The sequence below is a fragment of the Macaca thibetana genome, chromosome 5 (genome assembly GCF_024542745.1).
Source record: "Macaca thibetana thibetana isolate TM-01 chromosome 5, ASM2454274v1, whole genome shotgun sequence".
NCBI classification, from domain to species: domain Eukaryota; kingdom Metazoa; phylum Chordata; class Mammalia; order Primates; family Cercopithecidae; genus Macaca; species Macaca thibetana.
Genome location: NC_065582.1, coordinates 123,847,314 through 123,991,492, shown reverse-complemented (window position 1 = coordinate 123,991,492; position 144,179 = coordinate 123,847,314). Strand labels below are relative to the sequence as shown.

The 144,179-nt window shown below is 37.9% G+C and overlaps 1 protein-coding gene across 1 annotated transcript; it reads left to right on the top strand.

The window, feature by feature from the left end:
* Positions 1 to 38,031: 38,031 nt before the first annotated feature.
* On the top strand, positions 38,032 to 82,059 carry GC (GC vitamin D binding protein). The gene is made up of 13 exons (XM_050789917.1): positions 38,032 to 38,271; positions 52,854 to 52,923; positions 53,825 to 53,957; positions 56,656 to 56,867; positions 58,353 to 58,485; positions 58,787 to 58,881; positions 65,102 to 65,231; positions 66,284 to 66,486; positions 68,084 to 68,213; positions 68,700 to 68,797; positions 70,543 to 70,675; positions 77,292 to 77,346; positions 81,881 to 82,059. Exons 1-12 carry the CDS (start codon positions 38,166 to 38,168, stop codon positions 77,319 to 77,321), a joined length of 1,473 nt encoding a protein of 490 aa, XP_050645874.1. The 5' UTR covers positions 38,032 to 38,165; the 3' UTR covers positions 77,322 to 77,346; positions 81,881 to 82,059.
* Positions 82,060 to 144,179: the final 62,120 nt, after the last annotated feature.

Here is a 144,179-nt window from a genome sequence, read left to right as displayed (position 1 = left end):
CTTCCTCTTTGGCAAACTTAATTAACACTGTCCTCTCTATAGTCAGTTGAAAGGTTAACAGTTTTCTCCTTAGCATTTTAATAAATGAGAAGTTAATGAAGTAACTGTTGGCCACCTTCCTTCTACCATTTTATCATTATATCCAGTTGAAAGACACGTGAGAAAAAAAAAAAGCTAAAATTTATTTCTAGGCATTTTTTGCACTTGCCATTAGACTGGAAACCATTCACCACATACTGCAGCAATTAGTAGAATAGAAAATGAATCAGTTTTATGCTAGTTTAATCAGATAACAATTGTAAGCCAAAAATAAAAATCTAAGTCCCCCCAAACATCTGAATGGGCCTCTCCCCTCCATCAAGGTCATTCTGAAGTTAACCTGAAAAACTAGTTGAGGCCATGATGGGAAGAGGGAGTCACACACGCCTCATTACAGCCTCCTTTCTTTTGGAATTCAGGCACTGCGGATGAGCATTAACATAAACACAGACTTTGATTAATACCACAGGCTCTTTAAGTCTTGCAAGAAACATTTAAAATCTATTCTCTCTGAAGCCTGCTACCTAGAGGCTTCATCTGCATGATAAATGTAACCCAGACATTCTTTTCTACCGATTCCAGGTTTCTAGATAATAAGTCTTTTAACCAATTGCCAATCCGAAAACCTTTGAATCCACCTATGACCTGGAAGTCCCCACTTTCAGTTGTCCCACCTTTCTGGACCAAACCAATGTACATCTTACATCTATTGATTAATGTCTTATTTCTCCCTAAAATGTATGAAATCAAGTTGTAGCCTGACTACCTTGGACACATATTCTCAGGAATTCCTGGGATCTGTGTCATGGGCCACTGGTCACTCATATTTGGCTCAGAAAAAGTCTTTTCAAATATTTTACAGTTTGACTTCTCATTGATACGGTTCATAATATTGACAACTCAACATTACCTTTCTATTTAGCTGTGCTTGCCTTCGGTTTAAAATTTCTTTTTTGTAAATTTCCCTTCTGCTATTCTGACATTTTATATCTGGGCAAACAGTCCTCAGAAGAAACGGAGCTATCTCAAAACCCAACCCTCTGAACTAAAAGACTATTGTTCCCTAAATGACCCTTGTCAGGCCACTGAGCCCAAGCCAAGCCATCGCATCCCCTGTGACTTGCACATATACGCCCAGATGGCCTGAAGTAACTGAAGAATCACATAAGAAGTGCAAATGCCCTGCCCTGCCTTAACCGATGACATTCCACCACAAAAGAAGTGAAAATGGCCGGTCCTTGACTTAAGCGATGATATTATCTTGTGAAATTCCTTTTCCTAGCTCATGCTGGCTCAAAAAACTCCCCCACTGAGCACCTTGTGACCCCCACTCCTGCCCCCTTTGACTGTAATTTTCCTTTACCTACCCAAATCCTATAAAACGGCCCCACCTTTATCTCCCTTCGCTGACTCTCTTTTCGGACTCAGCCCGCCTGCACCCAGGTGATTAAAAAGCTTTATTGCTCACACAAAGCCTGTTTGGTGGTCTCTTCCCACGGACGCGCATGACAACCCTATTTTTATTTTTCCAAAGATTTTAACTTATGCACCTTATTTGCCTGGCTTGTTTCCCTTTACGTTATATAAGGTTATTCAGAGGGTAAAAAAAAAGTTTTAAATTATCTGGCTATGATAAAAAACTCTGCACCTCCTACCTCCACTACAAAAATATATTCTCAGAATCTAATGACTCATTTCTGAGATATGAATATTTCTGCCAACAGTTTTCCCATACTTTAATTTTATTAAAATCTCTGTAGGTATAAACTTTTAATTGGTCACCTTGAAAGTCTGTTGTTGAACTTTGGTTTTGAGGACAAATGACTTGTTGGTTGAAACCAAATGACAACACACACATACACACTTAATTTCTTGTTATTTCTATGTCAGCATAAATAAAGATAAGTTCGGTGGCAGGCGCCTGTAGTCCCAGCTACTCGGGAGGCTGAGGCAGGAGAATGGCGTGAACCCGGGAGGCGGAGCTTGCAGTGAGCTGAGATCCGGCCACTGCACTCCAGCCTGGGTGACAAAGCGAGACTCCGTCTCAAAAAAAAAAAAAAAAAAAAAAAAGACAAGTTCATCATAAAGGATAGATACGTTGCTTGGGTGTTGGTGGTGAATTAACTTATGGTCCACATACAATTAGAAGTAATATTTACAGCTATTTTATCTGCAAATGGTTTCTTTTATATAACATATAATGCATAATAACAACTATGATGATCCTCTGTTCAGCAGTCCCCAAGGGAAACCCATTAGCTTAACTTCATCCTAATTACAAGGACTAGAGAGATATATCTCTAGGATATATAAATTAGAGCACTTATTCTTAGCAAGTTCATTAATGCCAATGTTTTAAAATTTATACTTTATGGCTGGGCGTGGTGGCTCACGCATGTAATCCCAGCACTTTGGGAGGCCGAGGCGGGCAGATCACAAGGTCAGGAGATCGAGACCATCCTGGCTAACACTGTGAAACCCTGTCTCTACTAAAAATACAAAAAATTAGCCAGGCATGGTGGCGGGCGCCTGTAGTCCCAGCTACTTGGGAGGCTGAGGCAGGAGAATGGTGTGAACCCAGGAGGCCGAGCTTGCAGTGAGCCGAGATTGCACCACTGCACTCCAGTCTGGGTGACAGAGCGAGAATCCGTCTCAAAAATAAATAAATAAATAAAATAAAATAAAATTTATACTTTATTAGATTATCATGCTCGGTTCCACTGTGAAAAACAGAGTGGTCATTCTACATTGACACTTTCCTGTTTTTTCACTGTAAATTAGTGAAGTCAAACTAGAAATGGATTTGAGTCTTTACTTTGCACTTTCAGACTTTAACCTATCTAAATCTTAATTTCCTTAACTGTAAAAGGAAGAAAATAATAATGCCCATTCCATAGAGTTGTAAAGATTTACTTTGCACAACAAATATATATTGAGCACTTCCATGTTCCAGATAAGGTGCAAGGAGCTGTGTGTACAACAGTTAACACACCTAAAGAGAATCCCTGACTTCTTGAAGCCTGAAATCTAGAAGGAGGGTCAGACATTAGGGAAATGGTTATACAAGAAAATATAAAACTATAAAGTTGGTGAGTGTTATGACACCCTGTATTAGATAGCTTTTACCTAATGAGACTCCCCTAAAGAAGTGATGTTTGATCTGAGATAATTTGTATGGGTAGGCCTTAACAATACAAAGGCTAGGAGGAAACAGGATGTGTAAAAGCCCTATGGCTGGAAGGAACTTAGAAGGATGTTAGACATAGACGAAAGACAAGGTACTTGAAGTAAAGGAAGTAAGAGAGAGTATAGTGTGAAATGAGGCTGATAGTTAAAGCCGTACCAAAAAGGGCCTTTTATGCCTTACCAAGAAGTGTTATGCTAAACGCAATGGAAAGCCATTAACGAGGAAAGATTATCCTGTTAGTAATGTGGAAAATAGGTTGAAGAGCATCCAGACTGGACTTGAATAGATGTGTTGGGAGGCCATAACAGAAATCTACTCAAGAAATAATGGAAACTTGTACTAGCACAGTTTTGGTAAAGATAGAGAATGCAGATGAACTGGAGAGGTATTTAGGAGGTAAGATGGAAAGAACTTTACGATAGCCTTGACAGAGAGTATAAGACAGTGAACTCCAACATTTTGGCTAGCTACTTAGATTCTGACTATATCTGTGACACAGAAATACTACAAAAGGCCAAGTTAGGAGGCAAGAAGATTATAAATGGAGCTTTGATAGTTAAGTTTGAGATTCCTTTGCTAAATTCAAACATGTTGATTAGACAATTGTTTATATCAAGCGGGAGTTGGTAGGTTTTATTTGTATTTAATTTTTATGGACTCCAATAAAGGAAAATTACCTCCCTCACAGCTTAGCAGGGCTACTAAGCCATTAGCTCCATCAGCTGATAGGTTGCAAACTGAAATATCCTTTGGCAATATCTAGAACCTTCCTTAAGTGACTTTCCTCTGTCCCTTCATTCATCTTACTACCAGAAAGAGAAGTGATGCCAACTTGGATTATGAAGGAGGCTACAAACAGCAGAATAACCCAGACCCTGACATCATAGAGCCATTGACTATCTACTGGAAATTTCATGTGAGAAAAATAAACTTCTATCGAGTTTAAGCTACTGTTAGTTGGAGTTTTTTGCCAATTGCCACCGAATCTAATTCTAACCAGAATGGGAGGATAAAATGAGGCAATAGCATATACAAAGGTCCTAAAGCAATGTTTCTAGAATCAAAAGACCAGTGCAGCTTAAAATTTGAAAACAAGGGAAGAATGCCATGACACTGGAGATTATAACTAGAATCCTGACCACCAAGGTAACAAGAAGGGAATGAGAAATCCCAGAAGGATTGGGAAGGGGATAGAGTCCAATGTACTTAATATAAATTAACTCTGGATATCCTGTTGGAAACAGGCAGAGAAGGAGGCAAGATAGGAGGCTACTGCAGTAATCAAAGTAAGAAATGACTGGGCCCATATTAAGGTGGGGACAAAGTATATGGAGGAGAGTGAATGGATTTGAAATGGGCAAGTTTCTTAACCTCTCAGGGTCTCAATTTTCTCTGCTATAAGATTGAGCTATGAATACATTCTTCCTTACAACACATGTTAAGCAAAAAGAAAATTGTAAGTACCCCAACTGACTGGCCAAGAGGAGCCAACAAAACCTGAAAATCTAGTTCATACCATGACAGGAAGGTGGAGACTATATCCACCTCATTATACTCACCTCTCTTTGGAGTTCAGGCATACAATTGACCACCATTAACATTAAAATAGAGATCCTAAGACTGACAGAACAGACTCTGTAACCATAAGATACCAAATTCCAACCTGACTTTGGTATAGCATAACATGACAGATAGCAGGGTCCTTAAAGAAACATATATTTTGAAATGGTCCTGCAAGCCTATCTCTTGGCGTGAAATTTTGCATTCTGTAAAGAATCGCCTTCCTTTACTGGGTCTCTCTAGCAGTCTGACACCTTCAATAAGAAACAGTCATATCTATTCTCTCTGAAGACAACTACACGGAGGATTCATCTATGTGACAAGAACCTTGGCTTCCACAACAACACCCTTACCTTATCTCAAGCTGATTTCAACTCTTCAGGCAGAGCTTAACCCTTTCAACCAATTGCCCATCAGGAAATCTTTGAATCCACCCATGACTTGTAAATTCCCCCACTTGCAGTTGCCCCACCTTTCTAGACTGAACCAATGCATATCTCACATATTGATATGTCTTAAGTCTCCCTAAAACATATAAAACCAAGCTGTAACCCAACTGCCTTGGGCATGTGTGCTCAAGGCTGTGGTCACGGATCATGATCCTTAACCTTTGCAAAGTAAACTTTTAAATTCATTGAGACCTGTCTCAGACACCTTTTGCTTTGTGCATATCTGTGAGGATTAAATTAGGTAATAACACATGTAAGATGATTATAAGCATCCTTAGCACAGAGAAAGAGACCAATAAATGCTAGCTACTGCCATTGTTATTACAATGACCACCTTGGAAGCAAAAATTACAGGACTTGCTGATGGCTTTTATTAAACATATAATCTGTGTGCTGGGCACTATTCTCTTCACCAGAGGTTGTGCCAAGCTTGATCAACTAGCCGTAGTCTAGTTAAGCCCATTCATTTTACTTGTGTCATAGCTTCTGAGTGTATATTCAGCTTTTATTGACATGTTTGCTACATTCACTTTTTTCAAATATAGCAAGTATTAAATTAATTTCTCAACTCTCAGAACCAAGAGCTGATATATTTATTTCTCTAAAACTATTTAAATCTGTTCTGAATTTCTACACTGTTAACCAGCACAAAATTCAATTTATTTTCCTTTGGAGGGACCTTCTCTAATGTTATGTAAGAGCTTCAGAGACTTATTTATTCCAAAACATTTACAAGGATTTCCCATCAATTCACACTTGACCACCTCTGTGGTCACTGTAAAGCAGAGAGTGCTTCTGTTTTGTTGGGCATGTTAGGCACCATGATCTTTTCCACGTAGAAAAGTCAGGTTCCTGGTAAGCAGCTTTCAATGCCCTCTGAGGTTCTCCTACCTCCCTGTGATGCTGAATAAAAGCAGAGAACTGAACCCCAAAAGTCAGGTATCCCATATAATTTGATAATATCACAGATTCTGAGGGGGAATTACCTATTGGCATCCTTTTTTATCTCCTCTATTATAAGGGTGACAATCTCTTTCCTCCTCTCTTTATTGTACAAAATACGTTATTATTCAATATCGCTTACATTCAGCACACATGTAAAGAGAAGAGCCAATTTCTAAGCTTCCTGGGGACTTAGGACAATACTGTCAGAATAAGAAGTGGCATCTTCTCAGCCATTTGCCATATGACAAATGGCTTCATCTATGAACTAATGAACTTGGTGAACTGATGGTGCTGGTTTCAGCAAGTCTTGGGTCCTTTTATTCCCAGGAGACTATTTGTGTAGGATAAACCAAAGAGAAAAGAACAAATCCTGAGGTAGACTTCAGTCTTTATAACTCATACTATATCATAGAAATATCTCCCTGCTTGCTCCCTTGTCAGACATATCATCAAACAAATGAAGCTTACCCATCAGTATCCCAGGTAAGAAGAAGAAAAAATATAGTAGAAGTCATTCTTATCAATGTGGGTATAAAAGAAGAAGACTGGTCACTTCTTATGGAGAAGCACTGACCAAACCATGTCCACAAAGTTCAATGAAATAATAATCTTTTAAAGTATTTCTATTTTTTCTTCCTAAGACAGAAAGAAGGGGATAAGAATTTCCATTTATGGCTCAAATTATTGAAATAATACAAACAAAGAGTTTACAACAGAACTCTGAGAACCCAATGGGAGTAATATTGGATAATTATTTAACACTATGTTGAATAGAAAATAAAAGCACAATTACAAACACATCTGGCAGATATTTGGCTCTTAGAGTTTTGAATCTCCTAAAAATATAGATTGTGCCTCATGAAAACAACAAATAGAAAAGAGCTTCCCCTGACACTTGGCCAAAGATTCTCCTAAAATATGCATCCATTTTTTTCCATAAGCTATTGGGGTACAGGTGGTATTGGGTTATATGAGTAAGTTCTTTAGTGGTGATTTGTGAGATCCTGTTGCACTCATCACCCGAGCAGTATACACTGCACTGTATTTGTTGTCTTTTATCCCTTGCCCCCTCCCACTAACCCCCCCCAAGTCCCCAAAGTCCACTGTATTATCCTTATGCCTTTGCATCCTCATAGCTTAGCTCCCACATGTCAGTGAGAACATACAATATTTGGTTTTTCATTCTTGAGTTATTTCACTTAGAATAATAGTCTCCAGTCCCATCCAAGTCATTGCAAATGCTGTTAATTCATTCCTTTTTATGGCTGAGTAGTATTTCATTGTGTGTGTGTGTGTGTGTGTGTATACACATACACATATATACACATACACCACAGTTTCTTTATCCATTCTTTCACTGATGGACATTTGGGTTGGTTCCACGATTTTGCAGTTGTGAATTGTGCTGCCATAAATATGCATGTGCAAGTATCTTTTTCAAATAATGACTTCTTTTCCTCTGGGTAGATACCCAACAGTGGGATTGCTGGATCAAGCAGTAGTTCTACTTTTAGTTCTTTGAGGAATCTCCACACTGTTTTCCATAGCGGCTGTACTAGTTTACATTTCCACCAGGGTGTAGAAGTGTTCCCTGATTGTCACATCCATGCCAACATCTACTGTTTTTTGATTTTTTGATAATGGCCATTCTTACAGGAGTAAGGTGGTATCACATTGTGGTTTCGATTTGCATTTCCTTGATCAGTAATGATGTTGAGCATTTTTTCATATGTTTCTAGCCCCCAAACCAGTTAATCCAGAGGGACTTTTAATGGTTCTATTAGGCACTCCTCTCTTCCTCGCCTCCTGCTCACTCAGACCTAAATAGCATTTTGGCCTCTGCCCCGGTAGTTCACTGAAGCAGCTCTCACAAAGGTAAACAACAATTTAATCCTCCATAATGGGAATAAACCACAAAGCTGTTTACTTTTTTGGGGGAGCAAGAGAGGAAGGTAGAAGAACAGCTCAGACCTTGGCTTAATTCTGTAAGCAATCTAAATGTGAATAAAGTGTCATATCCATGCGATTAAATGTTACAAAGCTGTGAAAATTAATGAAGTGGAGTTACTAGTGTCACCTAAGTAAATATCAGAAATATTATTTCCAAAAAAGAAGAGTCAGGTTGCAAAAAATAGCATACAGTGTTCATAGCATTTGTGTAAACTATAGAAGCATGCAAAACAATATTAAATGTTATTTAGCAAATTACTCATTTAGGATACAAATATTAAGACATTTCTTTGCAGTGTAAAGAAAAGCACATACACACACACACACACACAAATCAGGATACCAGTTACCTCAAAGAAGGAGGTAGAAGACTGCAATCAGAAGTGCTTCATTTTTATGTAACGTATACATGGATTTTAATTATATTGTCCTCTTTACCTTTTCAACATTTTTCCAATAATTCATAATAAAGGGAAAAAATAAAGAAACTAAATGTATACCTGTGCTTTTTTAGAAGTCTGCACCCTTGGAGTCCCAGGAAAGATCCCTGTTTTCCCCCACAAGCTCAGGGGTGTCTGCTCCCACTGCCTGGCCTCTCCCCACTTCTGGTGCCCACTCTGATCTTGGAGCAGATTCGGGGCCAAGCCCAGGTTGTCACAGCCCAGCTGGGTGTATGCACACTCAGCGCAGCACTGACATGCTAGCCCCCTGCTGTCTCAGCCCCCTGCAGACTTTGAGTGCCAATGAGCATGGTGGGGGGAAGCTGGGCTGGCGCTGAGGGCAGCTCAGTACCAGCCTGAGGGTGCTTCTTGGTGTGAGCAACCTGAGCACCATGGACAGCGGCAGGAAGCAGACAGGCTCCTGGGCAGAAGGGGGCAGGTCTCTGGTGAGGCCCCACCTTCAGGCCAGGGAGGGCCTGAAGGCTGGGGGTTGGGCTGCCAGTCCCATGGACCAGAGTGGGGACTTGTGGTGACTTTTCTGAGCCCACTCATGTTTGCCCAGGGACTAATTGGTGCACACTTCCTCCCCTCTGAGACCCATAAAAGCCCCAGGCTCAGGCAAAACTAGACAGATGATGGGACAACTTGAATGCGGACAGGAGTCACGCACTCTAGGGCCTTCTCTCTGCTGAGAGCTTCACCATGTGATGACCAGCTGCAGAGAGGAGCTACCTTCTTTGCTGAGAGCTGAACACTGGACTGGACACCCTGGCTGCAGAAAGGAGTTGCCCCCTGAAGTTCTCCTCTGAGCTGTTTTATCACTCAATAGAGCTCCTCTTCATCTTGTTCAATCTTCTTCTGTGTACCTCATTCTTTCTGGTTGCAGGACAAGAACTCAGGACCCACGGAATGGTGAGGATAAAAGAGCTGTAACACAAACAGGGCTGAAACATGCCCCTTGCTCACCACACTGCAGGCAAAGAGAAAGAGAGAAGAGCTGCAGTCCTTCAGGGAGCCCAGATCCAAGAAATCCCCAAGCCAGGGCTTGACTTCCTCTTTGGGACCCTGTGGTTCCTGGCATCTCCAAGCTTCCAAGTGACACTGTGTTCCCCAGTGCCAGCCATGGAAGCTGCTTGCGGTACACCTGGTCCGGCTGCAGCCTCACAGAGAAACAGCCGTGTGCTGGCACCTGGAGCTGCCCGCCCCATGGGAGCAGCTGGCACATCTGACTGTGCACTGGCTGGACCCCACACTTGCTCACACATCCCTCACCACTCCACACCTGGCTCGCAGTCTCTCTTGGAGGCATGGGATCTAGGCTGGTAGTGTGAACCAAGCACAGCCTGCCAGGTCGAGTGGGTGGAATGAGCCCAGTGGGGCTGAGGAAAACTTGGGCAAAGGTGGCACTGACCACAGAAGTCTCCAGCCAGAAAAGCAACACCCTAAAGATCCCATAACCTCTGTAGGTTTAATCGACCTACATTTAAAGAACATACATGGGAGACTTGAATAATGAATTAACAATTGTTCTTCAGACAAAGCTAACATAAAAGATATATTTGAAATGAAGCCCAGTATAAGGCAGCTCAGAAACTTATGCATATATAGTCAGTTTTTATTTTTTAATTTGGGTTTTAAGAAGTATTATATTCTGCCCTACCCAATTCAAAAGGAAAGAGAAGATATGTAAGTCTAGCATAATCACACAGCTGTGTAGTTTCTGCAGAAACCTCCAGACCTGTATCTAATATGTATATTTTTAGGTATTTTGTGGATGTATTTAAGAGAGAGAATGACAGAAAGAGGGAGACAATAAAATAAGAAAATAAGGTTTCAGCTTAATCTGAATGGATTGTAAAGAGTTGCCTCTACCACATGGAAATACTTCAGAATTTAGTCATTTTTATTTTACAAATGATTTGAATTGCTATTTCTGTTACAGTGCCTTAATTCTTCTGTTATTTTTAAGACAAAAAACTTGCATATCTAAGGAGACCAGGTGTGGGGAAACTATAGTCAGTAAGAGTATTTTTATGAGAATAGGGCTAATAGGTTCATAAAAAGTCAATCTTGCCAACTTCTACTTTTGTGACTTCCAGCTTTTTCAAGCCTACATATCCTTTTTTGCTATCAAAAAATTTATCCTTTTCCTCCATAACTACTTTTAATGAAAGTCTTTTAAAAGAATTTTCATTTTATTAATCAGAAGATAACTAAATATAATTTTCAAACAGTGGCTTGGAAAACATTCCATTTATAGTCATTATTTACCTTTAGTTGGTAGACTTGTTGATAGTAGAGTGATATCTATCCTATTAGCAATGAGCTATGCATCGAAATGCTCAATTTGCAATTCAGACTCTACTTACTAGAAAACTTTCTAAAACTCAGTTTTCTTATCTGTAAGAAAAGATGATATACTTTATTGCTTGATGTAAAGATTAAATGAAAAATTCATGTAAAGTTTTCAGCATAATGTTGAGCTCTCACTACATATTAATTAATGTTTTTTATTAATATGCATATGGATCTACTGACTATTTGCAATAAATTTGATCCATTTCCCCAAAAAAAAGTTTGGGAAAAAATCTCTTTAATGAATCTAGCCAGTCCAGGTTACTGAGCAAAGAATATTTAGACCACAATAGCTATAGCATCAAAATAGTTAATATTACTATTAAATTTCTATACAGTCTTGGAGGTTATTTGGCTAGTCCATTGAGAATTTTATTTAAATGCTAGTCAACTTTATTAAAATTTGACAACCTTATAGTAAATTTAAGAATAACCCAAAAGATGAGTTGACAATTAAAAGTCTGGGCCAGGCACGGTGGCTCATGCCTGTAATTCCAGCACTTTGGGAGGCCTAGGCGGGTGGATCACCTGGCATCATGAGTTATAGACCAGCTTGGCCAACATGGTGAAACCGTGTCTCTACTAAAAAAATACAAAAATTAACTGGGTATGGTGGTGGGTGCCTGTAATTCCAGCTACTTGAAAGTCTGAGGCAGGAGAATGGCTTGAACCTGGGAGGCAGAGTTTGCAGTGAGCTGAGATGGTGCCATTGCCCTCCAGCCTGGGTGGCAGAGCAAGACTACATCTCCAAAACAAAACAAACCAAAACAAACAAACAAGGAAAGTCTGTTTGAAAAATAATCCTCACCATTTCTCACACTAGATTATAAATAATTAATCCTTAGTAAGAATTACGCGTATATATGATAATAAAAACCCTTCTTCTTTAGATAAACATTATAGCTTGGAAAAAAATTAAATCTTAAGCATTGTACACATATTAGGTAAAACATCATGAAGGCAACATAAAAGATGAAGTAGAGAAAAAAAGTAATAAAGAAAAATGGTTGTTGTTATTTTTTCTCTCTTAGTACACCACTCCCCTCAAAAAGTTGCTTCATGTAATATTTATATACTTTCCATAGTCATTTCCTGTTTTTCTTTATGTGTTAAATGTAGGATTGGTTTGTTTTCTGTTGTTGCTGTTGTTTGGCTTTTTTTGTCCATAGCTGTTCCATTTTTTATTTTTGTGATTAAGTTAGAAATATTATTTATTGACTAGAAGGGCAAAAATGAATACAGCATAATCACAGATCTAATTATCTGTGGTATTCAGTGACTTTCAATAAGAATGGCATAAAACTTTAAAAAACAAATTGTTTTGGTATGGGCAGCTCACTATAAAACAATTTCCCTCCAGCAACAGTGACTTCTTTATCCTCAGAATTAAAAAATAGTGTATATTTATCTTATAACATTATGTTATATCCCTCAAACATACACAATAAAATTTATTTTTTTTAAATGTATATGATTGTACCTACTAGATGACTATGAATACCAGGAAAGTTGTGGTACACACAATTGAAAAGGAAATGGGTGCCTCCGGGTTCTATAGGTATAATAAAGAGGTTCCACTGGAACTTTTGTATCAGAAACCAATAATAAATTATTATTTATTAAAATACAATTAATTATTACATAAATAATTATAACATAATTATTTATTAAGATACAATTACAACCCATTCTATACCACCAAAATTGTGCTCCATGAAGGCAAATGTTTTCCTCTATGTTTTTGTTACTTTAATCTAAACACTTAGAACAGTGCCTGGATCAATACAAATTTGCTTGAATGAATAAATGAGTGAATTTATTATTAATGTTAGTCAAATTACTGGAATTAACCAAAAAATAAAGAATATGATACAAACAATATTACAATACTTACACCACATGACTGCAACTAGGAAGAGTTACATTTGAGAAATGGTGAGCTTTCTTATTTTACTTCTTCCTTTGACTTATGACATCAGTCAACATTTGTAGAATCCAAAGATTTAACTCACTTTTCATAAATAAGTCGTGATTGAGAAAAATGGTGTATTAAAAAAATCCATGTTATATTACATGTAAGTGTTTTGAAATGATTTTTTGTACTTAGCTAGGTGCTTTGAATAAATTATTTCATTAACCTGTTCTCATTAAACCTATTCTCTATATAATTGTAGGAGATGGGTCAGAGTGGTGGGAGAAACTATAGGGAAAGGAGCAGGCCTTCTGAAAGGTCAGAAGGCTCTGCATAGCTTTGGGGGAGAGTAAGCTGAAGGCAGTTGTTCTCCAACCCTGAGGCAGAGGGCAAGGAGTAGGTACAAGGAAGGGTAGGGGAATTTTTCTTAAACAGGTTTGTTTACTTATGTTGACCAGGAGCTGACCTTTGATCATCCACACTGTGTGACTGCTCCCTGAAAGGGTGAATGATGCTAATTACCCACAGATTTTGTTTAATCCAGGCTTTCAGCATTATGTCTGTATTGAATAAAAGCGAGCAGCTCCAGCTGTTCGGAACTGATCATTCTTCGGCCACTAGTGCTGTGCTGTCCCCTAGCTTCTCTTACACTGCATACTTGTGTCTGAGTACTCCTCTCATCCATCACTCAGTCAGGGTCTGCAGCATGAACCCAGCAGCTGGTGCCCCGTGTGAGGAGCTCAGCAACAGATTGTGACAGAACCCTTGAGAGCAAAAGTGAAGCCACTGTGCAGTCAATAAGTAATGGGCACCTGCTCTGGATTTCCAAGTTTGAGGGAATTTTCAAGCTAGGGTTTCAACATGGGACAATAGTTATCAGCTCAACAGCAAACATAAAAGTATTGAAACAGCTGCTTAAAGCTAGCAAAGCCTGGGTTTACCAGGTTCAATTAAGGGACCTAATGCAAACTGTTGTTTCCCATAACCCATGATTCCTGGAAGAAGACACGCTAAACCTAGAGTTCTGGGAACAAGTGGGGAGAAATCTTAAACAATATCACACACATGGGCAACGGGTCCTAGTAACATCTTTAACATTATGGGCCTTAGGGCTGCTTTGGCCCCGCCCTACACAGAAGAGCCTAAACAGGGAAGGGAGGAGGAATCATCACCTACCTTACTGCCTCCTCCTCCTCCCTCAGCCCCGCTGTTACAGGTAAAGACACAAAAGAGAAAACAGAGGTTTTTCCTGAGCACCCTCCCCCTATAAATTGGAAAAAAAAAAAAAAACAAGGGATACACTACAGTTATGGGGCCCTGTCTTAGGCAAGCAGCATTAGAAGGGTAACTCTTGGCCTGCCCAGTGATGCAAGATCAACAAGGCAGTTGGGTATATGAACCCATTACTTTCAACACTTTTAAAGAGAAAAGGAAAAGCATTAGAGAAAATGGAGCTGCTAGCCCATTTATGAAAGGATTAATTGAGGCCATAGCAGATAACTTCCATATAACCCCATGGGACCAGTCAGTCCTAGCTAAAACAACTTTAGAGGTCAGTCAATACCTCATCTAGAGGGCAGAATATGATAGGTTGTGCAAACAACAAGCCAACCAGAATCAACTGACTGGCAAAACATAAAGGCTGCAATACTCCAGGGGAGGGGTCCCTCGTTAATATACAATCTCTAATCATGCCCATCCCTGTTAATCTTTGGGAACAGGACCTATTAGCCCAACTCGGGGGTGACTCTGCAGACCCCTTTCTAGTAATGGTCACTGTTGTAATTCCTCCCCTACCCCTACATAGCTCTCTTAAGATCCAGTTTGGGTAGAACAGTGGCTGTTAAAGGGAGAGAAATTACAAGCCCATGAATTAGTTGAGGAACAATTAAAAGCCGGCCATATAGAGCCATCAAACAGCCCTTAGAATTCACCTAGTTTTGTCATTTCCTAAAAATCTGGTAAACGGAGACTTCTGCATGACTTACATGCTATCAATGCTAATTTGCAACCTTTGGGGCCCCTTCAACAGGGCCCCCTTTCCCCTGTGGAGATTCCTCGAGATTAGCCTTATAGTCATTATTGACTTAAAAAACTGTTTTTCTACTATTCCCCCTTGAAAACAGGACAGAGAAAAATTTGTGTTTCCAATACCAGCTAGCAATACTGAAAGGCCAGCTAGCTGATTTCATTGGAAAGTACTTTCTCAAGGAATGCTGAACAGTCCTATCATGTGTCAGTATCATGTAAATCAGACTTTTGCTTCCCAGTAGAAAAGAATTTCCTAATATTGTCCATTATATGGATGATATCTTACTTGCAGTCCCAATGGAGCCAATACTTTTAAATTTATATGCCTCTGTCAAAAGGAATACACAGTTAAGAGGTTGAATGATAGCACCTGATAAGGAACAGATGTCCTCTCCTTAGAAATATCTTGGATACGTACTAACATCCCAGTCAGTAAGACCTCAAAATGTTAAACTGAACACTGACAACTTACACACCTTAAATAATTATCAAAAATTACTGGGTGATATTAACTGGCTTCACCCCACCTTGAGCATAACTACTAATAAATTACAGAACCTGTCTTCTATCCTAAAGGGCAATGCAGCCCTGGACTCCCCCCAGTGTTTAACCCCTGCTGCAAAAACGAAAATTGAGGAAATAGAGCAAGCTATTTCTCAGATGAAACTAGATCGCATAGACCCGCAATCTTCAGTCCAATAGTTGATTTTTCCTACTAAATATTGCCCAAGAAAATTAATAGGACAAATGGCCCCACAGCTGCACTTCCTAGAATGGGCTCTTTGCACACATATGGGGACTAAAACACTATCTCCCTATGTCCAGCTAGTTAGTAAAGTCATCTATATAGGCTGAAAATGATGCAATCAATTGCAAGGTTATGACCCTGATGTCATAAGAATACCCTTAAGTAAAAAACAATTCGAAGCAGTCCTGCCCCTATCTCTAGACCTTCAGATTTATGCGGGCCATATAAAACATGCCCTTCCTGCTGACAAACTACTTTAGTTCTTATCTCATACAGCTGTAGTTACCCCTGCAAAGGTAGTTTACTCCCCCATACCTAATGCTTTAATGCTTTTCACTGACGGCTCTGGTAAAAATGGAAAAGCAGCTATCTGGTGAAAACCACACAACTCCTTCACTCTATCTGGATTTACTAGCACTCAGAAAGCTGAGGTTGGAGCCCTAATATTGACCCTGGAAACCTTTCCCGCTCAGCCCATCAATATCGTTAATGACTCTGATTACTCCATTTACTACTCATTGCAGAACCTTGGAACAGCCCTCATTAAGTCCACTCTTGAGCCCACCCTGTGTGCACTTTTTCTTTGACTTCAGCCATTGCTGGATCAATGAACACATCCTGTTTTTATCACACACATTAGGGCCCACAGCTTGCTGCCTGGCCCACTGGCTTATGGCAATGATCAAGCAGACCTGCAAGTTATGTCACTGCTTGACCAAGCCACCCAATCACATCAATTTTTCCACCAAAATTGGAGAAATTTATCTAAACAATTTCAGTTAACCCAAAGACTAGTTAAACAAATTATTTTACAATGCCCAGATTGCCAGCTCACAGGCACATCCCCTTCCTCAACAGGTGTTAACCCTAGGGGACTAGAACCTAATCAGTTATGGCAAACAGATGTTACACACGTCCCTGAATTTGGAAAACTAAGATATGTACATGTATCCATTGATACCAATTCCCACCTAATTAGAACTCATGCTCTTCCTGGAGAGTCCACCCAATATGTCATTAAAGATCTTCTCTTAACTTTTGTGTTTACAGGGTGGCCCACAAAAATTAAAACTGATAGCAGTCTGGGTTATACCAGCTCACCATTTCCACAATTTTGTCACACATGGGACATCTGACATTCCATTTTAGCACTTTGCTAAAATCACTCAAGATATAAAACCTTCAGTGTTACGAAAAGATGTAAATACTAATCTATGGTGTGGTTCAAATGATTTGCTAACATGGGGAAGAGGATGTGCTTGTGTTCACACCCCCTCAGATCCTCTTCGGATTCCAGCACAATGCATCAAACCACACCACGGTGTGGCTGAGACCCAACCCGATATCAAAAATAAAGGAAATAACCCTGCAGGACCCGCAGCCCTGTATGATGTGGCTTCCTTGGACAACAAAGGCCCTGGACATGATTCTGAAGAAGACAATTCAGGAGGCTGAGTGAATCCTACTCCAGACACAAACACCATTCACTCCACATAATTTGTTCCTTTCTATGCTTTCTGTTGTACACTGCAACTCTCATAGAGTATTAACCTTTCTTATTCTCTCACTTTGCCTACAACCTGCACCTGCTACTCTCCATTGGGCCCATCTTCTAGATCCCCCTTTCTTCCACCCTGCTACTTGGGCAGGCACCTGCTTCCCAGCCTCTAACAATGTGACTGATTGGCTAGGAGGGATTGACATATCCCCATTGGGGTCCCTCAGTAATGGCACATATTGGACTGAGGTGCCAAGTAACACTACATATTACTCCTTGATTGGAAAATAATATTACTGATTATACTCATGTTTGTCTTATGTTATTTACTAATTCTAAGATGCAAAGCTGGAACACAAGCTGTAACCACTGAACCTGTCAAACCTGTCTCTGCACACATCTTTACTCTTCAATCAAAAAAACCTGATGCAAAAAAACAGAAAAGGGGGTGATGTAGGAGATCGGTTAGAGTGGTGGGAGAAACTCTAGGGAAAAAGCAGGACTTCTGAAAGGTCAGAAGGCTCTGCATAGCTTTGGGGGAGAATAAGTTGAAGGCAGCTGTTTTCCAACCCTGAGGCAGAGGGCAAAGAGTAAGTACAAGAAAGTTTAGGGGAATTTATCTTAAATAGGCTTGTTTACTTATGTTGACCAGGAGCTGACCTTTGATCATCCACGCTGCATGACTGCTCCCTGAAAGGGGGAACAATAATGCCAATTACCCATAGATTGTGTTTGCTCCAGGTTTTTGTCATTATGTCTGTATTGAATAAGAGCAAGCAGCTCCAGCTGTTCACATATTTGAATACAGATGGTCCAGCTGTTCAGGACTTCATTCTTCAGCCACTAATGCCAGGCAGTCCCCCAGCTGCTCTTACACTGCATACCTGTGTCTGACTACTTCTTTCATCCATTGCTCAGCCAGGATCTGCAGGACAGACCCGGCATATAATTAAGGTTATTGGTGGAGCTTGCATACAAATCTTTGTCTAAGACCAAAGTTGATGGTCTTTTCACTGTTTTTTCAAAGAGATTGCTTACTCCACCAGGAGAAAGATATCTATCTATTCTATCACTGGAGATGATCTAGATTAGTCCAACTGGTAGGAAATGCTGTGGTCTGGGAGTGAGGTACTACATTCTAATTCCAAATAATTTCAAGTTACCATTGGTAATCTCTAAGCTTCAGTTTCCTTATAAAATGAATTTACAAAGTTCTGACAACCAATACAGAGGATTGCTGTGCAAAGCAAATAAAATTAAAAGTATAGGAAAGTGATTTGTCGATTGTCAAGGAATATTGATGTGTATGAGAACTGTTAGTGGTATTAGCTCTCATCTATATTCATTCATATTGTGAAAAGACAGAGTATGTTGAGAGCAACGAGTTTATACCAAATTTTCTGAGGAAATGAAATAGAACCCCAAATCTCTGAAGTAAGATCACCAAAAGTAAATAATACATAGAATACCAGAAATAGCCAGTATTTTTACTGCACTATTGCCTTTTATATTTAATTGGATTCATTTCTCTGAGTGCATCATCATATAGAACTCACATGGCAATACCTTGAATAAAAAAGAAGTTTGTAAAGTTAGTTACCATCATTGATTATGCATTAACTTCTTGTTTAAAATTTTCACATTTGAAGTGAAACTCGTGTGTACTTACTACCAGGGAATCAACAGAAGTTCGACTTTTTAAAGGAAGTAACTGGATTAGAAATAGAATGAGAATAAAAACAATTTTTCTGTTACTAGAAAAAAACTTTCCTTTACTAGCTCTTTTTGTGTTCAGCCAAATCAGAGTACAGGTATGGCATCACACAAAGAGTTTGTTAAATCTTTGGATTCTACAAATGTTGACTGATATAAGTCAGAGGAAGAAGTAAAATAACAAGCCTCACTCTTTTCAAACACAACTCTCCCTAATCCTAGTCATGTGGTGAAAGCATAGCAACACATTATTCATAATATACTCTTTATTATCAGACTGTAAGTTCACCAGATCCCTTTCTTTCTATCTCATTCACACATTTGAATACAGACGGTCCCTGACTTATTATATAATGGTTTGACTTACAATTTTTTGACTGTGATGGTGCAAAAGCTATACATACTCAGCATGCTCCTCAGTGTAAGACAGGGTTATGGCTGGATTAAACTCATCATAAATTGATTATATCATTCAGGCAAAAGCACACTTTTGACTTACAATGTTTTCAATTTTTGATGGGGTTATTGGGGTGTAGCCCCACTGTAAGTTGAAAAGTATCTGTATTTCAGATGATTGTTTGACTGAACGGGGTAGCAATTTGATAGCTATCCAATCAATTTAATAAAAAGAATGACTTAATGGCACAAATTAAACTCTGGGATATCAAGAATGAGAAAAGAACTTGATATTACAAGTGGTTCCTAACTGCAAGGGTTCAACTTAATGACTTTTCAACTTTAGGATGGGCTTATCGCAGTATTAAATGCATTTTCAACTTATGATATTTTCAACTTATAATGGGTTTATGGGCATGCAGCACCATTGTAAGTCTAACAGCATCTGTATTGTATGCATTAATTTTTAAAAATTCCCTATTAACATTGCAAGTGCTAATTAGGTTATCTTAAAGATATTGTTTTTCTCTAAAAGACTGTATAGGCCAAACCTAATCAGTGCAGACATATCTCTGTGCAGACTACCAAATCTCATTTTGCATGTGCATAATCCTAGAGGGTAAATGTCAATACAGAAAAAGAAAAGAATACACAAAAATAATATGAAGTTTAAACCCCAAATAAGCACTGATTGCATTGATTAGAAGCACTAGAAAACCTAATACTATTAAAATAGTGACATTTTAACTGGAATAGATAAAAACAAAGTAATTTAAATGATAAATTATGATGTTATTTACATAATGGTTTATATCTGATGTTCAGAGGCCAGATAAATAAAATCTACTGTCCAAACAAAGCAAGAAACAATGGGGTTTTAAAGGCTACAGTAAAGTCAATTACTTCAAATAATTCAATATTTTGTTCACTTCCACAAAATTAGAGAACAATTAATCTGGCATTTTCAAACACTTAGTCTTTCCAGTACTAATACTAATTTTTAATCTAAGCATTGTAATTGACTTCCAGGGCAGTCAATAAAAAAAAAAAAAAAAAAAAAAAAAAAAAAAGAAGAAAGAAATGGGAAAAATAAGAAGGAAGGGAAGAAAGAAAAAAATTACCATGAAGTTTAGAGAAGTTAAGTAGAAATATTTAAAAAGTGAAATCCAGTTATTTTTCAATATTAGAATAAAATATGCTAGTTAAATTTACTCTTAGATAATTGCCTCATTATTATTATTCATTTTTATAGACAAAGTTTAGATATATTTTAGGTATTTTAAAATTGTGTGCATGTGGAGTATTTCCTCTTTTAAGTATGTGCCATACTAGAGTTTCTTCCATAAGAAACTATTAAGGAGGTACCTGTTTTCATGTATTGGACAGCAGGTGATGTAAGTTTGAGATTTCTGTGAGCAAGGAACTTCATAAAATGAGCCCTGAAGTTGCAGTGTACCAAGCTGGAATCCAACTCAGTGTACCAAGCTGGAATCCAAGCATAGCACAATGGTCCCACTGAGCTGAGGAGGCAGAGAAGTTTACGGCAGCAAAACCAATGGAATTTTCAGGGCAGAGTATTAGAGAAGTAGGCATGGGAGCAGGAAATGTGCTCAGAAGACTATGGAAGACTTAATTTATGACTTTGAGATTGTAGTCATTCTAGTAGGTATAAAGCGATATCTCATTTTGGTTTTGCTTTGCATTTCTTTACCTCTAATGAGGTCAGATTCTTCCATGTGCCTATTGGATTTGTATATCTTCCCTAGAGAAATATCTATTCGGATCCTTTGCCCATTTAAAAATTTGGATTATTTGTCTTTTTTACTGTTGGGTTATAAGAGTTCTCTTCTCTGGATATGAGGTGCTTATCACATATATGATTTGCAAATATTTTCTCTCAATCCGTGGGTTGTCATTTCACTTTCTTGATAGTATCCTATGAAGCATAAAGTTTTAATTTTGATGAAGGCCATTTTTCTATTTTATTTGCTGTTCATTCTTTTGGTATCATATTTAAAAATCCATTGCTAAATTTGAGGTCATGAGGAGTACCCCTAATCTTCCAGAATTTAGTTTTCTTAATTTGTTCTAAAAATTTAATAGTGAAATAGAAAGTGTAAATGTCTGATCATTAGAGAAATGCAAATCAAAATCACAATGAGATACCGTCTCATGCTAGTCAGATGGCAATTATTAAAAAGTTAAGAAACAATAGATGCTGGCAAGGCTATGGAGAAATAGGAACACTTTTACACTGTTGGTGGAAATGTAAATTAGTTCAATCACTATTGAAGACAGTGTGATTCCTCAGTGATCTAGAACCAGAAATACCATTTGACCCTGCAATCCCATTACTGGGTATATACCCAAAGTAATATAAATCGTTCTATTATAAAGATATATGCACACACATATTTACTGCAGCACTATTTACGATAGCAAAGACATGGAACAAACCCAAATACCCATCAGTGACAGACTGCATGAAGAAAAGGTGGTACGTTTACACCATGGGATACTATGCAGCCATAGAAAGGAATGAGATCATATCCTTTGCAGGGACATGTATGATGCTGGAAGCCATCATCCTCAGAAAACTAACATAGGAACAGAAAACCAAACACAGCATGTTCTCATTGGTAAGTGGGAGCTGAAAAATGAGGACGTATGGACGCATGGAGGGGAATAACACAAACCGGGGCCTGCAAGGGAGGGTGAGGGGAGAGAGAGCATCAGGACAAATGGCTAAAGCATGCAGGGCTTAATACCTAGATGGCGGGTTGATAGGTGCAGCAAACCACCATGACACACATTTACCTATATAACAAACCTGCATGTTCTGCATGTGTATCCCAGACATTAAAGTAAAATTAAAAAAAAAAAAAAAAAAGAAAGTGTGGTGTGTCAGCTACAAATCTCCACTAATTGTGTGTTAATTGTTCTATTGTTTTCATCAGTGTCCTGTGACATAAATTGCTTCACACACTGACATAATCAAATTTGGCCTCCTTGGTAGTGATAGCTCCTGAGGCCAATGTCTGAGATTTGTTCTGACCCCAGGAGGGCTCCTCACAGCTGTATCTATCCCTATTCGTTTCCAGCGATCTAGCTATACTACACACTATGGCTTAGACTATATCTCCTATGAATCTATCAGCGCTCCTCCCCAACTGGCTTTCACCACAACTTTCACTGCTTTTTTGTTGTAAATGAAGTCCGTTTCTTTGGGGAGAGATTCAGAGCTCTCTATGCTAGCGTATGCTTCTCCTCCCAGATAAAATCTTCGAGACGTTGGTCTAGTGCTGTCTGCGGGTGGGCATAATGTCATGCTCTCTCTAAGAGACTCCCTCACTTTAGAGCTGAGTACTCAGTGGAGGAAGGAAGCCATCAGCCCCAGGTCCCCTTGGCTTACCTCTCTTGACCTAGGACTCCTGCCCACAAACCAAAGCAAGAGCAATCAGGATTTAAATATTCTCAGCAGTGTCATGCCCAAGGTTGAACCTACATCCTGTGAGCTAGGGCTGGACAAAAAAAAAGAGCACTGACTTCTTGGCCACACTCACCAGGAACTTAGCCTCACCAAAAGTAGGTGAGGGCAGGAGAAGAAAGGCTGTCATCCTGCCCATCTTGGGAAGACAGCCCTCCATTGAAGGATGGGGATAAACAGAGTCCTGTTCTCTCAGTTGTATCTGTCTTGCTGAGTTGGGAAGCAAGAAGGGAATGAGTGGATCTTGGTTCAAATATTACAGATTTACTTTTCTTACCAAGCATGGTAGATTAAGTAAATGCTTCTTCATTTGCTGTATGCCCCTAGAACCATTGCCAGAGACTTGAAATGATTCTTTTTAAGATAATTTTCACCCATTTCACTATAGAACAAGTCCACAAAGCTCCTCACTCTGTCATGCTGAAAGGGGGAACTATGGGGCTTCTTTCTGGGCGTAAGGAAAATGTTCTAAAATTAAACATAGTAATGGTTCCCAAATCTGCAAATACACCAAAACCCATTGAATTTCGTACTTTAAACAAGTGAATGTTTTTGTATTTAAATTATATCTCAGTAATTCTGACTCTTAAAAAAAAAAAAAGATAAATGAGACTTGCCTAAAAGTGGCTATTAAGGTATTGAGAATAAAAAAAGAGAGACTAGAAGATAAGTGGTGCTAAAAGACATTGACCCTCCCATCCATCTAGAGTGGAAAGACCTCATTATGAGCTTTTTTACACCCAAGTATCCAGCTAAGATGCCAGAAAGACTCGACCTCAGAAGACTATACCTTAATACACTAATAGAGAAAGATTTTGTGTAGACTCACTCTTATAAAATCTAAAATCCAAGTCCTTACAAGAGCTATAGGAGATTGGGTTTGGAGGATGAGTCCCCCCACTTAGAGCTGCTTGGGAAACATTTTGTGCCCTCCACACATCCACTCTAAGAAAAGACAAATCTAGCTCACACAAGTTCAGGATGATTAACCAGTAACTGAAGTGCCAATAGAAACAAAAGTCAAAGTTTTACAGTAAAATAACAGAACATAGGAATCTTTGTAATATATCTTTAACAATGTCTATTATATAGTAAACAAAATTACTGCACTTGTAAAGAAACAAACAAAAAAATGTCACTCATAGTTCAGATAGAAATCAGTCAACAGAAACCAACTCTGAGATGGTGCAAACACAGTAATAGTAGACAAAGATTTAAAGCAGCTTTTATTAATAAAATGAAAAGTTTAAAAGACAATATGTTGGAAGAATTAAAAGCAAATATAGTGTTAAGTGAATACATAGGGAATATCAGCAGCAAAATAGGAAGTATAAATTAAAATCAAAAGGGAATTCTGAAACAAAAAATGCTAAAATAGTCTAATGAAATTGGATATATCAGAAGAGCAATGAACTTGACACTAATGAATAAGAACTATCCCAACTGAAGAACAGAGACAACAAATGTTGAAGAACCTAAGCAGGCACACATGGGATAATATCAAGCAGTCTAACAAAACACTGGGAATATGTGTAACTGAAGTCTTAAAGAGAAGAAAGTGAGAACAGGGCAGGAAAATCATCTAGAAATAATGGTTGGACATTACACGAATTTGATTTTTAAAAAAACATTGACTTAGGAGAAGCTCAATGAACCCTTATCAAGACAGATACAAAGAGAATCATACAATCTTCGTTCAAGATGGCCAAATAGGAACAGCTCTGGTCTGCAGCTCCCAGCATGATAGATGCAGAAGACAGGTTATTTCTGCATTTCCAGCTGAGGTACCTGGTTCATCTCATTGGGACTGGTTGGACAGTGGGTGAAGCCCACGGAGGGTGAGCCAAAGCAGGGAGGGGCATTGTCTCAGCTGAGAAGTGCAAAGGGTCAGGGGATTTCCCTTTCCTAGCCAAAGAAAGCCGTGAAAGAATGTACCTGGAAAAAAAGGCATATTTCCGCCCAAATACTGCACTTTTCCCACAGTCTTAGCAACCGGCAGACCAGAAGATTCTCTCCCCTGCTTGGCTTGGCAGGTCCCATGCCCACAGAGCCTTGCTCACTGCTAGCGCAGCAGTCTGAGATCAAACTGCGAGGCTGCAGCCAAGTGGGAGGAGGAGCATCCGCCATTGCTGGGGCTTGAGTAGGTAAACAAAGTGGCCAGGAAGATACTAAACTGGATGGAGCCCACCGCAGTTCAGCAAGGCCTACTGCCTCTACAGATGCCACCTCTGTGGGCAGGGCATAACTGAACAAAAGGCAGCAGAAACTTCTGCAGACTTAATGTCCCTGTCTGACAGCCCTGAAGACAGTAGTGGTTCTGCCAGCATGGCATTTGAGCTCTAAGAATGGACAAACTGCCTCCTCAAGTGGGTCCCTGACCCTCATGTAGCCTAACTGGGAGACATCTCACAGTAGGGGCTGACAGACACCTCATACAGGCAGGTACCCCTCTGCAACAAAGCTTCCAGAGGAAGGATTAGGCAGCAATATTTGCTGTTCTGCAGCCTTCACTGGTGACACCCAGGCAAACAGGGTCTGGAGTGGACCTCCAGCAAACTCCAACAGACCTGCAGCTGAGGGACCTGACTGTTAGAAGGAAAACTAACAAAAAAGAAAGGAATAGCATCAACATCAACAAAAAGGACATTCACACCAAAACCCCATCTGTAGGTTACCAACATCAAAGAACAAAGGAAGATAAAACCACAAAGATGGGGAGAAACCAGAGCAGAAAAGCTGAAAATTCTAAAAACCAGAGTACTTCTTCTCCTTCAAAGGAGTGCAGCTCCTCTCCAGCAATGGAAAAAAGTTGGACACAAAATGACTTTGAAAAACTGACAGAAGTAGGCTTCAGAAGATCGGTAATAACAAACTTCTCCAAACTAAAGGAGCATGATCGAACCCATCGCAAGGAAGTTAAAACCTTGAAAAAAGTTAGACAAATGACTAACTAGAAAAAACAGTGTAAAGAAGACCATAAATGACCTGATGGAGCTGAAAACCATGACAAGAGAACTTTGTGATGCATACACAAGTTTCAATGGCTGATTCGATCAAGAGGAAGAAAGGATATCAGTGAACGAGGATCAAATTAATGAAATAGAGTGAAAAGACAAGTTAAGAGAAAAAAGAGTAAAAAGAAACAAAGCCTCCAAGAAATATGGGACTATGTGAAAAGACCAAATCTACATTTGATTGCTGTACTTGAAAGTGATGGGGAGAATGGAATCAAGTGGGAAAACATTCTTAAAGATATTACCTGGGAGGACTTACCCAAACCAGCAAAGCAGGCCAACATTCAAATTCAGGAAATACAGAGAATACCACAAAGATACTCCTCGAGAAGAGCAACCCCATGACACATAATTGTCAGATCCACCAAGGTTGAAATAAAGGAAAAAGTGTTAAGGGCAGCCAAAGAGAAAGGTTGAGTTACCCACAAATGGAAGACCATCACACTAACAGCGGATCTCTCAGAAGAAACCCTCAGAAAAACAAGCCAGAAGACAGTGGGGGCCAATATTCGACATGCTTAAAGTAAAGAATTTTCAACACAGAATTTCATATCCAGCCAAACTAAGCTTCATAAGTGAAGGAGAAATAAAATCCTTTACAGAGAAGCAAATGCTGAGAGATTTAGGCCTGTCTTAAAAGAGCTCCTGAAGGAAGCACTAAAGATGGAAAGGAACAACCATTACCAGCCACTGCAAAAACATGCCATATTGTAGAGACCATTGATGCTATAAAGAAACTGTATCAATTAACGGGCACAATAACTAGTGAAAATCATAATGACAGGATCAAATTCACACATAACAATATTAACCTAAAATGTAAATGGGCTAAATGCCCTAATTAAGAGACACAGACTGACAAAATGGATAAATAGTCAAGAGCCATCAGTGTGCTGTATTCAGGAGACCCATCTCATGTGCAGAGACACACATAGGCTCAAAATAAAGGGATGGAGGAAGATCTACCAAGCTAATGGAAAGCAAAAAAATTCAGGGGTTGCAATCCTAGTCTCTAATAAAACAGACTTTAAACCAACAAAGATCAAAGAGACAAAGGACACTACATAATGGTAAAGGGATCAACTCAACAAGAAGAGCTAACTATTTTATGTATGTATAAACCCAATACAGGAGCACCAAAATTCATAAAGCAAGTCCTTAGAGACCTACAAGAGTCTTAGAATCCCACACAGTAATAATGGGAGAATTTAACATACCACTGTCAATATTTGATAGATCGATGAGACAGAACATTAACAAAGATATCCAGGACTTGAACTCAGCTCTGCACCAAGCAGACCTAATAGACATCTACAGAACTCTCCACCACAAATCAACAGAATATACATTCTTCTCAGCACCACATTACACTGATTCCAAAATTGACCACATAATTGGAAGAAAAGCACTCCTCAGCAAATGTAAAAGAACAGAAATCACAACAAACCGTCTTTCAGACCACAGTACAATCAAATTAGAACTAAGGATGAATAAACTCACTCAACATTGCACAACTACATGGAAACTGAACAACCTTCTCCTGAATGACTACTGGGTAAATAACGAAATGAAGGCAGAAATAAAGATGTTCTTTGAAACCAATGAGAACAAAGATATAACATACCAGAATCTCTGGGACATATTTAAAGCAGAGTGTAGAGGGAAATTTATAGCACTAAATGCCCACAAGAGAAAGCAGGAAAGATAAAAAATTGACACCCTAACATGACAATTGAAAGAACTAGAGAAGTAAGAGCAAACAAATTTAAAAGCTAGCAGAAGGCAAGAAATAACTAAGATCAGAGCAGAACTCAAAGAGATAGAGACACAAAAAAAATCCTTCAAAAAAATCAATGGATCCTGAAGCTAGCGTTTTGAAAAAATCAACAAAATTGATAGACCACTAGCAAGACTAATAAAGAAGAGAAGAGAGAAGAATCAAATAGATGCAATAAAATATGATAAAGGGGATATCACCACCAATCCCACAGAAATACAAACTACCATCAGAGAATATTATAAACCCCTCTACACAAATAAACTAGAAAACCTAGTAGAAATGGACGAATTCATGGACACATACACCCTCCCAAGAATAAACCAGGAAGAAATTGAATCCTTGAATAGACCAAAAACAGGCTCTGAAATTGAGACAATAATTAATAGCCTACCACCCAAAAAAAGTCCAGGAATAGACAGATTCACAGCCGAATTCTACCAGATGTACAAAGAGGAGTTGATACCATTCCTTCTGAAACTATTCCAATGAATAGAAAAAGAGGGAATCCTCCCTAACTCATTCTATAAGGCCAGCATCATCCTGATACCAAAGCCTGGCAGAGTCACAACAAAAAAAGAGAATTTTAGCCCAATATCCGTGATGAACAATGATGCAAAAATCCTCAATAAAATACTAGCAAACCAAATCCAGAAGCACATCAAAAAGCTTATCAACCATGATCAAGCCAGCTTCATCCCTGGGATGCAAGGCTAGTTCACCATAGGCAAATCAATAAACGTAATCCATCACATAAATAGATCCAATGACAAAGACCACATGATTATCTCAATAGATGCAGAAAAGGCCTTTGACAAAATTCAGCAGCCCTTCATGCTAAAAACTCTCAATAAACTAGATATTGATGGAACCTATCTCATAACAATAAGATCTATTTATGACAAACCCACAGCCAATATCATACAGAATGGGCAAAAACTGGAAGAATTCCCTTTGAAAACCAGCATAAGAAAAGGATACCCTCTCTCACCACTCCTATTCAACATAGTTTTGGAAGTTCTGGCTGGGGCAATCAGGCAAGAGAAAGACATAAAAGGTATTCAATTAGGAAAAAAGGAAGTCAAATTGCTCCTGTTTGCAGATGACATGATTGTATATTTAGAAAACTCCATCGTCACAGCCCAAAACCTTCTCAAGCTGATAAGCAATTTCAGCAAAGTCTCAGGATACAAAATCAATGGGCAAAAATCACATGCATTCCTATATAGCAGTAATAAACAGAGAGCCAAATCATGAGTAAACTCCCATTCACAATTGCTACAAAGAGAATAAAATACCTAGGAATACAACTGACAAGGGATGTGAAGGACCTCTTCAAGGAGAGATACAAACCACTGTTGAACAAAATAAGAGGACATAAACAAATGGAAGAATATTCTATGCTCATGGATAGGAAGAATCAATATTGTGAAAATGGCCATACTGCCCAAGGTAATTTATAGATAGATTCAATGCCATCCCCATCAAGTTACCAATGACTTTCTTCACAGAATTGGAAAAAAAAAAAAAAAAAAAAAAAAAAAAACACACACACACACACTTTAAAGTTTATTTGGAACCAAAAAAGAGCCCGCATTGCCAAGACAGTCCTAAGCCAAAAGAACAAAGCTAGAAGCATCATCCTACCTGACTTCAAACTACTACAAGGCTACAGTAATCAAAACAACATAGTACTGGTACCACAACAGAGATATAAACCAATGGAAGAGAACAGAGCCCTCAGAAATAACACCACACATCTACAACCATCAGATCTTTGACAAACCCGACAAAAACAAGAAATGGGGAAAGGATTCCCTAGTTAATAAACGGTACTGGGAAAACTGGCTAGACATATGCAAAAAGCTGAAGCTGCCTCCCTTCCTTACACCTTATACAAAAATTAATTCAAGATGGATTAAAGACTTAAATATTAGACATAAAACCATAAAAACCCTTGAAGAAAACCTAGACAGTATCATTCAGAACATAGGCATGGGCAAGGACTTCATGACTAAAACACCAAAAGCTATGGCAACAAAAGTCAAAATAGATAAATGGGATCTAATTAAACTAAAGAACTTCTGCACAGCAAAAGAAACTACCATCAGAGTGAACAACCTACAGAATGGGAGAAAATTTTTGTAATCTACCCATCTGACAAAGGGCTAATATCCAGAATCTACAAAGAACTTAAACAAATTTACAAGAAATAAAACAAACAACCCCATCAAAAAGTGGGCAAAGGATATGAACAGACACTTCTCAAAAGAAGACATTTATGCAGCCAACACACAAAAAAAATGCTCATCATCACTGGTCATCAGAGAAATGCAAATCAAAACCACAATGAGATACCATCTTACACCAGCTTGAATGGCGATCATTAAAAAGTCAGACAACAACAGATGCTGGAGAGGATATGCAGAAATAGGAATGCTTTTACACTGTTGGTGGGAGTGTAAATTAGTTCAACCATTGTGGAAGACAGTGTGACAATTCCTCTAGGATCTAGACCTAGAAAGACCATTTGACCCAGCAATCCCATTACTGGGTATGTACTGAAAAGATTATAAATCATGCTACTATAGAGACACATGCACACATGTTTATTGTGGCACTATTCACAATAGCAAAGACTTGGAACCATCCCAAATGTCCATGAATGACAGACTAGATTAAGAAAATGTGGCACATATACATCATGGAATACTGTGTAGCCATAAAAAAGGATGAGTTGATGTCCTTTGCAGGGACATGGATGAAGCTGGAAACCATCATTCTGAGCAAACTATCGCAAGCACAGAAAACTAAACACCGCATGTTCTCACTCATAGGTGGAAAATGAACAGTGAGAACACTTGGACACAGGGCAGGGAACATCAGACACCAGGGCCTGTCAGGGAGTAGGGATTGGGGAAGGGATAGCATTAGAAGAAACACCTAATGACGAGTTGATGGGTGCAGCAAACCAACATGGCACACACATACCTATGTAACAAATCTTCACGTTGTGCACGTGTACCCTAGGACTTAAGGTATTAAAAGAAAAAAGAAATATTTAGGCATAAATCCAATGAAATACATACAAGATCTATGTGAGGAAACTACAACCTCTGATGAAACAAATCAAAGAAGAACTAAATAAATGGAGAGATATTTTAAGTTCATGAATAGGAAGATTCAGTACTGTCAAGGTTTGCATTCTTTCCAACTTGATCTATAGATTTAATGCAATCCCTATAAAAATCCCAGCAATTAAAAAAAGAGAATCATATGATGCATATCCTAGGATAATCACTGAAAAAAAAAGGTAAAGTAATCATCTTAAAAGCAACCAGAGGAAAAAATAATACTACATACATGACAGCAATGAAAAGAATGACTGCCAACCCCTTATCAAAAGATAATGAAAAATCATGTTTATAGTGCTAAAAAACTTTTAAGCAAAAAGAATAGCTTTGAAAGAAAAGTTTATGAAGCCTGAACAAACAAAAAGTATTTTTAAAATAGTACAAGCAATGGGATTGGTAAATGATACACTGTTGTAAGCTTTTTAAATGTAGGAAATGTGATATAAAAATATGACATATGAGGTGTGAAAATGTGAAGAAAAACCTGTCAGGTATAAAATAGAAAGTGAAAAGTGTAGGATGAAAAACCAATAAACTTGGACATATTAAAGACAAATATTATTAGCCCTAGGGAAACCATTACAATTTAACAAAATTAATAGCTTAAAATCACAAATATTAAAATAAACAATAAAATATTCAACTGAGACAAAAGAGTCAGAAAATGAACAAAAAGGGAACAAAATACAGAAGAAAAAAGTGGAAAGCAAACATGAAAAAATAATAAGAATGTACATTCAAACCCAATCATAGCAATAAGAGCATTAAACATAAATGAACTAAACACTCCAAGATTATGTCTTGATAAAACAAGCAAGATGTTTGAATGGTTCTTTTCAAGGGATTCACTTTAAACACAAAGACACAACTAGATTGAAAGTAAAAATATATAAAAAGATGTACCATTTAATTACTAAGCATAAGGAAGTTGTCATGGCTATATTATTACGTTGGTGCAAAAGTTTTTGGTTGGTGAAAAATGGTTTTTACCATTGAAAGTAAAAGTAGAGACAACTACTAAATAAGAGCATGAATTTTAATTGCAAAAACCACAATTACTTTTGCAACCACCTAATAATATTAGACAAAATAGATTTCAAGACAAAGTATTATCATAGATAAAGAAGGACATACTGTTAAAAGGAATAACTTGTCAGAAAGATAATCATTATAATTCTGTATGTGTGTAATAACAGAGCTTCAAATTTCAAGAAGCAAAAACACAATAGACTAAAAACTATAAGGGGAAATGCTAAAACTCTCAATGGGAATTGGAGACTTTAACACTCCTTTCCATTTTCTTGCCCTTTCCAGCTTCTAGGGGCTGCCTGCATTTCTTGGCTCACAGATCCCTTCCATCTTCAAAGTCAGCAATCCCATCCCTCCAACCTCTGCTTTCCTTCTCACATCTCTTTCATTCTGACATTCTGCCTCATTCTTCTACACTTAAAGGACCTTTGCAATAACATTGAGCCTATCCTAATAAGCCAAGAAAATATTTTAAATTAAATTGATTAATTTTATATGCAACCTCAATTCCCCCTTGCCAGGTAACATAACAGAATTAGAGGTTGCAGGGATTAGGGTGTGGGCACCTTTGGTCTGCCATTATTCTGCCTTTTCCTGACTTTCTAGATGGCTCTAAAAAGAAATTCCTGAAAACTGAGAACATTCGTTTATCCTTCAGTAAAAAAGAATCTATTAGATCATCTAATATTTTAACTTATTTTGCAATATGATCCTGAAAACTTTTTAAAACTCACTCATATAACCCAATTTAATGGTCAGCTTTAATTATTCAAATTGCCAGTCCTTTTCCTCTTTAGAGTCCTGTTCATTACAGAATGTATAGAAAACTGTATTATTAGAAGCTCTTAACAAAGATTAGCCAGGCTATGAAAATTAACATTTGTTCTATTTTTAAGGACTCCATTCTATTCCTGGAAATATATATATTTAAAATCTAAATGTATATATGTACATTTGGGGACATCTATCAGGGTGGTTCACATACGGATGTTTTAGTATATATTGGCTTATTTTCTCATTCTATCACATTTTGTATTTTATCTTTTCTTCTCTTTTCTCCATTCTTTCATTTTCTCTTTATCACCTTTCTCTATATACATAATGTAAAAATATACTACAATTGTCAATACTTGTAAAAGTAATTACATAGTTCTAATATTCAGACCTGTTTCTATGAATTACCTGGCTTCAGTGTTGGAAAATAGTTCAGTAAAAACTTATTATAAAGTCATTTCTTTTTAATTAACTGAACCTAAATATTTTTACTTAAAAATACTAAGAACCTAAATATTTTACTTAAGGATACTTAGCTGACAGTTAACTAGTTATGACTATATATTTAACAGTGATTATTATTTCATTCCTCATTCCATTGAACAATAGAGGTGGAAAGAGGTGTAGCTGCCTGTCTGTGATTATCAGCTAAGTCTCATATAAACTTTGCTCCTAGACTATTTTTTAAATTCTATTTTCAACTTCTTTTCTTTCTTTCTTTCTTTCTTTCTTTTTCTTTCTTTCTTTCTTTCTTTCTTTCTTTCTTTCTTTCTTTTTCTTTCTTTCTTTCCTTTCTTTCTTCTTTCTTTTTTGCCCTCTGTTTTTTTTTCGAGCAAAAGATAAAATCATTTGCATCTAGTCTGAACTATCATTTCTCTTAAATATCTATGTTTCTCCTCAGAGATGTATATTTCTTAATGAAAGTGTTTTGGGGAAAGTTATGGCTATTTGGCAGTTTGGGTTTTTTTGTTTTGTTTTGTTTTGTTGTTTTTTGTTTTCTGTTTTTTTTTTTTTTTTTTTTTTTTTTTTGAGATGAAGTCTCACTCTTGTCCCCCTGCTGGAGTGCAATGGTGTAATCTTGGCTCACTGCAACCTCCACCTCATGGGTTCAAGCGATTCTCCTGCCTCTGCCTCCCAAGTAGCTGGGATTACAGGTGCCTGCTTACCACGCCCAGTTAATTTTCGTATTTTTAGTAGAGACAGGGTTTCACCATGTTGGCCAGGCTGGTCTCAAACTCCTGAACTCAGGTGATCTACCTGTCTTGGCCTCCCACAGTGCTGGGATTACAGGTGCGAGCCACCATGCCCAACCTATTTGGCAGTTTGTTATACAAGACCTCATAAACTACTACAGCCTTAGTAAAGAGAGTCATGGCAGACGTCAATTTATCTCTAATTTTACCTCAAATTGTTATTTTAAAAATGAAACCATTTGGTTAATAAACTCATTTATATTTGTCAGAATTTTCTGAACTCCTGCACTCTGTGGAATATATTTCTATAACGGCCCCTATTGTTTTAAAAAACGAATAAATCATTTGCAGATTTGTGTGAAAATACAAGTAAAATTAAAAATGAATTGCCTTGTTCATGAAAACCATGATTACTCAAATTACACCTGGATTTCAAAGAGCGTAAACGAATTACAGAATTCTAGCATAGTCTTTCATTTTTAAATCCAGGGTTGATAAATTTCTCTAGGCATTTAAATTCCTTCATTAAACTGATTATGACTGAGGGTTTACCACATTCAGTTTCTATCTGTGCTAGCTGTTGGGAATACCAAAATGAAGGTGTCTTAGCTATAGTAGGAGCACTGTGGAAGAGCAAAGCACAGAGGAGGTAGACTCAGCACAACCTGGAAATTTTGGGTGTCTTCGAAGCTCCAGAATCATGGACCCAGCTGCCTACTCAAATTCCACGTGAACACATCTTCCTTGTGTGTCTTCTTCAGTGTCTTCTGTTTCAGAGATTGGCATTAATATCCAACCACTTGCATAAGCTAGAAACCTCGGCATAACTTCTGACTCTTCCCCCATCAGCCAAAGTCTAGTCAATTACCACTCCCTGATGATTCTGTCTCTTAAATCATCTCACGCCTCTGCCAGCACCACGGGCCACACTTCTGTCATCCCTTGCTTGGACTTCTAAAGCAGTCTTCACACTGCTCTCACTGTATCTACTCTTACCCCTTCTATTCTCTGCACCCTCACAACTCAGCACACTTGTCATTTAGTCTTCAACATCTGTCTTCCTAGTTAGACTAAGAAGGTCCATGAGAGGAAGAGCCATGTAGATCTTTTGACATGGTAGTACCAACAGCTTGCATGTTACTTACAAAGTGGTATGAATTAAATATATGCTAAATGAATAAATGAAAGGCCGACAGACAAGGGACAACAAACACACAAAATAGAGTACGAGAAAAAAGAAGAATGTGAACAAAGACTGTGGAAAGCTCAATAGCACAATGTGTTCAGTGAACCACAAGCAGTTCAGCTGTACTTAATTTTAATATACATACACTGCAAAGAATCCTTTTTAGAGGTAAGTAGGATGAATTCATGAACTTTAAGCACAGGCATTGGTCTAAATCATTTTAAATAGGGAGGCAGTAACACAGTCTTATTTGCATTTTTGAACAATAATGACAGCAACAGAGGGGAGAATGATTTAAAGGTAGGATAGTTAGAATGCTTTTCATTGCAAATTCAGCTAGAATAAGCTTAAGTAAAAAGAGATTTATTACAAAGATACTGGAATTTTTTATGGAAGTCAATCATAGCTAAATATCTGGGCTATAAGAATTTCCTGAAACCTGGATTGTGTTCTGTTCCTCTCTGTACATCAACTTTAAGGGTGTTGCTTCGAACCACTGATATCAATTTCACCAGTTCATTTATCAGGAAAAGATACTGATAATGCATTTTAATAGTATAAAGAGAATCTGAATGAAGAGAACACTTGGACAAAATCATTCTGAAGAAGATCATTTCTACAGGAGTACAGTAAGAGTTTTTAAGAAGCCTGTGGCAGCATTAAAATGTTAAAGATACTGTTCTGATAAAGAGAAGTATCAGTGTTATCTTTTAGTAACTAAGCCTTACTAAAAGAAGGGACATGGGATAGAGAAAAGAACTAAAGATAGGCTTTATCTGCCTCACAATTTTGCCTGGAACTAGCCCTAGTTAGGGAGAGATCTGCGTTTCCTCTGAAGCCAATGGCGAGATGGAAACAGAGGAAAGAGGGAAAGAGGCTACTTCAAATCAGTTTTATACAGGAAAAACAGCTCCTGCAAAATTCTACTGCTTACATATTCAATAAATCTTGTGAAATATATATTTCAGTAATACATTTCTGAGTTGCTATAACTGCTGCTGTCATAGACAATGTGAGGAGGTTTGATTTGGTCTTTTTCACCCATTTTTTCCCCATCTGACTTACTAGAGTAATCATTGTCGCTTGAGGCCTCTCATTTAGGCCAATTATGATTATTTCTTCCCAGTTTTAGAATCACAGTAAGCAATCAACGTTTGAAAGATTAAGGAAAGTTACATAAATAAGACTGATTAAAAAAGGCTCATATATTTAGCTACTAGCCTGTTTTGCCTAATTTCGTTTAGAAAAAATCAGTCAAGAGAATACATTTGGCAGCTTGTATAGAGATTTCTCAAGAGGGCATCTAAATGAGATGTTGCAATTCTTGCTACATGTAGTTTATCATTAAACAAACGTGATAAATGTTATTGCAAAAGCAGAGATAAAGTTTAATTTTTTAAAAAATGAAAGAATGAGCAGATCTTAAACTCTGTATCAAAATTCGTGGAAAATAATCTGAGTGTGTCTTTTTAATGGAACTAATCAGATGACTGAAATACAGTTGAATAAAAGGGATACAGAAGTATAAATACAGTATAATATCTTAAAGAAAAAAGAAAACTGTAGCAATATGGTAATGTGTTACTACCTCTCTGAGTTTTGGGGTTCTGAGTACTTTTTAAACTTTTTCACACTCATTTGGAGTTTCATTTCCAAATAATTTGCCATGGGAGTAAAATACACTTTTAAATTAACTTGCACAGTAAACTAAGAATTCAGCCAAAGGGAACGGAAAATTTAGATTTACAGTAATCAGTAAGTTGATCCTCGAAGGGATAGAGTTGGCTCTTGGACAAGAAAGCTATCTCCTTAACCATATGGATTTCCACCGGCCTTACAGAGATCCTTGTGCTTTGATCTGGCATAGGTATCTTTTTCCAACTAGCTGGACTCTATTTTCTGAACATAACACCCAAGGATTTTCAATATAGATAGAAACTGTGACTAAACCTGTAACCACCTAAATTGGTTTACTGAAATTTTGACAGGCTCTGCCCATGTAGATAATTCTTGGTTACTGAGTTGATAATGAAGTTTTAAATCACTTGTCTGTGAGACCCTGGACACAGAACTGGCTTTAAACTCTTCCACTGAGTTCCAATGGCCTCATTAGTTCCATTGACCTTCTCAGATATTATAAATTTGGAATGCCAGTGGGAGAAAGTGGCAAGAACTAGAATAAGAGTAATAGGTGACATTAATCCATGTCACTATGTGATGGATGTTACCATGAACCCTGCACCCAGATTACCTTAATTAACCTCATAGCAATGTTGTGTCAAATGTACTGACTTATCACCACGTTGCATATGAGGAAAATGAAACATAGAGGGGCAAAATAAATTTCCGAAGGTTACACAGCTATGAAAGCTGAGTAGGGATTTGATTTTAGAGCCTGTGTAACAACCTGAACCTGACCATTTCCTGAAAAGAGGGCTACTGCAAAATCCAGGAGTGGAACTCATCTAATTCCAGTGAATGGTCTACCTGTGACTCTCTAGACAAGTCAGAGAATTTACTCAGTGCTCAATTCACTCTTCTGGAAAATGAAGATGTTGAATTTCATGTCTTACAGGGCCTCTCTGAGCTCTCAAATTCCATGCCCATAAAATATACTAGTTGTGAACTATTAGTAGAAGGAGCTTTAAAATCACTGTAGGGAGTCCAATATTTGCCACTAACTTTTTATGATTGGCAGTGGTGAGCCATTTAACCTCTCCAGTTATTTGCCTCACTTCAAAGGTTATTTTTAATATATATGCCTGTGCTTCAGAAAGTGTAACATAGCATAGAAATACAAAGTACTATGCCATCATCTCAAATAAAATTACTTCATAGCATCAGAATTATGGATTTAAAATATTATGCTGAATTGGCTTTAACTCTTTTTTCCCCTTATTACTTAGAACATCTGATCTGCAATATTTTAAGGTAATGCTTATTTGTAGTAGACTTAAACAAAGAGAGGAAGAGAGGTAAAGAGACAGTTTCCAATTTTCCACTTACATATGAGAAAGGTGGGGTGTCCAAAGAAGACACATAGCCCTATACGGGGGGAGAAGGTGTCCATTACTAACATATTAAGTAAACTTTAGTGAGGAACAGCAGTGGAAAATAATCTATATACCTTGCCTCTTTTGCAGTTTGACAAAGTTAATGATTAAAATCTCCTAGATTTTCCACTACAGTATCCCCAAGGTGTCTATTTACCTTGATTGATATTATTTTATCTCTTTTGGGCCAAAGATAACAGCCCCTTACTTCTGTGTAGAGATTAATAATTGATTAATTCATAGTCAGGAATCTTCGTAAAAAGGAAACCAATTATTTTTGGCTGCCACCATTTACATGGTCACCTACAGGAGACAGGAGGTGCTGCAAGACTCTGGTAGAAAAATGAAGAGGGTCCTGGTATTACTGCTTGCTGTGGCATTTGGACATGCTTTAGAGAGAGGTAAGATTTCTTTTGTTGTGACCATTTACAGGAACTCTTACTAGTTTAACTTTATAGTATCACTTAAAAAATGAAATAAAATGTAAGAAACACAAGAACTGGTGAATATGTTGGGGAGAGGCATAAGGACCATAGGGGCATTAATCAGAGCTCCACAATGCCATGTAATGTTGAATTGGAATCTACAAAAAAATCAACACAAGAATTTTGTCAAAGAAAGTAAATGTAGTTATATAATTTGTCAATTATCCATCCCTCCTTTGTTGATAAGCAAGACCTAAAGAGAATGATTTAAAATTAGACATTTGCTAATTGTTACAAGATAATGCAAATAAAGACTGTGATCCACCATTAAGCATTTACTAAGACTTCAAATATTTATTACCATTGAGAGTGTAATATGCCATGCCAATGATGCATGATGTCAACTTAGAGATTCCTTGGATCCCCTTAAACGAATCCCATACATGCAATATTTGAAAATGCACGGTATTTTTTAAAATACCCCTCACATAAAATTTTTCTATAGCTATGAAACACAACCACAAATAATATAATTGAGATATATTTTTCATTAAAATTATTCTTCAGATGGTGTCTTCATCTTTGGGCAATGTTTAAAAACTTTTTTACATGACACAAACTAAGATTATGTGAAGTATACAACTTTATGAATTCTACAGCTGGGAAACTTTTCATAATTAGTTCAATTTACTTTTCTGGCTGATTCTTCAATGTTCACAAGGGAAATCTGCATTTATCCTGCTTTGTAAAATTAAGTTTTTCATTTAGTGCTGTTGGTTAACAGCCTCACCTAATTGATACACTATTATTCATATTAGTAATGTATTTTACCAGTGGAATAAAGTGTGTGTTCTCAGGAATTATCAGTTATTAACTGTGACATGCATAACCTTGCTCTTGACTTTTTATTATTCTTCTTACATTTACTTTTCCTTGATCTTACTATGATCATTCAAATTATTTTAACTCTTGTCTTACCCATCAATTCTTAAGTAAGCTATGCGTCCTTAGGTAAGACTACAAAGTCTTTCCCAGACAGTGCAGGGTATAAAAAAGCAACATAAATTGTGTCCCTTATAAGACCTCTGAATAGGCCATGTTCCAAGAAATCTCTTTAAGTCTTATTCTTTTGGCCAAGGATTTGCTGGGGCAGATCTGATCCTGAAAAATCCTACTGAAGCAGGTTCAGATCAGGATCTTCAAACACAGAAGGTCCAATAATGGCTAGGAATTGGAATTATAGATGGAGGCCATAACCAGGAGCATGAATCACCATCTTAGACTACTGACTCAATAGGTGTGCACTGGCTTCACCTCAAAGAATGACACTGTCCTTTGGAGAATAACAGAGCATTCTGCAATCTCTACTTCAACATTCTCAGCAGTGCTCAGATTCTGACAAAATGGATGCTAAAAACCTCCAGTCAGTCCCCTTGAAGATCTAAGCTTCATGCTTATAACCAATGTGCCATATTCCAGATGATATCTTGAGACATACATAATACACTTGTAAGCATTAACATTCAATATTTGGGGGGAGTAGTACTGATCTATCAATTCTCTATTCTCTAATACCTGAGCATGACCCAAAGACCAAGTCAGCAGTTTACTTAGAAGCTAGCTGTGTTCTCTCCTGGCAGGAAGTTACAAAGTGTACAGGTTAAGGGAGTTCTGAGGACTCTTAGGTTCTGAATATCCTTGTTTTGTGGGGGATTGGTTTGGATTGCAGTTTTCTCTAGCTGTTATAGTTCTAGAGAGCTGACTACTCACTGCATTTATTTAAGCACCTGTTTAAAAATATATAACGTTCAAGACTTATCTTGAAAAGAAGTTTCTGTGAGCAAACATATTTAAGAAATGAGCCATACTTTATTCCTCCTTGGTGGTTTCACGATCAATGCCTTTGTTGTCCTAAAGGTTCTGAGAAACACTACAGGAAAGAAATCTTATCTAACTCTGAGTGTCTCAACATATTGACTCTTTTCTACAATGTCTATACCTATGGAACTATTCTTTGGAAACCTTGGGTCTAAAATAGATACTGTTACGGATGAACCTTTACTGGACAGGCTGCAGTTAAGCCAGCCCTCTCCTATCAAACAACATTGGAAATCTTGTTCCCAAGCCACTGGGTACATCTTGGAGAAAAGAGCTTACTTATCCTGCTAAATCTGGATAGTGTCATAAGAAAATGTCCACTTTTGCCACCTTATGAGAAGCAACAAGGCAGTCTTCGCCAGTTGCCTACAAGAGGCTTCTTCCCCTAGGACTGAAATGGATGGAATATTAATATACAATGTATCTTTCCCTCTTCCCTTCCAAAGAAACCAAGTAACAAAGACTAGTGATACAGCTACAAAATTGTTTTTTTTTAACTTGCAGATAGAGAAGTTACCTTTAATGATAAGGAAACATTTATAAAAATTGATTTTTAAAATTAAACTACACCAAAAAAATCTGTTTTAAGTTACACTGTTAACAGAGCACTAAAAATATTTTTTTTTTTTGCATTTTCTTCTTTTCTTTTTTTTTCCATTCAAGTTTTCTTTTGTTTTTTATTATACTTTAAGTTCTAGGGTACGTGTGCACAACGTGCAGGTTGGATACATAGGTATACATGTGCCATGTTGGTTTGCCGCACCCATTAAGTCCACATTTACATTAGTTATTTCTCCTAATGCTATCCCTCCCCCTGCCCCCCACCCCACGACAGGCCCAGGCTGTGATGTTCCCCACCCTGTGTCCAAGGGTTCTCATTGTTCAACTCCCACCTATGAGTGAGAACTTGTGGTGTTTGGTTTTCTGTCCTTGTGATAGTTTGCTCAGAATTATGGTTTCCAGCTTCATCCATGTCCCTGCAAAGGACATCAACTCATTCTTTTTTATGACTGCATAGTATTCCATGGTGTATATATGCCACATTTTCTTAATCCAGTCTATCATTGATGGACATTTGGGTTGGTTCCAAGTCCTTGCTATTGTGAATAGTACCACAATAAACATATGTGTGCATGTATCTTTATAATAGCATGATTTATAATCCTTTGGGTATATCCCCAGTAATGGGATGGCTGGGTCAAATGGTATTTCTAGTTCTAGATCCTCGAGGAATCGCCACACTGTCTTCCACAATGGTTGAACTAGTTTATACTCCCACCAACAGTGTAAAAGTGTTCCTATTTCTGCATATCCTCTCCAGCATCTGTTGTTTCCTGACTTTTTAATAATTGCCATCCCAACTGGTATGAGATGGTATCTCATCGTGGTTTTGACTTGCATTTCTCTGATGGCCAGTGATGATGAGCATTTTTTCATGTGTCTGTTGGCTGCATAAATGTGTTCTTTTGAGAAGTATCTGTTCATATTCTTTGCCCACTTTTTGATGGGGTTGTTTTTCTTTCTTGTAATATTGTTTAAGTTCGTTGTAGATTCTGGATATTAGCCCTTTGTCAGATGGGTAGGTTACAAAAATTTTCTCCCATTCTGTAGGTTGCCCGTTCACTCTGATGGTAGTTTCTTTTGCTGTGCAGAAGTTCTTTAGTTTAATTAGATCCCATTTGTCTGTTTTGTCTTTTGTTGCCATTGCTTTTGGTGTTTTGGTCATGAAGTCTTTGACCATGCCTATGTCCTGAATGATATTGCCTGGCTTTTCTTCTGGGGTTTTTATGGTTTTAGGTCTAACATTTAAGTCTTTAGTCCACCTTGAATTAATTTTTTGTATAAGGTGTAAGGAAGGGATCCAGTTTTGGATTTCTACATACGACTAGCCAGTTTTCCCAGCACCATTTATTAAATAGGGAATCCTTTCCCCATTTCTTGTTTTGGTCAGGTTTGTCAAAGATCAGATGCTTGTGACATAGCTAGAAAATTATTAAGGTAATCATGCCAACAGGAAATAAACCACTGCAGTTGATAAGAGCTGTTGGCAAAAACAGGTTTCTATTATGAACATTTTCCTTTTTGCTTTAAGCATTTCATTCACAGCATTTTTTTTTTATTAAACATGATATAAAACTGCAAGAAGAAAGTTCCCTTTGGGTTAGTGGGTGAGCTACGCTTTTCCTTCTCTTCCTTCCCTGTCAAAACAGCCCTACACAAGGGCTGAAGACATACAGCTGTCATTGAGAGCAATGTTAACCTCCCTGAAAATCAATAGCAATGTTTCATCTTATTGATATCAGGTGCAATGCCACATATGCAGTCACCATTATGTATTATAAGGATAAGTGTGTGCACTCTCTAAAATGTCATCAGCTTAATCTATTTAGGAGAAGACAAGATGAAGAAACCTCTAAAAGGAATTGATGATGCCCTTCCCCAATATTTTTGGTCACCTAACTTCTTCATTCTACCCATTGCTTCCTCTCCCTCTCTCTCTCTCTCTCTCCCTCCTATTTTTCTCATTCCTTCTGATCTGACCGCACTGGCCTCCACATTATCTCACACTCTAAGTCCTTTGTACGCCAGGGCTTTGCACTACCTCTTCTCTATTCCTGGAATATTAATTGTCCAGATATTCTCATAGCTCCCTTCCTCACCTTCTTCAGGCATCTACTCCAAGTCTATTTACAGAGGGGGCTTCCCTAGCCAAACTACCACAAATAACACCTACCACTCCATTATCTTCTATCCCCTTACTTGGATTTATTTTTTCTTCTTAGCACCTAGTACCTTACCTTATCACTGGTTGTTCATTTGCTTATCGTAACAAATGTAGAATGTAAGTTTTGTGAAATTAAGAACTTTTGTTATTTCCTGTAATTCCCAGTTATAGAACACTACTTGGCATTTAGTAGGTGTTCAATAAATTTTTGTGTAATATTACAAAATTGGGATTTTGTGTACTTATGTCTACCATCAGACTCAAGTTCCTTAAAGATTGGTGACTTTAGAGTTTTATTTCATATGATGCCATGTTCCCAGTAGGTAACTGATGTGTCAGTGTACGTTTGTGTGTGTGTGTGTGTGTAGATAGCTATGTACATATATATATATATAAAACACTCATGTGTATAACAATGACCACAAACTAACTGGATTTAGCTAATAATAATAATAATAACTGGCAGCAATATTCTGTTTCCTGAGGATACGATCATCTTCATTTTACAAATGAAAAAACTGAGGAAGAACAGAGAAGATAAGCAACTTGCCAGTGGTATCACTATTATCCAGGGAAGAAGGAATTCAAATCCAGGTGGTCTGTATCCAAAGTCTCTATCTTAAATCATGATAAAATACAGACTCCTATGGATGTTTTCTTTCGCCCTCATGGTTTGGGCCAACAAAGTTTATCTAAGTCTGTCTTTAAAGTCTCATTTAACGTGTCAACATTTTAAAACCTGGAGATTCCACATAAAAATCTAGATTTCTAGCTTCTCTGGAAACACAGGAATATGTGGTAATAAGGGTCGAATTTTCACATGGCAATGATGAACTGGAGATTAATTGCTACTCCTCCTTTTGGACTAAACACTCAGTTCTCACCATTGGGCATTTAATGCTTTCTTCCCTTGGATCAAATGTAACTTGTGTGGTTCCTAGATCCTACAAGCATTTGGACTTGCTAACCTGGGTGTCGTGTTAAAATAGTACCTTGAGGTTTAACACTACCTAAAGAAAATAATATTAACAAATGATTGTATCTTTACATTTAAAATAGGCAAAATAATTAGTTACTAGCCATTTTTATTCTCTGTAAATGAAATCACATATGAATTGTTTAAATGTGTTTACATTTAACCAATTGTGTTTCTCATCCTAGAGAAGTGAAACTTACATAACTTTTTTCTGAAAGCTGATTTAGAAAGATTTATTGGAATATACAAGGAGTGTTACATAGTTACACATGTCCTTCACATTCATATCTGCTGATGCAGCTGAATTCCTGTGTGGGTTACATAAATATGTGTGTGTGTGTATATATAAAGTATGCATATACATATATATACTTTAAGTTCTGGGATACATGTGCAGAACCTGCAGGTTTGTTACATAGGTATACACGTGTCATGGTGGTTTGCTGCACCCATCAGCCTGTCATCTACAGTAGGTATTTTTCCTAATGTTATCCCTCCCCTAACCCCACTGATAGGCTCCACTGTGTGATGTTCCCCTCTCTGTGTCCATGTGTTCTCGTTGTTCAACTCCCACTTATGAGTGAGAATATTTTTATATGGAAATAACTGTGATTTTGTTATATATTAAAAAATACAATAGCAAGAGCACAATCTTAGAATAACACATTTCAGTCTTCAAATTTGACTACACATGAAAGTAAATTTGTTATTTTGATATTTTTCAGTTCTGCTGCAAATGTTAGGTAATAATTGGTTTTAAAATGAGCATACTTTTATTTGACAAACACATACTAGATTTTAAAAAATATAAATAACAAAATACATAGTTGTATTGTTGACTAGGCTAACATTGAAGTGAGTGCTCCTTTTAAGTTTTCTTAGCAAGTATGTCTAAGGAATTATATCCTGTTGACAATTGGAATGTAATATCTAGAATTAATATTCTGTAGAAAACATTGGCATTCCATTTTCCATCTACATGATACTGCAAAGCTCATTATTAATTTCTTTGTTTAAAAGGTTCTCTTTAGCCTTACTAAGACAAATGAAGTGCTATAAAAGCACTTAAAGCAATGTATATCACAATAGGTAACACAAAATAGTATTGAGTACTTGACAGTAAAATTTCCCATTTAAATTATAGCTCTTACAACTGTCCAATAATAAGCCTTCAGTTTCTCACTGAGATTTAATAAGAAAATTAGAAAATTATATTCCATTCATAAAAAAATCTTGCTAACACAACACTGTAGCAGACAAGCACTATAAAACTGTTTTGGCCATACTAAAAATTAATATACAAATATCTACTTCTTATAATTTTAAAAAGATAAATTATTAATCTTTAAAATAGAAATTTTCCTATACAAGATAATGCTATTTGTTGGATTTAATATGCATTTAAATGGCTCGGGGGATCTGTTTGACAAAAACATGTGTGATGACAGAGACATAAATAATGATACATGTACAATATATCCTCTCCATTAGATTGCATAATTTGATTTCAGTTTATAGTTATAACTTCAGTAGTCATTGAGATGTGTATGTTGATAGAAACGGTGAAAGGAAATCACCCATGCACAGTGTTTTCTGGTTTAAAATGTATTGTTTTTTAATTGCAAATTATAATTACATACGTTTCTGGGGCACAATGGAATAGTTTGATATCTGTATGTAATAGGAAATGATAAAATCATCAATGAACTCCTCTATCATCTCACTGCTTATCATTTTTTGTGAGGCATTTGAAATTTACTCAGGTTATTTTGAAATATAAAATGCATGATTAACTATAGTCACCCTGATGCACAATCGATCTCAAAACTGAAATTTTGTCTAACTAACTGAAATCTCCTGTCTAACTGAAATTTTGCACTATTTTCCCCGCAGCTCCTCATTCCCTCCCTCCTCTTCTTCCTGCAGTCGCTAGTAACCATCAATTCAGTCTTCTGTGAGTTCAACTTTTTCAGATTCCATGTATAATATAGTGCAGTGTTTTTCTTTCTGTACCTGGCTTATTTTACTTAACATAATGTTCTCCAGGATCATCCATGTTATAACAAATGACAGAATTCCCTTCCTTCTCTTTTTAAGGCTGAATAGTATTCAATTGTGTAAATACATCACATTTTCTTTATCCATTAATCTGTTGATGGACACTTAGGTTGTTTCAGTATCTTTGTAGCTGTGAATAATGCTACAGTATACATGGGAGACCAGACATTCCTTCAACTCATTAATACCCAGATGTGGTGTTGCTAAATCCTATGGTAATTCTATTTTTAGTTTCTTGAGAAACATCCATACTGTTTTCCATAATGGCTATACTAATGTATATTTCCACCAACAGTGGAAAAGAGTTCCCTTTTCTCCACATACTTGCCAATGCTTATCTTTCAATCTTTCTGGCAATAGCCATTCTAACAGGTGTGAGGTGATATCTCATTGTGGTTTTAATTTGCCTCTCTTTAATGATTCCTGATGTTGAACATTTTTTATGAACCTGTTGGCCATTTGTATGTTTTCTTCTGAGAAATGTATGTTTGGGTTCTTTGCCAATGTTTTAAATGGGTTATTCGTTTTCTTGTTATTGAGTTGTTTGAGTTCTTTACATATTTTGTATATTAACCTGTTATCAGACATGTGGTTTGCAAATATTATCTCCTACTCTGTGGGTTGTCTCTTCACTTTGTTAATTTTTCCTTTGCTGTGCAGTAGCCTTTTAGGATGATGCAACCCAATTTGCCTATTTTTGCTTTTGTTGACTGTGATTTCAGGGTCATGTCCAAAAAACTCATTGCCTAGACCAACATCATGAAGTTTTTCCCCTATGTTTCCTTGTATTCATTTAATAGTGTCAGGTCTTATATTTAAGCCTTAAATCCATTTTGAGTTGATGTTTTCTCAAGTTTTAATTGAGATAGATCATATGTAGCTAGCCAGGGAGGCAGAATCACCACCACTTACTGTTTATATCACCTTATCAAAGGAGTGCCATGTGGAACTATGACTGTGCCATCCCTTGATGAATGATACTTTCTTCAGATTTTATAATACTTGCTTAATGAAGTGACTTTTATGGGAATGTCCAGAATTGTGCCAAGCATCCAGGACCTAAAAATTTAGACATGAGCTTTTCCCTCAAAGTACTTTCATGGAAAATAAGGACAATTTTGCTTAAAGGAAATATTAGTATATGCCTCCTTTATAAGATCTATCAGCAAACGTCTAGTGAGTATTACTTCAAGTCTCTGTCGCTACTAAGACCAAAGCGTCTGAGTCTTTCAACCAACCTGCTTACTTTTCTGTTTTCCTGTGCCAAACCCTGCAAACTTTTTTTTTTTTAAGAGAGAAAATGAAGAATAAGAATGACTTCCAGGACTGATAGTCTGAGATTAAGATTTTAGACAGGCATGAATAATAATGAATCTTTCGATACCATAAAATGAAGAGCACTAAATTTCAATAGAGTAATTATCTAACTCACGGACAAAATGTGCTCAAAAAGTTATATGTTATTTAGAATTTAAAATACAATTTTCATAGAAATAATTTAAATACAGAAATGAAGTTCTTAAAATGATGCATAAAAATAGGTAGTAAACATGGGATGTAAACTGTGATAACCACAAACCTCATAGAATTTTTGTGAGGATTAAAGCAGGTAATATATGTCAAATATTTAAAACCATACCACCAAATTGTTGGCACTCAAATTTTAATTGTTATCATGATGTTATTATTATGTATTCCTATATTGCTTTAGAACTTAAGTGCTTCAATGTATTCTGAGCTTCCAAGTTAAATGCAGGGGATATCATCTTTATCCATCCCAAAAGTGGAAGAGGGAAACCTCCTCCTCTATCTTTACTCTTACAAAACCAATTATAGATGAGGAGGTAACCAACCCACAAAAGGGAAGAGAGGTGGGATAAGATGCATGGAGAAAAAAAAAATACTCACTCTGGGACTTTGGTGAGTGTCACAAAGGACAGGCAACCACCCGAGGTGAACCCAAGGACATTAGTTTGAGTGAGTCTGTGATGCTGCCTCCTATTGCAGTTGCAGTTTCTGAGTAATTAACCCAATGATTATATATCTTTTGCTGTTTTCATTTGTGTTTGAATTTTCAAAGTCTGAACGGATGCTCAGTTTGTTCCACTGATATCATACTACGAGGTGCCATTAACTTCTAGATTAGTTTATCTATCAATGTCATGTGGGTCTCTGGGTATAGTATTAAAAGGTTTGAATTTCTTTCCATTGACTCAAGCTCACACTTTTTCATTGGCAATATTTGTAGTGATATAGAAATCTCTTATAACCAGATCAGCTTCCTAAACCAACTCAATAATGTTTACTATTTAAGTAAATTCACTACTGTGAAATCAACAATATCATGCCTGACTAGTTTGAATAAACACTGCAAACCATATTCTTAAAAGGTAAATTTATTTTAAAAAATACTAACAAATATACTGAGCTTTTGTGTCAGTACAGAATAGAAATAAAAATGTCAAAGAAATGAAATTGTGAAAATATAAAATGCCCAACAGAGCTGTTAAAGCCCATGATTCTCCAGAACACAATAGGAAAACAGCAACTTGAGACAGTTCCTAGCATCCTATATGAGCACTTATTTATGTCATTGTTATTTAGGATCCATTTATGTTCCTGGTATACAAATAACTGTTCTAGGGAACCAAATTAGGTTTTAGTGAAAGACTAGTAATAGTGAAGGCATGCAAATACCTACTATAATAAACTTTGTAACAAGACAGTATCTTATTAGCTATCCCCATTGGAACGAAAGTTACATGAGGGCAAGAGTGTGTCTATTTTGGGCTCCACTGTATGTTCAGATTCAATATTGAACCCAATGCCTGGCACAAAGTAAGCCTCACAAAATATCTGTTGCATGTATGAATGAATATTGTCAACTCTGTTGGCAGAGGTAAGGTGCCTGAAGCAGCAAAGATTTCCTGAAAATAAACCACGCTGGCTTTCAAAAGTTCAGAATTAAACAAGACTTACCAGAATGTTTCACAATATAGATAAAAAGTGGTACATGCTATCACAAAAGGCAAAAATTCTGTTGGTGAAATTAGTAAACACTTAGTACTGTGGGGGGTCACTTGATGTGAAAGTGATTTCATCAGAGTCACTAAGATTACGGCAATATTTACTAGGGCGGTATCAAAGTCCAAATCACCTTCTTTATAACCAAATGGTACATTTGAAAACAGAGCATATAATTTACAGTTCATTTGCGACAGGATTTAACTGTATGAATTGGAGTGGGCTCAACTGGTTTTACACTAAAAACATTTATTAAACAGTTCCATGGAATGGGGAATCAATTCGTAGTAATCACATTGCAAATTAACTTTAGTATTTATTTGCTGTATTTGCAAATTGAGACAATGATTAACATACATTGGCTTTCTCTTGTAAGCTAGATATCTTCTCTTTGGACAAATACATTTATAAAATTATTTTATCAGAAGTACATTTTGGGTAGTTCACCTGAAAGATCATGGTGCAACGGCTTCCTCTACAGGTTATTTTTATATTCTAATTCTGAGCTTTCTCAATATCCCACTTGAGCTTCCTCTGTTGCTTCCTGTTATGCCCAAGGCTGAATGTTCCAGCAAAAATAGTTTCAAAACCACTTTAAGCCTTAAGCAGTCCACCCAGTTTCCAACTTTTCTCTCATCAGTTTGCATTCTAACTAAAGCAGTATATAATGCCCATGAATTCTAAAGTGCTATGTGCAAACACAAATAGTTAATTCAATTCAAATGATTTAATGAGATAACATGCAATGCCCATTTACACTACCTTCACATGCACACTCACATTCCCATAATATACTAAATGAAACGTTACATTTTTAGTGAAATGAGAAATCGGAATCTGGAAGGTTAGAAACAAAATATTTCTCAAAATGTTCATTGGGGGTACCCCATTTGAATACAGGATTTCACTTTGCATGTTATTGAATGGTCACAAGAGAAGTACTAATAAAAATAACCTCTTCCATTTTGTAGGGTGAATTTAAACAAACTTAGCTCCTACTTATTATAAGGAAAAGAAGTTCTTATTAGAGCTATTTTGTGTGTGTCTTAAAACACAGTAAGCCACGGGAAAAAATATTCCTTATAATCTCTCACTATTTTTAAAAGAGACGAGTTTATAATCCCCAGCAAGTGATCTTATAGATGATGAGGATACATTGTACTAAATTCAGGGATCTTTACAATATAAGGTTGTTTAAATCTATTTTGATATTTACAATGATAAAACAAACTCACCTCTTCAAAAGGCTGCTTTCATTTCAGTTATAAAATAGCCACAGTTGGAATAAAGATTGCTTACACTGAACTAAAATCTACTGCCATATAACTGCCAGCCATTTTTCCTAGCTCTGCTTTAGGAACAAACTAAAACAACTATTGACATCATAAGTACAGTTATCACCACGTGAGGACAGTTCCAGCCCCAATTCTTTTTCTCTATGTTCTAGTCTTCAATTCCATAGAATACCATTAATGAATAATGGAAGTTTTCTGCCTTGCTTAACCTTTGGAACGTGTCACAATATCCAACCTTGTAAACTAATCAATACATTTCAGAAAATGTACTTGATGTGAAGGTCCTCAGACAAAACAGAGGTTTGTTGCAAGTGGCTGTTTCCGTTCCACTGACAATTAGCTTTATCAACCCTACGGCCTTGTCCTGGTTGCCAGAATAACATCAGACTCAGGATTCAGGTATGCGTGTTCTTTTCCACCTTCCAGGTGTTTTTGAGGGTGATTGAGTAAGTCTCTTGTTAAAAAGTGCTACTGAAGAATATCTTTTTCTCACAATTATCAAATCTGACTTTTCTCACCTCAAAAATATTTTGGGGGACATCCATCCAAAAAAATACATGCTGCAACTGCTTCCTTTACAGGCAATGTGACATTAAACAGGTGACATTAATTTGATGAGTCCTAAAGAGAATCTTAAAAAAAAAAATTCAACCCTTTCAAGTCTGTATACAATCACCACCACCTCTGCTGCAAGCCATCAGATAGAAATTTCCACCCAGGCATATGTTTACACAGTCTTCCATAGAATTGTGACTGTTAGAGAGGAGAGGACATCTTTGGGATTAATGCCTGACAGCAGTTACCATCATGTCACCTGAGATAACTTTCCCAACATTTAAAGTGAGAAGGACAAACCACTAAAAGTTACAGCCACTTAAAACAGAGAGTAGGCCATTTATATACTTCCTACATTTTTCCGGAAGATATAACATCACAGGAGGGAAATTTCCTGGGCTTATTTGCATAAATGATGAGTCAGGTTAGGAGAACACTGACTGATGTGTTCTCACATACGTGATGGACATGCTGAATGAGAAGGTCTCATGATTAGTAAAGAACTCATCTCCCTCTGCAGTAACTAGCTCTTTCCTGCAGCGTGAATGAACTCAAGAGCAGGTCCTGTGATTTTTCTGTTCCCTCTCAAATACCAATGTCATTTCATCGTGAGAGTGCCTAGTTGTATTTAATAGTCAAAAATGTTTTAATTCATTGAAAGTTGAAGCTACTCCCCCATTCAGGACTGTTTCTGTCCTGTTGCCTGTGGTGGGAAAGGGGGACACAGATACCTGCCTCTCGTCTTCTTTGCCTATTCTCTTTTCCTGCTTCCTCCTACTCTCTAGGTTGCTTCTAGCTCCTCCAGGGATAACACAGGAAAGGAGAAGCTAGTAAGAGAGATAGCAGCAGGAAAAACTCAATTCAATGGACAAAAATTTCAGTGGGCAGCATGGTGAGCCAAGGTTGTCTCCTCTGGTTATGAAGGTGTGCAAAGCTACCGTTTTCTCTTACTGTGTTCTTTGGTGATCTCTCTCCCTCGTTATTCCTGGAGATCTCGAATATGCAGCTGGCACCTTAAGCCTCTCCTCTGGGCCCCTGGTTTTCAAATTGTCTACCTCCACACAGAGACCCAACTGTTGGCAGTCCACTGCTCTGTAGATAGCACTTTTTTGGGGATGGAGCTGGGACTGGGGGAAATACATTTAAGAAAACTCCTGGCCAGATCACTCTCCTGCTTGAGCTACATCAGGTCTGCAGGTCACACGACAGCTTCCCACCCAGTCCTCTGCCTTGTTCTCAGGCCACTTGGAGGAGCAAGTCCATCGCCCTCTAGATTTCTCCAACCTGAATCAGACACCTGTCCATTACACCCCAAACTCCAAGAGTCCCCTGTCAAGTGCTGAGTGGTGTCTTGAAGCCCTTGTCACTACGTGAAAGTGAAAGGAAACACTCCCCACCATCCCCCAGACTCACCACACTAACTTTGTCCAAAATATTCTTTACCTGATTTCCACCTTGTCCCCAGCTGAATTCCTAGCTTTCCCTTAGACAGCCAGGAGCCGAGTAGCAGAGCACAGGTGGCAGCACTAACTCTCTTATACCTCTTTTAAAGTCCTGCATTAGTGGCGCCAGCCCCTCATCTTGGAGTGGAGACACTCTCCACTTATTTGTTGTTCTTTTTTTCTTTTCAGGACTTAGGTAAAACTGAGACAATAAAAGAAAGAAGGGAGGAAGCAGGGTGGGAAAGAGGGAGGCAAGGAAAACAATTCTCATTTAGGTATCATTATAAAGATAGGTCCTAACAGTTGCCATATCAATAGCTTCCGACTCACTAGTCGACATGTATCATTTGACTCATCTATGTTCAGTATTAGTTTACTCTCTCCTTTGGTTCTGCTGGTGACTAAAATATAACAGAATGCCGTAAAATTGTGGCCCGATGTGACAGAAGAGCTAGAAAGGCCCCCAAAATATGAAATTGCATATTAACATTGAGAAAATGCAACTTTCACCATAGGCCACGTGGAAGATCACTTTATACAAGTACATGTAACATAATAGTCATCAAAAGGGGAAACATACAAATTTTTCTATTTCTGCCTCCTAGGCCGGGATTATGAAAAGAATAAAGTCTGCAAGGAATTCACCCATCTGGGAAAGGAGGACTTCACATCCTTGTAAGTGTGCAGTAGCCACTCCCTCTCTTGGTGATTTGATCTTGGACAAAACTGAGTGTGAGGTAACTTTGACTCAGCATGGAGGTTAATCCTTAATCCTTGCCAAGAGTAAGAGGACAGAGCCCCAGGCCCAATGTAGGCACAGGAGTCAAGCAAATTAAGGACAGCCAGAGATTCCAGTTGACCTTTTGTTACCACGGTCTAAGAATTTGTCACCAGTAAGTTTATGAATGAGTTCAAACATAATACGTAAAGCATAGCTTTCTAATTTCAATTAAAATGCAACAGTACATTCCAGGAATCTGGGAAACCAAGGCAATGAGGTGCAGAGCAACTACATTTGGGGAGGCTTAAGAAGGACAACACCAGACTGGTTTGATGGAAGCCCTAAGTTCAATTTCTGCTGCTTTCCAAGATAAATTTGCCTAGAACAAGATCTGCTTTTTAAATTAAACCTCATTTTTTTCAGTAGTCAAATAAAGAAGTAAATGTGTACAATATTTCATTTAAACATTGAACAGGTTTCGTATTTATGTGCCAAAATGCAAAAAAAAAGTTTCAGTTCTGGCTGGGCACAGTGACTCACGCCTGTAATCCCAGCACTTTGGGAGGCCGAGGAGGGCAGATCACGAGGTCAAGAGATCTAGACCATCCTGGCCAACATGGTGAAACCCTATCTCTACTAAAAATACAAAAATTAGCCAGGTGTGGTGGTGCGCACCTGTAGTCTCAGCTACTCGGGAGGTTGAGGCAGGTGAATCGCTTGAACCCAGGAGGCGGAGATTGCAGTGAGCTGAGATCACACCACTGTACTCCACCCTGGGCAACAAAGCAAGACTCTGTCTCAAAAAAAAAAAAAAAGTTTCAGTTCTAATTGATATATTTTCTTATTTCCCCTCAGGTCACTAGTTCTGTACAGTAGAAAATTTCCCAGTGGCACGTTTGAACAGGTCAGCCAGCTTGTGAAGGAAGTTGTCTCCTTGACCGAAGCCTGCTGTGCGGAAGGGGCTGACCCTGACTGCTATGACACCAGGGTAGGTTTCTGTGGTTGCCCGTCTCTGTGGCAGCCCAGAGAAGTAAGCCAAAATAGGACTTTATACCATGTGTTAAAAAAATTTTAGACAGCAACTCTACTTATTCCTAGTTTTGGGGAAATATGAAGCCTGTTGTCTTTAGAGCCCGGTTTATTCTAACATAAAGAGTCAATATTAGCCATTATTCCTACAAGGTTCAAATGAGAAAACTGGGTCATAGAGTAATTTAGTGATTTATTAAATATACATTGCTAGCAAGAAGCAGTTACAAAATATAAATTCAGATATGACTCTAAAACCTAAGTTTTTATCACCATACATTTGATGTTCTCAAATATCAGCCCATGGATCATTATTCTAAGTGAAGTAACTCAGAAATGAAAACCCAAATAGCGTATGTTGTCACTTATAAGTGGGAGCTAAGCTACGAGTATGCAAAGGCATAAGAAGGACACAATGGACTTTGGGAACTTACAGGGAAGGGTGAAGGGGGCAAGGGATAAAAAACTATACATTGGGTACAGTGTACACTGCTCTGACTATAGGTACACCAAAATCTCAGAAATCACCCCGAAAGAGCTTAGCCATATAACCAAAAACAAAATAGTTTTGTTCCCCCAAAACTATTGAAATTAAATATATATGTGTATACATATTTTTAAATATATTGTTAGATAATTAAATATATGCATATATATATATACATCAGCTCATGAACCTCTTGAAATAATCCTAAAATATTGTGTATAGCTTAAAAACCTGATCATAGCTTTATCCTCTTTTATTATCATGCCAGGACTAGTACCAAGTGCTCCAGAATAATTTAGTGTTGGTTTCACATTTGGGAGGAGGATTCAAAAGTTGCCCTGTATACACAAAACTAAATTCTAAGTTTCTCCCCTATAGCACTTATGCAAAAGTTAAAAAGCTGAAATGAAAAGGGTTAAATCTAAGGAGTTTCAGCAATTTATTAATGTAGTCATCAGGCCTGATGCAAATGACATTTAGATGCATTTTGATAAAAGTTTTTACAAACAGATTTGTCTCACTGTTCAAGCCTTCAGCAGATATCATACAGAAACAATGCTCCAAAGATCTGATTAGAATAGATTCTACACAATGAATATTCTTACCCATTAATTGCTTTACCTGTCCGTTATTATTTTTTCAGAATTTTATCATCCTTTTCTTCCACCAACAAGTTCATACATATTTTTATTTTAACCTGAGCTTCTGTACCACCTTAAACTACAAAAGCATCGAATCATCAACCATGGTCAACATAACAGAGCACATTTTTATCTTATGTATTTGCTAATGCATATTTGCTAATGTATTTGCTAATACATCCCTTGATCAGAGATATGATCTGTCTCTACAATCCTAGAGTGTAAGAGAACAGATATGACATTGATATTTTTTGCGTGATATATTTCTCGTTCTCCTGCTTGTTCAAAACATTTCTGAAAAGTGTTTTGAAATTTTGTCAACCTTTTTTTACTTGAAAGAAGATAACTTTAAAAAGGCAAAAAGAAGGGTTGCCAGGGAAGTGAATGGAAAGGAAAAAGATGGAATGAAAAGAGAGGATGAAAAGGAGAGAAAGAGTCTAATTTTTAACTTCTCCGAATCTGATGAAAGGATGGTATTGAAGATGGTGAGAAGTTAGTTTACATAAGTAATTTATCACGTTGCCATCCTTCACTGGTAGAAAAGATTTTTCGAAATTTTACCTTAAAAAGATGACTAACTTATAAATTAAGTATAAGAATGTCAAAGTACTGTTTCCCATATAAATCCCAAAGTAATTTTCTCTGTGATGACTACTTCTATTCTTTTTTCCTCTATGGTGATTCTATTTTAGATTTTAATTTCAAATATGAAATTCTTTCCAAAAAGAGCATTTTGATGCTACGATTGCTTTGATGGTGTTTAGTCTGCTCACAGGGATCAGTGTAGCATTGCTGAAGCAGTAAATGCAGGTGCATCAGTGGTTTTCAACCTACACTGCACCTGCACATGAATCTTGGAGCTTTGGGAAAAACAGATTTTCTGGCCCTATTTTTGACCTACTGAAACAGAATTTTTGTGTTGTGCAACCAAAGCATTTTTTATTTTATGCACTCTATGTGTAATTCTGATGCAAAAGCAGGTTCAAGAATCGTTAGGTAAGAGAATGCAAATAATGTAGAAAGTTATGGGAGCCAGCAATGAAGAGTCTGCTCATTTCATAAAGGGAGGGGAGGACAGCTCATTTAATAAACAGAGGGAGGTCCTCCTCACTCTTAATGGGGCATTTGCAGCAGAAAGCAGGTGGGAGATGATGACAGAATCACCAGTGGCGCTTTTTCAAATGACCCTCTCACCCTCAGAGATGTTAATATCCCCATGGAGGAACACTGGGCTAGAGAATACAATTCTAATGCCTCTAATCAGATAAACACTGTCCATTTATTATTCAAAGTTCTATTTTTGTTCTACTCTGAGGAGACATTTATTAACATAAATAAGATCCTATATTTGCCAATAATCGTACAACTTGTCATGTTAAAAAAATCACCTCATGGAGCCCTTGGCATGAATACATAGTTACAAAGAAGGAGGATTTTCTAATTTTAGGCTAAGATATTATATTAAATGGAGGTCTAGGAGCCGGGAAATTTACATATATATATGAGTTTCCTTTTTTCTTCTCTTCCAGACCTCAGCACTGTCTGCCAAGTCCTGTGAAAGTAACTCTCCATTCCCTGTTCACCCAGGCACTGCTGAGTGCTGCACCACAGAGGGCCTGGAACGAAAGCTCTGTATGGCTGCTCTGAAGCACCAGCCACAAGAATTCCCTACCTACGTGGAACCCACAAATGATGAAATCTGTGAGGCGTTCAGGAAAGATCCAAAGGAATTTGCTGATAAGTGAGCGCTTTCATCATAAATAGAACTTTAAGGCCTAAAATATCAGACATGACTCTAATCTAACCCCCAACTCTGTGGAAACACCTCTTCTACAGCAATCTGAACAAATTATGGTAACTTGACTGTCATCTAAGGCAGCCCATCTTCCCTTTGGTGTTGAGTTTAGAGAATATCTTCTCAGAGATAAAATCAATTTTCCCAAACTCTTATTAACCCTAATCCTATTATCTTAATCAGAATCACTTGAGTCTCCTGTCCACGGGATATATTTTCAAATATTTGACAGCCCCTGTGGTGATTTCCCTGATGCTAAGGATCATTGCGTATGTCACATGATAGAAGCAATTCTATTGCTGTACACATTTTAAATACTTAATGTCCAGTAAAGCATAAAAAATAAACAGCTTCTCTCTTCACTCCTATACATCCCAGAAACAAGTGACGTGGACATGTGAATATGACACATCTACTATATCAAGTAAACATGTAACCTGGAAATTTTTATTGTTTAACATGCATAAGGGGCCAGATTATACACTGGTTCTTTCTGTTAGTCTTGGAAGATCACAAAAACGAACAAAACTGGGGGAAAATACATTTATTAAAATAAGAAATATATACATATTCAAAAACCAGAAGCAATGTCATTCAAAGTGGTCACAAATTGTAAAAATTAGTAGGATTGCTCATTCCTGTCAATTTTCAAAGAGGATGTTGCCCAGAATTTCCGAGTCCCTTATAAATCTGAAAGGACATCTATTCTCAGAAATAGAAATTATTTATTCCAACAAATAAGTAATCTATGCATAAAAATTATCTAAAATAATAAACTGAGATCAATAAGGAAAAATAAATCTAGTAATTACACTCATTTTAATTAATTCAATTAGCAGCTTAATTAACAAGCAGCTACCATGGGTGATTCACCTGACTAGACATGAGGTGAATAAAGGGACGAATGGCCCCTCCTTTCACACAAACCACATAGAAATTTGTAAACCTATTTTTAATGAATATACTGATTAATAGTGGCCAGTATTACAACATTTTCTCTAAATTCTTAGTGTTTTTTAGATATTAAAACTATAAATTAATGTAACATATATCTTTTCTCCATCAAAATACTTCCTAAAAAGCAGGTTTTTGGGGCCAAGCATGGTGGCTCACATCTGTAATCCTAGCACTTTGAGAGGCTGAAGTGGGAGGATCACTTGAGCCCAGGAGTTCGAGACCAACCTGGGCCAATTAGTGAGACCTAATTTCTACAAGAAATTTAAAAATTAGATGAGCATGGTGGCATACACCTGTAGTCCCAGCTACTCAGGAAGCTGAAGCAGGAGGATCACTTTGCCCAGGAAGTTGAGTGAGCTATGATTATATCAGTGTACTCCAGCCTGGATGACAGGGCAAGACACTGTCTCAAATAACAAAGTAGATTTTGTTTATTCACAAATTTTTTGACCAATTCTATTTTTTCCTCCACAGATTTATGTGGGAATATTCCACTAATTATGGACAAGCTCCTCTGTCACTTTTAGTCAGTTACACCAAGAATTATCTTTCTATGGTAGGGTCCTGCTGTACCTCTGAAAGCCCAACCGTATGCTTTTTGAAGGAGGTATGTCCCATTTTACTTATTACATGTTTACGTTTTTTTCTTCTAATAGCATTCCTTTTAGATAATGGTAGGAATTGAGATTTTACAATCAGTAAAAGTTTATAAAATGCCTCCCTTGCATCTTCTTAATTGGAAAATAAAAGTAATACCTCTGGAAAAGTAATATCAGTAAGTTCCTTTCATTAATGTTCAGTTTCCTAGTCATTAAAAAATCATGAAATTAATAGTCCCTATTTTTGCCATTTATACGATATTCAATGAATCTTGACCATCTAATGAGATTCTTTCACTTGTTTTCTAGAGACTCCAGCTTAAATATTTATCACTTCTCACCACTCTGTCAAATAGAGTCTGTTCACAATATGCTGCTTATGGGGAGAAGAAATCAAGGCTCAGGTAAAGATTAAGTGCTATTGTCATACTTAGATGTTTGGTTCTGCACTATCTATCCATAATTTTAGGGTTTTTTAAGATGTCTATATTGAAAGATATAACACAGACTTTTCAGCTCCAATAATCTTCAAAAGTCTGGGCAAATTCTTCTTTTCTTTTCTCTATACAGGTTATGAACAATAAGGAAAAAGTTTATGTCATAAAACATGAGATTTGCTTTTAATCAATCTTTTCCATATAGTTAACCACTAGAAAATATTTTTTCAGTGTTTATATCAGCATATGTTACAAACAAAAAAGCAAAAAACAAAAACAAACAAACAAACAAAACCACAACCTTTTTGTTTATTACCTATTATTTGCCTTGCACTATTTATCTTGGAATGAGACATCTGAATTCTTACTTGTTGTATGAAGACTTGTGCTACACAGTATATATCTCTTGCCCTTCATTAATTTATTCTCATTAGTTATCTACCGTTGTATTAGTCTATTTTCACTCTGCTGATAAAGACATACCTGAAACTGGAGAATTTACAAAAGAAAGAGGTTGAATTGGACTAATAGTTCCACATGGCTGAGGAGGCCTCACAATCATGGTGGAAAGCAAGGAGGAGCAAGTCACATCTTGCGTGGATGGTAGCAGGCAACGAGAGAGCTTGAGCAGAGAAACTCCTGTTTTTAAAACCATCAGATCTCATGAGACTCATTCACTATCATGAGAACAGCGCAGGAAAGGCCTGCCCCAATAAATCAGTCACCTCCCACTGGATTCCTCCCATGACATGTGGAAATTGTGCGAGTTATAATTCAAGATGAGGTTTGTGTGGGGACACAGCCAAACCATATCATCCCACCCCTGTCACCTTCCAAATCTCATGTCCTCACATTTCAAAACTAATCATGCCTTCCCAACAGTCTCCCAAAGTCTTAACTCACTTCGGCATTAACTCAAAAGTCCACAGTACAATGTCTCATCCAAGACATGGCAAGTCCCTTCTGCCTATGAGCCTGTAAAATCAAAAGCAAGCTAGCTGCTTTCTAGATACAATGGGGGTATAGGCACTGGGTAAATGCAGTCATTACAAATGGGAGAAACTGGCCAAAACAAAGGGGCTACAGGCCCCATGGAAGTTCAAAATCCAATGAGGCAGTCAAATCTTAAAGGTCCAGAATGATCTCCTTTGACTCCATGTCTCATATCCAGGTCATGCTGATGCAACAGGTGGATTCCCATGGTCTTGGGAAGCTCCACCTCTGTGACTTTGCAGGAGACAGCCTCCCTCCCAACTGCTTTCAAAGGCTGGCGTTGAGCAGCTGTGGCTTTTCCAGGTGCACAGTGCAAGCTGTCAGTAGATCTACCATTCTGGGGTCTGGAGAATGGTGGCCCTCTTCTCACAGATCCACAAGGCAGTGCCCCGGTAGGGATTCTATTTGAAGGCTCCACACCCACATTTCCCTTCTGCACTGCCATAGCAGAAGTTCTCCATGAGAACCCTGCCCCTGCAGCAAACCTCTGCCTGGATATCCAAGTGTTTTCATACATCCTCTGAAATCTAGGCAGAAGTTCCCAAACCCCAGCTGTTGACTTCTGTGCACCCGCAGGTCCAACACCACTTGGAAGCTGCCAAGGCTTGAGGCTTGCACCCTCCGAAGCCATGGCCCGAGCTCTACATTGGCCCCTTTCAGTCATGGCTGGAGCAGCTGGGACACAGGGCACCAAATCTCTAGATTGCACACAACATGGGAACCCTGAGCCTGGTCCACGAAAGCACTTTTTCCTCCTAGGTCTCCAGGCCTGTGATAGGATCAGCTGCTGTGAAGACTTCTGACATGCCTTGAATAGATTTTCCGTATTGTCCTGGGGATTAACATTCAGCTCCTTGTTACTTATGCAAATTTCTGCAGCCAGCTTCAATTTCTCCTCATAAAATGGGCTTTTCTTTTCTATCGCGTTGTCTGTCTGCAAGTTTTCCAAACTTGTATGCTCTGCTTACCTTGTGAAACTGAATGCCTTTAACAGCACTCAAATCACCTCTTGAATGCTTTGCTGCTTGGAAATTTCTTCTGCCAGATACCCTAAATCATTTTCCTCTAGTTCAAAGTTCCACAGATCTCTAGGGCAGGGGCAAAATGTCACCAATCTCTTTGCTAATACATAAAAGAGTCACCTTTGCTCTAGTTCCCAAAAAGTTCCTCATTTCCATCTGAGACCACCTTAGCCTGGACCTTATTGTCCATGTTGCTATTAGCATTTTGGGCAAAGCCATTCAACAAGTCTCTAGGAAGTTTCAAACTTTCCCACATCTTCCTGTCTTCTTTTGAACCCTCCAAACTGTTCCAACCTCTTCCTGTTACCCAGTTCCAAAGTCACTTCCATATTTTCCGCTATCTTTTCAGCAGCACCCCACTCCTGGTACCAATTTACTGTATTAGTCTGTTTTCATGCTGCTGATAAAGATATACCTGAGACTGGGCAATTTACAAAAGAAAGAGATTTAATTACTCACAGTTTCACGTGGCTGGGGAGGCCTCACAATCATGGTGGAAGTCAAGGAGGAGCAAATCATATCTTACATGGATGGTGGCAGCCAAAGAGAGAGTTTGTGCAGAGAAACTCCTGTTTTCAAAACCATCAGATCTTGTGAGACTCATTCACTATCATGAGAACAGCTCAGGAAAGACTGCCCCCATAATTCAATCACCTCCCACAGAGTTTCTCCCACCACATGTGGGAATTGTGGAAGTTACAATTAAAGATGAAATTTGTGTGGGGACACAGTCAAACCATTTCAACCTTATATTTGCAACCTTCACTTTGATTTTTGTATGACTACTGTTAACTCGTATTTTAATTTTGATAGTTTCTGTGTTGCACTTCTCTCATACCTTCTCAAACATCTAGATTTACCAACTTTTTTCCCTCAGTACCTACAGTCTCTTTAACTCCTTCTACTATGCCCTACAAGCTTTTTTCCTCTAATGGTAATCAAAGAACTTCTTGCCAGCAATGCGTAATAAGCTTCTGTAATGGGAATAGAAACTACTTTCTTGAGTTCTTTAAATATAAAATTATCTCAGAACTACTTGAATACTCAATGACACTTTCTCTAGTCCTTTCTTTAACTTTCCTTTTACATAGAGATAGTGTGTTTGGCAGGTAGAACAGAGGGAATTTATAATATAAAGCCACCATATATATTACTTAGTCATTAAATGATACTTGTCTTTATGTCTAGAAATGTACTTAAAGGAAATAGCATTTGCTATGAACAGATTTAGCTACGAAATGTTACTACCACATTTTTACATTAGAAAATTAGAGATTTTCTAAATGTTCCAAGTTAATTATGATATATACATATTCTTTTTAAAGGCTACATAATAATAATCCACTGTATGTGTATACCATATTTTCTTTATTCATCTGTCAATGGACAATTGGATGGCTTTTGCCTCTTGGTTATTACATAATATATTGCTAAAATTATATAATAAAGAAATGTTTAATGAAAACTATAAAACATTGCTAAAAGAAATCTATAAAGAGCCAGGCGTGGTGGCTCATGCCTGTAATCCCAGCACTTTGGGAGGCTGAGGTGGGTGGATCGCAAGGGCAGGAGTTCGAGATCAGCCTGGCCAATGTGGTGAAACCCTGTCTCTACTAAAAATACAAAACTAAGCCAGGCGGGTGGTGGCGCCTGTAGTCCCAGCTACTCAGGAGGCTGAGGCAGGAGAATCACTGGAACCCAAGAGGCAGAGGTTGCAGTGAGCCGAGATCATGCCATTGCACTCTAGCCTGGGCGACAGAGTGAGATTTTGTCTCAAAAAAAAAAAGAAAGAAAGAAAGAAAGAAATCTAAAAAGATGGAAATAAATGGAAAGATATCACATGCTTATGGTTTGGAAGACCTAACACTGTTTAAATGAGAGCAATCCAGAGACTCGATGCAATCCCTATCAAAATCTTAATGCCATTTTCTGCAGAAATAGAAGAAAACATCCTAAAATACTCAAGAGTTCCCAAGTAGCCAAAATAATCTTGAAAACAGAACAAACTTGAAGGTCTAACACTTTTGATTTTAAAACATTCTACAAAGCAACAGTAATTAAGACAGTGTGATGCTGGCATGAAGACAGATATATAGGCCAATGGAACAGACTAGAGAGTCCAGAAATAAACTTTTGCATATATGGCCAAATGATTTTCAGCAAGGGTGCCAAGATTACATAATGGGGTTAAAAGATAGTCTCTTCAAAAAATAGTGCTGGGGAAATCACATACCTCCATGCAAAAGAATGAGGTTGGAACTTTATATAATGTACAAAAATTAATTCAAAAATGGATTGAAGACCCAAATGTTAAGACCTAAAACTATAAAACTCCTAGAAGAAAACATAGGAGAAAAGCTTTCAGGATTTTGGATTTGGCAATGATTTTTTGAATATGACACCCAAGTACAGGCAACAAAAGCATAAACAAACAATTAGAACTACAACAAACTTTAAAACTTCTACATATCAAATGATACAATTAACAGGGCAAAAAGGCAACCTACAGAATGGAGAAAATATTTACAAATCATGTATCTGATAAGGGTTTAACATTCGGAATATACAAGAAACTTCTATAACTCAACAACAGAAACCAAGTAACTTAATTAAAATAGGGATAAAAGGCTTGAATAAACAATTATTGAAAGAAAATATACTAATGTCCAATAAACATATGAAAAGATGCTCAACGTCACTAACCTTAAGATACATGCAAATCAAGTCTACTACCATACCACTCTGAACACACCCAATCTCATCTGATCTCAGAAGCTAAATAGGGTCGGACCTGGTTTGTATAATAATTGGATAGGAGAAATGCAAACCATAACCACAGTGAAGTATCACTTTACACCCATGAGGATAATCACTATCAAAAGAACAGAAATTGGCAAATGTTAGCAAAGATGCATAGAAATTGGAATGCTTGTACACTGTTGGTAGGAATGTAAAATGGTGCAATCATTATGGAAAACAGTATGGAAGTCCCTCAAAACATTAAAAATAGAATTAACATGTAAACCATCAATTCCACTTCTGGGTATATATCTTAAAAATTCAAAGCAGGATCTCAAAGAGATTTGCACTTCCATGTTCATTGCAAAATTATTCACAATAGCCAAGAGGTGGAAGCAACCCATATGTCCATCAACAGATGAATGGATAAAGACAATGTGGCATATACATACAATGGAATATTATGTAGCCTGAAAAAAGAAGAAAATCCTGTCACATGCTACAAGGATGAACCTTGAGGACTTTCATTATGCTAAGTGAAATATGCCAGTCTCAAAAGGATAAATACTCTATAATTCCACTCATATGAAGTATTTAAAGTAATCAAAATCACAAAGACAGAAAATGAAAAGGTGGTTGCCAAGGGACTGGAGGATATTGGAGGGGAAGTGGGAGCAAAGCAAATCAGCGTTTAATGAGTATAGTTTGAGTTTTGCATGAGCAAAATTTCTAGAGATCTGTTGCAAAGCAATGTAAATATACTTAAACACTGAATGTATACCTTAAAAATGGTTAAGATAGTAAATTTAATGTCATTTTCACCTCAATTTTTAAAAATAATATTTAATCATATTCATGATATATTAGGAATATTAATATAGAAAAAAATACTTAATGATATTCCTTGTATATTAAGTGAAAAAGACAAATATGAGAATAGTATAGCATATCATTCACAAAGAAAATATTTAAAGGTTGCACATCCAAAATATGAACATTTATTAACTCTGTGATATAAAGCTATAGGTCTCTATAGTTTCTAAAAGAATTTATAACACACACTTTTTACAATTCTGTGAGAGGCCAGAACAATACAACCTTGGCCTTATGAATAGAGAGAAAGAGACATTTGTGATTTCTTCATTGATGCTTTGGATCTAACATTTTAAAGACGTGCTTTCACTATGTAGATCTGGCAAGAAGAGAAGCTGCATTTGAGAACTGAAAATTTGAAAATATTCATTAGGGATCTCTTGATCTTGAGTCTGTGGCTTGGGTACATAAGATCTATTGCATGGCAGATGTGCTCCCATGCATCTCTTGAGGTCAAGGAGTTGAAACTGTGATATTATTTCTCCAAAGAGTGTGTTCATCATGAAACGAAGGAAACTGAGAATGTTGATAAGCTAACAAATTTACTTTTAACTGTTTAGCCATCTCATAAAGTTAGCCCAAAAAGTGCCTACTGCTGATCTGGAGCATGTTTTGCCACTAGCTGAAGATGTTACTAACATCCTCTCCAAATGCTGTGAGTCTGCCTCTGAAGATTGTATGGCCAAAGAGGTAAGACAATCTTTATTATCATTATCACCATGTGCCAGGTATTGAGTGCCAAGTACTGAGTGCCAGGTACTCTTCTAAGCTCTATTTCATATGCATTATCCTAACAGATGCTCACATGTATCCTGTGAAATATAAATAATTCTTAACATCACTGTACAGGTGAAAAAACAGAAGATTAGCAAGGGTCAATAATTTGAGATCACACTACTAGTAAGTGGCAAAGTCCATATGCAAAGATAAGATTATCTGATTCTCAAGACCTTATGCTACTTGCACTGTATGGTATTCATTACCACATATGGTCATTTAAATTTAATTATAATTAAAGTTAAACATATATATTTAAGTTGAATATGATTTAAAATTCAATTCTTCAGTTATACTAACTGCATTTCAAATGGACAATGGTAGGAGCTACTACTGTTTTTATTATACTTTTTATAATTTGATGCCCATCTCAAATTTTTTTTGCCATTTTTCATTTTCATAATCCTTTAAAATGATTTAAATTTGAATAATTGCTTTAGCTGAAGGTCAGTCTCCAAGGTCTTGTCAATCTCTGTAGTAATAGATACATTGTGTCACCTTGTCTTTTTCCATTAAAAATGCATGTCTGTGTTAATAGATGTTTTTCTATAAGGATTTATCATGGCTAAATAGGATTCTGTTGCCTATGTCCATGTCGTGTATTACATCTATCTACCCAGACACACCATATTTTTATTTTACTAATCCTCTATTGTATTTAGGTTGTGTTGATTTTTTTAAACATTTTAATAAAATGCAATGTTGCACTTAATAGCCTTATAGTTGTCCTTTTATCCATAATTATTTTCTAAGTATAAATTCTTAAAAATAGAATTGTACATTTTTAAGACTTTTAGTACATATTGACAAATTGCCTTTCCAAATATTGTACCAATTTTCTTTCTGAGAGTATTCATACCGACTTTCATAAATGTGATGCCAAAGCTTGTAAGCCTATGTAATTCTTATTTTTAATTAGACTATCAGGAGACTAACAATGCACAAATTAACCGTTTGTTCTGTAGCTGCCTGAACACACAGTAAAACTCTGTGACAATTTATCCAAAAAGAATTCTAAGTTTGAAGAGTGTTGTCAAGAAAAAACAGCCATGGACATTTTTGTGTGCACTTACTTCATGCCAGCTGCACAACCCCCCGAGCTTCCAGAGGTGGAGCTGCCCACAAACAAAGATGTGTGTGATCAAGGAAACACCAAAGTCATGGATAAGTAAGTAGAGGTGATGTGAAAACGTGTTCCCATTTTAAGTTCATCTGGGCAAAAAGTGGAGGCCAGCCAGACAGAGGGAAGGTATGCTATCACTCATTTCAAACACAGGCAAAGTACTACTTTTATGCTTTTCATGGACTTTAAGTATTTGTTAATTGATTGTAAATGACTAAAATTTGTAAAACACCATAATCAATTGAGTGTGATAGAAAGATTTTGGGTAGGGAGAAAGGAGCTTAGAGTTCCTAATTCTGCCTTCTCTGATTCTTGTGCACTGCCAAAAGAAGTGACTTGACAATTCTGAACTTCAGTCTATTGTTAATTAATTTGAAAATGTTAATACTTGCCTTATTTAGCATACAGATTGCTAATAAGAAATACATGTAGAAATGTCAGTGAAAGTAAATGTGAAAACACATATTTGTATACAATGCTGAACACATGTAAAATATATCACGTAACCAGAAATGTTTTTAATATTATTAACTAGTTTTATCATATTAATTCTGGCTCAAAATCACAAATCAAAAGCCTAAAGTATACTAAACTTTTGGACAATAAGCATTTGATACAAATAAAAGAGATAGCAAGCACAGAATATTTTTTTCTTAGCATTATCGATATTCATTTTCATTAAATTTAAAAAGAGATTTAACGCAAAGAAATGGTAAACTTTTGTCTTGTTTCATCCAACTAAAAAAAGAAGTAAGATAAATATACCATGGTTTGAATAGATGTGTATGCATCATCATGGCATAAAAATATTTCACAAATAGTTTGAAGCCACAGGTTGAAATATCAATTAGCAATATCAGATGGCAGAAGTTATATAGGACTGAAACTTTAATTTACATTTTTCTAAACGTTTATTGTTTATATAAGTGCATAGACAGCAGTGGGATAAGACATAATGAAATAATTTACACAAACCTATTTTCACAGAAAAGCCTTTTGAAGTACCCACTTGATGTTTTATATGGGGTCAATTGTATTATGCTTGCACAAAGACAGTTCCATATGCATTTGAAGTAAATATGTTTACATATAATATATTTAAATGTATATTATAAGCAAAGCTTTAGTTCGATATTGACTAGTCACGATAGCAAGTATTAGTAGCTTGTATCTCAATGAAAGTATTTTATAATCCAAAGCCTGTTGATTTAGAGTCAGTCTGAGCTAAATCTCTTCTTTTTAATTAAGATGCAGAAACCAAGTGCTCTGCCTTTATGACAGATATTTCACATTTCAAAATGTAGGCCGGGCACGGTGGCTCATCCCCACAATCCCAGCACTTTGGGAGGCTGACTCAGGCAGATCACTTGAGGTCAAAATTTCCAGACCACCCTGGCCAAACCTGGTGAAACCCTATCTCCACTGAAAATACAAAAATTAGTCGAGCATGGTGGCAGGCACCTATAATCCCAGCTACTTGGGAGGCTGAGGCATGAGAATCGCTTGAACCCGGGAGGCAGAGGTTGCAGTGAGCCAAGATGGTGCCACTTCACTCCAAACTGGGTGACAGAGGGAGACTCCGTCACAAAAAAAAAAAAAAAGTAAATATATAACACATATCTCCTTTTCTCTCGCATGCTAGGTATACATTTGAACTAAGCAGAAGAACTCATCTTCCAGAAGTATTCCTCGTTAAAGTACTTGAGCCAACCCTAAAAAGCCTTGGTGAATGCTGTGATGTTGAAGACTCAACTACCTGTTTTAATACTAAGGTATATTTGCTAGATTTTCTTTATCAAGCACATAGATCAAGGGTTGGAAAATTATAGTTCATGAGCCAAAACTTGCTCACTGCCTACTTTTATATGGCCTACAAACTAAGAATAGAAGAATGGTTTTACATTTTTACATTGTTGGGAAAAAAGCAAGAGAACATCAGTATCTCACGACCCATGAAAATTATACAAAGTTCAAATTTCAGTGTTCATACATTAACTTCCACTGGGACACAGTCATCCTCGTTGTTTCTGCAAAGCTTACAACTGCTTCTGTACAGAGTTGAGTAGTTGCAACAAAGACCATATATGGCCTGCAAACCCTAAAATATTTATTATCCTGCCTTTCGTAGAAAACATTTGCCAATGCTTAATGTATATAATACTCATACTGATACAATATTTGGAATTTTGGTTTAATGGCCAGATGGGACAACATTTCAAGACAAATAATTTTGTTATGCAATTATTGTTTTCTTACAGGGCCCTCTACTAAAGCAGGAACTATCTTCTTTCATTGACAAGGGACAAAAACTATGTGCAGGTTATTCAGAAAACACATTTACCGAGTACAAGAAAAAGTAAGAAACTTGTTCTGGCTGTATCCTCCAAGTTTATCAGTAATATTTTCTTAGTACTACGAATTGAAAGCATAGCTGAACACTTAAGCTTGTCTTCAGTGAACAACAAAAAAAAGGAGGTTCAATTAGGAGTTTTTTAAAGTAGTCAGAATCTCATAGAGTGGAATAATAGACATTGGAGACCCCAAAATGTGGGAGGGTAGGAGAGGGGTGAAGGATAAGGAACTCCCTATTGGATACAGTGTACATTATTTGGGTAATGGTTACACTAAAAACCTAGACTTCACTATGCAATACATCCATGTAACAAAAATGCCCTTGTACCCCCTAAATCGTTTTATTTTTTAAAAAGTAGTTCGAATCTAACATCTGTATAGGAATAAGCTAAGTTTTTCTGGGGGAAAAATGTCATGTTTATCAAGTGAGCGGCCAATTAAAACAGCCACAAAAATATAGATTACAAAATCTATCTGCAGGAACTTGATTCAAAATGGCAAAATGAGCACATAATTTAGCAATATTCTTACCCCAGAATTTTCTGTAGATATTGCTGTACAAAATTGAGGACCTATAAAACTGCTAAAAGTATTATCTAACTTCATGGCATATTGCCTGGCAAGAAGACCCGAACTTTCAATCAAGCATACTGTCAGCCATCAACAACATATATACCCTATACATTAGAAATAGAAATGTTAACTACCAATAATGTTATATAATAGTCATTTTTCTCAATTAAGACAAGGAAAAAGCATTTTCTATAAATAGACATTAACAGTAAAATAATCGGCCACAATAAGGAAAGAAGTGGTACTGGGTTCTTGGGGAAAGTCTCCATTGAGAAGACCATGTCATTTTTCCTAACTTTAGTAAATTTCTCAGATCCTATTCCCTACCCCTCAACTTTTTTTTTTTTTTTTTTTTTTTTTTGCATCCTCTGAGTCTCTTCTAGTCTCATTTGCACCCCTCAGCAGCTCAAACCTACTTGTTTCAACAATGCTTTTATGAACTAACTGGTCACCCTTACCCTTTTCTCCCTTCTCAGCATCCATTCTTGCCAAGCCCAACTCTAGATTTGCTTGGGTCTCCTTATCTCCAATTGCCCAACGCTGGGCTGGCAAGCATTTCCTGAAGAAAGTCATAAAACCAAGCTGAGTTGTTCATTATGGTAGTGGAGAGATGCCGAGATCATCAATTGTTCAAATTGAAAGAATCAGGACATATCAAGTCCTATCACCATCCTAAAAGAGAGATGGAGAGTTCATTTTTAGCAGAGCTAAAAATAAGAGCCAAAGTTTCCTTACTCCCATATCAGTGTTTTCCAATATAGTGAGTTGAGAAGTAGGTAAACTGAGGGTGAAATTATATAAATTATGAGAGAAAAAGGGGCATTAAGGTGGTATAAGGTCTTGTAAAGGAAATATTCTTTAAGGAATTTGAAATCTAAAACTGAAGAGAAGGTGAAAGGTTAGGAAAAAATAGAAAAGGGACTCTTCTATGTTGAAATAATGAGGAAATGAAAGAAGACTGGAATTTCAATTCAGCAGCGATTTGTATGTTTACTTTTATGACCTCGAAGAGGCGTATGTTTCACTTTCTGATCTCAAATTGACTATTCTATACCACAGGTACAGAATTTTCTTGAGACAGGCATGTATTTCATCTGAAATGGCTATTATTTTGCATTAGAAAGTTGTATAAAATAAATACATGTAGTAAGACCTTACATTTAAATGGTTTTTCAGACTGGCAGAGCAACTAAGAGCAAAATTGCCCGATGCCACACCCACGGAACTGGCAGAGCTGGTTAACAAGCGCGCAAAATTTGCCTCCAACTGCTGTTTCACAAACTCACCTCCTCTTTACTGTGATTCAGAGGTAGGAAAATGTAACCCTCTACTTAATACAGCAGAATCTTTTAAGAATGTATGCACTCAGATCTACTCATTTCTTTCCTGTTATTGAGATCTCATTTTGTGACAGGCTTTTCCTGGTGTTATTATAACTTGGCTGTCTTTGCAATGAAAGTAAAAAACATAACTGCTTTCATGTTATGCTCATTTAAAAGCAAGTTGAGGCAGTTGTAAAACTTAGGAAATTTTATACTTTTTTAAGAAACAAAAAAGTCTGTGAATACAGGCAACAAAATATGTGTAGTGTTTTATGAATTGTGAGTTGGAACCTAATAACAGCCTTTTTAAATGAAAAAGAGAAGAATAAGAATACAGTGAAAACATCAGAGTTCATTACCTTCACATAGTGAAGGTAAACTGCATTTCATATATCTGTATGTGTGTTTATATAGATATATACATATGCATATATAGGTAGGTAGATTGATAAAAAGAAATACTTTAGAAAAATGGGGTCATATCATACCTTCTATTAATATGTCAATTATAAAAATATTGCATTTAATTTTGTTTTAATATGACATAAGAAAAAATGCAACTGAAGAACTTCTAAAGGTCACAAATGTTTCATTACTATAAGAGTTATTTTCTAAAAACTAAAAATGATTTTAAAAAATATTAAAATTTTATTCATTTTTTTATTACAAATTTCTTTTTTAGACACTATCCGTTGGCTCCAAACTCTGAAAGCTAAAGATATTAGAACTCCTATATATCTTCCAGTTTCCCTCCCTACTCCCCCCAATTTTGGATAGTTCTTGGATTCATCTTTCCTTCAATGTCCCTTCCCCTCATCCCTGTCTCCCCTTTTTCTTCCTTCCCCTCCCGCTTCCTGGTTCAGGTCCAATATTGTTAACAGTAAAATAACCCCTTCCCCAATCCCCTCCTTCTTTCTCTCTTTCCCCTTCTCTCCCGTAAATGTATTTCCATAGTTGCCAGATCATTTATTTTTTAATTTGTGCAAAACACAGGCAGTTCCGGCCAGAACTTTTTGTTTTCTCTGATAGTATTAATAGATGAATTAGTGTTTATCTAATCACTGCATCTGAGGCCTATTGGTTGTCTCCTACAAACCACAGTGTTATGTTGGTATCTTGTATTCTGCCCATCTTTATATGGACTGAAGGTGTGAGAGAGGGGAGGAGACCTCAGGTAGACTGTGTGGGCCTATTGTTAGCAGACCTGAGCTATGCTTAGACTTCTGAGATTTCAAGTGTCTTGTACTAAGATTTCTTTCACCAAGTCAGTATCTGCCCTATTCTCATGGGGAGGGGTGTGTTTTGCTGGCCTTTTTCAGAAAATGTCAGCCCATATGTTCACATCCTCCATTTTACCTGTTACTCTCCAGCAAGCATTTCATTTTTTTAGAAGAGTCAAAAGACAAAAACAACACTTCATTTCACTTTACTGCTTATTTGGAGACATTAGTAATAACTCCAAGAATTGTGTTTTCTTGCCCACCCTATTTCTCAAATATAGAGGCAAGGTTAGGAATAATTCTATGCCATACCAAATGCTACTTAGGTTAAATGATTTCATGCCAATTAGAAGCCCTTAAGCCCTTGTTTTGCTTGTTTGTTTGTTTGTTTGTTTGTTTGTTTTGAGATGAAGTTTCGTTCTGTCACCCAGGCTGGAGTGCAGTGGTGAGATCTCAGCTCACTGCAACCTCCACCTCCTGGGCTCAAGTGATTCTCCTGCCTCAGCCTCCTGAGTAGTTGGGATTATAGGTGCGCACCAACATGCCCAGCTAATTTTTGTATTTTTAGTAGAGATGGGGTTTCACCATGTTGGCCAGGCTGGTCTGGAACTCCTGCCCTCAAGGCCCACCTAGGCCTCCCAAAGTGCTGGGATTACAGGAGTGAGCCACCCACCGTGCCTGGCCAGAAGCCCCTTTCTATAAATTAAATAATTTAAGAATTTACCTGAAGTTTTGTTCATCTATCAGCCGCGAAAGCAATAAAGCCTAGCTTCTGTTAGACTGAATTTAAAAATATCCAAGAACTTAATTTTTAAAAAAGCAGGTCACAGAAGTATAAATGCTCAAAGAAAACTATAAAGATCATCTAGTGTAATTTCTCACTCAGTTAATTCCTTCCAGAGGTGCATTCAGCCTCCATTTAAATATAGTCAATTTATCTACTCCTAGGAGTCGAAACAGAAATGGCCGATTTCATTGCCAGATAGCTGCATTATGAGAACATTCTTCTGTAAATTAAGCTGTGATATCCCCTTTGTAATTTCTCCTGCAATCACCCCAGCTTTCTCAATCAACTAGAAAATGTCTATTCTCTCTTCGCAATAGCAGCTTTTTTATACTTGAAGTGGCTTTTTAAAAATTAAGCTGTGTAAAGTATTTTTTTAAAGTATTGGGCTATGCATTCCAAATTTCTTAATATTCATATTGTAGTAAAGTTTTATTTGTTTTGTTGTGTTTTGTTTTGTTTTATTTTATTGTGCAGTGCCTAAGAAAAAAGTCTTAGTTTGACAAATGGAGCTACATCTTTTTCTAATGTCCTCCTTATAGCCTTAGGGATTCTGGTTTCTTTTCTAATTTCCATATTTACACTCTGGTCCAAAACCTATTTGCTAATCTTGTTTGTAACAATTTATAAAGTCAGAATTCCAGATGGCGAGAGTACAGTAGAATAAAAGTCTTTTCTTTAAATTCCACTGACAAATATGCCATCTTAATTGTTCATTAAAATTCAAACTAAGATTCTCAACATAAAAACAGAAGAAGCTGGATTGTCAGAATATTTTGGTCATTGTGGGCATTAAAACATTTTTAGCATAAAATAATTAATTAATCTGAACAGTTCCTTCCTTTCATACCAAGTTGCTTTTGGTAACCTAAATATAGTATCAATTTAGGTGGCCTTAACCTAGAAAAATAAAATCACTTTACATAGAAGTTGTTTGCTACCAGAAAAATTTGCTCTGAGAGTCTGTTATTATGACAGAAAAAGAAAACAGTCTAAATGTCTTTTAGATTCTATAAGAAATGTCACTTTTGAAACCTTCCCTGTGCTTTTGTTATTTGTCTATACAGATATGCACTGTCCTGCCTGACATCATACAAAACAAACTGAGCTTTAAGCGCAAATTCATGCTTCCTAAAAGCCCCTGGTTTTTCATTTCTTTGAGTTGGTTTTCAATATATTTTTCATTATAACATATTGCCATTCAAATCACTGCAATGATGAGAAGGCAGGTTTATAGCTCTCTCTCTTCTTGCTTTATCGCTAGTAAATTTATAGCAGCTGAGTAGCCTATCTTTCAGTAATTGTTAAAGTAGGGTGAGATGAATGCAGTTGTTGAGATACTTGTGCACATTTGATTATTCAGAGCACTCAGAGATTAAATCCTCTAGTATTTCAATTAGCCTTCTGATTGCCTTTGTAAACTGATCTCATAGCTAGGTAGGCAAGTTCACCCCTCCTTTCTGACTTCACATTAGTGCAACATCCATTTGAACAGCATTCTCTTTAATTTCCAATGCCTAATGTGAATGTCCCATTTGTCCTATAATATTTGGATCCTAATTTGTGAGATCTCTTTGTCATATATTTGCTTGAAAAAATTTTCCTTAAAAGAAATATCCATCTACTCCTTTCACTCTAAGTCACTTATATCCAGGGATCAGTCTCTACTTGTCATTCCAAATACACTTGGCACAACTACTGGAAGACTGGCAAAAGGGGCTTCTGAACCTTACTAATTTAGTGTTTCATTACATGGAAATTTAGCGTTTCCTCACCCCAATCTTGAAATGACCAGGACATAGAACAACCAATGTCATTTTCTTTTGGCTTTACCATGATACTCGTAGAACTGGTTCATTTGTTTATGCCAAAAAAGGCCCATTTGCCTGCAGAAAAACCTATAGTTACAAAATTAGACTTGCAATCTTTTTTTTCTCTTTCTACCATCATTCAGGCAGAGCATTACTATGCTTCCTTTAAAATGTTTCAACAGACTGCTAGTGAGCATCAGATATGATTTCCCAAAATATTCCAAAAGTCATTGTAATATGCTGGAATTGATCACTAAAATCTTGAAAACAGAGACAAATACAAATAGCCAAGTAGAAGCGGGGCAAAGAGGAGACCGACAAGTAGAGTGATATACTGTCTACCCCCATGCTCCCCTCTGTCTTTCTTATATCAGGAAAAACTAGTATAGTCACTGTAGTTTGTTTTATCTCTTGGTATAACTCGATTTTATAATCCTCAGTGTCGTAACTATCGTTGATTAAGCCACTGCTATATGTTAAGCAGAAATATTAATAGCCTGGCATATATGTATTTATAGAATAACCCAAAACAATTCTAGATATTAATTATTATTTTAATTCCCCCTTTTACAGATGGTTGAATAAAACTTACAGAGGTTATATGATGTTAGGAAAATCTAAGTTTATTCTGTATTAGTCTGTTACTCTTCCTCAATGTCCTTGTCATAGACTTCAGCCCAAACTTAGCTAATCTATTGATAGAAGACTATTAACTGAAAATCCAAAATTATTGTTAAGTAGCAAAAATTATACTGGGTTGATAATATCACCCTGAATTCTATCCATCTCACTTCCTTGGACTCTTCCTCCATTAGATGCACTCTCTTCTTTTGCATCAACATTTTTACCAGCTCTGTCCAATTTGTATTAAAGTTACTCTTCTTCTTATCTCAAAAAATAATAAATAAGGCCCTTTAGATGCCTCCCTAGATATATTTCTTTCTCCTCCCTTACAGCTAAGGTTCTTGCAAGAATACCATATACTCCAGCTCCTCATACTTATTAACTCCTCAACCCTTTGCAGTCTGGCTTTTGATGGTACCATATGACTATCAACAAAGGCACGCCAACAGTATCCTTCTTGCTAAGTCTAATAAACATTTTTCAGTTCTTACCAGGTTTTCCTTAAAACACTTGATACTGATAAGTATTCCTTTCTTCTTGAACCAATTTACTTAGCATCTGTATTATTATTTTCTACTTTTTGTCTTTCTATGATTCCTGTCTTCTTGTTCTATTTCATGTTGTCCTCTTCCTTTACCTATCTCTTAAATTTGTTTACAGAGTTTTTTCCTTGCTCTTCATTTCCACGGTACTACATTTTCTCAACTGTTTTCATCAATGCTTATGCTTTCAATCTGCAAATCTCTACCTCCAACCAAGATCTCTCCTTCAGCATCAGGCTTTTTATCCAACTGCCTATAGGACTCTCTTCTCCCCCAGTATCTTGTCCCATAAGAAATTTAAAATCAACACAGCCAAAATATTGTTCCTATAACCTTCTCTATGGTTTTTGAGTTTATGAATACTATCATCATTTACCCATTACCCAACGATGAAAATTTAGTGACTTTTTTTATTTCTCCTTCTCTTTTTCCATATGCACCAAATAAAATTCCAAATCTCATCAATTCTAACTCTGCAGCATCTCTCAATCTCCCACCCACATTCTTCTACATTCTTGGTATTTAGTTTCAGGCAATCTTTCACCTGAATTACAGCCTGTCCATTGGTCTCCCACCTCCAGTCTGCCAACAGTGCCTCACATCCAATCCCATCTCCATACTGAGGTCAAATCAACCTTTTTATTTTTTTTTTTTTTTTTTTTTTTTTTTTTTTTTTTTTTTTTTGAGACGGAGTCTCGCTCTGCCGCCCAGGCTGGAGTGCAGTGGCCGGATCTCAGCTCACTGCAAGCTCCGCCTCCCGGGTTCACGCCATTCTCCTGCCTCAGCCTCCCAAGTAGCTGGGATTACAGGCGCCCGCCACCTCGCCCGGCTAGTTTTTTGTATTTTTTAGTAGAGACGGGGTTTCACCGTGTCAGCCAGGATGGTCTCGATCTTCTGACCTTGTGATCCGCCCGTCTCGGCCTCCCAAAGTGCTGGGATTACAGGCTTGAGCCACCGCGCCCGGCCCAAATCAACCTTTTTAAAACACAAAAATGATTAATACTCTTCTCTAATAGTTCCCATTTGCTTCCAAATTAAAGTACTTTTTTTAAAAAAACAAAATACAGTTATTTTGGACCTTGATTTCTTCTCCAAGTAGTGACTTGCTGTCATCACTTGTCGTGCCTCCCACTTGGGTTCTCCTGAGCTACTTGCAGTTTTCCAAACACATGAAACTTGCTCTTATCTCAAGGCCTTTGCATGTAATGACTCCACCCGCTTGCCCTATTTCTCATCAGGTTTGCCTTGGCTGAATAGTTCATCAGGCTTTAGGGTTCAAGTTAGAAGACATCTCCTCCTCTGAGAATTCTTCCCTAGCACTCAAACTTCTCTGTTGTCCAATAACATTCTATGTGCACCCAATAATTAGCACTTATTAAACTCTACTGCCATTTTTTCTTGTCTACTTTTCCCAGCAGACTGTAAGCCCTTCAACGGCAGAAATGATGTAAAGTTAAATAAATGTGAAGGGTGGCTAATAAAAACTGTAATGTAACATTGCATCTTGGCAAGAATCCTTTCCTCTAACCAAGGTTTCAAGATTTTATATACCTTCTGCATAATCTAGTAGGCTACAAATGAAATACTTCATAAGTTATATAACATTCTTTTTTCATTACCAGATTGATGCTGAATTGAAGAATATCCTGTAGTCCTGAAGCATGTATATTAACTTTGGTAAGTATATTTTTTAAATGCACAACCAAAGAATCTAGCATTGTATGATGTATTTAAAATACCAAAGAATTGGAAGGAGACTTTAATAAATTTATTCTTATCTGCTCAAACTCATTTTACAGATGAGAATATTAAGCACTGAGAAAAGTTAAAGAGCTTACACTTTCACAAGAGCAAACAGTCAACTTCTGATATATTTAAGACTAGAATCCAGGTTTACTGGTCCCCTGTCTTGTGCTTCATCCATCATAATCTCACGTGTAACATAATGACAGCATAAAGAACATTTAAAGGATTCTGCCCATCTCTACTAAAAAATACAAAAAAAACTAGCCGGGCGAGGTGGCGGGCACCTGTAGTCCCAGCTACACGGGAGGCTGAGGCAGGAGAATGGCATAAACCCAGGAGGCAGAGCTTGCAGTGAGCTGAGATCCGGCCACTGCACTCCAGCCTGTGCGACAGACTGAGACGCTGTCTCAAAAAAAAAAAAAAAAAAAAAAAAAAAAAAGATTCTGATGCACTTCAATAGGAAGAACTCTGAGTTTAAAGATAGGGTTCATCAAGTCTTAAAATGACACAGCAAGGACCTTAGGAGGGAAGGGACATTCTTATTCAAATTAAAACATTACTGTTGAAATAGTGTTACTTGCTTTTTTTCAGTTACTATATTTTCACCTATTAAAAAATGCCAGATGTAGATACTAAGAACATAAAAGAGTTTATTCCTACATAAGTTCACATCTTAAACTGAAGTTGACCTGAACTCTGCACATTTCAACAAAAATATTTTCTCTCCAGATTCAATTGTATTTATGCTAAACATATTATGCCTGAGACTTTTGATGCAAACTTATTTGGATCTCAGTTCTTAGCTGAACTGAGGCTTTTTAATAATGTCAATTTTTATTTTGCTGACTTACTGACAACCCTGCCCAAAATAATGTGGAAACAAAAGCCTTCCAATCCATTGACTAACAACATTAAATCATTTCGCCATATTCAGCTTTTCAACTATTAATTATTTAAGTCTTCTGAAGCAGTAAAAAAGAAAATTAACACTCTGAGAACCAGTGCAAGGGGGATGGTCAAGAAAACTCGTTTTTGAAATCACCCAACCTGGATTAGAATCCCCACTCTATCTGTGAATTTGAGCAAGTTATCTAACCTGTCTAAAGATGAGTTTCCTTTCATGTAAAATGAAATTTTCAATATCTCCCTCGCAGTGTTGTTATAATGATTGAGATGGTGTATATAAAATATCTAAAAAGTAGTAAAAATGAATATTAGCAGTAATACTAGCAAAGTTGTTGCACTGATGCTCCTACTACTACTGATATGAATCTAAACTAAAAAGTTTTCCTGCCCATATATTTTTGTGCTTTGGTATACAAATATCATGTCCTAAAGATAAAGTAAGTTCTCTAAATAATTTTCCAAGGGATAAAAATCAAAATGCAAGTTACTTGAAGTATAAATATTCTAGAGTTAAAATAATTTCTGATCTCTGTTGCTGCTAAATTATTACATCTTCCCACCATTTGAATGAACCTACTTTCTCTTTATATCAATCTACATGTAATAATCTCCAAAGAGTTAAAATCGCAATATGCAACAGTGACCTCATCTCTCATCCTTCAAGATTTATTAAGCTTTGATTAAAAGTCAGGGTTATTTGGAAAGCTATATGACTTTGATTTTGAATATGTTTTTCACTGGACTATGTTATTATTCAGAACTCAGAGTGCATTTCCTTAGTGTTGTATGTTTTCAGGCTTTGGGAAAACTAATTAAAATAGAAGATATCCTAAGATAAGTAAGGAGGAAGTAATAATTTGATGGATTTCAAGAGATTTCTTTTCAGAACAAATTTCAGAAGTATGTTTAATGCTAACTAAATCAAGAGATAAACTCAGTTTGTCAGTGACAAATTAATGAAGATTCTAATATACTGATTCTTCTGGTTCATGGTCATTATCTTCATCTGATAAGATGAAGAAATGAAATTTCTTATTCCTCCTGTGTTAGTCTACATTTTTCTCTGGCCTTTAATTAATCCTTTGATTTCTGTGCTACTCAATTGTTTGGCTACCCAAATACATTTTGATCATCAGGATGGATTATTCACATATTCACATATTCCTTCCTAAAATTATTCACATATTCCTTCCATGGATTTTGGTAACATGCATTGACTGTTTTGAGCTCAATTTTATCCACTGCTTGTTTATCACCATTGCATTCTGCAATGATGAAGGCCTACCAAGGTTCAATTATTTCAGGAATAGTTACATGGCTTTGAAAATGCAAATTATAGCTTGTTCACAGGGTTATAGGTCTGAGATACTTGATATCCAGAAATAATGGGACCACAACTTTACTACTTATCTTAGGTTTCCAGAACACAACCAACTCATTGCAGTTCCTGGGTTCCAGGGGGAATTTTGTAGCTGTATTGGACAACTGTGAAGTCATTCAACTATCAGCAGCATTACCCCCAAAATGACACAATCCTAGTCATGAGCTGCTCTAAATCCATGTCTTAACGTAATGACTTCAGAGTAAGTGCTGAGTACTTTCCCTCAGATAGATCAGTCTTTTCATCATATATTCATCATGATTTCAGAGTAAGTGCTGAGTACTTTCCCTCAGGTAGATTAGTCTTTTCATCATATATTAAACTATTCAAGTAGAAAATATCCATTTTCTTCAATGATTTTTCCCTTTTCTATAACAGGTGATCCGCATAAGTGGCACATTGTTTAGAGTGAAGCAGTTCCTAAAACCATTAAGCCAACTTCAGTTGACCATGTGTTTGATTTCCATTTAAGCCTACCCATCTCTAGTTAGGGATTTGAATCACTCATAGAAATTGAAGCCTTTTGTCTCAAGGTATTCCGATCCCTAGTAATACCTCTGATTCATGTCTTCCTGTCAACAGTTTCACACAGTTTCACTCTCAATTAGAGTCTTATTAAAAACTTCAATTCTCATCTTGACAGTTACTGGTCTCCTTGATCAATCTTTTTCTTCAAGCCTTCAAGCTCCAAATTGATTGTGGCCACACTTGCATGCACTTTTGGAGACAGAATCTCTGTCTCTCTTTCCCCCCACTCCCGCCTCCGAGACGGAGTCTCACTATGTTGCCCAGTCTGGAGTGCAGTGGCATGATCTCAGCTCACTGCAAGCTACCCCTCCTGGGTTCACGTCATTCTCCTGCCTCAGTCTCCTGAGTAGCTGGGACTATAGGCACCCGCCACCACACCCGGCTAATTTTTTCTATTTTTAATAGAGACGGAGTTTCACTGCGTTAGCCAGTATGGTCTTGATCTCCTGACCTCATGATTCGCCCACCTTGGCCTCCCAAAGTGCTGGGATTACATGCGTGAGCCACCATGCCCGGCAAATCTCTGTCTCTTAATAAATCTCACAAAGCCTGGTATTTTTTGTTATTAGCTTTGGAAGCAAGTAGTAGTCCCTCTGGGTTGCCAAAAACATAAATGAGTTGGTACACAATGTAGAATCAGGTTGGGTGAAAATATTTTAGATACCAGAATCACACCCAGCACAGAGAGTTGCTCACACGATGAGAAAAACATAGGAACTGAGGCTGTGAGTGAACAGATTTGTGTCTCTCATTGCATCCTCACTCCAAAGCATAAACTCGAAGACAATGAAACATGGAATTTTTTATACTGTGCAGATAGAACTATGACATAACTATATTATATTGTCTTGGAAGAGGGAAAAAATTAAGGGAGACTATTTGGCCCTAATACAAAGTAGAAGACGATTTGATAAAAATTCACGCTCAGTGTTTTGCTAAAATTAAAACTACTGTATTGTCTCAATTCCATGATTGGGGGACTCATTATGCCACTGGTTGACAGCTTTGCCCTGGCCATAATTGTTATTACCATACAGCAGAAAGTTGCATTCATCACCAGTTAAAAATGTAATTAAAAAACACTGCACAGGCCAGGAGCGGTGGCTCACGCCTGTAATCCCAGCACTTTGGGAGGCCGAGGAGGGTGGATCACAAGGGCAGGAGTTCGAGACCAGCCTGGCCAATGTGGTGAAACCCTGTCTCTACTAAAAATACAAAACTAAGCCAGGCGGGTGCTGGCGCCTGTGGTCCCAGCTACTCGGGAGGCTGAGGCAGGAGAATAGCGTGAACCCGGGAGGCAGAGCTTGCAGTGAGCTGAGATCGTGCCACTGCACTCCAGCCTGGGCAACAAAGCAAGACTCTGTCTCAAAAAAAAAAAAAGAAAAAAAAGAAACACTGCACAATATGCAATGTGCCCTGGTGTATAACATATAAAACCATCACTATTGGTATTGGGACTGTCTTACATTTTTTTCTTATTCTGGACCTATGAGATGGGCCATAGTGGATATATGGGTCATCCTAGACAGAGTCATTTTTGGCATAAATATTAAAATAGCATGAGGTTATATGCGTCTGTTGAGCAGTATTATGGTTGTTGCCCATTAGCTCTGTTTTTCTAACATAAAATTCATTTCATTATTCTCATAGACCTAGAGTTGGAGCCACCCAGGGGAATGACCTCTGATGACCTAACCTAAGCAAAACCACTGAGCTTCTGGGAAGACAAGTAGGATACTTTCTACTTTTTCTAGCTACAATGTCTTCATACAATGATAAGTATGATGATTTGCTATCAAAATAAATTGAAATATAATGCAAACCATAAATACGACTGAGAATTATGTGGCTCTGCACAATGTTGATCTTCAGAACTATTCCTCTGTCTTTCACAAAAATGCTGCAGTAGGCAGTCTCATAAGGCCTGTTTTTGTCTAGATCTCTGCTGTTTCCTTCTAAAAGACTCAACGTTAAGCATGCACTTTACAATTCCCAATACACTAAACTCCATTCCCTGATTGATTCTCAGGCTTAGTAGGCACCATTAAGAAAAAGGTAGACTGGGCACAGAGACTCATGCCTGTAATCCCAGCACTTTGGAAGGCCAAGGCGGGCAGATCACAAGATCAGGAGTTCGAGAGCAGCCTGGTCAATATGGTGAAATCCTGTCTCTACTAAAATTACAAAAATTATCTGGATGTGGTGGCATGTGCCTGTAGTCCCAGCTACTCGGGAGGCTGAGGCAGGATAATTGCTTGAACCTGGGAGGTGGAGTTTATAGTGAGGGAGATGACGCTACTGCACTCCAGCCTAGGCAATAGAGCAAGACTCTGTCTGAAAAAAAGAAAAGAAAAAGTTACACAGTCTTCCACCATAAAGCCTAGAATGTCTCACTTTTTAGAAACTAACAGCCAAAAACCAACAATAGTAACAAAAATACTCCTGAAACTACCTTCTTGCTTCCAGCTACAAGTTGCTTGGAATTAATTAAGTAGTATCTGTCTTGCAAAAAGAAAATCTTTATAGTTTGAACAAGTTTACTTTCACAAAAAACTGAGAGAAATTTATAGAGACAAAGTTCTAAAAACATGATTTTTCTGCTTAATTCAATATGTCACATATAAAAATATATACAACATTCTATGTGCCCTCTTTGCCCAGGGAAAATGAAAGTGTTCTCTCTATTCTGCTTTAAAGGGAAGTTCATATTTTCAGAATAAATACCTCTTGGAAACCACTAAAAACCATGCAGCCTTCTATATGTAGACTTAATTGCATCAGGGAATTTGAATTCACCTCATGTTAGATGTAGAGTTATACAATAGATGAAGCAATTTTATGGCATATATAATTTGAGTCCAATTAACTAACATACCTGTCACTCCTCAAAATTCTAAGTCCCATGAAGGAGGATTTCATTAAGTGAGCCAAGGTCAAGTGACCATGCCTGTAGCTGCCAGGAACTGGGAAATAAAATGCCTGCCCCTTGCAGCTTCTACGTAGAAGGTGCAGCCCTACCTTTCACAAAGATTTCAAAATGAGAAATAAACCTCAAACAGAAGTTCTTTGGATGACAGAAAGTCAAAAAGCAACAAACTATCTGCTAATATTTAGGTAGCATTTTACGTTTTTAAAAAAATTCTCTTTCGAATATGACCTTACTGAAGCTTCAAACAACTCTGAGAAGTAGGTATCATTGCACTGATAAGACACAAGGAGACTGAGACTCCAAAAATGTGAATCAGTGGCTCTAGGTCACAGAGTTAGCAAAGAACAAAACAAGGCCTTAGTTTTCAATTGCAGTATTCCATGGAAGGCAAATGGACATACCCGATGAATGTGTTCCCTGATCAAATTAGTTTTACCATCAGTATAGCATATCTCTTCTTTGAAGAGTCACAGAGTACTGTATATAATTCAGTGCCTCCAGATTTATTTGCTAACCCCTTTTCCTTTGACTATTTCCCAGAATTATTCTCTATAAAATTAATTTTGGAAAATTCTTTTCTTATTTGAGAAGTTACATTTATAAATCATTCATTAACTGCTGCAAAGTGGTCCATTTTGGTAAAGTATTTTCATGCTTGACATGATAGAACTGGGTGTTTTTTTATCACAAAGTAGTCAATAAATATACAATTCACTGAAGTAGGGTTTTCATAGTTCCTATGGATATATTTTCCAGCACACTCTAAACACATTTCACAATTTTTTCTTATATTAAGAATCGCTGACAGAAATATTATAATTTTAGTAAAAGAGTTTTAATGTTAGATCTTATATGCATAATGATGTCGTTTGTTCCATTTCCTAGGAAGCAGAGCTCTGTTGATAATATATTGCCAAATTTTATGCCTGCTTCCTAAGTGCTGCTCAGCATTAAACAGATGCTTTTGAATTTCCATCTACTGTCAACCATAGCTGATCTCACTAGCTAATTTCTCTTATATAAGAAGTCCTCAATTTTTTACACCTTACATATCACCTTCATGCAAACACCTGGGTCCTCACCATGATTGCAAACAAACAAACACACACGCTGTAATTTTGTATTAGTCCGTTTTCATACTGCTGAACAAGACATACCCAAGATGGGGCAAATTACAAAGGAAAGAGGTTTAATGGAGAACTCAGTTCCACGTGGCTGGGGAGGCCTCACAATCATGGCAGAAGGCAAACAGGAGCAACTCACATCTTATGTGGATGGCAGCAGGCAAAGAGAGCTTGTGCAGGAAAATTGTCCTGTGTAATAACCATCACATCTCATGAGAAAGAGAGCTTGTGCAGGAAAATTCTCCTGTATAATAACCATCACATCTCGTGAGACGTACCCACTATCATGAGAACAGCACAGGAAAGACTTGCCCCCAAGATTCAGTTACCTCCCACTGGGTCCCTCCCACAACATGTGAGAATTCAAGATGAGATTTGGGTGGGGACACAGAGCTGAACCAGATCATTCCACCCCTGGGCTCTCCCAAAACTCATGTCCTCACATTTCAAAATGGATCATGCCTTCCCAACAGTCCCCCGAATGTTAACTCATTTTAGCATTAACTCAAAAGTCCACAGTCCACATTCTCATCCAAGACAAGGCAAGTCTCTTCTGCCTGTGAGCCTTTAAAATCAAAAGCAACTTAGTTACTTCCTAGAAACAATGCAGGTACAGGCATTGAATAAATACAGCCATTCCAAATGGGAGACATTGGCTAAAACAAACAGGCTGCAGTAATCCAAAATCCAATGGGGCAGTCAAATCTTAAAGCTCCAAAATGATCTCCTTTGACTCCATGTCTCACATCCAGGTCACGCTGATACAAGAGGTGGTTTCCCATGGTCTTGAGCAGCTTTGGCCCTGTGGCTTGGCAGGGTATGGCCTCCCTCTTGACTGCTTTCATAGGCTGGTGTCCAGTGTCTGTGGCTTTTCCAGGCACATGGTGTAAGCTGTCTATGGATCTAGCATTCTGGGGTCTGGTGAACCATGGCCCTCTTCTCACAGCTCCACCAGGCAGTGCCCCAGTAGGGACTCAGTGTGGGGCCTCCAACCCCACATTACCCTTCCACGCTGCCCTAGCAAAGGTTCTCCATGAGGGTCCTGCCCCTGCATCAAAGTTTTGCCTTGGCATCCAGGTGTTTCCATTCATCTTCTGAAATCTAGGCAGAGGTTTCCAAATCTCAATTTTTGATGTCAGTGTAACTACAGGCTCAACACCATGTGGAAGCTGCCAAGGCTTGGGGCTTCCACCCTCTGAAGCAACATCCTGAGCTGTACCTTGGCCCCTTTCAGTCATGAAAAGAGTGGCTGGGATGAGTGGCTAGAGTGGCTGGGATGCCACTCTAGCATCCCAGAGTGGCTAGAGTGGCTGGGATGCAGGTCACCAAGTCCCTAGACTGAACACATAGCACGTGGAGCCTCGGCCTGGCCCACAAAACCATTTTCTCCTAGGCCCTTGGACCTGTGATGGGAGGGGCTGCCGTGAAGAACTCTAAAGTGCCCTGGAGACATTTTCCCCATTGTCTTGGAGAGATTAACATTTAGCTCCTCATTACTTAGGCAAATTTTATGCAGTCAGCTTCAATTTCTCCTCAGAAAAATGGGCTTTTCTTTTCTATCACATTGTCAGGCTGCAAATTGCCTGAACTTTTATGCTTTCTTCCCTTATAAAACTGAATGCCTTTAGCAGCACCCAAGTCACCTCTTGAATGCTTTGCTGCTTAGAAATTTCTTCCTCCAGATACCCTAAATCATCTCTCTCAAGTTCAAAGTTTCACAAATCTCTAGGGCAGGGGCAAAATGCCACCAGTCTCTTGCTGAAACATAACAAGTCATCTTTGCTCCAGTTCCCAACAAGTTCCTCATCTCCATCTGAGACCTCCTCAGCCTGGACCCTATTGTCCATATGGCTGTCAGGCTTCTGGTCAAAGCCATTCAACAAGTCTCTAGGAAGTTTCAAACTTTCCCACATTTTCCTGTCTTCTGAGCCCTCCAAACTGTTTCAACCCCTGCCTGTTACCCAGTTCCAAACTTGCTTCCACATTTTTGAGTACCTTTTCAGCAGTGCCCCACTCTGCTGGTACCAATTTACTGGATTCATCTGTTTCCATGCTGCTGATCAATACATACCCAAGACTGGGCAACTTACAAAGGAAAGAGGTTTAATGGAGAATTCACATTCCATGTGGCTGGGAAAGTCTCACAATAATGACAGAAGTAAACGAGGAGCAAGTCACATCTTACGTGGATGGTGGCAGGCAAAGAGAGCTTGTGTGGGAAAATTCTCCCTTATAATAAACTTCAGATGTCATGAGACTTACTCAGTATCATGAGAACAGCATGGGAAAGACCTGGCCTCATGATTCAATTACCTCCCACTGGGTCCCTCCCACAACACATGGGAAGTCAAGATGAGATGTGGGTGGGGACACAGCCAAACCATATCAAATTTGTTTCTAAGAATGATGTTTACAAGTTCTATCAGTTAGGATTCTCCAAGGAAACAGAAACAACAGGAGATAGATAAAGAGATTTATTTTAAGAAATTGCTTATGCAGTTGTGAAGCTGGCAAGTCTGAAATAGTCTAGAAACACAGGCAGAATTTCTTTCTTTTTTTTTTTTTTTTTTTTAGATGGAATCTTGCTCTGTCACCCGGGCTGGAGTGCAGTGGCATGATCTCAGCTCACTACAACCTCTGCCTCCCAGGTTCAAGATATTCCTCTGCCTCAGCCTCCCAAGTAGCTGAGACTACAGGCGTTCACCACCACACCCAGCTAATTTTTTCGCTTTTTTTTTTTTGAGACGGAGTCTCGCTCTGTCGCCCAGGCTGGAGTGCAGTGGCTGGATCTCAGCTTACTGCAAGCTCCGCCTCCCGGGTTTATGCCATTCTCCTGCCTCAGCCTCCTGAGTAGCTGGGACTACAGGCACCCGCCACCTCGCCCGGCTAGTTTTTCGTATTTTTTAGTAGAGACAGAGTTTCACCATATTGGCCAGACTGGTCTTGAACTCCTGACCTTGTGATCCACCCACCTCGGCCTCCCAAAGTGCTGGGATTATAGGCATGAGCCACCGCATCCGGCCCACCGGCAGGATTTCTATGTTACAATGTTGAGGTTGAATTCTTCTTTTCTGGAAAAACCTGATTTTGCTCTTAAAGCTTTCAACTGGATAACATTCACTCACATTATCACATTATCAATGGTTAGGTCCTTTACTTAAAGTCAACTTATGATAAATGTTAATCACGTGTGCAAAATCTCTTTCCAGCAATGTCTAGGCTAATGTTTCACCAAACAAATGATTACCATAGCCTAGACAAATTGGCACATAAATTTTATCTGTCACACAAACCTTCTCTTGTCATCTATAAGGTCTAAAGTATTTCAAGTTGCAGTGACTTCCTGTGTTTCTCTGGATTCCGAGGTCATCCCACAGGTGATTCTTAAATATCACCTGGGAACCATCACTTTAAATGGTCTTCACGGGATTAGTGTATTAATACCTCACCTGGAAATTCTAAAGAAACAAAGCTTTTTATGATGATTTTAATTTGAAAACATAACAAGTGAAAGGCCTTTCTAATGTGTCATTTCATTCAAAAGCAATAGACCCTAAAGAAGCAAGAATTTGATCAGCTTTAGAGTTTACCCAATTTCCATTTGGAGATAAATAGCTCAAACAGGAAGGCTTAGAAGGTTGTTTTTACATCTCTGGTCTCCCTTTTCTGCACTTCTCCCCAACACAGAGGTCTCACCCTCCCCCAACCTATAAATGTGATTCCCAACCCTAGCTGCATCTTAGAATTATATGGAGAGTTTTGGAAAAAATACCAGTGCCCAGGCACCCCCTCAGAGATTCAGATTTAAGCAATCTTGAGTGAAACCTGCCCTGCAACCATCTTGCCGATCACTGCTTTAGAAGCTTGGTGCCTTCACCCAAATTAGAAAGGGAAAAGCATTTTAGATTAACTGATTAAAGATGTTGGCTACATAACTAATGAAACTGTAGCAAGTAAAAATTTCTATCACTGTATTATCTCAGTCTGGCACTGCATTTTGAGTATTTTTGTCCTTAATTATAAAATAAACTCTTATCTCTCACTAAACAAATCCCAGTCATGGATAATCAGGTCAAAAAGTTGTCTTTCCCAGAGGCTATTTTATCCTTGCCCATTTCTTCTAGGATCTGAAATACTCTTTTCTCTCCATTAGGCCAAGAAAGCATCTAATTGTTTCTTCCATGACAACCACCACCACAAGGTTACTAGTTTCATAACTAATGCATTCTGGCAAGTTCTAGTTTGCAACTAACAATAGTAGTACCTTATTGCCCATCCACAGATAAGGCGTTTGGGATTCATATATTGCTTCTACTCAAGTAAGAAAGTCTCTAACAATGGATTGACTGTCTATGTCTATTCTCTTCAATATCAAAAGTATAAATCTTTGCATGTGAAAAGCCTCAAAAGAAATGCCTATTTCAGATAAAAACCTTTGCTTCCACCTTGTGGATGACATGTCTAAATGCAGATGACTGTGCAAAAATAGATTCTGAAATCAGATCTTAATTAAATTAATACAAAATCATCTGGGATATGCTTACTTTGTGCTACAGCTGTAGAGCAACATGAAAAGCAGTTAACAAGATACGGCATTTTTAATTTTATTCTCAGAGATTTTAACAATTATGTCAATTTGGCAACTTTGTACACAGAACAAATAATCCATCCAAATTTTTCATTTAGTTCCTAAGAATGTTTAAAAAGATGAGAAAAAAATCTCTTAAAATAGCACTAGTTTTGGAGTACGAGTATCTACTCAATATTAAACTCCTGCTAAATTTAAGGAAAGGAAAACACATGCAAAACAAATAGTAATACTCATTTTTTATACACTTTACTACTTTTCAAGGACTTTCCTACCTATTTGCTCATCTAATCTTCATCAAAATTGCATGAGGCTGATAACCCAAGTCCTATTACATGTAATTTACAGATAGAATAGGTTCAGTGAGATGGACACACTAATAAGGGCACACACTAGCAAACAGCAAAGACTGATTTAACAATAGAGAGCATTTATTGAGAACTTCTCTTAAGTCAAGTACGGCTCTTACTGCTTTGTAACTGAGTCACTTATCTGTTGCTTAGCAACATGCCACCCAGAAAAAAAAACAGCTTGAAACAATAGCAATCATTAACTGTGCTCACAAATCTGGGGATTGAGTGGGCTCAGAGTTTCTCATGCAGTTGCAGCCACGCAGTGGCTGGAGCTTGGGCCAGGCCATCTTGAAAGGTTTTCTACTCATGTAGTTTGGAAGTTGGGCTAGAAGAAATCAAACATCTGGGGTCTGGAATAGATGGACTCCCTGAGCATCTCTCTCTAAGTGGTCTCTTCAGGTGGTCCCTCCACATGGCAGCCTCAGGGCAGTCAGATTTTTCACGTGGTGGCTGAAGAGCCCTAGAGTGAGTTACCCACAAGACAATGGCAGAAGTTATCCTTTTTTAGTCGACCCTCAGAAGTCAGGCAACTTCTTTTCTACCATATTAAATTAATCAAAGAAGTCCAAAGACATATTTAAGTTCAACAAGAGGGGAAATAGAATGCGATTTTTGATGAATATTGTATCTAATAATTTGCTGATGTTTTAAAATAATCACATATACATTATCTTCATTAGTCTCCATGAGATAGGTATTGCTATTATCTTTATATTATAGATGAGGAAATTGAGGCACAGCATGGTCAGATAATCTCCCATGGTCAATAGCTAGTAAGTTTCAGTGGTAGAATTTAATTCCAGATCATTTGACCCTGCAACATTACACACACACACACACACACACACACACATATATATATATAATTTATTTGTTTTTTGAGATAGCAAGATGAGATAATTCCCTTGACTCCATTTGTCGGCAGGAACTGGAGTGGCTCATTTCACTCAGCCTGCCGCTGGCCACTCCTCGGCAAAGGGAGCGTGCAAACCAGTCGGGGAACCGGAGCTAATGAACGCTCAAAACAGGCCGGTCACTCCTCTCTGGCAGGAGCAGGCTCTGTGCAGGCCCCACAGCAGCATCCAAGTGTGTTACAACCAATGCTCTTTCAGCTCTGCCATCCATGGATGGTCAAGTGCCAACCAACTCAGCAGAGGGCCCAGGTGGCAGCCCCTGCCCTCTCGGCACCCAGGGTCTTGTCTGGCATCCAGAAAGAATCAGGTCATACGAATGGATTGAAGGGTAGTGTAGGTATGAAGGGTAGTGTAGGCGGGAGATTTTATTGGGTAATAGAAGTGGCTGTCAGCGGGATGGAGAATTGGAAGGAGATGGTGAGGGAAGAAGGTGATTTTTCCCTGAAGCCCAGCTAGGAGCCAGGCCCCTCTTCGAAGTTGCACATCTGAAGTTAGCCACGTCTATCTGTAGTTTCCAATGCTCAGTTGCTTCTCTGCTCACCACTCAGCTAGCTGCTTGTATTCTCAGCGCTCAGTCACTTGTGTTGCTCTGCCAGCTGAAATATTTTTATGGCCCAGGATAGGGGTGTGGCAGGCCAGAAGGCAACATTTGAGTGGAAAAACAGGGTCAGCTGTTTTCACTTAGGGCCTTGGTTCCAGGTTTAAGGGTGGGATTTAGCCGGGATCACAGCCCTTCTGTATCAATAGGGTCTCACTCTGTCGCCCAGGGTGGGGTCCAGTGAACTGATCATGGCTCAGTGCAGCCTCAGTCTTCTGGACTTAACCAATCCTCCCAACTTAGCCTCCTTAGTAGCTGGGATTACAGATACATACCACTTCACCCAGCTAATTTTTTATATTTTGTAGAGGCAGGGTCCCACTATGTTGCCCAGGCTATTCTCAAATTCCTGTCCTCAAGCAATCCTCCCACCTAATCTCCCAAAGTGCTGGGATTACAGGCATCAGCCACCGCAACTAGCCCACTACATATTCTTAAACTCTATGCATACTCTCTTGATGTTGAAATTGGTAGCTGGATATATACTAACAATTCTGAAGGGTGTTTTGGTATCAATCACAATGATCAGGTTAAAAAAAAATTTTAAAGCCTTTATTTCTATTTCCCTTTATCCTAGTTTTACAAGAAAATTATATCTAGCCATGGTATGTTTTGCAGAATATACCTTTTAAATAAACATTTATTGGACATCTAGTCAGCATTTACAAAACACAGTCCCTATCATCAAAGGAACTTCTGCTCTAGTACAGAAGACAGACACATGCACTAATAAAGTTAGGAAGTGAATGGCCCACGTAGAGAGAAGGGTATCACTGAGGATGAGCTGAGAGGAAAACTAGTCAGTGGCAGGTCTACAGTTTGAATATTGGCACAGGCTCTTTAACATGAAATGGTGCTCTCTGCTATTAAGTCAGCTCCAGGGCAGATTACCTTGTAAAGCTTCTTGTTCTGTGCGGGGAGCTGCCATCTGTCATTTCTCCTTCTTCATCTCACCAGCCAACACAGCTTTCCTGAAATTCTATCTGGGAGTTGAAGCTTAGAAGCACAATGAGAACAATACATCATTCATTGATTTCTCATTGAAAAGTCACTGTAAGTTGTTTGGGTTCTTTTTTTTTTTTTTTTTTTTTTTTTTCTCCTTACTTTAGTGATTGGTGGAGAGTTGAGACATCAAATAATAAGTAAAAAGCAAGCTGCCGCCTCTAAACCACAAGGTTCTGGACAAACAGGGAGGAGGCAAGATATGTCTTCCAAGGCCCACAACAACCAGCTCTGGACTTCCTTTTGTACTTTTTGGAGTTCTCTCCCTCAAACGCTCCTCAAGGTTTCCAGTGTTCTGATAATGATGATAATAATTCCTTATTTTTATATTCCAATGTATTTTTAATTTTATTACTGCATTTGATATGCTTATTCGATCCTCAAATTGGACTAATACTCAAAAGTGACTTAATTTAATATTATCTTTCCAAGAAATATTTGTTTTAAAAAAAAAACATATTGGCTGAAAGTGGAAGCCAAGGGACTCAATATGTTACAAGTTTTAGAGACACATGAATAGGAAAATAGATTTCAAATAGTTGACTCTCCAGAAAACAGCATGTGGAAGTGTCCTCTCAGACTCGTTGTGAAGTCAGTCAACTCTGTAAGTAAACTTACCCACTACTTACTTAATAGTCCCAACCTTAAACAAAACCACCTCACTATCTTCCAATGCAGTGCTCTTGAAAATGTAAGACATTGACCCAAATTTATAGAAATATGTTAAAAAATGAGATCACTGACCATGTTCCTAAAAGCCAAATTTTTAGGGCAAAAAAATGAAACCAAAGACCATTTACAGGGGTGAGATTCAAAATACAGTACTTAACAATTGGCATGCATAGGGTCTGAGTAGTCAGAATAGGATGCTGGCCAACAGGACATGGCCAAGAACAACTGGCAACTTGTTGAGACATATGGGAGGCGGTTGCATCTGAATATTTCCTGCCCATTGTGGAATGGAGTACCTGAGGAAGTCGGGAAAAGCCTTGGAGATGAAGGGGCACTGAAAAACAGAATAAGAGGGTCAAAGATAAATTGTATTCATTGGGATGTCAGAATTGCATGCAAACTTCCAGCAACTGAACAGACCTCCTCTCTAAGTAGGTGAGACTGCTTCTCAGCAAAACTCTAGGCACAAGGGGTGGTCAAGAGGCAGTTACTTGTGGAGAATGTAGATTGTGTTTAGACATGCAGGCTGAGGTCTGCACATGCATATGTATGTGATCCCACAGAGCTGGGCAAAGTTGGGGCTGCAAAGGAAGAGAGACAGGCATGGACCGAGAGGTGGTTCTCCTCATTCTGCCAAGTTCTATTTTAGAGCTCAGAGGAATACTATTTAAAGCTAAACATTAATTTTCAGGTTGTTTTAAAGGGATATTTGCCAACTTAGGAGGATAGAACATGTTTTATTTATTTAACAGCTTGTCAGCTAGATTTCAAAGGTTTAAATATTTAGACGTATGCTATGTGGTCCTCCATTTGTACTCTGATGCATAGGCCTGCAGTTTCAGTGTCAGGTATTTATTTTACAGGTACTGAAATGGATCAAGTAAGTGACTTCTCTTACTTCTCTTTCTCCTTCTACACAACAGCAATATACAGCCTTCTCAAGCAGGTTTAACAACAAATTGTACCCAGGTGTATTAGTTTGTTCTCATGCTGCTAATAAAAGGCATTCCTGAGACTCGGTAATTTATAAAGGAAAGAGATGGGCTCACAGTTCCACATGACTCTGGAGGCCTCACAATCATGGCAGAAGGTGAAGGAAGAGCAAAGTCACGTCTTATAAGGTGGCAGGCAAGAGAATTTGTACAGAGACAACTCCTATTTATAAAATCATCAGATCTCATGAGACTTATTCACTACCACGAGAACAGTATGGGGGAAACTTCCCCCATGATTCCATTATCTCCACTTGACCACACCCTTGACACATGAGGATTATTACAATTCAAGGTGAGATTTGGGTGAGGAACAGCCAAACCATATGCCCGGGTGTTTCAGGATGGTGACTTAAAACAAATTACTGGCTCTCTCCTCCAAAGTCAAGTCTAGAAAAACTGTAGCTAGGAGAGGAAACTAGCAATAACTTAAGAAACTAATAATCATAACAACAATAATTATGAGAGCCCTTGAGGTGTCTGAAGACTGAAGCATTCCTTAAAGGCCACCTTGAACTTGAGAACATTGTGAGGGAAGGAGATTGAATTATAGTAGATTCATCCTGGGGCAGAGAAAGCTGAAGAAAACCTTCTACAATCTGCTCTTGCTTTTGAAAAAGTTTAAAACTCTAAAGAAGTCATAAAAGATAGTCCGAGTAAGTGAAAAGACAGTCTATGCTCTTGGAGTAAATGATTTGTTATCACAAAAGTATCAATTCTTTCCAAATTTATCAATAAATTAAATACAATTTCCATTAAAATTCCAGGTTAATTTTTTTAGTCACTCAGCATTCTTATTAAAAATGTTATGTGGAAGCATAAAAGTCTACAATGAAATCTGCCTAAAAAATGAGTAACGTGTGGTAATGTGTTTAACCAAATACCAAGATGTAATACAAAGCCATACAAACAACAAGTACTATATAATATACCAGTAAATAAACAGAATAAAATAGAAATCCAGGAATGTATGGGAACTTAAAACATTATAGTGATAGTGTCAGAAAAAATGTGAAAATGTTGTATTCTTTTTTTTTTTTTTTTTTTTCTTTTCAGATGGAGTTTCGCTCTTGTTGCCCAGGCTGGAGTGCAATGGCGTGATCTTGGCTCACTGTAACCTCCACCTCCCAGGTTCAAGTGATTCTCCTGCCTCAGCCTCCCAAGTAGCTGGGATTATAGGCATGCACCACCAAGCCTGGCTAATTTTGTATTTTTAGTAGAGATGGAGTTTCACCATGTTGGTCAGGCTCATCTCAAACGCCTGACCTCAGGTGATCCGCCTGCCTCACCCTCCCAAAGTGCTGGGATTACAGGCATGAGCCACCACACCTGGCCATATTTTTTTATAGATAGTATTGAGTTTGTCTACCATGTGGAAAAAAATTAAACTGGAACCCTATCAAACAGCACATGCAAAGGCAGTCTACAAATAAAGACTTAAAAATAAAAGCTAAATCTCTGGAGTTAATAGAAAAAAATATAGGTAAATGTATTCGGAATATGAAGGTAGGAACAGCCTACCTAAGAAAAATTCAAAAAGGACATATCACAAGGCAAAATATTGATGAATTTTATTATCAAGTTTAGGAGTTCTGTTTAACAAAAGACATCATTAATAAAGTTCACGGACATGTGCAGGTAGGGATAATATATTTACAATTCTAAAACTGACAAAACATTAAAGTTGAGAAAATACACCAAAATCTACAAACAAAATGAAAAGATAAAAATGCGTGAGGCACAGGAGATTTTGGGGATGGTAAAACTATTCTGTATGATACTATAATGGTGGACAAATGGCATTATGTATTTGTCAAAACCTATAAAACTGTACAACACAAAAAGTAAACCTTAATCTATACAATTTTAAAAACACTATTTAGGAGGTTGAGGATTCCAGGGAAGAATGAAAGCTGTGGCAAGAAAATCTAACTGTATTGCATATGCAACTTGATTGAAAGACTTGGAAGAAAAGGCATTTATCTACATACCTTTAGAAATTAGTGGAGTCTGTAAGACTAAAGGCAAAAGGAACTGCACATAAGTACTATACTCCAGGCAATAGAGTTCTTTCCCATGGGAATATGTGTTAAATTCTGATATTACTATACATGTATACTGGAATTGAACAATTGAGTAACTGAGTGAAGGGTAGATAGTGGGAGCCAGCTTTCGCACTGTAGGAGTAGGAATTTACAAATGAACAAGGGGAGGAGGCTGGAATAGTCCATGTAGTAATGAATACGAGTTAGGAACATCAGTAAGAACTCATGTTTCATTTAAGATAGATACAGGTGGTTACACATAGAAATATTTACAGATATGTATACTCACACATATACTTCTTTGCTCTGTCAGCTGAGAGGGCCAAAGACAAAATACCCAAAGCACAATGAGCATGCCTGGCACCCACACCCAGATCTTTGTTTCTAATATCACATGCCAATAGCAAGAACCAGGGATCTGTGAAGAGTTTAGGACTATAGGAGGAAATATACATAATAAGCCTACACCATCTTGTAGTGTTAGAACCAATGCAAATTGCTCACAAAATACACACAAGCACACACAAATACACACACACAAAACTAGGGCATGTCAAAGGGACACAAAAGCCAACTTAAAGAGCTCCAATGACCAAGGCTGGAACAACTTGACCGCAAAATAAAGTAGTATTGGATTATAATCCAACATATAAAATAAATCTCCATAAAGTGGTCCATATTAATAGAAATAAATTATTGTATACATTAATAAATGGAAGAGACAAAACTCTCCTGCAAAAGAATTATAAATGAATTATGTAGATACTCTCACTTAAAGAGAGAGGAACATAACTCCCCACTCCTTAAATGTTGACTTTATATAGTGATTTTCTTCTAAAGAGTAAAGTATAGAAAGAGATGAATACAGAGAAACTTTGCAGTAGAAAAACCTAGAAAACACTAGTTCAGTCAGGTGATCAAAGTTGAAATCAAGAGGCATACGTCATGTAGATAGTATGTACCTTTGGTATGATAATGAAAATGGCGCTTTACTACTGTGGTCTTCCTCCCCAAAATCAATACACTCAGTTGAGTGATAAGTGAAACATTAGAAAAATCTCAATAGAGGGACGTTTTACAAGATACCTGACCAGTACTCCTCAAAACTGTCAAGGTCACCCAAAACAGGGAAAGTCTGAGAAACCATCACATTCAAGAGGAGCTTGAGGAGACATAACAACTAAATGTAATGTGGTGTTCTGGGTGGCCTCCTGGTACAGGAAAAGACTTCAGGTACAGGAAAAGAAAACCTGAATATACTGTGGTTCAGTAACTGTAACAAATGTACCCTACTAACATAAGATGTTAATAATAGGGGAGAATATAGGGAGGGGATGGAGAATATGAGAATTCTCTGAACAATCTGCTCAATTTTTCTGTAAATCTACTACTGTTTTAAAAAGCAATGTCTGCTAATAAAATATTGCAATTCATAGATGAGGAAATCTGCTATGGTCTGAATGTTTGTATCCTCTCAAATTTCATGTAAAGCCAATGTGATATTAGGAGGTGGGGCCTTTGGAAAGTGGTTAGGTCATGAGGGCAGAGCTCACTAATCCCATGAATGGGATTAGTGCCCTTATAAAAGAAGCTCCAAAGATCCGCCTTGTCTCTCCTCCCATATGAGGACACATCATGAAGGAGCAATCTATAAACCAGGAAGTGAGCGCTCACCTGACACTGAATCTGCCAGCACCTCGATCCTGGACTTATTAGCCTCTAGAGCTGTGAGAAATAAATTTATTTTTTCCATAAGGTACCTGATTTATGGTATTTTATTATAACAAAACCTAAACGCTTATTAGCATATAAAGAGATAAACTCACTAATGATCAGAGAAATGCTAATTGAAACAATAATAAGTTACCACTTTACCTCTGTGAGACTGAATAAACCTGGAAATATTGGAAATGTCAAGCATTGGTGAAGATATGGAGATAAAGGAACCCTTGCTCACTACCGGTTAGAGTGCAACCTGAAGTATGTATGTGTTCTGGAGAGGAATCTAGAGGCCCTTAGTCGATTACATGCCTATATAACTCTCACCCCACAATTCTGCACCTGGATATGTATACAACCTAGGAAAGTCTCACAAGGGTTCACAAGAAAACAAGTAGGAAAATGCTATTGCAGTGTTGTTTGTAGAGACAGAGTCAAACATAAACTGGGTTTCCAGCCCAGAATAATATATACCTAGAAAGTGATAGATGCAGACAATTAAATATACACAGGTTAAAAAGAGCAGATGTATATAAAGTAAGCTCAATATTAAAATCATAGTGCTGACAAAAAATACAAGAAATACAATGATTTGTTACACAATACCATGTACATATATTAAAAGTACATATATGCAAAACAAATTAATATTTAGCAAGAGCACATACAATGAAATTATACATAGGAACACATAGTATGATTACTTACAGGTAGAGGACAGTGGAGAATGAGGAATGGGAATAAATTAAACAAGAGAAGAGCCTTACATGGACCAAAGATGATAACATACATGAACTGAAGAGTATTATAAATATAATTAAACTAACCTCCTGCACTTGATCCAACAAAAATAAAATATTCTAACTCAGATATAGAAATGGGCTCTGAAACCTCAAAATGCTAAGCTGGGACTTTATGACTTCATTCGATATGAGGAATGTTAGTTCTACACATCCCAAGGCTTATTCCAAGAACTCCCATGGTCTGGGATAACAGTTGAGCAAGGTGAAGAGGATCTTATGTGGCCACAAGGAATCTCCAGTGTATACCCTCCAGGGTTCCAATGCCCATGATTCCTTGGTGCAGGTCCAACCTGTCACAAGGCATCACTCTCAGAGACTAGTTTTGACTATGGTCAACTGCCCATGGACCAGAAAGCCAAGGACAAGGCCGGGACTGAGCATTGTCTTTATGCTGTTGAAAAGCAGCCTATTTCATGATTTACTCTAGGGATGCCAACCAATTCTAGCCATTTTTGAGGAGGAAAAGGGATAATAGCTCCACCTTCATTAGACTAATTTTGGTCCTGCTATTATACCACAGCCCCCCACATAGGACAGAGCAAAGGCACATTTGACACTTTTGGAGGAAATCTTGCTCTTTCCAACACATTACTCTCTAAGGAACACAATTAGTTCCAAATGGTCAAAATGCAGGTTGGTTCAAGAGGGATGTTATCTGATTCATGGTACCATAGAGCTAAGCCTAGACTTAGAGAGCTTCACAATCTCCAACTAACAAAGAAAGTTGCTACAAAATGATAAAGGGGTCAATTTAGCAAGACGATATAACAATTTTACATATATATGCACAAAACACTGTAATGCCCAGATATATGAATCAAATAATTTTAGAGCTAAAGAGTGAAATAGGCCTCAATACAACAATAGTCAGATCTTCCATACAGAAAGAAGAAACATTGAACTTAACCTGCACTGTATACCAAATGAATCTAATAGATATTTACAGAATATTTCATCCAATGGCTGAAGAATACACCTGCTTTTCCCCAGCTCATAGATCATTCTGAAAGACAAATCATATGTTAGGTCAAGAAACAAGTTTCATTTCCAACTGAGCAAATGGCACACCAGGAGATTATATCCCGCACCTGGCTAGGAGGGTCCCATGCCCATGGTGCCTTGCACATTGCTAGCACAGCAGTCTGAGATCGAAATGCAAGGTGGCAGCTAGGCTGGGGGAAAGGTGGCCACCATTGCTGAGACTTGAGTAGGTAAACAAAACAGCTGGGAAGCTCAAACTGGGTGGAGGCCACCGCAGCTCAAGGAGGCCTGCCTGCATCTGTAGACTCCACCTCTAGGGGCAAGGCATACCTGAATAAAAGGCAGCAGAAACTTCTGCAGACTTAAATGTCCCTGTCTGACAGCTTTGAAGAGAGTAGTGGTTCTCCCAGCATGGAGTTTGAGATCTGAGAACAGACAGACTGCCTCCTTAAGTGGGTCCCTGGATCTCCAAGTATCCTAACTGGGAGGCACCCCCCAGTAGGGGCAGACTGACACCTCATATTGCCAGGTGCCCCTCTGAGATGAAGCTTCCAGAGGAACGAGCAGGCAGTAACAGTTGCTGTTCAGCAATATTTACTATTCTGCAGCCTCCACTGCTGACACCCACACAAACAGGGTCTGGAATGGACGGACCTCCAGCAAACTCCAACAGACCTGGAGCTGAGATTCCTGACTGTTAGAAGGAAAACTAACAAACAGAAAGGACATCCACACCAAAACTCCATCTGTATATCACCATCATCAAAGACCAAAGGTAGATAAAACCACAAAGATGGGGAAAAAACAGCAGAAAAACTGAAAATTCTAAAAACCAGAGCACCTCTCCTGCTCCAAAGGAATGCAGCTCCTCCCAAGCAATGGAACAAAGCTGGATGGAGAATGACTTTGACAAGTTGAGAGAAGAAGGCTTCAGATGATCAAACTTCTCCAAACTAAAGGAGGAAGTTCAAACCCATGGCAAAGATGCTAAAAACCTTGAACACAGATTAGACAAATGGCTAACTAGAATAACCAGTGTAAAGAAGTCCTTACATGACCTGATATAGCTGAAAACCATGGCATGAGAACTACATGATGAATGCACAAGCTTCAGTAGCCGATTCGATCAACTGGAAGAAAGGGTATCAGTGATTGAAGATCAAATGAATGAAATGAAATGAGAAGAGAAGTTTAGAGAAAAAGAGTAAAAAGAAATGAACAAAGCCTCCAAGAAATATGGGACTATGGGAAAAGACCAAATCTACATCTGATTGGTGTACCTGAAAGTGATGGGGAGAATGGAAACAAGTTGGAAAACACTTTGTGGGACATTATCCAGGAGAACTTCCCCATCCTAGCAAGGCAGGTCAACATTCAAATTCAGGTAATACAGAGAATGCCACAAAGATACTCCTCGAGAAGAGCAACTCTAAGACACATAATTGTCAGATTCACCAAAGTTGAAATGAAGGAAAAAATGTTAAGGGCAGCCAGAGAGAAAGGTCGGGTTACCCACCAAGGGAAGCAAATCAGACTAACAGCAGATCTCTCGGCAGAAACTCTACAAGCCAGAAGAGAGTGGGGGCCAATATTCAACATTCTTAAAGAAAACAATTTTCAACCCAGAATTTCATATCCAGCCAAACTAAGCTTCATAAGTGAAGGAGAAATAAAATCCTTTACAGACAAGCAAATGCTGAGAGATTTTTGTCACCACCAAGCCTGCCCTACAAGAGCTCCTGAAGGAAGCACTAAACATGGAAAGAAACAACTGGTACCAGCCACTGCAAAAACATGCCAAATTGTAAAGACCATCAATGCTAGGAAGAAAGTGCATCAACTAACGAGCGAAATAACCAGCTAATATCATAATGACAGGATCAAATTCACACATAACAATATTAACCATAAATGTAAATGGACTAAATGCCCCAATTAATAGACACAAACTGGCAAATTGGACAGAGTCAAGACCCATCAGTGTGTCATATTCAGGATACCATATCATCTACAGAGACACACATAGACTCAAAATAAAGGGATGGAGGAACATCTACCAAGCAAATGGAAAACAAAAAAAGGCAGGGGTTGCAATCTTATCTCTGATAAAACAGACTTTAAACCAACAAAGATCAAGAGACAAGGCCATTAAATAATGGCAAAGGGATCAATTCAACAAGAAGAGTTAACCATCCTAAATATATATGCATCCAATACAGGAGCACCCAGATTCATAAAGCAAGCCCTTAGAGACCTACAAAGAGATTTAGACTCTCACACAATAATAATGGGAGACTTTAACACCCCACTGTCAACATTAGACAGATCAATGAGACAGAAAGTTAACAAGGATATCCAGGAATTGAACTCAGCTCTGGACCAAGCGGACCTAACAGACATCTACAAAACTCTCCATCCCAAATCAACAGAATATACATTCTTCTCAGCACCACATAGCACTATTCCAAAATTGACTCCATAGTTGGAAGTAAAGCACTCCTCAGCAAATGTAAAAGAACAGAAATTATAACAAACTGACTCTCAGACCACAGTGCAATCAAACTAGAACTCAGGACTAAGAAATTCACTCAAAACCACTCAACGACATGGAAACTGAACAACCTGCTCCTGAATGACTACTGGGTACATAACAAAATGAAGTCAGAAAAAAAGATGTTATTTGAAACCAATGAGAACAAAGATACAACATACAAGAATCTCCGGGACACATTTAAAGCAGTGTGTAGAGGGAAATTCAAAGGACTCAATGCCCACAAGAGAAAGCAGGAAAGATTTAAAATTGACACCCGAGCAATTAAAAGAACTAGAGAAGCAAGAGCAAACACATTCAAAAGCTAGCAGAAGGCAAGAAATAACTAAGATCAGAGCAGAACTGAAGGAGATAGAGACACAAAAAAACCTTCAAAAAATCAATGAATCCAGGAGCTGGTTTATTGAAAAGATCAACAAAATTGATAGAGCACTAGCTAGACTAATAAAGAAGAAAAGATAAGAATCAAATAGATGCAATAAAAAATGAAAAAGGGGATATAACCACCAATCCCACAGAAATACAAACTACCATCAGAGAATTACTGTAAATACCACTATGCAAATAAACTAGAAAATATAGAAGAAATGGATAAATTCCTGGACACATACACCCTCCCAAGACTAAACCAGAAAGAAGTTGAATCCCTGAATAGACCAATAACAAGTCATGAAATTGAGGTAATAATTAATAGCCTACCAAACAAAAAAAGTCCAGGACCAGATGGATTCACAGCCGAATTCTACCAGAGGTACAAGGAGGAGTTGGTACCATTCCTTCTGAAACTATTCCAATGAATAGAAAAAGAGGGAATCCTCCCTAACTCATTTTGTGAGGCCAACATCATCCTGGTATCAAAGCCTGGCAGAGACACAACAAAAAAAGAGAATTTTAGAACAATATCCCCAATGAACATCTAGGCAAAAATCCTCAATAAAATACAGGCAAACCAAATCCAGCAGCACATCAAAAAGTTTATCCACCATGATCAAGTGGGCTTCATCCCTGGGATGAAAGGCTGGTTCAACATACACAAATCAATAAATGTAATCCAGCATATAAATAAAACCAATGACAAACACCACACGATTATCTCAATAGATGCAGAAAAGGCCTTTGACAAAATTCAACAGCCCTTCATGCTAAAAATTCTCAATAAATCAGGTATTGATGGGATGTATCTCAAAATAATAAGAGCTATTTATGACAAACCCATAGTCAATATCATACTGAATGGGCAAAAACTGGAAGCATTCCCTTTGAAACCTGGCACAAGACAGGGATGCCCTCTCTCACCACTCCTATTCAACATAGTGTTGAAAGTTCCGGCTAGGGCAATCAGGCAAGAGAAAGAAATAAAGGGTATTCAATTAGGAAAAGAGGAAGTAAAGTTGTCCCTGTTTGCAGATGACATGATTGTATATTTAGAAAACTCCATCGTCTCAGCCCAAAATCTCCTTAAGCTGATAAGCAACTTCAGCAAAGTCTCAGGATACAAAATCAATGTGCAAAAATCACAAACATTCTTACACACCAATAACAGACAAACACAGAGTCAAATCATGAGTAAACTCCCATTCACAATTGCTTTGAAGAGAATGAAATACCTAGGGATCCAACTTACAAGGGATGTGAAGGGCCTCTTCAAGGAGAACTACAAACCACTGCTCAATGAAATAAAAGAGGACAGAAACAAATGGAAGAACATTCCATGCTCATGGATAGGAAGAGTCAATATGGTGAAAATGGCCATACTACCCAAGGTAATTTATAGACTACATCAAGCTACCAATGAGTTTCTTCACAGAAATGGAAAATACAACTTTAAAGTTCATATGGAACCAAAAAAGAGCCCTCATTGCCAAGAAAATCCTAAGCCAAAAGAACAAAGCCGGAGGCATCATGCTACCTGACTTCAAACTATACTACAAGGCTACAGTAACTAAAACAGCATGGTACTGGTACCAAAACAGAGATATATACCAATGGAACACAACAGAGCCCTCAGAAATAATACCACACATCTACAGCCACCTGATCTTTGACAAACCTGAGAAAAACAAGAAATGGGGAAAGGATTCCCTATTTAATAAATGCTGCTGGGAAAACTGGCTAGCCACATGTAGAAAACCAAAGCTGGATCCCTTCCTTACAACTTATACAAAAATTAATTCAAAATTGATTAGAGACTTAAATGTTAGACCTAAAACCATAAAATCCCTAAAAGAAAACCTAGGCAATACCATTCAGGACATAGGCATGGGCAAGGACTTCATGCCTAAAACACCAAAAGCAATGACAGCAAAAGTCAAAATAGACAAATGGGATCTATTGAAACTAAAGAGCTTCTGCACAGCAAAAGAAACTACCATCAGAGTGAACAGTCAACCTACAGAATGGGAGAAAATTTTTGCAATCTACTCATCTGACAAAGGGCTAATATCCAGAATCTACAAAGAACTGAAACAAATTTACAAGAAAAAAACAACCCCATCAAAAATGGGTGAAGGATATGAACAGACACTTCTCAAAAGAAGACGTTTATGCCGGGCGCGGTGGCTCAAGCCTGTAATCGCAGCACTTTGGGAGGCCGAGGCAGGCGGATCATGAGGTCAGGAGATCGAGACCATCCTGGCTAACATGGTGAAACCCCGTCTCTACTAAAAATACAAAAAACTAGCCGGGCGAGGTGGCGGGCGCCTGTAGTCCCAGCTACTTGGGAGCCTGAGGCAGGAGAATGGCGTAAACCTGGGAGGCGGAGCTTGCAGTGAGCCGAGATCGCACCACTGCACTCCAGCCTGGGTGACACAGCGAGACTCTGTCTCAAAAAAAAAAAAAAAAAAAAAAAAAAAAAAAAAGAAGACGTTTATGCAGCAAACAGACACATGAAAAAATGCTCATCATCACTGGCCATCAGAGAAATGCAAATCAAAACCACAATGAGATACCATCTCACAACAGTTAGAATGGTGATCATTATAAAGGCAAGAAACAACAGGTGCTGGAGAGGATGTGGAGAAATAGGAACACTTTTACACTGTAAACTAGTTCAACCATTGTGGAAGACAGTGTGACGATTCCTAAAGGATCTAGAACTAGAAATACCATTAGACCCAGCCATCCCATTACTGGGTACATACCCAAAGAATTATAAATCATACTGCTATAAACACACATGCACATGTATGTTTATTGTGGCACTATTCACAATAGCAAAGACTTGGAACCAACCCAAATGTCCATTAATGATAGACTGGATTAAGAAAATGTGGCACATATACACCATGGAATACTATGCAGCCATAAAAAAAAGGATGAGTTCATGTCCTTTGTAGGGACATGGATGCAGCTGGAAACCATTATTCTCAGCGAACTATTGCAAGGACAAAAAAACCAAACACTGCGTGTTCTCACTCATAGGTGGGAAGTGAACAATAAGAATGCTTGGACCCAGGAAGGGAAACGTCACACACCAGGGTCTGTCATGGGGTGGGGGAACAGGGGAGGGATAGTATTAGGAGATATACCTAATATAAACAACGAGTTAATGGGTACAGCACACTGACATGGCACATGTATAAATATGTAACAAACCTACACGTTGTGCACATGTACCCTAGAACTTAAAGTATAATAAATGAAAAAAAGGAAAGAAAAACAATCTAAAAAATAAAACAATAACAAATAGTGAAGTCATCTTGCAGAGCTGCCAGGGCTGTTCGCTTATTCAACCCATGGTAACCATTTATTCTAGAGGCAAGGCAGAATTGCTGGCCACTGGTGGGAAAATGTTAATGTCTGCTGACATTTTATTTCATATATTACACATATACATGATGCATAATTTTATAATACTCTCTGATATAGTGGTATTATGTATTATGCCATCTAGATGTATTTCACCTGTTTCACAACTCTTTTACTAGTGGTAATTGGTTAGTAATGTTAGTATTTCTTCGTACTGGTGTAAGTTTTTGTGTTTTGATTTTAGCTGATTAGAGTCACTATGGGCATTATGTGAAAAATGGGAGAGAGTTATAATGTGGCACCATTTTTAACAACAATCCAGTATTTAATGTGATTTTATTAACCACTGAAATTCTTAACCAGTTCAGTAAAAACGAGAAGCTTAAAACCTTTAAAAAATTTTTAAATGAAATAATATAAAGCATCTTCTGTGACCACAATGGAATGAAACTAGAGCTTAATAATAACAGAAACTTTAGGAACTATACAAATATATATAAATCAAACAATATGCTCCTGCTCCTGAATGACTAGTGGGTCAATGAAGAAATTAAGAAGATAATCGAAGAATTTCTTGAAACAACTGATAATGGAAACATGACATACCAAAACCTACAGGATACAGCAAAAGCAATACTAAGAACGAAGCTTATATCTATTAGTGCCTACATCAAAAAATAAAATAAATTAAATAAACAATCTAAGGATGTGTCTGGAAGAACTACAAAAGTAGGAGCAAAGCAAACCCAAAATTAATAGAAGAAAAAACATAAAGATCAGAACAGCAAGAAATGAAATTGAAATAAAAAAATAGAAAAGATCAATGAAACAAAATGTTGTTTTTTTGAAAAGTTAAACAAATTGATGAACCTTTAGCCAGACTAAGAAAAAATGAGAGAAGATCCAAACAATAAAATCAGAAATGAAAAAGGAAACATTACAACTAATACCACGGAAATTTAAAGGATTATAAGTGACTACTATGAGCAACTATGTTTCAATAAATTGGAAAACCTAGAAAAAAAATGAGCAAATTCCTAGACACATACAACCTACCAAGATTAAGCCAGGAAGAACCCCAAAACCTGAAAAAACCCATAATAAGTAATAAGATCAAAGCCATATTTAAAAAGTCTCCCAGTAAAGAAAAGCCCCTGACCTGATAGCTTCACTGCTTAATTCTACCACACATATAAACCACTAATACCAATCCTATTCAAACTATCAAATAAATAGAGTAGGAGAGAATACTTCAAAAATCATTCTATGAGGCCAGTGTTTTCCTGATACCAAAACCAAAGACACATCAAAAAAAGAAAACTACTGGTCAATATTTCTGATGAAGATTGATGCAAAAATCCTCAACAAAATATTAGCAAACAGAATTTAACATATATTAGAAAGATCATTCATCAGGACCAAGTGGGATTTATCCCTAGGACATGAGAATGGTTCAACATATGCAAATCAATCAATGTGATACAAATCAACCAATACAAATCAATGTATTTGTATTGATTTGTACTGATTGTATCAATCAATCATATCAACATAATGAAGGGTAAAAAACCTTACGATTATCTCAATTGATTCAAAAAAGCATTTGATAAAAATTTAACATCTCTTCATGATAAAAACCCTCAAATAACTGGGTATAGTAAGAACATACTTCAACATAATAAAAGCCATATATGACAGATCTACAACTAGTATCATACTGAATGGGGAAAAACTGAAAATCTTCCCTCTAAAAACTGGAACATGACAAGGATGCCCACTTTCACCACTGTTATTCAACATAGTACTGGAAGTCCTAGCAAGGCAATCAAACCAGAGAAAAAATTAAAGGGCATTCAAATTGGAATAGAAGAAGTCAAGTTATTCTTATTTGCAAATAATATGCTCTTATATTTGGAAAAACCTAAAAGACTCCACCAAAAGACTATTAGAACTGATAAACAAATTCAGTAAAGTTGCAGGATAGAAAAATCAGCACACAAAAATTAGTAGCATTTCTATATGCCAATAGTGAACTGTCTGAAAAAGAAATTTAAAATTCCATTTACCATAGCCACAAATAAAATTAAAACCTAGGAATTCACTTAATCAAAGAAGTGAAAGATCTCTATAACAAAAATTATAAAGCACTGATGAAAGAAATTGAAGAGGACACCAAAAAACAGAAAAGTAGTCCATGTTTATGAATTGGAAGAATCAATGTTGTTAAAATGTCCATACTACCCAGAGCAATCTACAGATTTAATGCAATCTCTATCAAAATATCAATGACATTCTTTGCAGAAATAGAAAACACAATACCAAAATTTATATGGAACCACAAAAGACTGAGAATAGCCAAAGCTATCCTAAGCAAAAATAACTAAACTGAAGAAATCACATTACATGACTTAAAATTATATGACAGAGCTATTTTAACCAAAACAGCATGGTACTGCCATAAAAAAAACAGCCACATAGAGCAATGGAACAGAATAAAGAACCCAGAAACAAATATACACACCAACAGTGAACTCATTGTCGACAAAGTTCCCCAAAACCTACACTGGGGAAAAGACAGTCTCTTCAGTAAATAGTGTGGGAAAACTGGATATCCATATGCAGAAGAATGAAACTAGACCCCTATCTCTTGCCATATACAAAAATCAATTCAAAATAGAGACTTAAATCTAAGACCTCAAACTATGAAACTGCTATAAGAAAACATTGGGGAAAATCTCCAAGATATTGGTCTGGGCAAAAGTTTCTTGAGCAACACCCCACAAACAGAGGCAACCAAAGAAAAATGGACAAATTGGATCACATCAAGTTGAAAACCTTCTGTACAGCAAAGAAAACAATCAACAAAATGAATAGAAAGCCTACAGAATGAGAGAAAATATTTGCAAACTATTCATCTGACAAGGAATTACTAACCAGAATATATAAGGAACTCAAACAACTCTATAGGAAAAAAAAATCTAGTAATTTGATCAAAAATGGGCAAAAGATTTGAATAGACATTTTTCAAAAGGTGACACAAAAATGGCAAACAGGCATATGCTCAACATCACTGATCATCAGAGAAATGTAAATCAAAATTACAATGAGATATTTCATCCCAGTTAAAATGGCTTATATCCAAATGACAGGTGACAACAAATGCTGGCAAGAATGTGGAGAAAAGGTAACCCTTGTACACTGTTGGTGAGAATGTAGATTAGTACAACCACTATGAAGAACAGCTTGGAGGTTCCTCAAAAACCTAAAAATAGAGCTAATATATGATCCAGCAATCCCACTTCTGGGTATATATTCAAATGAGAGGAAATCAGTATATCAAAAAGGTACCTGTACTACCATGTTTACCACAACCCTCTTCACAATAGCCAAGATTTGGAAGCAACTTAAGTGTCCATCAACAGATGAATGGATAAAGATAATGTGGGAGAAGGGGCCAAGATGTCCAAATAGAAAGAGCTCTGATCTGCTGCTCCCAGAGAGACCAACAGAGAAGGCAGGTGATTTCTGCATTTCCAACTGATGTACCCAGCTCATCTTACTGGAACTGTTTAGGCAGTGGGTGAGATCCATAGAGAGAGACAGCAGAAGCAGGGTGGAGCATCACCTCACCAGGGAAGTTCAGGGAGTCAGGGGACCTCCCTCCCCCAGCCAAAGGAAGTAGTGAGAGACTGTACTACCTGCCCAGGGTACTATGCTTTTCCCACGGATTTTTGCAATCTCTGTGGATCAGGCGATTCTCTCATGAACTAGACCACCAGGGCCCTGGGTTTCAAGAACAAAACTGGGCAGCTGTTTGGGCAGGCACTGAGTTACTGGAGTTTTTTCATACTCCAGCAGCATCTGGAACTCCAGTGAGACAGGAGAATCATCCACTCCCCTGGAAAAAGGGCTGAAGCCAGGGAGCCAAGCAGTCTTGCTCAGCAGGTCCCATTCCCACAGAGCCCAAAAAGCTAAGAACCACTGGCTTAAAATTCTCACTGCCAGCACAGCAGTCTGGAGTCAGCCTGGGGTGATGGAGTTTGGTGGGGGGAGGGATGACCACCATTACTGTTGCTTTAGTAGGTGGTTTTCCCCTGACAGTGCTAAGGAGAGTGGGAGGTTTGTACTGGATGGAATTTACCATGGCACAGCAAAGCAGCTGTGGCCAGATTGCTTCTCTAGATTCCTCCTCACTGGGCAGGGAATCTCTGCAGGAAATCCAGCAGCTCCTAGCTTACAGATAAAACTCTTATCTCCCTGGGAAAGGGCAACTGTGGGGAGGGGCAACTGCAGTTTCAAGTTCAGCAGACTTAATCTTTCCTACCTGCCTGCTTTGAAGAGAGAAGCTGATCCTGACAAGGGGGATGCTCCCAGAACAGCACATGAGCTCTGCTAAAGGACAGACTGCCTCCTCAAGCAGGTCCCTGACTCCAGGGCCTCCTGACTGGGAGAGACCTCCTAACAGGGGTCAAGAGACACCTCCTACAGGAGAGCTCTGACTGGCATCAGGCTGGTGACCCTCTGGGATGAAGCTTCCCGAGGAAGGAGCAGGCAGCAATCTTTGCTGTTCTGCAGTCTCCACTGGTGATAACTAGGCAAACAGGGTCTGGAGTGGACCTCCAGCCAACTGCAACAAACCTGCAGAAGGGAAGGCTGACTGTTAGAAGAAAAACTAACAAACAGAAAGCAACAACAACAACATCAACAAAAAAGACCCCCCCTCCCCAAAAAAAAAACCCTATCCAAAGGTCATCGGCCTCAAAGATCAAAGGTAGGTAAATCCACAAAGGTGAGAGAAAACCAGCACAAAAACTCTGAAAATTCCAAAATCCAGAATGCCTCTTCACTTCCAAATGATTGCAATGCCTCTCCTGCAGGGGCACAGAACTAGACAAAGGGTGAGATGGATGAATTGACAGAAGTAGGCTTCAGAAGGTGGGTAATAACAAACTCCACTGAGCTAAAGGAGCATGTTTAGCCGAATGCAAAGAAGCTAAGAACTTAGATAAAAGGTTACAGGAGCTGCTAACTAGAATAACCAATTTAGAGAGGAATATAAATGACCTGATAGAGCTGAAAAACACAGCACAAGAACTTTGGGAAGCATACACAAGTATCAATAGCCAAATCAATCAAGCAGAAGAAAGGATATCAGAGCTTGAAGACCACCTTGCTGAAATAAAGTATGCAGACAAGATTAGAGAAGAAACAATAAAAAGCAATGAATAAAGCCTCCCAGAAATATGCAACTACATAAAAAGACTGAACCTATGATTAAATGGAGTACCTGAAAGAGACAGGAAGAATGAAACCAAGTTGGAAAACACACTTCAGGATATCATCCAGGAGAAGTTCCCCAATGTAGCAAGACAGGCCAACATTCATATTCAGGAAATACAGAGAATGTCACTAGACACTACACAAGAAGATCAACTCCAAGACACATAATCATCAAATTCTCCAAGGTCGAAATGAAGCAAAAAAGGGAATGTTGAATATTGGCCCCCCTCTCTTCTGGCTTGTAGGGTTTCTGCTGAGAGATCCACTGTTAGTTTGATGGGCTTCCCTTTGTAGGTGTCCTGACCTCTCTCTCTTTCTGCAGGGAAGCCCATCAGACTAACAGTGGATCTCTCAGCAGAAACCCTACAAGCCAGAAGAGAGTGGGGGCCAATATTCAACATTCATAAAGAAAACGATTTTCAACCCAGAATTTCATATCCAGCCAAACTAAGCTTCATAAGTGAAGGAGAAATAAAATCCTTTACAGACAATCAAATACTGAGAGATTTTGTCACCACCAGGCCTGTCTTACAAGAGCTCCTGAAGGAAGCACTAAACATGGAAAGGAACAACCAGTACCAGTCACTGCAAAAACATGCCAAATTGTAAAGACCATCAATGCTAGGAAGAAACTGCATCAAATAATGGGCAAAATAACCAGCTAACATCATAACAGGATCAAACTCACACATAACAATATTAACCTTGAATATAAATGGGCTAAATGCCCCAATTAAAAGACACAGACTGGCAAATTGGATAGAGTCAAGACCCAACAGTGTGCTGTATTCAGGAGACCCATCTCACATGCAAAGACAAAAATAGGCTCAAATAAAGGATGGAGGAAAATTTACCAAACAAATGGAAAGAAAAAAAAAAAAAAAAAAAAGCAGAGGTTGCAATCCTAGTCCCTGATAAAACAGACTTTTTTTTTTTTTTTTTTTTTTTTTTTTTTTTTTGAGATGGAATCTCACTCTGTTGCCCAGGCTGGAGTGTAATGGCACAATTTAGGCTCACTGCAACCTCCATCTCCTGGGTTCAAGCAATTCTCCTGCCTCAGCCTCTCAAGTAGCTGGGATTACAGGTGCCCACCACCATGCCTGGCTAATTTTTGTATTTTTAGTGGAGACAGAGTTTCATTATTTTGGATAGGCTGCTCTTGAACTCCTGACCTCGAGTGATCCACCTGCCTCAGCCTCCCAAAGTGCTGGGATTACAGGCATGAGCCACCATGCCTGGCCTAAAACAGACTTCAAACCAAAAAAAGATTTAAAAAAAAAAAAAAAAAAAAAAAAAAAAAAAAACGGACAAAGAAGGTCATTACATTGTGGTAAAGGGATCAATGCAACAAGAAGAGATAAATATCCTAAATATATATGCACCCATTACAGGAGCACCCAGATTCATAAAACAAGTTCTTAGAGACCTATAGAGAGACTTATACTACCACATCATAATAGTGTGAGACTTTAACACCCCACTGTCAATATTAGACACATCAATGAGAGAGAAAATTAACAAGGATATTCAGGACTTGAACTCAGCTCTGGATCAAGTGGACCTAATAGACATCTGCAGAACTTTCCCACCCAAATCAAGAGACTATACATTCTTCTCAGTACCATATGGCACTTATTCTAAAATTGACCACATAGTTGAAAGCAAAACACTCCTCAGCAAATGCAAAAAACTGAAATCATAACAGTCTCTCAGACCACAGTGCAATCAAATTAGAACTCAGGATTAAGAAACTCACTCAAAACCTTACAACTACATGACAATTGAACAACCTGTTCCTGAATGACTCCTGGTAAAAAATGAAATTAGGGCAGAAATAAATAAGTTCCTTCAAACCAATAAGAACAAAGAGACCACATATGCAAATCTCTGGAACATGGATAAAGCAGCGTTAAGAGGGAAATCTATAGCATTAAATGCCCACATCAGAAAACTAGAAACATGTCAAATCAACACACTAACATAACAATTAAAAGAGCTAGAGAAGCAAGAGCAAATGAATCCAAAAGCTCCTGGTAGACAAGAAAAAACTAACATCAGAGCAAAACTGAAGGAGACAGAGACACAAAAAACCCTGCAAAAAATCAGTGAATCCAGGAGCTAGTTTTTGAAAAAAAATGATGAAATTGATAGACTGGTAGCTAGACTAACTAAGAAGAAAAGATAGAAGAGACAAATAGACGCAATAAAAAATGATAAAGGGGATATCATCACTAACCTCACAGAAATACAAACTACCATCAGAGAATACTATAAGCACCTCTATGCAAATAAACTAGAAAATCTAGAAGAAATAAATAAATTCCTGGACATATGCACCCTCACAAGACTAAACCAGGAAGAAATCGAATCCCTGAATAGACCAATAACAAGTTATGAAATTGAGGCAGCAATTAATAGTCTACCAACCAAAAATAAGCCCAGGACCAGATGGATTTACAACCAAATTCTACCAGAGGTACAAAGAGGAGCTGGTACCATTCCTTCTGAAACTATTTCAAACAATTGAAGAGGAGGGACTCCTCCCTAACTTTTTTTATGAGGCCAGCATCATCCTGATACCAAAACCTGACAGAGACACAACAAAGAAAGAAAACTTCAGGCAAATATCCTGGATAAACATCGAGGCAAAAATCTTCAATAAAATACTGGCAAACCAATTCCAGCAGCACATCAAAAATCTTATCCACCATGATCAAGTCAGCTTCATCCGTGGGATGCAAGCCTGTTTCCATACACACAAATCAACAAAAGTAATCCATCACATAAACAGAACCAATGACAAGCACCACATTATCATCTGAATAATTGCAGAAAAGGTCTTGGATAAAATTCAACATCCTCCATGTTAAAAACTCTCAATAAACTAGGTATTGATGAAACGTATCTCAAAATAATAAGAGCTATTTATGACAAACCCATAGCCAATATCATACCGAATGGGCAAAAGCTGGAAGCATTCCCTTTGAAAACCCGCACAAGACAAGAATTCCCTCTCTCACCACTTCTATTCAACTTAGTGTTGCAAGTTCTGACCAGGGCAATCAGGCAAAAGAAAGAAATAAAGGGAATTCAAATAGGAAATGAGGAAGTCAAATTGTCTCTGTTTGCAGATAACATAAATTTATATTAGGAAACCCCATCATCTCAGCCCAAAATCTCCTTAAGCTGATAAGCAATTTCAGCAAAGTCTCAGGATACAAAGTCAACGTGCAAAAATCACAAGCATTCCTTTACAACAATAGACAAGCAGAGAGCCAAATCATGAATGAACTCCCATTCACAATTGCTATAAATTTAATAAAATACCTAGGAATCCAACTTACAAGGGATGTGAAGGACCTCTTTAAGGAGAACTACAAACCACTGCTCTCAAGGAAATAAGAGAGGACACAAACAAGTGGAAAAACATTCCATCCTCATGGATAGGAAGAATCAATATCATGAAAATGGCCTTACTGCCCAAGGTAATTTATAGATTCAATGCTATTCCCATCAAGCTACCATTGACATTCTTCATAGAATTAGAAAAATCTACTTTAAATTTCACATGGAACTAAAAAGAGCCTGTATAGTCAAGACAATCCTAAGCAAAAGAACAAAGCTGGAGGCATCACACTACCTAACTTCAAATTATACTACAAGGCTACAGTAACCAAAACAGCATGGCAGTGATATCAAAACAGACATATAGACCAATGGAATAGAATATAGATCTCAGAAATAACAGCACACATCTAAAACCATCTAATCTTTGACAAACTGAGGGAAAAAAAAGTAATGGGGAAAAGATTCCCTATTTAATAAATGGTGTTGGGAAAATTGGCTAGCCATATGCAGAAAACCTAAACTGGACCCCATCCTTACACCTGATACAAAAATTAACTCAAGATAGATTAAAGACTTAAATGTAAAACGCAAAACCACAAAAACCCTAGAAGAAAACCTAGGCCATACCATTCAGAACATAGGCATGGACAAAGACTTCATGACTAAAACACCAAAAGCAAATGCAACATAAACCAAAAATGACAAATGGGATCTAATTAAACTGAAGAGCTTCTGTACAGCAAAATAGTCATCAGAGTGAACAGGCAACCTATAGAATGGGAGAAAAAATTTGCAATCTACCCATCTGACAAAGGGCTAATATACAGAATCTACAGGGAAGTTAAATGAATTTGCAAGAAAAAAACAAACGACCCCATCAAAAAGTGGACAAAGGATATGAACAGACACTTCTCAAAAGAAGATATTTATTTGGCCAACAAACATATGAAAAAAAAACCACACACGATGAGATACTACCTCACACCAGTCAGAATGGCAATCATTAAAAAGTCAAGAAACAATAGATGCTGGAGAGGATGTGGAGAAATAGGAACACTTTTACACACTGTTGGTGGGAATGTAAATTAGTTCAACCATTGGGAAGACAATGTGACAATTCCTCAAGGATCCAGAACCAGAAATACCATTGACCCAACAATCCCATTACTGGGTATATACCCAAGAAAATATAAACTATTCTACTATAAAGACACATTCACATGTATATTTATTGAAGCACTATTTATAATAGCAAAGACATGGAACCACCAAAATGCCCATCAATGACCGACTGGATAAAGAAAATGTGGTACATAGACACCATGGAATATTATTCAGCCATTAAAAAGAATGAGTTCATGTCCTTTGCAGAGACATGGATGAAGCTGGAAACTATCATTCTCAGCACTCTTACACAGGAACGAAAAACCAAACACTGCATGTTCTCACTCATAAACAGGAGCTGAACAATGAGAACACATGCACACAGGGAGGGGCCTGTCGGAAGGTTAGGAACAAAGGGTGGGAGAGCATTAGGGCAAATACCTAATGCATATGAGGCTTAAACCTAGATGACCGGTTGATAGGCACAGCAAATCATCGTGGCACATGTATACCTATGTAATGAACCTGCACATTCTGCACATGTATCCTGGGACTTAAAGTAAAATAAAATAAAATTTTTTTAAAAAGAAAATATGGTACATATACACAGTGCTATGGTATTCTGCCGTTAAAAAAAGGATAATACCTTGTCATTTGCAACAACATGGAAAACTGGAGACCCTATGTTAAATGAAATAAGTCAGACACAGAAAGACAAACACTGCATGTTTTCACTTATTTGTGGGGTCTAAAACATCAAAACACTTGAACTTATGGACATAGAGAATAGAAGAATGGTTTGCCAGAGGCTGGGAATGGTAGTGAGGGGTTGGCAGCGGGCTGGGAAAGGTTAATGGGTACAAAAAGTAGAAAGAATGAATAAGACCTGCTATTTGATAGCACGGCAGTGTGACTATAATAATAGCCAATAATAACTTAATTGTGCATTTCAAGATACCTAAGTGTGTAATTAGATTGTTTGTAACACAAAGGAGAAATTCTTGAAGGGATGGATACTCCATTCTTCATGATGTGATGATTTCACAATGCATGCCTGTATCAAAACATCTCATATTTACCATAAACATATACACCTACTATGTATGCAAAATTTTTAAAAATTAAAAGAAAAAATATCTAACTACAACCCATTCTTAGCTATTCTAATAGCTTAAAATTATTTACGATGTGCCAAACATTGTTCTAAACACTTTAATTGAAATATGTCATATTCACACACACCGAAATAACTGTAAGATAACTATAATAATTACACGGGTTTTATATTAGGAAACTAACACATACAGAGATTAAGTGATTGGCTACAAGTTAAATGATGGTGGTGGATCCCAACTAGATCCTGCTCTATCTCTGTCTATTAGGCATAGTGGTTAAAGAAAAGTGGCCTCTCTAAATGACGGCCAAAGTTGTATTGGAGGAAATTGTTCTTGCTTCAGTCAGAAAGACATTTTTCAACTTACATATACAAACAGGCAGCCAGATTCCTTTTGTGTATTTTTGTTTGGGTTTAAAAGTTTTAATGCTTGCTTGCCTGCCTTCCTTCCTTCCTTCCTTCCTTCCTTCCTTCCTTCCTTCCTTCCTTCCTTCCTTCCTTCCTTCCTTCCTTCCTTTCCTTCCTTCCTTCCTTCCTTCTTTCCTTCCTTTCTTCCTTCCTTCCTTCCTTCTATCTTTCTTTCTCTCATTGTCATTTTAAAATTACTGAAAGTATATTGAAATTTTTCACTGTGTTTACAATCCTGCAAAATTGAAGATGATGACAAATGAATACAGTGAAGATGGCAAGATGCTTGATGGTGGCTTCCACCTATGAGAGTGTCTTGGAGAAGCATATCTAAAGCATATAAAACAGGTGTGAAAAAAACAAAAAATCCTGTAAAATCTCCATATGGGACATTTTAGAAATCGTCCAAGAAAAAAAAAAAGGACTGCTTTTTCTTGAGAGGAGCCCACGTTTGTCTCTGCCCCAGTTCCCCTGCTGTCTTTCAAAAGAACACAGCCAAACAGTTCTTACTTCCCAATGTACATTGTTTTAAGAAAGAATCTAACAAATGTTACAAAGAAGGACCCACCATTTTAAGTAACAGTCCATTTCATGTATAGATACAACAAACCAGTTCTTAAGAATATTTAAAAGTGTGTTATGGTAAATCTCACATGCTATTTGATATGCAAAATAAATTTATCAAAAATATAAATAAAAATATGTTTTTGAAATCAGCTTCTTTAAAATTTGTTACAAAACTCCTTTACTACTATGACAGTAATGGCATGAAGTATACTTTATACAACATATACTCGATTATTTACAGTCTATTCATCTTTTTTATTAACTATTTTTTTTAAAAAATACTGAACAGTATTCTGTGATAGTAATGGCATGAAGTATACTTTATACAATATATACTCTATTATTTACAGTCTATTCATCTTTTTTATTAACTATTTTTTTAAAAAATACTGAACAGTATTCTGTGATAGTAATGGCATGAAGTATACTTTATACAATATATACTCTATTATTTACAGTCTATTCATCTTTTTTATTAACTATTTTTTTAAATACTGAACAATATTCTACTGCCATCCAGCCTACTTCTAGTATATCACAAGTTACTATGTGCCCAAGAAATGGAAATTTATTCTAGTATTAGCCTAAGATAAATAGATTAAGAATTACTTTTATCTGATCAGCCTTTTTGGAGGTTATGAGGCATCTTTCAGTGAATAAGAATGAGCAATATTAGCAGACATATTTCCTAATGTTGACTCAATAACGGGATAGCTATACTCTTTTTTTTTTTATACTTTAAGTTCTAGGGTACATGTGCACAACGTGCAGGTTTGTTACATATGTATACATCTGCCATGTTGGTGTGCTGCACCCATTAAGTCATCATTTACATTAGGTATATCTCCTAATGCTATCCCTCCCCCTTCCCCCCCACAATAGGACCCAGTGTGTGATGATCCCCTTCCTGTGTCCGGGTGATCTCATGTTCAATTCCCACATATGAGTGAGAACATGCGGTATTTGGTTTTCTGTTCTTGTGATAGTTTGCTCAGAATGATGGTTTCCAGCTGCTTCCATGTCTCTACAAAGGACATGAACTCATCCTTTTTCATGGCTGCATAGTATTCCGTGCCACATATGTGCCACATTTTCTTAATCCAGTCTGTCAGTGATGGACATTTGGGTTGATTCCAAGTCTTTGCTATTGTGAATAGTGCTGCAATAAACATACATGTGCATGTGTCTTTATAGCAGCATGACTTATAATCCTTTTGGTATATCCCCTGTAGTGGGATGGCTGGGTCAAATGGTATTTCTAGTTCTAGATCCTTGAGGAATTGTCACACTGTTTTCCACAATGGTTGTACTAGTTTACAGTCCCACCAACAGTGTAAAAGTGTTCCCATTTCTCCACATCCTCTCCAGCACCTGTTGTTTCCTGATTTTTTAATGATTGTAATTCTAACTGGTGTGAGAAGGTATCTCATTGTGGTTTTGATTTGCATTTCTCTGATGGCCAGTGGTGATGAGCATTTTTTCATGTTTCTGTTGGCTGTATGAATGTCTTCTTTTGAGAAGTGTCTGTTCATATCCTTTGCCCACTTTTTGATGGGGTTGTTTGTTTTTTTCTTGTAAATTTGATTGAGTTCTTTGTAGATTCTGGATATTAGCCCTTTGTCAGATGAGTAGATTGCAAAAATTTTCTCCCATTCTATAGGTTCACTGTTCACTCTGATGGTAGTTTCTTTTGCTGTGCAGAAGCTCTTTAGTTTCATTAGATCCCATTTGTCAATTTTGGATTTTGTTGTCATTGCTCTTGGTGTTTTAGACATGAAGTCCTTGCCCATGCCTATGTCCTAAATGGTATTACCTAGGTTTTCTTCTAGGGTTTTTATGGTTTTAGGTCTGACATTTAAGTCTCTAATCCATCTTGAATTAATTTTTGTATAAGGAGTAAGGAAAGGATCCAGTTTCAGCTTTCCACTTATGGATAGCCAATTTTCCCAGCACCATTTATTAAATAGGGAATCCTTTCCCCATTTCTTGTTTTTGTCAGGTTTGCCAAAGATCAGATGGCGGTATATGTATGGTATTATTTCTGAGGGCTCTGATCTCTTCCATTGGTCTATATCTCTGTTTTGGTACCAGTACCATGCTGTTTTGGTTACTATAGTCATGTAGTATGGTTTGAAGTCAGGTAGTGATGCCTCCAGCTTTGTTCTTTTGGCTTAGGATTGTCTTGGCAATGTGGGGTCTTTTTTGGTTCCATATGAACTTTAAAGCAGTTTTTCCCAATTCTGTGAAGAAAGTCGTTGGTAGCTTGATGTAGTCTATAAATTACCTTGGGCAGTATGGCCATTTTCACAATATTGATTCTTCCTATCCATGAGCATGGAATGTTCTTCCATTTGTTTGTGTCCTCTTTTATTTCACTGAGCAGTGGTTTGCAGTTCTCCTTGAAGAGGTCCTTTACATCCCTTGCAAGTTGGATTCCTAGGTATTTTATTCTCTTTGAAGCTATTGTGAATGGGAGTTCATTCATGATTTGGCTCTCTGTTTGTCTGTTACTGGTGTACAAGAATGCTTGTGATTTTTGCACATTTACTTTGTATCCTGAGACTTTGCTGAAGTTGCTATCAGCTTAAGGAGATTTGGGCTGAGACGATGGGGTTTTCTAAATATACAATCATGTCATCTGCAAACAGGGACAATTAGACTTCTTATTTTCCTAACGGAACACCTTTATTTCTTTCTCTTGCCTGATTGCCCTAGCCGGAACTTTCAACACTATGTTGAATAGGAGTGGTGAGAGAGGGCATCCCTGTTTTGTGCCAGGTTTCAAAGGGAATGCTTCCAGTTTTTGCCCATTCAGTATATTGGCTGTGGGTTTGTCATAAATAACTCTTATTATTTTGAGATACATTCCATCAATACTGAATTTATTGAGTGTTTTTAACATGAAGGGCTGTTGAATTTTGTCAAAGGCCTTTTCTGCACCTATTGAGATAATCATGTGGTTTTTGTCTTTGGTTCTGTTTATATGCTGGATTATGTTTATTGATTAGCGTATGTTGAACCAGCCTTGCATGCTCATCAGGGATATGGGTCTAAAATTCTCTTCTTTTGTTTTATCTCTGTCAGGCTTTGGTATCAGGATGATGTTGGCCTCGTAAAATGAGTTAGGGAGGATTCCCTCTTTTTCTATTAGTTGGAATAGTTTCAGAAGGAATGGTACCAACTCCTCCTTGTACCTCTGGTAGAATTCGGCTGTGAATCCGTCTGGTCCTGGACTTTTTTTGGTAGGTGGGCTATTAATTATTGCCTCAATTTCAGAGGCTGCTATTGGTCTATTCAGGGATTCAACTTCTTCCTGGTTTAGTCTTGGGAGAGTGCAAGTGTCCAGGAAATTATCCATTCTTCTAGGTTTTCTAGTTTATTTGTGCAGAGGTGTTTATAGTATTCTCTGATGGTAGTTTGTATTTCTGTGGCATCAGTGGTGGTATCCCCTTTATCATTTTTTTATTGCATCTATTTGATTCTTCTCTCTTCTCTTCTTTATTAGTCTTGCTAGTGCTCTATCAGTTTTGTTGGTCTTTCAAAAAACCAGCTCATGGATCATTGATTTTTTGGAGGGATTTTTGTATCTCTATCTCCTTCAGTTCTGCTCTGATCTTAGTTATTTCTTGCCTTCTGCTAGCTTTTGAATGTATTTGCTCTTGCTTCTCTAGTTCTTTTAATTGTGATGTTCAGGTGTCAATTTTAGATCTTTCCTGCTTTCTCTTGTGGGCATTTAGTGCTATAAATTTCCCTCTACACACTGCTTTAAACGTGTCCCAGAGATTCTGGTATGTTGTATCTTTGTCCTCAATGGTTTCAAAGAACATCTTTATTTCTGCCTTCGTTTGGTTATGTACCCGGTAGTCATTCAGGAGCAGGTTGTTCAGTTTCCAAGTAGTTGAGCAGTTTTGATTGAGTTTCTTAGTCCTAAGTTCTAGTTTGATTGCACTGTGGTCTGAGAGACAGTTTGTTATAATTTCTGTTCTTTTACATTTGCTGAGGAGTGCTTTACTTCCAACTATGGTCAATTTTGGAATAACTGCTATGTGGTGCTGAGAAGAATGTATATTCTGTTGATTTAGGGTGGAGAGTTCTGAAGATGTCTTTTAGGTCTGCTTGGTGCAGAGCTGAGTTCAATTCCTGGATATCCTCCTTAACTTTCTGTCTCGTTGTTCTGTCTAATGTTGACAGTGGGGTGTTAAACTCTCCCATTATTATTGTATGGGAGTCTAAGTCTCTTTGTAAGTCTCTAAGGACTTGCTTTATGAATCTGGGTGCTCCTGTATTGGGTGCATATATATTTAGGATAGTTAGCCCTTCCTGATGAATTGATCCTTTTACTATTATATAATGGCCTTCTTTGTCTCTTTTGATCTTTGATGGTTTAAAGTCTGTTTTATCAGAGACTAGGATCACAACCCCTGCTTTTTTTTGCTTTCCATTTGCTTGGTATATCTTCCTCCATCCTTTTATTTTGAACCTATGTGTGTCTCTGCATGTGACATGGGTCTCCTGAATACAGCAAACTGATGGGTCTTGACTCTTTATCCAATTTGCCAGTCTGTATCTTTTAATTGGACCGTTTAGTCCATTTACATTTAAGGTTAATGTTATGTGTGAATTTGATCCTGTCATTATGATGTTAGCTGGTTATTTTGCCCTGTAGTTGATGCAGTTTCTTCCTAGCATCGATGGACTTTACATTTTGACATGTTTTTGCAATGACTGGTGCCTTTCCATGTTTAGTGCTTCCTTCAGGAGCTCTTGCAGGGCAGGCCTGGTGGTGACAAAATCTCTCAGCATTTGCTTGTCTGTAAAGGATTTTATTTCTCCTTCACTTATGAAGCTTAGTTTGGCTGGATATGAAATTCTGGGTTGAAAATTGTTTTCTTTAAGAATGTTGAATATTGGCCCCCACTCTCTTCTGGGTTGTAGAGTTCCTGCCGAGAGATCTGCTGTTGGTCTGATGGGCTTCCCTTTGTGGGTAACCCAACCTTTCTCTCTGGCTGTCCTTAACATTTTTCCTTCATTTCAACTTTGTTGAATCTGACAATTATGTATTTTGGAGTTGCTCTTCTCAAGGAGTATCTTTGTGGCATTCTCTGTATTTCCTGAATTTGAATGTTGGCCTGCCTTACTAGGTTTGGGAAGTTCTCCTGGATGTTATCTTGCAGAGTGTTTTCCAACTTGGTTCCATTTTCCCCGTCACTTTCAGGCACACCAATCAGACATAGATTTGGTCTTTTCACATAATCCCATATTTCTTGGAGGCTTTGTTCACTTGTTTTTACTCTTTTTTCTCTACACTCCTCTTCTCGCTTCATTTCATTCATTTGATCTTCAATCGCTGATACTCTTTCTTCCAGTTGATCGAGTCACTTACTGAAGCTTGTGCATTTGTCACGTAGTTCTCAAGTTATGGTTTTCATCTCTATCAGTTCTTTTAACGTCTTCTCTGCATTGATTATTCTAGTTATCCATTCATCCATTCTTTTTTCAAGGTTTTTAGTTTCTTTGCACTGGTTACATAGTTCCTCCTTTAGCTCTCAGAAGTTTGATCGACCGAAGCCTTCTTCTCTCAACTCGTCAAAGTCATTCTCCATCCAGCTTTGTTCCATTGCTGGCGATGAGCTGTGTTCCTTTGGAGGGGGAGATGTGCTCTGATTTTTTGAATTTCCAGCCTTTCTGCCCTGCTTTTTCCCCATCTTTGTGGTTTTATCTGCCTTTGGTCTTTGATGATGGTGACGTACTGATGGGGTTTTGGTGTGGGTGTCCTTCCTGTTTGTTAGTTTTCCATCTAACAGTCAGGACCCTCAGCTATAGGTCTGTTGAAGTTTGCTTGAGGTCCACTCCAGACCCTGTTTGCCTGGGTATCAGCAGCGGAGGCTGCAGAAGATAGAATATTGCTGAACAGCGAGTGTTGCTGTCTGATTCTTGCTCTGGAAGCTTCGTCTCGGGGTGTACCCTGCCATGTGAGGTGTCAGGGGTCAATCTGCTCCTAGTCGGGGATGTCTCCCAGTTAGGCTTCTCAGGGGTCAGGGACCCACTTGAGCTGGCAGTCTGTCCGTTCTCAGATCTCAACCTCCATGCTGGGAGATCCACTGCTCTCTTCAAAGCTGTCAGACAGGGACATTTACCTGCTCGTGTCAGGGGCATTTCTGCTGCTTTTTGTTTACCTATGCCCTGTCCCCAGAGGAGGAGTCTACAGAGGCAGGCCGGGCTCCTTGAGCTGTGGTGGGCTCCACCGGATTCAAGCTTCCTGGCGGCTTAAGCCTCAGCAATGGCAGGCACCCCTCCCCCAGCCTTGCTGCTGCCTTGCAGTTAGATCTCAGACTGCTGTGCTAGCAATGAGGGAGGCTCCATGGCCATGGGACCCTCTGGACTAGATGTGGGATATAATCTCCTAGTGTGCCGTTTGCTAAGACCCTTGGTAAAGTGCAGTATTAGGGTGGATGTTACCCGATTTTCCAGGTGTTGTGTGTCTCAATTTCCTTTGGCTAGGAAAAGGAATTCCCTTCCCCCTTGCACTTCCCAGGTGAGGTGATGCCTTGCCCTGCTTCAGCTCTCGCTGGTCGGGCTGCACCCGCAGACCAGCACCAACTGTCCGATACAACCCAGTGAGATGAACCCGGTACCTGTTGAAAATGCAGAAATCAGTCATCTTCTGTGTCGCTCACGCTGGGAGCTGGAGGCTGGAGCTGATCCTATTTGGCCATCTTGGGCACGACCCCTGGAAACTATTATCAGCTATACTGTTTTCTGGTTTCCTCAACACCCCTGGCAGCCTCAGCTCTCAGAGTGCTCCTAAAGCCGCTAGGTTCTTGTTTTCATCCCTGTTAGTATCTAAGGGTACAGCATCAAGAAACATCCTATATCTTTTATGCTTAGATGCTCACAGGAATGTAAACAAGAACATAGCAACTTTAGGAGCACTCTGAGTGTAGGTATATAAGTATAGGTATAATTATAAGTATAGGTATATAAACATAAGTGTATATAAATATGGACATATAGATATATGTTCCTATTACAAACATTTTCCTTTCCACTAATATAACCAAGACTTGACTGCCAAAATAAAAAGTTGAATGATATTATGTGTGCTGAAACCCTCAAAACACTTCAGGCAAATACTTTGATTATGGATTACATTAATTGAAAGAACTTTTTTTTCCTATTTGTGGAGTACCAGAGAAAAAGAACATTGAACTAAAAACAAAGAGACTGGAGTTTTACTCCCAGTTTTGCCACCATTATATTTATTGTATGACCTTGGAGAAGCCACTCAATTCTTCACACTCAAACGCTCCCATCTGCAAAATGTTGGTAATAGACTAGAGAACCTTCACAATCTCTATTCACCCCATATTCTTTGACAACAGTATTCTCTTTCTTTGTGTGTGTGTGGGGGGGGGGTGTGTGTTTATGTTGATGAATATGCAATATCTGAAACTGCTTTTGAAAATGTAAATTACTCAATTGACCCACTAGGTGGTAGCAAATTTCTGGTTACTGTATGATTGCAGGCTTCCAACCACTTTCATAACCTTCTAAATTCTGACATCAAGAAGTTAGTGAAAAGGACTTTGCCTTGTTTGTCAAAACTCATGAGTTTTACTCTCAGCTCTGCCATTTACTACTTGCATGATCTTGGACAAATGAGTATTGCAGGGTTTTTTATTTCCCACCATAAAATCAAAGGGAGTCTTGCAGATCTAAAACTTTTTGCATATTGTTACCATAATAAAAAACAAGACATTTAAACAGTAATGTCCTCCTTTTTACTTTGAGCCATTCAAGCAGTCTGAATGTGACAAGAAGAAAAATTCCATTTTCTATCTATCAAGTAATTAATATTTTTTAGTTTCCTCATCTAAAAATTAGAGGAAATAATAGTATCCATCCCTTAAAGGGTATCGTAATGATTGAATAAGAGCACACAAATACAGCAGTTAATAAATGTTAGCAACTATTTTGGGCAGTGGGTATTTTTTTTAAACTATTATGATTTGGTCCCTTGCCATTTGGATGCTCTTAGATCATTCACCACTCCTGTCTCCTAATAATTGTATACATAAGCCAGTGGCTATGGACTGGTTCAGAGACTGCACAGAACAACCATGGGCCCAGAAATACTTCATGGAATCCTCTCTAGTCTAAGATGCTGTAAAAATTTCCATATCCTTGATCTGTAAGTCCAGAAGGAATCTAGGTCTTTTAATTTAGTCCACCTTTGCTAAAATTTCTCGACAGGGCCATCTAAGAGCCCTCTGATCTGGGTTTGCAGCCAGTGTTCACTTAGATTCCCCTTAAAGTGTGGAGAGTCAGCCTGAAGGCCTCCAGGTAAACATAGTGGGCTTCCAATCTTAGCAAAAATCTACACAGACCAGTAACTCTTAAAGATATCTAACCTAGATTGCAGAAGCCAAAGTATTTGGTTCCAACTTTAATTGACTCTGTTTAATTATAACAGTTATCAATTATATTGCTTCAATTAAAAATATTGCTACATATTATCTGAACACAGTAGTCATGTTCTCTTAAGTATTGTTTTAAATCCCTGAAGACCTGAAATGCCAAGGAGGCCAGAGACAAGAGGCACCAAGTCACTGAGGTAAATAAAATTCCCAGGCTCCACCCTGCTCCTCTGCCCTCATTAGCTATCATCACTTTTGAAAATATTTGATATGATAACTTAGCAGAATTAAGGTAAAAAAAAAAAAAAAAAAAAAAAAAAGCAGAGCAAAAACTAACTATAGTTATTACCAGGAACCATTCCCTTACTTGTCCTATGCCTTTCTTCCGAAAACTACACTGCAACATATTTCTCCATTTTCTTTTTCTTAAATAATTTATTGTTTAGCATTTATTTTGAGGCAGTATAGGTGCTTTTTGATACTTTACTCTGTGCAACAGGGTGAGCCCAATCAAAATATTAGTGCTGATAGGGAGCCGTGAGTCAGAAAATATGGCCCAAGCCAGGGCAAATGCAGCAGAGGATGCAGCCCAGACACCCAAGAGCAGAGCAGATCATAAGAAACCAGAACCAGGAATGAGTGGGGTCTAGAAACACCCCCATACCTTTTATCCTTAGATGCTAACAGAGATGAAAACAAGAACCTAGAGACTTTAGGAACACTCCGAAACCTCAGGCTGCCAGAGGTGTTGAGGAAACCAGAAAAGAGTGTGGCTACCCCGTTAACGAGTCAGTGTTAAGAAATCTGTCTGCTTACACCAATGGCTCTTGTTCACTGAAAGATGCCTCAGGACTTCCAAAAAGGCTAATAAGATTAAAGTAGTTCTCGAATACCCATCCCACATTTAGAAATAGGATTGAATACAAAATTGGAGAAAGGGGGAAAGGGGTATAAAAAAGGCTGACCTCCAATTACGTATTCTTTAGCCCAGGGAACATTCTGCAGACACAAACCAACTATCACTAACTACACTGTGAGCTCACTGAGGGCAGACACCAAACCTGGGCTACCCTGTCTATCACCAGTGACCAGTCTGGTACCTGCCACACATATGCTCTCAAAGAATGTTTGCCTTCGTTACTGCTGTTGTGGATGATGCAACTGAGTATATACCACTGTGAAAGCTTGTGATATTGTCCTGCTTCTAAATGACCAAAGTGCATGATTCTGACCTTTAACCCTCTCCTAACCTTCAAGCTGAACATGCATGTGAGCATGTGAAAGTTTAACCACTCCAAATAGGAAGTAAGACCAGAGTGCAGGCTTTAAAGGGATGTAAGCTCCCTGTGTGCCTATTACACTTGGTGGCTCCTAATACCCTGAACACCCTTCCAGCTAATGATGAGCTTATAGAATTGCTTTGTAAACATGGTCCAATAGGCTGGAAGCCAGAAGATCTATACCCTAAGCCTAGTGTTGTCACCTGTTAGCTGTATAATCTGAAGCAAGTCACTTAACTTTATTTGCTTTTCTTTTTTTAAGTTAGGTCAATTGCCTCTAATGTTTATTTCAGGGACAATATTCTGATTCTAAGCTGGTCATAAAGAAGAGAAAATTGGATTTAACGGGCCAACTGGTGTTCCTGATCTTTATAAATTCCCACACAGTCTTTGCCTCGCCCTAATCCACATACTTTGCAGTGTGTGAACAACTAAACTGCTTACGGGAAGATTAACTGGTAACATAAATGCAAGGAGTATTCCACCAAATTACATGTAATCATCTTTTCGTGTACTTTAGGGCAGGAGTAAACTCTTGCCATTTCAACACACTCTGAATTGGTTAGCTAGCAGCCTAAGAAACAAACTTAAAATAACTTTAAGTGAAGCTATAAAATATAAGAATTTTATGCTTCATCCAATAAACCTTATATGCAATGGTCTTTAAGTTTACTACAGATGTCACATGAAATAATGATGAAATTAGCAAATGTTGACAGATTAAACAATCAAGTAGACAACTGACTGGAAAAATGAGCCAATGGAGGTAGAACTCTGTTTGCAGATACTCAAGTTTGCAGCCCTGTGCCACTGAAGGTTGGGTCCAGAGTATAAGCAGAGGGATTTTCGGTGAGAGAAGGGTGACCACGCCTTTTTCACACTAATGAGAGATGAGGAGGAAAGGATGAGCACAGATATAGGTAGGATTGTTTTATCATGGTGATTGGAAATTGAGGGAATTTTGTAATGATTAAAGTAACTACGTGTCCTAGCTTGTCTGGAACAATCTCAGTCAATATTCATTGTCTTGGTTTCAAGTTACAAGAGCGTCCCCTTTGACTCTCAAAGCTGTCTCAGTCTGGATGAGAAATTATATGGTCAGCCAACTTGGAGTGGCTTTTTGTTTTTCCTCAGTAGCATTGGAGGTGGGATGTGGGCACAGATTTCAGGAATGTGAAAAGGTATGAAAGAGTGGCTGTGGAGAACAGGAGAGCAAGCTGACCACAGTAAAAGAGGATATAAGGCTGCATTACAGGCCCAAGGGATTCGGGACTTCGAGTGTTTAGAGGCACCATTGTATATCTGTCACTGTACAATAACCCTCTAAGACCTGCAATAATGTGCCTATTTACAAGTAAGGAAGTTGACTCAGAGAGGTCATATAGCTTGTTCAAGGACACAGTGATAAGAGGTAGATCTTGGATTCAAAACCAGGTCTTTCCGATTCTGAGATGTGTGTACTTAATCACTACACTTTATTGCCATGGGGCCTCTGGGGGTTTTAGGTAGTTTGAAGTGCTACCTGTCTTCTTGACTACCGTGCAATATTGTCTATATTTTCTACATTTGTGATATAGAGTTGTTATTGCTTCAATTACACACATACATCTTTATATTCCAAATCTGTAAATTACACTTTTGGAAAAGACTTCTTTCATACCATGTGCAAATTTGAAAACAAAGCTAAGAGAATGAAGACCCTTGGGTATAAATGATTGCTTTGTGCTTTCAGCTGAATTATTACAACACATTGGTATGAGGAAAGGTTACCAGTAACATGTTACTAATAATAATTATCACAGGGCAGTTTGCATATGACTTATTTTGAAAAAAAGAATTAGAGGAGATTCAAAATCATCTTTACATGTGTACAATGGGAGGAAGGCATGATCCCTATAAGTCTAAAAACCAAGACAAATTTTCTCCTTGCCTTCTCCTAATGCCAGATTTATCAATGACTGGAAAACGCTTACCACTTTCACCACTTTCAAATTGCTGTATATATGCAAGGAGGGAAAGGGAGAATATTGATCTGGATTCTTTGAAGTGTTTAAGAAAAAAAGCTACCTGGAACATCAAAGCTTTATTGGTATTTTGTGTTGCTAAAAATAAATTTTCTATCACTTTTTGGATAGAAGGAGTAGGGCTTTTAGAGTAAACATTTTCATGAGCCTTTGCTTATACAAAGGTAATAGAAGATTCTGATCTGAAATGCTGAATTTGTAATAAATCTAACTACTCCAAAAGGCAATGTAAAAGGCTATTTTCTGTGGTCATGGCAGCATTTCTGAAAGACTATCATGGGGTTAACTGGTTTGGTTTCTCTTGGACAGCAAGAATAAAGTTAAAATGAGGTTTTCTCAGTAAGTAAAGTGAATAAATCCTAGAAATTTAGTGGAGCGCTGAGCAATGACTGATAGATTTTAGGAATAGGATTTCCTACTTCTCTGCATTGCAATTACCTTATGTTTCCATAAACTCTCTGTTTATTCAACAGGTTTTTAATGAACTTGTACTATGTGCCAAGCAATATTGCACTGCACGGAGAGTAATTATGAGACAGCAGGGGTGGGAAAAATGGTGGGGAAGCTGGGCAAAGTCACAACCAGGCGAAGGTAAGTTCTACCTGTGGATTCCCAGGACTTGTGAAGGAGTCTGCACTGTGTGACTTCACATATGATAAGGACCCAGATGATAATTATTTGGGCATTGAAAGGAGGCCGAACCTAAGAAGCTAGTAGGCCCCTGTATCATGTCTATAATAACATGAATTTAATTCTCAAAGTATCAGCTATATTACCTAGAGTGAGAGACAAAAAGATAGCATCAGAAATACTGCTAAGGGAATTGAGCTTAAATTTCACTTATGTGTATTGCATACATGAATGCCGTCATTTATCATGAGTGCTTACTGTGGACGACAGGTTGAGATTCACTGATACCTGTGTTCACCAGGAATACCAGGAAAACTAACATGGAACAACAGTGATATTTCAGTGTAATTTATTGAAAAGCAACATAGATATCCTCTATCTGACACAATCCTAAATTATATTTATCTTTAGCTATAGCCAGATGGAGATGTTTTTATTTTCAACACAAGGGTACCCCTTTGTAAATAGTTCTTCAATCTACCCTATTTGATCATAGTTATATGATTAATCAAGTAACTATTCTTGAAACACTAAAATTATGTAAGAATAATTTTGGTTAAGGCCGGGCGCGGTGGCTCAAGCCTGTAATCCCAGCACTTTGGGAGGCCGAGGCGGGCGGATCACAAGGTCAGGAGATCGAGACCACAGTGAAACCCCGTCTCTACTAAAAATACAAAAAATTAGCCGGGCGCCGTGGCGGGCGCCTGTAGTCCTAGCTACTCAGGAGGCTGAGGCAGGAGAATGGCGTGAACCCAGGAGGCGGAGCTTGCAGTGAGCCGAGATCGCGCCACTGCACTCCAGCCTGGGCAACAGCGTGAGACTCCGTCTCAAAAAAAAAAAAAAAAAAAAAGAATAATTTTGGTTAATAAGGTACTTTTCCATCCATTATTTTATTTTATTTCTAAAGTTTTCTCCAATAACGAAATTATGTTTATTGTATTCCATATAAATCAATAATTATTGCTTTTCTGTATTTCCTGATTACATTTATCATGTTCAGACACACTTCCAAATTCAGCTTAGGCTTACATTTAATCATATGTAATGCACTTACTTGGTTTTCTAACCACACAAGCTATCAAATGGACTTTTAATCAAACCTGATACTTAATGAAGTTTTTGACCTAAAACATAAGGTTATAGGCATCTGGCTAATATTAATGAGATATGTAGAACTTATAAAAGCAAAATAAAACCATTTCAACTTTAAGTCACATATAAATAAGTTTTCTTTTGCTTATGTGTAAAACTTCTCCTTAGTTTCAGCTTTGCCTTAAACAACTCCAGTACCTTATTCTGTTCTATGTCAGATACCTAAAATTCATCAGTTAGTATGGTCTGCTATGGCAGTCATGCAAACGGCCTCCTAAAGATGTCCACATTCTAATCACAGAAACTTGTAAATATATTGAGCTACATGGCAAAAGGAATTAAAGTTGTGAATCAGCTGACCTTAAAATAGGGGAATTATTTTGATTTATCTGGGTGGGTCCAATATGATTACAATATGATTATCAAACGTAGTTGAGAATTTAAGAAAGATAAGGACTCAGATATATTGGAAATGGGGTGGAGGCCACTTGTGATGTTATCAAGACCACTTCAGTTGAATGGTGGGGGTGGAAACCAGATGGTGGTGGTTAGAGGTATAGTCAGAATTGAGAAAACAAGTAGAAAACTTGTAAATATATTGTCCTTACAAGTGGAAGAAGGAAGCAGGGGAGAGGCAATGTTACTGGCTTTGAAGATGGAGGAAAGGGACCATGAGCCAAGGAATGTGAATGTCCTCTAAAAGCTGAAAAACACAGCTTCAGCTGTTCTTCAACCTCTTCCAGTTAAAAGCAAAAGTCCCTCCTCAACCCCATGTGTCATACCAATTATTACCCTGCTTTTTGCCTCTCTTTTATAGAAAGATCTACTGGAGTTTTCTACTTGTTTCTTCAATTCTGACGACACCTCTAACCACTACCATCTGGTTTCCACCCCAACCATTCAACTAAAGTGGTCTTGATAACATCACAAGTGGCCTCCACCCCATTTCCAATATATCTGAGTCCTTATCTTTCTTAATTCTCAACTACATTTGATAATATTGGTATTGCTGCCCTTCTCAATACTTTCTCCCATAACCCCCATGACACCTCATTCTAAGTTTCTGGTTATTATTCAGTGTCCTTTGTGAACTTCTCCTCTTTTACCCATCCCTTATCATAAGTGTTCTTCAAGGCTCTGCGGTAAGACCTTTTATGTTCACAATTTACGAACCCTTCCTACATAATCTCATCTACTCACATGGCATCAATTACCATTGTCGTACTAATGACTTTCGACTATATGTCTCCAGCTAGATTTCTTTCATAGTTTTTAGATCAAAATGCCCACATCTTTTTAAATATTATGAAAACCTCAAACTCAACACATCCAAAACTAATCTTTTTCAAAATATTTGTCCCAACTTCAGTGTAGTACTCCACACCAGTAAATGGTGCGAATAATCACTAGTTTCCCTGTCCAAAAAACTGGGAGTAATCTTTGACTTTTTCTTCTCCCTCTTCCTCTATATTGAATCAGTTCTACTTTGTAAACATTGCTCAAATTCATTCACTTCTTATCATTCCCATTGAACTACCCTAATTCAATTCATTATCATTTCTCATCTATATATGAGAACAACTCTCTAGAAAGAAGCTGCAAATACCAGCTAAAAGTATGCCAGGGATATACCTGCCTTGCTTCTCCTTAAGGGTAGCCTGCCTAAAAATAAAGGTGACACAAAGGAGAGCAGAACAGAGAAGTAAAAAGGAAGCAGATGCCTCCTACAGCACATGAACCCCCTGGGTAAGCCATGCCTGAAGCCACATTTCTCCCTGGAAATTTCCAGTAATCTGAGCCACTGCATTTCATTTTTGGTTTTGATTTTGAAGTTTACTGGATTTCCATAACTTTCAATTTGTAAGTCTTGACTTATAAAATTATTTGACTAGGACATAATCTACCTTTTACCCTCAGTTCCTAGCACAGTGCCTGGACATATACTGAATTTATTGAATGAATGATGTATATAAAACACTTTCCATTCACACCAACAATGTGCTTTAATTCGCTCAAGAATTAAACATATTTCAAACATATATTATGGATCAGGCACCAGCTAGATGCTTGGAATTCAGTCCTGAAGTAAACATACAAAAGTCTTACTCTAATGAAGTTTAGATTTAGTATGTCGAAAAATAAAAAGTAAAGAATTAAGGTATGCTAGTTGGTACAGGATATCTTACTATTTTTCCATGAATCTTAGGAAAGCCACTTGGATTTTATACAGCGAAGTATTATGCCTGAATCAAAGAAATCCTCCAGTGTTTGTCTCTCAGCATAAGATATTTATATGAAAGAATTGAGGACATGGTATCCTCTAAAAATTAGATCCAAACAAACTCCAGGGCTTAAAATTCCATTAGAAACAAATTATTATTATAGAGTACTAAGGATTCAGGTCACAGAAACTCACTCAGTTCACTGACCCTTTAGCTCACTATTTAAGGAACCATGAAAAAGAAAAAAATGTTACTTAGAATAAGCAATCGTGGAGCTGAATACTGGATTCAAATAAAAGCTGTGTCCTCTTGGGAAAGTTTCCTGAACTTCCTAAACACTGTGTCCTCATTTGTAGAAGGAGGACCATTAATACCTGATTCACTAAACTTGTTCTGTTCACTTAAAAATTAGCCAGTGATCATTAAATTTTGGTTAAACGAATAAATGCTAATACAAATATTAAATGAGATGATATGTTTGAAATCATTTGTAAACTGTAATGTGCTATCTAAATGTGAGTTGCTTTCGGTATTGTCATCATTATTATTATTATTCCAGTGAGAGCCAGGGGTGTGGGATAGTCGATAAGAGAGTAATGGAAAGAGAAGGAAGTATGAGAACAAACTTGAGATGAGTCAAAGAAGAGTGGGCAAGGCTGCAACAAGCAACATTTCTAAGTAGAGTACTTTCTAAGTAGAGGGAGTTTGTTTTCACTGTTTCCAGTCTCGGAGTTCCCCTTCTTTGGTGCCCTCATGGTTCCCGCCATAAAAAACCCCTAATCCACCAGGCACAGTGGTTTATGCCTGTAATCTCAGCACTTTGGGAGGCCGAGACAGGAGGGTTGCTTGAGCCCAGGAGTTTGAGACCAACCTGGCCAACATAGCAAAACCATTTTAAAAATTAGCCGGGTATGGTGGCACACATCTATAGTCCCAGCTACTGGGGAGACTGAGGTGGGAGGATTGCTTGGAACCAGGGAGGCTGAGGTTACAGTGAGCTGTGATGGCACCACTGTGCTCCAGGCTGGGTAATAGAGGGAGACTGTCTCAACACAACTAAATAAGAAAACCCTAACCCCACACCCTGTTTAAAAACCAAAATTGCCTCTTCACTCAGCCACACCACACTTTCCTCAACTGATTAAGTGATAATATTATAATGTTGTGGAAATGTTGCTATTTTTGTGCCCTGCCACTTTGGGTGGCATCTTTTTTTCCCTGTGACTGTCACCTCCTCTTTAGTTACTCCTTAAGGCTAAAGTCCCCCATGAGAGTAGTGGTCACAGCTGACATTTTTCTTTTTTGCTTTGCATTTTCCAATTTTTCTATAATAAATTGGAATCTAATAAAAAGATAAATACTGTTTTTAAAAATAGATTTTTTTAAAAGCTATTCCAATAAGCAAGGAGTAGCTTCCTTTATCTCCTTTGCTATCGGCTGCCACCTTAGCCTTCTAATGATCTGAATGAGTTTCCCTATAGTGACCATTCTCTATTTCTTGGAAAACTAAATTGAGCACAGTTGAAATCTAGATGTTCGAAACCTCAAATAACTTGCTTGCCCACCCCAGCTTTTGGAAATTTAGAACATATCCATAATGGTTTTTTGTCTCGTCTTATGGAGTTTTCAAAGTAAAGACTTAAGTTTGGGCAAAAACTCTATTTAAGTCATACTTTGGGATTCAAGGAAGAGGAAATTATCAGGAGAAAAGAAGCCTAAAGATACATACAGACTTTGTTTCTGCCATCTCGGAACCACTTTCCCAATTAACCTACTTAGCTTTACTATATAGAAATTTTATTATTTTCATTTAAATGGGTAGTTTACTATTAAAATATAATTCATAGTCCAATAAATCTTAGCACAATAAATATCATGCATATAATTAGCTATATTGACTGAATTTTTTGTCATTTTAATTGAAACAAACAACATTATTATACATTATCTGAATTGTATAAATCCCTGATATGGCATAGCTCTTGGTCATAACCTTCAAAAGAGGAAGTAATATTGGTCATGGACATAAGATCTTTAGGATAACTGAGGCCACACTAAGGATGGGGAGTGGACAGAGAAGTGGGTCAGACTTGGGAAGGAGAACCCTGTGAGCCATTGGCAGTGGAAGCACGCATTAATTCTAATAGTCAGAGACCTACAGGAGGTCAAAACTCAGTTCAGAGCATGTGACGGGTCATAGCAAACAGGAGAGTCTATGAATCAGAGGTTAAAAAACATGGGCAGAATTTGATACAGGTGCTGGGTAAACTCAGCTAGCAGAGTCTGTCTATTTGCCAGCTTCCTGACACCCCATGGGTGTCTATGTGATTCTTATTGAAATAGAGAGCAACCGGCGTGATAAGTCTAGGTCTGAAGAAGGGAGTATATAATCACAAGTGTACAGATGAGAAAAGAGAAGGTAGAAAAGTAAAGTTTTGGAAGAGGGGCAGATATACAAGACAAAGTTCTCTTAAATCAAAAAGGACCAAGATAAAAAACTAGAATGTCCAGTGTTTGAATTTGTGGATGGAATAGTCTGAGTATTACTGTGAGTCCCATCATCCCCATTTCCCCATTGTACATTATTCTTAGACCTAACAGACTATGAGTATATTTAAGTATTTTTAAGAAACTTAAGAGAAAGGTAAGAAAAACTACCTTTCCTATATTTAAAGAAAACAAATGCCCTACTAACAAACACAAATTTTCCTGAAGGCTTTTTAAAAGACTTAATGTTTAGCCACAAACACATCTAGAATAGTTGTATAAGGGGATTGTATTAAACTATCTTCGTCTCAGAAAAATACAACCCCAGGGATTCACCAGTACATAAGTGAGACAGATATACTCTTTGGAACTAAAATGTTGCTATGCTGAAAAGAAGAAACAATCTTGCCCTGAAATGATCAAGAGGAAACAGAACACTGAGATCCTATTACCTGAAAAGGTCCCAGAAAGCTTGAAGTGCCACCGCTTACAAATTTTTTAAGTTTGGTCAAGCACTCCTCAAAGGCAATATGATTCTAAAAATAAAACAATAATCAGTTAGGTCTTCTGAAAACTATTACTTTTAAAACACGTAAAAAAAAAAGAAAGAATGAAATCTAATTCTTTGTTTCCACACTTAAACAAAATCTACTTGCCTTTTCAGTTTTTTGATCCATTTTTCTCTCAATAAAACGGTGAGGAAGATACTTATAGAAGTAGAAATTAAGGCTTTTTAAAAAATAGAAATAGAATGGCCACATTGTATGTCGTCTAATGTGCTACTCTGTGTATCTTAGCAAACTGTGATAATCTCAGAATGGAAGACAACATGTGAAAATGCTAACAAGGGGAAACAGTGACAGGTTTACTCAGGAAGCTGGACTTGCAATTTGAAAATTTGTAAAAGAAGCAAACATGGGTTGATATGAATTTGGAGTTGAAAGCAGCATATTAAAACGGAGAAAACTATTCTGGAACAAGTAATGGGAAGCCTACCAATAGCTTGTTAATCTGACAAGCAACTTAGATTTTGGGGCGGTTTTGGACAAATGCTTACAATTAATTAACTCCTGAAAATCCCTGGAAACCAACTGACAATCTTGCCATTTCAAAGACAAACTCTTGACCTTTGGCACAGTTCTTTTTAATACCAGTGGTGTGGAAGTAACAGGACAAGGGGCAGTTCCCACAGCTACTTAGTCAAGTTTGTCTCCTTCTGGGAGTCTGGAGATCAGAGTTTGAACAGTGGTGGGACTTTTGACTAGTCATTTACCCTCTCTGGGTCTTAACTTCTTCCTCAGAGAATGAGAGTGTGATACAAACAGTTAATTGCCCCAGTATTTCTTTTGGTAACAAAACCTTCCAATCTTACTTAGGCACAAGAATGCCCAGCTAGAGACTATCTTTCCAGCCTTCCTCATAGCTAAGAGTGGCCCTGGACTAGCAAGAATGATATTGTAATTTTTATTTCATTTCCTTAAAGACAAAGCCACTTGGCTTGGACTCTTCCCTGTTCCACTGGCTTGGAAATGGCCATAACTGGAGCCCCCACCTATACCCAGGAATGAGACAGCAGAGCCCCCCAAAAGCACAGGATCCTGACAGACAACGCTGGACAGAGATGCCCATCAGCCCTCCACTACTTAATTCTGGACTTTTTACATGAAGAGAAGAAAAAATGCTTCTTTCTAATTCAAACTGCTTTAGTTACATTAGCTTAGCATGAACCCTACACAGAAGGTCCTACACAAACCACCTCTGAAGTATGTTTCAGTTCTGACTGTTCGTAAATGTAATGGAAGAAACAGAAGTTTTGCCTTAGGACTAAAAGAAAAAGAATAAACCTTGCTATTCTGCCAATGATGATCACAGAAGCCCATGTTAAGGCTTAAGATCAATTTTTAAATGATAGCCTTTTCTTCTTTTTCTCAGCATCTCAGACTTACAGACCCCATCATTATATCTTTTAATTGCTCTGTTAATCACTTTCAGTATACCTCTTCTTCACTATCATGCAGTATGACAATAGATTACCTTCATTATGAAGGCTATCTTCAAATTCCCACAGGCATTTAGTGAAGTTTCATTATCCTCAGACATAATCCTATGAGAAGATTAGATCACTTAAAGTAGTTTTCTGCCTATCAGCGTAAAGCAGCCAGGGAGGGCTTGCAGTTGATGTGAGGTTTGAAACCTGAAATTCTGCAGCTCACATGGGAGAGCCAGAAGGACCTCTGGGAGAATCAACTTAAGTTGACGCAACATTGCTCTTGCTTATGCAAGTCATTTCTCAACATGAACGTAAATAATGCTGTCATCGGCCAAGCACAGTGGCTTACGCTTGCAATCCCAGCACTTTGGGAGGCTGAGTTGGGCAGATTGCTTGAGCCTAGGAGGCCAGCCTGGGCAACATGGTGAAACCCCATCTTTCAAAAAAAAAAAAGAAATTGGCCAAGTGTAGTGGTATGCATAGTTCCAGTCTCTCAAGAGGCTAAAGCAGGAGGATTGTTTGAGCCAGGGAGGTCCCGGCTGCAGTAAACCAAGATCACACCTCTGCACTCCAGCCTGGGTGACAAAGTGAGACCCTGTCTCAAAAATAAAAACCTAACAACAATAACAAAAGTCGTTCTCATCATTTTGTAGAAGCCCAAACGTAAATACTTGAGTTTACAGAAATTTTACAGTCATGCACAAGTTGTCTTTCTATTAATTATTCAACATTTTATTAGCAATTTTTTCAATTGAAGCTTAATGTAAAGTCTCAATAATCTGAAAAGATTAAGAGTTATTTGACTAAATTGAATTCTTTGTGCAAATTTAAACTTTGATGTCTAAAGGAGAAAAATACATTACGGATGACAGATGGATTCAGAAGCATAGAAAATTTCCCAAGAGAGCATTTTGTACAAGAAAAAGATCTGGACCTCTCAAAAGCCAGCTAAATGACCTCTATGAACAGGGGGTAGGGAGAGCTGATATCTACGGGGAGAACTAAAGAGATGCCAAAAAGGAAAGTGGAGGCATCCAATATGTTGTGCCACCACTAATTCATCTCCCACATTGAATCCAGGGCAATCATTTAAAATCACAAATATGATCATTTCCACTCCCCTGTTTAAAATTCATAAATAGTTTGCCATGGCCCTTAGAAAAAAAGTACAAAATGCTGAGTTCACCTAAAAGTGTGTTATGTGCTCAAACCCTAATTATCTTTCTGAGATCACATCAAACCATTATCCCCATTCCTCTCTCGAGGCTAGGCATGTCTGCCCAAAATGTCATATGTTGAAGTTCTGACTCCTCAGAATGTGACTTATTTGGAAATAGAGCTGTGGCAGATGTCATTTGTTAAGATGAGGTCCTTCTAGAGTATAGTGGGCCTTCAACAGTGTTGTTATGAAAGGGGGAAACTTGGACCTAGGCTCATACAAGGAGGATGCCATGTGAGAATGCAGGCAGAGATGGGGATGATGTTTCTACAAGCCAAAGGGACCAAGGATTGCCAGCAAATCACCAGAAGCTGGGGGAGAGGCATGAAACATTCTTCCTCATAGCCCTCAGGAGGAATAAACTGAGCTGACACCTTGATCTTGGACCTCTAGCCTTCAAAACTGTGAGACAATAAGTTTCTGTTGTTTTAAACCACCCAGTTTGCTGTACTTTGTTATAACAGCCCTAGGAAAATAATGCAGTGGGATTCTCTCCACTCTTTGTATGGACCTTTGTCCATGATGTTCCCTTTATCTAATAGAGCAACTTCCCTCATGTTTTCCTGGCTAAGACAGCCTTGAGTGTTGCTTTAAACAACATTTTCTCTAGAGTGAGACCTTCTTTAACTTCCCATACTAAGTAAGATCTATCTTCTCTCCACACTATATTTACCCCAACTTTTACAGGACCTCGCACTTCTTCAAAACCCTCATTTCTTCTGAACTATTTCATTATTGACTTAATGTCTATCTCCTGCATTTGACTGTAAACCTAGGCTGGGACTGTGTCTGGCTCATTCATGTCTATGTTCTCTGTGCCTAGACCAGCAGTTGGCACATAATTTGTGCTCAAGAAACATTCATTGACTGGCTTCCTTCATTTTAACTTGGATGCCTCTGTTTCCAAATATTGTTTCAAAGATCTCACATCCTTAGTAATAATTCCCACCAAAATATTTCTACCCTCATGTATATATTCATGTGCCTGAAGGCAGCCTCATATTTCTATAATTCGTTATTGTCATACCTAACATTTTATTCCATTCCACCACACATCTGTATAAGCAATAATATTTGTAAATGTACTAGTCTCCAGGTATGTTTTTGATTTGAGTTCTATATTACTGAAAAGAATCTTAATTATTTGGCAAGCTGACATCCTCGTAAGATTCTATCTGCCCAGCAAGACATATGAGAGAAATGTGAGATAGAACACTAAAGGAATGAAGCACTTTTTATAAAAACAAACACTTGTTTAACCTGTGTTTCCTGACATGAAAACTTCTGATGAGGTACTGAAGTGAGGGGTTTGGTGAAAACTATCTAGAATCTATAGAATAGCAAAAGTTAATCTCAAGACATCAATATTGTATCTATCCATATGCCTGCCTATGTATGTATATTTGTAAAAAGAACAAAAAGAACAAATGGTTTGGGATAGGTTATTTGTACTTGTCTGGTTAATTTTAACTTAGTCTGATTTTTTATTCTTGGGGAATTGGACCAATTTTTGAAAAGAGTCTGTTTAAACAGACAGACTCAGAAACATCTCTGTCAAGAAGCTTTTGGTGAGTGTGTTCACTGAGTAGAAACATTTTGATTTATCCTACAGAAAAAAATCTGAATAAATGTAAATTTGACAAATATTTCCCTAAGAGGATAATAGCTGGAGATACTACGTTACTTATTATGTTTTCAGACAGGTTCTGCTGGTCACAGAAGAACAAAGGGTGGTAAGTTCATTTTGATTTCCATCACACAGTGGCATACAATATGGTAAGGTCTACTACTCTTGGGTACGAGAAGACTACAAGGTGACTAAATTTGCCCTAGTCTTCATTTAGTAAATGTTTCGTAGGCATTTATTCCATGTCAGCTATTGCAGCAAATGCTGTTAATGCAAGTTGAGTAAAAGTAACAGTAACAGCAAGAATCACTGATTCTTATCACTGGTTCATTATGTGCCAGGCACTACACTAAATGCTTTAAATACATCATCTCCTTTCATCCTCACCATAGCCCTGTGACAAATGTACTATTATTGTCCTTATTTTATGGGGAATGTAAATCTCAGAGAGGTCTGATAATTTTTATGAAATTGACCTTGTAATTTTTACAAGGTTGTAGAGCTAGGATTTAAATACAGCTCTGTTTTACTCCAATGCCTAAGTTCTCATCCAATACTACTTCAATTGTACTGCTTCACAATATAGCATGGCTCAGTTACTAAAATTCTTTCCCCAAATCCATAAAATTCAAGTTGGGATTTTGACCTAAGAAAGATAATGTAAACGTGGGTTTGAGAAAGGGGACTTAATTCCACGGTAATACAGAAATGGCATTAAGTAATCTTTCTTAGAATGAGTTTATGGACCATTTCACATAAGCTCTCCAAGTTCAAAAGTCAGGATTATAGTAATTTTGGCTTGACTCAAGTGACTGAAAAAAACAGAATTGAAAGAAAGGGCCTTCAGAACTTCAAGTTCTCTGTGTGTGTATGAGTGTGTGTGTGCGCATGCAAAATCAAAATAGTATAGAAAAGAGAGCTGGATTTTTAAGTCGATAAATAAATCCGTTCTGGTTTTTAGTCACTAAAGCAAAAAAAAAAAAAAAAAAAAAAAAAAAAAGAATCTGCAATATTTCTTGGTAAGGGAGAATCCAAAGCTTTCCTGAGTTCTCTAAAAGTGAGGAAAAAACATTTTTCAAGAATCCAAAGAGAAGATAGTGTACAAATGTAACTATTAGTTGAACTCAGAATTCTGGAAATGATTGTAGAACGACTGTGGAGAATAACTGGCTGCTGAGCCTGTGCATCCCTGACATGTGTCATTTTGATATTTTGTCTGTCAGGTCTCTTCCCCACCATTGATCTTTCCTTCTGTGAATTTAATACTCCTGGCCTCTCTCTGCCTCCCTCACTCATTTAGTTCCAGATACACAGAAAGACTTAACCTGATCAGTGAATTTGGGAGAGTAACTGAATGGAAGCTTCCAGGAAACAGGCTCCCCTCTGCAGCTTGGGAAGAATTTACACTTGGAGCGGGAAACTCCTGCCCTATTCTAGTGCAAATGAAGCTGAATAGATGCCCTTCAAATTCTAGATACGGCATCAGGGGGCCAATTTATCCAGAGACATAGTCAAATTATCTAGTTTTATTAGTAATTAAGGTCATTTTTGAGGCCTCTATATACTGACCCTTTTCTTTCTGTTCTTCACTTATTCTGAAACTGAATGTGGAAGCAGTGTATTATTTATCAGACCTTTTCAAAGAATCCAAAACTATACATAAATACATAACAATACCTGGCAAATAGAATGCAAAAGCAAATGTTTCTCCTTGGCATATTCCACAAGTAAACAACTAGAAGTGGATAGAGGGGCTTTAAAAAGCCCAGAGAGGTGACAACAAGAGTTTCTAGCCCTAATTCGCAGCCAATGCAAACATTTGATAGAAGAGAATTCGAATTAACATTGAGGCAATAAGTGGGGACAATTCTGACTAATAGAAGAAAGTCTTCTAGGTGTTGTTCAGATATTTTACTTTCTAGCCATCCCATCTTTTATCTTTCATTTTCTTTTCTACCCATGATAACTGAAGCAGGAATTGTACAGGGCATGTGTTTTGCTCACGTCTTATTTCAGAAAGCATAATGCACCAGGGGCTCCAGCTTGGAAATCTGTACCAGAGTTTGCTTCAAGGCTACTCCTCTTACAGGCTGCTCCAGCCAGTGACTGAGTATAGCAGTGATACTAAGGCAGATGCCATTCCAGAGAGACACTGGGCTTTTCTTTGGCCAACTTTGTATTGAGGATTTCCTGGTGGCTTTACCAAAACTGTGTGGCACTCCATGCAACATTCACTCCACGCAACATTTACTCGCGCTCTCTCTCTCTTTCACTCTGGGTTAGATGTGCATAGTGGTCAGGTGGCTCTCCTATTTTCTTCAAACAAGCATGTTCCCCTAACAGAGTTTATATATATGTCTAATCTCATCCTAGTATCTGCTTCTTGGAGGACCCTAAGGGAAAGTTTTACAGATAGCACAAATAGAATTCATTTGTATTGGAAAAGAGCCAGAGCGACCAGCATTTATAAACTTTATAAAATAATAAAAGAACAGTTAGCAAAAGCTTTAGAAGATAGTTAATACAGCTCTATAGCCAATGCAGGGTGGTCTTATACTTAAGGGAAAGATTTTGTGTAATGTCAGAAAGAAATAATAGCACTTGGATTTGTCAGAACTGTTACTGACTCTGTCTAGCAAGCATGGGTATGGGAGAAGGGTTAGTGTGGGATTTAGTTGAGGATGAATCGTAGGTGCAAACCCAAAACAAAGAAAGAACACAGAGACTTTCCTAGTCACACCGACCATGAGTTTCATCAGCACCACTTAAAGAAGTGATTGGTGATTAGCACTAGAAATGCATGATTTAGCTTTATTCAGTGGGTTTCCAGAGTGTGTAGAACAAGAAATAACACCCCTTACAGATTGGTGCCTCAACAAGATATATTCTTGTTTGCATGTGGTACTCTTCCAAAATATCTGAGCCTTGCCAATCCCCTCCATTACATCATACCTCAGAGACAAGTGGAAGTGCAGAATTTTGCACCTGCTCTGTGGTGCATTGGTAAGCAGACTCTAGAGCCGTGCTGTCCAGTACTATAGCCACTAGCCACATGTAGCTATTTAAATTTCAATTATAGGCCGGGTGAGGTGGCTCAGGTCTGTAATCCCAGCACTTCAGATCACTTGAGGCCAGGAGTTCGAGACCATCCTGGCCAACATGGCGAAACCCCGTCTCTACTAAAAGTACAAAAATTAGCCAGGTGTGGTGGTGGGCGGTTGTAATCCCACCTACTCAGGAGGCTAAGGCAGGAGAATTGCTTGAACCTGGGAGGCAGAGATTGCAGTGAACTGAGATCACGCCACTACACTATGGCCTGGGCAACACAGTGAGACTCTGTCTCAAAAAAAAAGAAAGAGAGAGAGAGAGAGAGAGAGAGAGAAAGAAAGAAAGAAAGAAAGAAAGAAAGAAAGAAAGAAAGAAAGAAAGAAAGAAAGAAAGAAAGAAAGAAAGAAAGAGAAAGAAAGAAAGGAAATTTAAATTACTTAAATTTGAGCAAAATTTAAACTTCAGTTCCTCACTGCACTGTCCACATTTTAAATGCTAAACAGCCATATGTGACTAGTGGTTTCTGCATTAGACAGCACAAATATAGAATATTTTCATCATCAAAATATATATATACTTTTTGAGACAGTCTCGCTCTGTCACCCAGGCTGGAGTGCAGTGGCGTGATCTCAGCTCACTGCAGCTGCAACTTCTGCCTCCCAGATTCAAGCAATTCTTTGGCCTCAGCCTCCTGAGTAGCTGGAATTACAGGTGCATGCCACCACACTGGGCTAATTTTCGTATTTCTAGTAGAGACGGGGTTTCATCATGTTGGTCAGGCTGGTCTCGAACTTCTGACCTTGTGATCCGCCCTCCTTGACCTCCCAAAGTGCTGGATTACAGGTGTAAGCCACTGCGCCTGGCCCCCCAAAAAATTACTTTAAACAGTACTCTTCTGGAGGAATTCTTTTGGGGTAGAATAGTCATCTGACTTCTTAAAGTGATTCTGTCACCTCTGGTGCGGGGAGAGAGTATAGGGTCACTGTTCCAGCACAGCTCCTTCTCACATCTACTAAAGATGCATAAAGACTGTGCCACTGTTTTTAGAAGCCACTGAGGAAGTCACAATTTCTT

Coding starts and splice junctions, on each gene's coding strand:
- GC (XM_050789917.1), top strand. CDS start 38,166: ATGGTCACCTACAGGAGACAGGAGGTGCTGCAAGACTCTGGTAGAAAA. Junction 52,924..53,824: donor AAGGAGGACTTCACATCCTT/GTAAGTGTGCAG, acceptor ATTTCCCCTCAG/GTCACTAGTTCTGTACAGTA. Junction 65,232..66,283: donor AAGATTGTATGGCCAAAGAG/GTAAGACAATCT, acceptor TTTGTTCTGTAG/CTGCCTGAACACACAGTAAA.